Raw genomic sequence first — 144,179 nt, 5'->3', positions numbered from 1 at the left:
TGTCTTTCTTTCACGAAGACAAGAATATAAGTTGGTGTATTACCTGATTCTGATGACTTGCATTGATTGGAATCAGACAGTAATGATGATAACGCCCACATTTTCAAATGGAGGAGAAAAAAAGTTGTCCTTTCTGTACAATACCACATGAAAGTGGTTGGTTTTTGGCATCTAATTCATCCAGCTTCCATACACTTTACAAGAAAAACATTGGCTGCAAATTCCGTAGCTTGCTTGATTGACATTCACGGCACCCGAGGGTCTTGTGAGATGACGCTGGCTGCTGCCAGTTCATTATTATGAAAAAATGACAGAGAGGAAGGCGAGAAACACTTTTTATTTCAACAGACTTTCGCGCCGTCCCTTCCGTCAAAACTCTAAAGGCCGACTGCACATTTCCTATCTTCACAATAAAAGCCCTGTTTCACGCTGCCTGCGCTAACAAAATAAGAGTCTCGGAAAGCTGGCGTGCACAAGTGATGTGCACGCCAGCTTTCTGAGGGATCGCTTGTGCACGCCAGTTTTCCGAGACTCTGTATTTAGTTAGCGCAGGCAGCATGAAGCAGGGCTTTTATTGTGAAGATAGGAAATGTGCAGTCGGCCTTTAGAGTTTTGACGGAAGGTACGGCGCGAGAGTCTGTTGAAATAAAAAGTGTTTCTCGCCTTCCTCTCGGTCATATTTTAATAATAATGATCTTGCAGCAGCCAGCGTCATCTCACAAGACCCTCCAGTACCGTGAATGTCATTTAAGTGACGTCTTGGTCAAGATTGATGATCACTAATTTTTAGGTCTATTTTTTTAAAAAGCCTGGCTGGAGATCGACTGACACACCCCCCGCGGTCGACTGGTAGCTCGCGATCGACGTAATGGGCACCCCTGCCTCAGACTATTGAACGCATCATAATTAAATCATCCCCTCAACTCCCCCCAAAATGGATTAACTCGCTGGATGAAAAAGACAATATAACCTGGATGCATATGCAAAAGTGCAACATATTTATCTGTACAGTAATCTATGTATTTATATCTGCACCTTATTGCTTTTTTTTTTTTATCCTGCACTACCAAGAGCTAATGCAACAGAACAGTTCGAGATGCTACCTCAGTAGAAGCATTTAAGTCTCACCTTAAAACTCATCTGTATACTCTGGCCTTTAAATAGACCTCCTTTTTAGACCAGTTGATCTGCCGCTTCTTTTCTTTCTCCTATGTCCCCCCCTCCCTTGTGGAGGGAGTCCGGTCCGATGACCATGGATGAAGTACTGGCTGTCCAGAGTCGAGACCCAGGATGGACCGCTCGCCTGTATCAGTTGGGGACATCTCTACGCTGCTGATCCGCCTCCGCTTGAGATGGTCTCCTGTGGACGGGACTCTCGCTGCTGTCTTGGATCCGCTTGAACTGAACTCTCGCGGCTGTGTTGGAGCCACTATGGATTGAACTTTCACAGTATCATGTTAGACCCGCTCGACATCCATTGCTTTCGGTCCCCTAGAGGGGGGGGTTGCCCACATCTGAGGTCCTCTCCAAGGTTTCTCATAGTCAGCATTGTCACTGGCGTCCCACTGGATGTGAATTCTCCCTGCCCACTGGGTGTGAGTTTTCCTTGCCCTTTTGTGGGTTCTTCCGAGGATGTTGTAGTCGTAATGATTTGTGCAGTCCTTTGAGACATTTGTGATTTGGGGCTATATAAATAAACATTGATTGAATTTCGTTCTTATTTGTACGGTAAAGTTCAAATTTGAATGACAATAAAAAGGAAGTCTAAGTTTATGTGACCAAATATTAACATTGCTGTATGAATACTTTTGACCCAGCAGATTTGCTCACATTTTCAGTACACCCATAATAAATTCATTAAACAACCAAACTTCATGATGTTTTTTGTGACCAAGTATGTGCTCAAATCACTCTATAACAAAGAAATAAGAGTTGTAGAAAGTATTGGAAACTCAAGACAGCCATGACATTATGTTCTTTACAAGTGTATGTAAACTTTTGACCGTGACTGTATTACATTTAGTACTTTTAAAGTAAGACATCGTGAAGTCGACTTGTTTTCCCCTCAGTGCCAGGACTTACTTTCAATTGTAACTATAGTAACAAGATGGACTTTTCACTGCAGCCTTTATAAGGCGACTGTACAATCTTTGCTTTGAGGAAGAAAAAAAAGTTTACCAAAAGGGTTTTTGAAGCCAGCAGAATGTGTTGCATGAAAAAGGCAAGGTATGATTCATGCAAGTCACCCCTTCTGTCAAAGTTCTGCATTGCCATGATAAATATTCTGAACACGCCTGACTTATTTATTTTTGTCTACAAAAGTGATAAATGTGGAGGTTAATTTGTCTCTTTAATACCAAAGCTTCTTTTTTTTTTTTGACACTGAATTCATAGAACGGAATTTTTTGCGTGTGCATTTTTACGTCAAATTATGCTGATAATTTTCTTTGGAAAACAATTTATTTGCCAAAGGCGTGTGTTAAAAAAGTCATTTTTATAAAAATTCTATGTAAAAAAATTATGCGTAGAAATATTAAGTGTAATAAAAAAAATATGTATGAAAAATTCAGTATTTGCAATATACAGGGGTGTCAAACTCATTTTAGCTCGGGGGCCGAATGGAGGGAAATGTGTGCAGGTCTATTAAAATCATGGCATTCAAATTAAAAAAAAATAAAGGCGACTTCAGATTGTTTTCTTTGTCTTACTTTGGCCAAAAATAGACGTTCTGAAAATATTACAGATCAGGGTGTTAAGAAATGTTCAATGGTGTGACCGGGAGGCAAGGTTGAATACATAAAGGGAAAAAACTATAATAAGTCCAAAAAGCGATGGGGCAGAAGTGCACACCATGAATACTAACAAAACAGTTTCTTCTGTGGTCGGTGGGGAAAAAGCCAGGGCGCACTAAGCACAGCAAAAGTCCTCTTTAAATCAAGGAGGCTAGGAAACAAACACAACGAGGTTAAGATTAACAGGACTAAGAAAAGGCGACGTACCAAGACAGATGAGGCGAAGCAGGCACATGTACGTGCGTGACGAGCCTAAATACAGGTGAGCCTAAATACAGGTGAGCTAATTGCAAGCAGGTGCGCCACAAGGTCCGCCCCTCGCCGAGGACGAATCACTAAAAAACACAGGTGCAGACAAGGAGAAGGCAGGAACACACTAAAAACACAACACAGGGGCGGTATAGCTTGGTTGGTACAGTGGACGTGCCAGCGACCTGGAGTTCCAGGTTCGATCCCCGCTTCCGCCATGCTCGTCACGGCCGTTGTGTCCTTGGGCAAGACACTTTACCCACCTGCTCCCATGTCTTACTTTGGCCAAAAATAGACGTTCTGAAAATATTACAGATCAGGGTGTTAAGAAATGTTCAATGGTGTGACCGGGAGGCAAGGTTGAATACATAAAGGGAAAAAAATGTAATAAGTCCAAAGAGGGGTAACAAAAAGCGATGGGGCAGAAGTGCACACCATGAATACTAACAAAACAGTTTCTTCTGTGGTCGGTGGGGAAAAAGCCAGGGCGCATTAAGCACAGCGAAAGTCCTCTTTAAATCAAGGAGGCTAGGAAAGAAACATAACGAGGTTAAGATTAACAGGACTAAGAAAAGGTGACGTACCAAGACAGATGAGGCGAAGCAGGCACATGTACGTGCGGGGTTCAGGAAACATTAACCGGTAAGGTCAAGCTGTGCGTGACGAGCCTAAATATAGGTGAGCCTAAATACAGGTGAGCTAATTGCAAGCAGGTGCGCCACAAGGTCCGCCCCCTCGCCGAGGACGAATCACTAAAAAACACAGGTGCAGACAAGGAGAAGGCAGGAACACACTAAAAACACAACACAGGGGCGGTATAGCTTGGTTGGTAAAGTGGACGTGCCAGCGACCTGGAGTTCCAGGTTCGATCCCCGCTTCCGCCATGCTCGTCACGGCCGTTGTGTCCTTGGGCAAGACACTTTACCCACCTGCTCCCATGTCTTACTTTGGCCAAAAATAGACGTTCTGAAAATATTACAGATCAGGGTGTTAAGAAATGTTCAATGGTGTGACCGGGAGGCAAGGTTGAATACATAAAGGGAAAAAAATGTAATAAGTCCAAAGAGGGGTAACAAAAAGCGATGGGGCAGAAGTGCACACCATGAATACTAACAAAACAGTTTCTTCTATGGTCGGTGGGGAAAAAGCCAGGGCGCATTAAGCACAGCGAAAGTCCTCTTTAAATCAAGGAGGCTAGGAAACAAACACAACGAGGTTAAGATTAACAGGACTAAGAAAAGGTGACGTACCAAGACAGATGAGGCGAAGCAGGCACATGTACGTGCGGGGTTCAGGAAACATTAACCGGCAAGGTCAAGCTGTGCGTGACGAGCTTAAATACAGGTGAGCCTAAATACAGGTGAGCTAATTGCAAGCAGGTGCGCCACAAGGTCCGCCCCTCGCCGAGGACGAATCACTAAAAAACACAGGTGCAGACAAGGAGAAGGCAGGAACACACTAAAAACACAACACAGGGGCGGTATTGCTTGGTTGGTAGAGTGGCTGTGCCAGCGACCTGGGGGTTCCAGGTTCTATCCCCGCTTCCGCCATCCTCGTCACGGCCGTTGTGTCCTTGGGCAAGACACTTTACCCACCTGCTCCCAGGACCACCCACACTGGTTTAAATGTAACTTAGCTGTTGGGTTTCACTATGTAAAGCGCTTTGAGTCACTAGAGAAAAACGCTATATAAATACAATTCACTTCAAACTTTAGATCGGGGGCCACATGGAGAAAAATCTACTCCTGGTAAAATCACGGCGCGATAACTTAAAAACAAAGACAACTCCAGGCAGTTTTCCTTGTTAAAAAATAGAACGAGCACATTCCGAATATGTATGTTGTTGGGTTTTTTTTACACTTACAAATTATGATTAAAAGTATTTTATCTTCCTTTGTCATTATTTTTACTTTCTGAATAAATAATGTGATAATCAGTCAAATCATTGGTGTTAATTATCCATCAATACAGAAAAATAACATCATCTTTACTTATGTACAGTATTTTGCTCATTTTCCTCAACTGGTGCAATAACATCATGTGTTTTTTTTACATATCTTGCATTATCTACAAAGAAACAAAGAATTGCTATTGCAACATCTAGTGGACAGATTTAGAACAGCAGTTTCTTTTATTAAAACATTTCGGCCCGTTTTTTATACTTGGCAAACTCATCCCGTGGGTCGGATAAAACCTGTGTGGGTCGTATGTTTGACACCCCTGGTTTAGATCCATGAAGGAAAGAAGAAAATTAATGAATGTTTATAAATGCATAAATTTACATATAAATAAAAATGTGTTTTCTTTTGTATTTATTTTTTTTTTTTAATGAATTAAGTAACATTTATGACAACCTTTTTCCACAACACTATATGGAAAGTGCTATATAATATAATGCATACATTCATCATTTGTTTTCAAAACACTTACAAAAAAGTGGGACCCCAAAAATGTACTGTGGGACCCCATTTTTATGACTAGATGGGGTCCCTGGGACCCCATTTTGAAAATTCCTAGCACCAACACTGATGGAGTATTGGTGCGTGCAAAACAGCAGCAGGCGGCTGTGGCCTGCGGGCCGGTTCAAATACTAATCAAATATCATAATCCATTCGCGGGCTGGATCTGGCCCTCGGGCCTTGACTTTGACACATAGGTGCTATAAGAAAAAAAAAACTAAAATAAACGTATTACATTTTTTTGAACGTTCATTGTTTATTTACTTTTTATTTCCTTAACGCAGTGATCAGGCCTTAATCTAAGAGTGGGCCCCAGGGCTGAGGGGGTTTTGCCCCACCCGTGTCCCCTAACAAAATATGCCAAAATATCATCCATTTTGAAAAATGATTTTGCTCATGAATGCATCTCCTTCGTGACAGATACATAATCGCGACACTGTCTGTGATTGACAGCTATGAACACCAATCATTGCATCGGGGGTTCCTGATTGGGTGGGGGCCCCTGGGGTTTAGCCCATGTAAACCCGTGCATTACGACATTTTTTTAAACTTATTTTTTACAGTAAGCCCATCTCTGTTCAACATGGGAAGGTCCAAAATAGCTGATTAAAAATTGTGTATCAATAACAATGCTTTGAAGCCAGAAGGGTCAAACTCAAGGCCCCGGGGGCCAAATCTGGCGCCCCACATCATTTTATAGCCTGGAAACAAAAACTGTTTCTGAACCACTTTATCTTTTCTTACTGAATATATGTGTCATTTCCAATTTGACAAAATAAAAATGCATCTACTGCATGCACTTGCACAGCCTTGAAACTTTGATATAATCTAATAATAATGCATCATTATAATATCATCATGCATTCCAAACATTTTGTCAAAATAAAAAAATATATCTGCTTGACTTATGATTTCAAAGCAAGTCATTTATCAAAGTGTACGCTGTAAACTGTCAATAGATTATACAGTAACAAATTAGCACACTTGTAGCCAGAATTTCACTGTTAAAAAGAACAATGGTGCCAGTTTTTCATTTCCGGAAAAAACACGAACAACTGTAGATGTTAGGGGAAAAAAAACATAGCAGTTTAGTCACGAGAATTTTAGTGTTGTACCGTTTTTTTCCATTTACAGTAGTATGTTGAAAAAAAAAATTTTGGTTAAATTTCTTTTTTTTCATTTCATTTTTTAACGGTAAAAATTCCGTCAACTGAGCTGCAAGTTTTTTTTACCGCAAAATCTACAGTTTTTCTTTAATTTTTTTATAGTGTACGTTAAAAAAAAATCGAATTATCAAATGCATAGTCAGGTTTGTCATAATATCATGATGAAAATTCTCATACTTTCATATTCACATACAGAACCCAAAACCAGTGAAGTTGACACGTTCTATAGTTCGTAAATAAAAACAGAATACAATGATTTGCAAATCCAAATCAAAATATATTCAACTGAATAGACTGCAAAGAAATTATATTTAATGTTTGAACTGAGAAACATTTTTTTTGTGTGCAAATAATCATTAACTCAGAATTAAATGGCAGCAACAAGTTGCAAAAAAGTTGGCACAGGGGCATTTTTACCACTGTGTTACATGGCCTTTCCTTTTAACAACACTCAGTAAAACATTTGTGAACTGAGGAGACCAATTTTGAAGCTTTTCAGGTGGAATTCTTTCCCATTCTTGCTTGATGTACAGCTTAATTTGTTCAACAGTTCGTTGTGGTATTTTACGCTTTATATTGCGCCACACATTTTCAACGGAAGATGAGTCTGGACTACAGGCAGGCCGGTCTAGTACCCGCACTCTTTTACTATGAAGCCGCACTGTTGTAACACGTGGCTTGGCATTGTCTTGCTGAAATAAGCAGGGGCGTCCATGATAACGTTGCTTGGATGGCAACATATGTTGCTCCAAAACCTGTATGTACCGTTCAGGATTAACGGTGCCTTCACAGATGTGTAAGTTACCTATGCCTTGGGCACTAATACACCCCCATACCATCACAGATGCTGGCTTTTGAACTTTACACCTATACCAGTCCAGATGGTTCTTTTCCTATTGTTTGTGAATGACTGAGCATCCGATAACATCATGGTTCTTTTCCTCTTTTTTCCGTAGGACACGACTTCCACAGTTTCCAAAAACAATTTTAAATGTGGACTTGTCAGACCACAGAACCCTTTCACTCTTTGCGTCAGTCCATCTTAGATGAGCTCAGGCCCAGCGAAGCCGGCGGGATTTCTGGGTGTTGTTGATAAATGACTTTCACTTTGCATAGTACAGCTTTAACTTGCACTTACAGATGTAGCGACCAACTGTAGTTACTGACAGTGGTTTTCTGAAGTGTTCCTGAGCCCATGTGGTGATATCCTTTACACACTGATGTCGCTTTTTGATGCAGTACCGCCTCAGGGATCCAAGGCCAATGGCATTCAATGTTACGTGCAGTGATTTCTCCAGATTCTCTGAACATTTTGTTGATACTACGGACCGTAGATGGTGAACGCCCTAAATTCATTGCAATAGCTCATTGAGAAATGTTGTTCTTAAACTTTTTGACGATTTGTTCACGAAATTTGTTGACAAAGTGGTGACCCTCAACCCCCATCCCTGTTTGTGAATGACTGAGCATCCGATAACAGTCCGGATGGTTCTTTTCCTCTTTTTTCCGTAGGACAAGACTTCCACAGTTTCCAAAAACGATTTTAAATGTGGACTTGTCAGACCACAGAACCTGTCACACTTTGCGTCAGTCCATCTTAGATGAGCTCAGGCCCAGCGAAGCCGGCGGGATTTCTGGGTGTTGTTGATAAATGACTTTCGCTTTGCATAGTACAGCTTTAACTTGCACTTACAGATGTAGCAACCAACTGTAGTTACTGACAGTGGTTTTCTGAAGTGTTCCTGAGCCCATGTGGTGATATCCTTTACACACTGATGTCGCTTTTTGATGCAGTACCGCCTCAGGGATCCAAGGTCACGGGCATTCAATGTTACGTGCAGTGATTTCTCCAGAATCTCTGAACATTTTGATGATATTACGGACCGTAGATGGTGAAAGCCCTAAATTCATTGCAATAGCTCATTGAGAAATGTTGTTCTTAAACTTTTTGACGATTTGCTCACGAAATTTGTTGACAAAGTGGTGACCCTCGCCCCATCCTTGTTTGTGAATGACTAAGCATTTCATGGAAGCTGCTTTTATACCCAATCATGGCACCCACCGGTTCCTATTTAGCCTGTTCACCTGTGGGATGTTCCACATAAGTGTTTGATGAGCATTCCTCAACTTTCTCACCCTTTTTTGCCACTTGCGCCAGTTTTTTTGAAACATGAGCTAATATTTGCAAAAAATAACAACATTAAATATCTTGTCTTTGCAGTCTATTCAATTGAATATAGGTTGAAAAGGATTTGCAAATCATTGTATTCTGTTTTTATTTACCATTTACACAACGTGCCAACTTCACTGGTTTTGGGGTTTGTATTATTCATCGTTAAACGTGGCCCTCTGAGGGCAGCCATAATTGCGATGTGGCCCTCAATGAAAATTAGTTCGTCACCTGTGCCATAGATGTATAAAAACAAAGATATGTTTATTCTCATTTATATTCTGCCCAAAAAATCAACACTTTTATTATCATAAATCCTCATTGGGCTAATCTAATGGATCAGCAGCAACAACCCTTTTGTGATATTAACCGTTTTATAGGATGAATATGTGTCAGCAATGACTTTTGACAGTTTCAGCAGGAATTAATGTCAGAAAAAAAAAAAACCTACAGGTCTAGCAAGTGTACTTTTCTTGGTATTGAAAGGCCAAACTGTTTTACTTTGAAAATACAAATTCTTCAAGCAAAGCAAAGAGTACAATTATCCAGGCGGGAGTTGAAGTGGTTGCTTAGCAACAACAACAGCTCCCCCCCCCAAAAGCATCTGCTTAACACGGCTAACCACCTTTGGCAAATCTTGTTGACTACAAGAATTACCAATTTTATTTTTGTAGTCAAGGCGAGAAACATTGCTTTTAAACACTTTAGACAAAAATGGACAATCTTCTTTAAAATGTCTCAGGAAGGTCAGGACGTATACAGAGCTCAGAATGCTGTCATGCTAGTGCTTATGCTGAATCATCACAATAATGACATTATTGCAGTACTTTTAACTCTGTAAAGCACGTTGTGTTACATTTGTATTTATTTTGTGTTTTTTTTTTCCGTCATTTTTAAAATGGTATTTTAATGATGTGTTTATAGTGTTTTACCATGAATTGATTCATGTGGACCCCTACTTAAACAAGTTGAAAAACTTATTCAGGTGTTACCATTTAGTGGTCAATAGTACGGAATATGTACTGTACTGTGCAATCTACTCATAAAAGTTTCAATCAATCAATCAATCAAATATTCATTGAAATCATAAAAACTTATAGAATAAAAAACGTTAAAATCAATGTTACTGCTAACTGTCTCTAGAATACATTTTCAATAAATAACAATAATATTCAAATACAGCCTTAAAAGCCATTTACTGCGATGAATAACATAAGTAATTGTGGAGAGGCGGAGCCGACGGGCCGACGGCGGGGCAGGCACTATGGAGCCCTGCCCAAGATGGCGGCAAGGAGGCGGAGAATGTGGCGGAGCGGAGCGGAGAGGCGGGGCGTGCCGGGAACGACGCCGCCGCAATCTAATTCAGGTGCGTGGATCGCACACCAGTAAACAATCAACATATCTCCTCGCAGTGTATAAAAGGGGAGAAGGAGGAGAGATCGTGGCAGAAGGAGTTGGAGATGCCTGCAGGAACGGATAAGGAGCAAAAGCGAGAGAGAACAGCGCACGGGAGACCACGACGCGGCCGACTAAAGAGCGGACCGGAGAGCAAGACACGGAGGAGCGAGCAGCGGGAGCGACGACGGCGCAAAACACTGCCTTTATTGAAAAATAAAAGAGTCAAACCTGCTCAAAAAGATGTCCTTCCTGGGTGGTCCATTGAACCCGCATGACGATGCCAAGAGACCGTCACAGTAATGTACTTCAAGATTTTTTTTAAACAGTAGTTATGTACAATACAGGCCAAAAGTTTGGACACACCTTCTCATTTCAATGTGTTTTCTTTATGTTCATGACTATTTACATTGTAGATTGTCACTGAAGGCATCAAAACTATGAATGAACACATGTGGAGTTATGTACTTAACAAAAAAAGGTGAAATAACTAAAAAAAACATGTTTTTATATTCTAGTCTCTTCAAAAAAGCCACTCTTTGCTCTGATTACTGCTTTGCACACGCCGCCGCAATCTAATTCAGGTGCGTGGATCGCACACCAGTAGACAATCAACATATCTCCTCGCAGTGTATAAAAGGGGAGAAAGAGGAGAGATCGTGGCAGAAGGAGTTGGAGAGCCTGCAGGAACGGATAAGGAGCAAAAGCGAGAGAGAACAGCGCACGAGGGACCACGATGCGGCCGACTTAAGAGCGGACCGGAGAGCAAGAGACGGAGAGCGAGACACGGAGGAGCGAGCTGTGGGAGTGACGACGGCGCAAAAGACTGCCTTTATTGAAAAATAAAAGAGTCAAACCTGCTCAAAAAGATGTCCTTCCTGGGTGGTCCATTGAACCCGCATGACGATGCCAAGAGACCGTCACAGTAATGTACTTCAAGATTTTTTTAAAACAGTAGTTATGTACAATACAGGCCAAAAGTTTGGACACACCTTCTCATTTCAATGTGTTTTCTTTATTTTCATGACTATTTAAAATTTTAGATTGTCACTGAAGCCATCAAAACTATGAATGAACACATGTGGAGTTATGTACTTAACAAAAAAAGGTGAAATAACTGAAAAAAAAACATGTTTTTATATTCTAGTCTCTTCAAAAAAGCCACTCTTTGCTCTGATTACTGCTTTGCACACTCTTGGCATTCTCTCGATGAAAAGGTAGTCACCAGAAATGGTTTTCCAACAGTCTTGAAGGTGCTAGCTCTTTGAGAGAATGCCAAGAGTGTGCAAAGCAGTAATCAGAGCAGAAGGGTGGCTATTTTGAAGAAACTAGAATATAAAACATGTTTTCAATTATTTCATCTTTTTTTGTTAAGTACATACAGTAACTCCAAATGTGTTCATTCATAGTTTTGATGCCTTCAATGACAATCTACAATGTAAATAATCATGAAAATAAAGAAAACGCATTGAATGAGAAAGTGTGTCCAAACTTTTGGCCTGTACTGTACATTTATTTGCCTTTTAAAAGTTTAAGAATATATTAATAAAACTTCATTTATTTAGCACTTTTCTTGCACAGGCAAGTTGCAACACAATGTGCTTTACATGACAACAAAGAAAACACGCACATGGCGTTGCACTCATCAATGAAATATGGATAATAAATTAACAAGTAAACAAAAACATGAATTATTGAGATAATAGTAGTAATAATAGCAATAAATAAAATGGGAAATAACAGAATAAACATTTGTAACATAAGAAGTTTTTTTAAAATATCAGTAAAAAAAAGCCTGATGAATGTGGTTTGCTTTTAACTTATTTCTTAAATATATAAGATGTATACTGTATAATTGTTTGATATGTGCAGTATTTTTCAGGCAAGAATAGTTTTCAAAGATTGAGTCATTTAATGTGAAAAACATACAAACTTTTTTATTTACGACCTGTAATAAACGGGGTTGGTTTTTGGGAGACTGACCCCGAGAGTGACTTTTTGTTTTATATCAGACTCCCCAATCGATCAATCTAAAGGTTGGTGTTGTAGTTTGTTTTTGTTTTTAAGGGGGGAGGTGTCAATTAAAAAACTGTAGTGTTGAAAATGTAACAAGGGATTTGTCATGATCCGTGGCCCGGATCATTTTTTGAAGTGGGGGTTTATAATGGAGCCCGGAATAGTTAGGGATGCATGGGATTCTGGGTATTTTTTATGTTGCGTTTATAATGTGTTACAGTGCGGATGTTCTCCCGAAATGTGTTTGTCATTCTTGTTTGGTGTGGGTTCACAGTGTGGCGCATATTAGTAAGAGTGCTAAAGTTGCTTATATCACAACCCTCAGTGTAACCTGTATGGCTGTTGAACAACTATGCCTTGCAGTCGCTCGTGCATTGAGTCAGCAGCCGCACACTAGATGTGGACGGCCGGCACTCAGATAGCATTGCATTAAAGCGGACGCTACGACATGGTCGAGAGGACGTTTAAGGCATTGGCATCACTGCACGGCCTCAATTTTCTTGTCCGGGTGAAAATCTGAGATTGTTAAATTGGGGAGATTTCTGGGATAGGCAATGAAATTTGGAAAATCTCCCGATAAAATGGGGGTTCGGCAAGTATGCAGTTGAGCCACATCGGAATGATCCAAGAGCCGCGTGCGGCTTCGGAGCCGCGAGTTGCCAACCCCTGATCTACAGAGATACAAAGAATTGCTATTGCAACATCCAGTAGACACATGTAGAAGAGCTGTTTCTTTCATTCAAAAATTTCAGGTTAATTTGTATACTTAGCAAACTCATCCCGCGGGCCGGATAAAACCTGTTCGCGGGTCTGTTCCGGCCCGCGGGCCGTACGTTTGACACCCCTATTGTATAGCATTTTTTGGGAAGCTGCTTTTTTTGTCATTAGGGTCAAATGTGTGGGTGGATATAAAGTGTTAATAAACAATGAAGTTTACATTTGATGTATATTGCACAGTGAAGTGGATAACTTAAAGTCGAAGAAATTGTGAATATATATATTCAAAGCCATTTTTGAGAAACTGCTATTTTTTTCCCATTTGGGAAAATGTGTGAGTGAATTTTAAGTGTTAATAAACAAAATAGATTACATTTGATATGCATATTGCAGAGTACCTACATTGTAAATAAATACTGTATAGAGGTATATGGGGAAGATGCTATTTTTTGTCATCTGGGAAAATGTGTGAGTGAATTTTAAGTGTTAATAAACAATATAGTTTACATTTGATATGTATACAAATGGAAGTGGATAACTTAAAGCCAAAGAAATTGTGAATAGATATTTCATCGCAATTTTTGGGAAGCTGCTATTTTTTGGTCATTTGGGGAAATGTGTGAGTGAATTTTAAGTGTTAATAAACAAAATAGATTACATTTGATATGCATATTGCAGAGTACCTACATTGTAAATAAATACTGTATAGAGGTATATGGGGAAGATGCTATTTTTTGTCATCTGGGAAAATGTGTGAGTGAATTTTAAGTGTTAATAAACAATATAGTTTACATTTGATATGTATACAGATGGAAGTGAATAACTTAAAGCCAAAGAAATTGTGAATAGATATTTCATCGCAATTTTTGGGAAGCTGCTATTTTTTGGTCATTTGGGGAAATGTGTGAGTGCATTTTAAGTGTTAATAAACAAAATAGATTACATTTGATATGCATATTGCAGAGTACCTACATTGTAAATAAATACTGTATAGCGGTATATGTGGAAGATGCTATTTTTTGTCATCTGGGAAAATGTGTGAGTGAATTTTAAGTGTTAATAAACAATATAGTTTACATTTGATATGTATACAGAGTGAAGTGGATAACTTAAAGCCAAAGAAATTGTGAATATATATTTCACCGACATTTTTGGGAAGCTGCTATTTTTTTTCCATTTGGGGAAATGTGTGGGTGCATTTTAAGTGTTAATAAACAAAATAGATTACATTTGATATGCATATTGCAGAGTACCTACATTGTAAATAAATACTGTATAGCGGTATATGTGGAAGATGCTATTTTTTGTCATCTGGGAAAATGTGTGAGTGAATTTTAAGTGTTAATAAACAATATAGTTTACATTTGATATGTATACAGAGTGAAGTGGATAACTTAAAGCCAAAGAAATTGTGGATATATATTTCACCGACATTTTTGGGAAGCTGCTATTTTTTTTCCATTTGGGGAAATGTGTGAGTGAATTCTAAGTGTTAATAAACAAAATAGATTACATTTGATATGCATATTGCAGAGTACGTACATTGTAAATAAATACTGTATAGAGGTATATGGGGAAGATGCTATTTTTTGTCATCTGGGAAAATGTGTGATTGAATTTTAAGTGTTAATAAACAATATAGTTTACATTTGATATGTATACAGAGTGAAGTGGATAACTTAAAGCCAAAGAAATTGTGAATATATATTTCACCGACATTTTTGGGAAGTTGCTATTTTTTTTCCATTTGGGGAAATGTGTGAGTGAATTTTAAGTGTTAATAAACAAAATAGATTACATTTGATATGCATATTGCAGAGTACCTACATTGTAAATAAATACTGTATAGAGGTATATGGGGAAGATGCTATTTTTTGTCATCTGGGAAAATGTGTGAGTGAATTTTAAGTGTTAATAAACAATATGGTTTACATTTGATATGTATACAGAGTGAAGTGGATAACTTAAAGCCAAAGAAATTGTGAATATATATTTCACCGACATTTTTGGGAAGCTGCTATTTTTTTTCCATTTGGGGAAATGTGTGGGTGCATTTTAAGTGTTAATAAACAAAATAGATTACATTTGATATGCATATTGCAGAGTACCTACATTGTAAATAAATACTGTATAGCGGTATATGTGGAAGATGCTATTTTTTGTCATCTGGGAAAATGTGTGAGTGAATTTTAAGTGTTAATAAACAATATAGTTTACATTTGATATGTATACAGAGTGAAGTGGATAACTTAAAGCCAAAGAAATTGTGAATATATATTTCACCGACATTTTTGGGAAGTTGCTATTTTTTTTCCATTTGGGGAAATGTGTGAGTGAATTTTAAGTGTTAATAAACAAAATAGATTACATTTGATATGTATATTGCAGAGTACGTACATTGTAAATAAATACTGTATAGTGGTATATGTGGAAGATGCTATTTTTTGTCATCTGGGAAAATGTGTGAGTGAATTTTAAGTGTTAATAAACAATATAGTTTACATTTGATATGAATATTGCAGAGTACTTAAATTGGAAATATATACTGTTGAGCGGTTTCGGGGAAGCTGCTATTTTTTGTCATATGAGGAAATGTGTGAGTGAATTTTTAAGTGTTAATCAACAATATAGTTTACATTTGATATGTATACTGCAGCGTAAAGTAGATAACTAAATATATACTGTATAGTAGGGGTCACCAACATGGTGCCCGTGGGCACCAGGTAGCCCGTAAGGACCAGATGAGTAGCCCGCTGGCCTGTTCTAAAAATAGCTCAAATAGCAGCACTTACCAGTGAGCTGCCTCTAATTTTTAAATGTTATTTATTTACTAGCAAGCCTGTCTCACTTTGCTTGACATTTTTAATTCAAAGAGAGACAAAACTCAAACAGAATTTGAAAATCCAAGAAAATATTTTAAAGACTTGGTCTTCACTTTTTTAAATAAATTAATTTATTGTTTTACTTTGCTTCTAATAACTTTCAGAAAGACAATTTTACAGAAAAAAATACAACCTTAAATATGATTTTAGGATTTTTAAACACATATACCTTTTTTCCATTTAAATTCCTTCCTCTTCTTTCCTGACAATTTAAAATGTAAAGCCTACCAGGCTGCACCAAACATTCGGTGCCTTGTTGACACAGAACAGTACAGTGGTGTATGCGCAGCAGCTATGAAGGTTGCAAGCCTATTTGGTTCAACTTATCTTTGTGAATCAGCCTTTTCTGACATGAACTTCATCAAGAACAAACACAGAACACGCCTCACTGATGCACATCTGCAAGACCCACTCAGAATTGCAGTGTCAAGTTACACACCAGAGTACAACACACTAGTTAACAGCATGCAATGCCAGGCTTCCCACTAACTGACAAAGAAACAGATAACAGATTTGGTGTCCAGTTCAAAGTGTGACATTATTTATTTAAACATTTGAGAGTTGACTTTTGTATTTTACATGAGTTATTGTTTGTACAAACATGGTGCAAAGTAATTCCATCCATCCATCCATGTTCTTCTGCTTATCCGAGATCGGGTCGCGGGGGCAGCAGCCAAAGCAGGGAAGCCCAGACTTCCCTCTCCCCAGCCACTTCGTCTGGCTCTTCCCGGAGGATCCCGAAGCGTTCCCAGGCCAGCCGGGAGACATAGTCTTCCCAACGTGTCCTGGGTCTTCCCCATGGCCTCCTACTGGTCGGACCTGCCCTAAACACCTCCCTAGGGAGGCGTTCGGGTGGCATCCTGACCAGATGCCCGAGCCACCTCATCTGGCTCCTTTCGATGTGGAGGAGCAGCGGCTTTACTTTGAGTTCCACCCGGATGGCAGAGCTTCTCACCCTATCTCTAAGGGAGAGCCCCGCCACCCTGCGGAGGAAACTCATTTCGGCCGCTTGTACCCGTGATCTTATCCTTTCGGTCATGACCCAAAGCTCATGACCATAGCTGAGGATGGGAACATAGATCGACCGGTAAATTGAGAGCTTTGCCTTCCGGCTCAGCTCCTTCTTCACCACAACGGATCGGTACAACGTCCGCATTACTGAAGACGCCGCACCGATCCGCCTGTCGATCTCACGATCCACTCTTCCCCCACTCGTGAACAAGACTCCTAGGTACTTGAACTCTTCCACTTAGGGCAGGGTCTCCTCCTCAACCCGGAGATGGCACTCCACCCTTTTCCGGGCGAGAACCATGGACTCGGACTTGGAGGTGCTGATTCTCATTCCGGCCGCTTCACACTCGGCTGTGAACTGATCCAGTGAGAGCGGAAGATCCCGGCCAGATGAAGCCATCAGGACCACATCATCTGCAAAAAGCAGAGACCTAATCCCGCGGCCACCAAACCGGATCCCCTCAGCGCCAAACTAATTCATAATTTGTTAAAAAATGTTAGCGGCTAGCTAGTTAAAATGGGATATTGTGTGATTTCACAAGACTGTCTTGGAAGTGATCATTTGAAAATGTTCAATTTGAAAAATGTGCACTTAGAGAAAATATAAAAATAAAGTGTTGCATATTGATATTTATCAGTTTCTATATATGTTTGTTGTGAGAAATCATTAAAGGCCTACTAAAATTAGATTTTCTTATTCAAACGGGAATAGCAGGTCCATTCTATGTGTCATACTTGATCATTTCGCGATATTGCCATATTTTTGCTGAAAGTATTTAGTAGAGAACATCCGCAATAAAGTTCACAACTTTCGGTTGCTAACAGAAAAGCCCTGCCTTTACCGGAAGTCGCAGACGATGACGTCACATGTTGATGGCTCCTCATATATTCACATTGATTTTAATGGGAGTCTCCAAAAAAAACAGTTATTCGGACCGAGAAAACGACAATTTCCCCATTAATTTGAGCGAGGATGAAAGATTTGTGTTTGAGGATATTGATAGCAACGGACTATTCAATTCAATTCAATTCAATTCAATGTATTGAATTGAATTTAAAATTGTAATTTAGTAAACTAAAAAGGCCGTATTGGCATGTGTTGCAACGTTAATATGTCATCATTGATATATAAACTATCAGACTGCGTGGTGGGTAGTATCAAATCATCCATCCATCCATCCATCCATCCATTTTTACCGCTTATTCCCTTTCGGGGTCGCGGGGGGCGCTGGCGCCTATCTCAGCTACAATCGGGCGGAAGGCGGGGTACACCCTGGACAAGTCGCCACCTCATCGCAGGGCCAACACAGATAGACAGACAACATTCACACTCACAGGCGGCATAGCTCGTTTGGTAGAGTGGCCGTGCCAGCAACTTGAGGGTTGCAGGTTCGATTTCCGCTTGTGCCATTCTAGTTACTGTCGTTGTGTCCTTGGGCAAGACACTTTACCCACCTGCTCCCAGTGCCACCCACACTGGTTTAAATATAACTTAGCTATTGGGTGTCACTATGTAAAGCGCTTTGAGTCACTTGAGAAAAGCGCTATATAAATATAATTCACAATTCACTTCACTAGGGCCAATTTAGTGTTGCCAATCAACCTATCCCCAGGTGCATGTCTTTGGAAGTGCGAGGAAGCCGGAGTACCCGGAGGGAACCCACGCATTCACGGGGAGAACATGCAAACTCCACACAGAAAGATCCCGAGCCTGGATTTGAACCCAGGACTGCAGGACCTTCGTATTGTGAGGCAGACGCACTAACCCCTCTGCCACTGTGAAGCCCAGTATCAAATCAAATCAACTTTATTTATAAAGCACATTTAAAATTTACCACAGGGGTAGTCAAAGTGCTGTACAATGGACAGGTTAAAAGATAATACGAGGACCGAGCAAACAACACAACACAACACAAACACAACATGATAATAGATATATAAATAAAACATAAAAACAGATTGACAGCAGGTGGGGCGCCATTGCAGGATGGATATCACTCAGTGTTAAAAGCCAAGGAATAAAAGTATGATTTTAAGAGAGATTTAAAAACAGGAAGAGAGGAGGCTTGTCTAACACTCAGAGGTAGGACGTTCCCGAGCTTGGGAGCAGCAGCAGCGAAACCTCTGTCACCTCTAAGCTTCAGCCTTGTGTCAGGGACCTTCAGTAGCAGCTGATCGGCTGATCTTAGGGATCGAGTGGGGCAGTAAGGCTGAAGGAGGTCGGACAGATATGTTGGCGCTAGGTTGTTCAGATATTTAAAAACAAATAGAAGGAGTTTAAAATTGATTCGATAACGCACAGGGAGCCAGTGAAGGGACGCTAATATAGTGGTGATGTGCTCACGTCTGCGGGTCTGTGATAGCAGACGAACTGCAGAGTTCTGCACGAGCTGCAGGCGGGCGAGGGAGGCCTGACTAATGCCTACATACAGGGCATTGCAGTAGTCTAAACCAGTGGTTCTCAAATGGGGGTACGCGTACCCCTGGGGGTACTTGAAGGTATGCCAAGGGGTACGTGAGACTTTTAAAAAATATTCTAAAAATAGCAACAATTGAAAAATCTTTCATAAGTGTATTTATTGAATAATACTTCAACAAAATATGAATGTAAGTTCATAAACTGTGGAAAGAAATGCAACAATGCAATATTCAGTGTTGACAGTTAGATTTTTTTGTGGACATGTTCCATAAATATTGATGTTAAAGATTTCTTTTTTTGTGAAGAAATGTTTAGAATTAAGTTCATGAATCCAGATGGATCTCTATTACAATCCCCAAAGAGGGCACTTTAAGTTGATGATTGCTTCTATGAGTAGAAATCTTTATTAGGGTCCGCCCTGCCTATGGCAAAGGACTCCATGTCCTTTGCCATGGCAAGGACCCTATTGTATCTGCTGCGTTTTATTATTATTCTTTATTATTATTCCGCACCGTCGCACCCCAATTTCACCCCCTTAACATGCTTCAAAACTCACCAAATTTGACACACACGTCGGTCTACCGTGACACCCCAACATATTAAGCAACCAAACCCCAAGAATGAAAATTGCGCGCTAGCGCCCCCTAGGAAGAGAAAAAAAAACAGACTGCTTGTAACTTCCGTTAGGAATGTCGTAGAGACATGAAACAAAAACCTCTATGTAGGGCTGACTTTGACCTAAATTTCATAATTGTATCTTCTGGGGCAAAAATCAACAGAAATTTTGCAAAAACCCATTCAAAGCAAAATTTTCGCTTCAAACTCGCACAGGAGAGAGTTTGAACCCTTCTGATTAAAAGTATAGATCAAAGTTTTGATAAGTTCTCAGGTTTTGATTTTACGCGCCTTCAAAGAACCCCTGCGCAAAGTTTCCTAAAAAATGTCATTTTTGCCTCTTTGAGCTGTATTATGACCCCCTTAAAATGCTTCAAAACTCACCAAACTTGGCACACACATCAGGACTGGCAACAATTGCGAGCTAATAAAAAAACCAAACCCCAAAACTCAAAATTGTGCTCTAGCGCCCCCTAGGAATACAACACAGACAAACTGCTCTTAGGAAGAAAACACAGACAAAACTGCTTGTAACTTCCGGTAAGAATGTCGTAGAGACATGAAACAAAAACCACTATGTAGGTCTGACTTAGACCTACATTTGAATAATTAACATACTTTGGCAAAAATCAACAGGAAGCTTGATATTTTCACTTCAATACAACAACTGCATTACTTTCACAATGCATTAAATACTGGCAGCAAGGCGTCTTCAAGCATGGGGCTCGGGGGCAGCAGCCCAAGGCGCGCTCGCACCTTCGCACCCTAATTTGACCCCCTTAACATGCTTCAAAACTCACCAAATTTGACACACACATCAGTATGGAGTGGCAGACCAACTTATTAAGCAACTAAACCCCAAAAATGAAAATTGCGCGCTAGCGCCCCCTAGGAAGAGACAAAAAACAGACTGCTTGTAACTTCCGTTAGGAATATCGTAGAGACATGAAACAAAAATCTCTATGTAGGTCTGACTTAGACCTACATTTCCAATTAGAACCTTCTATAGCAAAAATCAACAGGAAGTTGGCAAAAACCCCTTCAAAACAAAATTCTCGCAAAAAATTCAATTTTTGCCTCTTTGAACTGAAATTTGACCCCCTTAAAATGCTTTAAAACTCACCAAACTTGGCACACACATCAGGACTGGCAAAATTTGCGATCTAGTGGAAAAACCAAACCTTAAAACTCAAAATTGCGCTCTATTGCAATTTTTGAATAAAACACAGAAAAAACTGCTCCTAGGAAGAGGAAACAGATAAAACTGCTTGTAACTTCTGGTAGGAATGTCGGACAGACATGAAACAAAAACCTCAATGTAGGTCTCCCTTGGACCTACATTTTGATAGCCGGCATCTTTCAGTTAAAATCAACAGGAAGTTGGCAATTACCCCTTCAAAATAAAAGTTTTGTAAAAAGCCGTCACCTTTTTCCAGACAAAACTGCTTGTAACTTCTGTTAGGAATGTCGTAGAGACATGAAACAAAGACCTCTATGTTGGTCTGAATAAGACCAGGGCTTCAGTCGCGGGGGCAGCAGCCAAAGCGGAGCAGCCAAAGGCGGACCCGACCAACGCTGCTTGCAGCTTTAATTTATAATTGAATCACTTATTTTTCAACAAGTTTTTAGTTATGTTTATATCTTTTTTTCCAAATAGGTCAAGATATACCACTACAAATGAGCAATATTTTTCACTGTTATACAATTTAATGAATCAGAAACTGATGACATAGTGCTGTATTTTACTTCTTTATCTCTTGTTTTCAACCAAAAATACTTTGCTCTGATTAGGGGGTACTTGAATTAAAAAAAAGTTCACAGGGGGTACATCACTGAAAAAAGGTTGAGAACCACTGGTCTAAACGATTCGAGATAAAGGCGTGAATTAATTTCTCAAGGTCATGTCCTGACAGAAGCGGTTTCACTTTCGCTATTTGGCGTAGTTGATCAAAGCTTCTTTGAACAACGCTGCTGATTTGTTTATCGAATTTAAAATCTGAGTCGAACTTTACCCTTAGTAGAACTTTAACTTTAGTCGTGGGTTTCAGTAGGCCTTTAAGATGATCACTGTTTCCACAAAGATTAATATCATTAATTATTAATAATAACATAGTGTTAAAAGTAAATTAAGCAAATTGGCTATTTCTGACAATTTATTTAAGTGTGTATCACACTGGTAGCCCTTTGTATTAATCAGTACCCAAGAAGTAGCTCTTAGTTCAGGGGTAGGGAACCTATGGCTCTAGAGCCAGATGTGGCCCTTTTGATGACTGCACCTGGCCCTCAAATAAATCTTAGCTGACATTGCTTAACACGATAAGTAATGAATAATTCCGCTGGTAATCACAGTTTTAAAAAGAACGTTCAAAATATAAAACATTCTCATGCATTTTCATCCATCCATCTGGTTTCTACCGCACCTGTTCAAGAAGTCGTATTAATGGTAAGAATGATTTTATTTATTTTTGGTTAGCCTCAGAATAACAGTGTTATTAAAAAGAATAAGAGACTTATACTCTAAAAATGTTGGTCTTTCTTAAAAATGCACGCATATCGTGGTAAACTTAAGTTTCATGATCTTGGTTGTAAATCGACTTGCACATCAGATTGACTCACTCTCTCATCCGCAGTCTGGAGTGCATCTGACGCTGGTCAATCCAACACACTTGAGGTTGATTACAGTGCGTTTATTAACTGGGTGCTTACGGCCCGTAAGCGCCGGTACTTTGTTGGTAACTGCTGTTCCTCACGCATGACTGTCTTTCTCGTTTCACTTGCTAAACCCTCCTGTTTTTGCTCGTGCATCTAACAGGTTTGCCTGTTTACCTAGCTCCGACTAGCGCTTTCAGTTTACTATTTTGTGTTTCTGTTTTACTTCATGCTTCACGGTGGCAGAGGGGTTAGTGCGTCTGCCTCACAATACGAAGGTCCTGCAGTCCTGGGTTCAAATCCAGGCTCGGGATCTTTCTGTGTGGAGTTTGCATGTTCTCCCCGTGAATGCGTGGGTTCCCTCCGGGTACTCCGGCTTCCTCCTTCCTCCAAAGACATGCACCTGGGAATAGGCCCCTCCCACATCCAAAGACATGCACCTGGGGATAGGCCCCTCCCACCTCCAAAGACATGCACCTGGGGATAGGTTGATTGGCAACACCAAATTGGCCCTAGTGTGTGAATGTGAGTGTGAATGTTGTCTATCTGTGTTGGCCCTGCGATGAGGTGGCGATTTGTCCAGGGTGTACCCAGCCTTCCGCCCGATTGTAGCTGAGATAGGCGCCAGCGCCCCCCGCGACCCCAGAAGGGAATAAGCGGTAGAAAATGGATGCATGGATTACTTCATTCTTGAAGTATGTTTCCTAGCCTCGTCTAGAGATTTATTTTTGTACTTGACTAGTTTGTTTTTTATCTTATCTGTCTGTATTATTCCTAGTCTTTACTAGCGCTTTTGGTTTAGTTTTTGTATTTATCTAAGTAGTTTTTATGGTGTGTTTTTGGGCTCCACCATCGCTTTATGTTTTTTGTGGCTACATCCTCCTTCCGCCCAGAATAAAGGAAGAATTTTTTGTCTACAAACAATCTGTCTCTGCATCCTTGGGTTCCATCTAATTCTGCTCCTAATACATATAGGTGTATTCAGTGTTAAAAAAAAAAATAAAAAAAAAAAAGATATGGCTCCCACGGAAATACTTTTAAAAATATTTGGCTTGTATGGCTCTCTCTGCGGGCTTCACGGTGGCAGAGGGGTTAGTGCGTCTGCCTCACAATACGAAGGTCCTGCAGTCCTGGGTTCAATTCCAGGCTGAGGATCTTTCTGTGTGGAGTTTGCATGTTCTCCCCGTGAATGCGTGGGTTCCCTCCGGGTACTCCGGCTTCCTCCCACCTCCAAAGACATGCACCTGGGGATAGGTTGATTGGCAACACTAAATTGGCCCTAGTGTGTGAATGTGATGTTGTCTGTCTATCTGTGTTGGCCCTGCGATGAGGTGGCGACTTGTCCAGGGTGTACCCCGCCTTCCGAAAATGTAGCTGAGATAGGCGCCAGCGCCCACCGCGACCCCGAAAGGGAATAAGCGGTAGAAAATGGATGGATGGATGGGGCTCTCTCTGCCAAAAAGGTTGGTGACCCCTGCTGTATAGGTTTTTTGGGGAAGCTGCTATTTTTTGTACCGATCCGCCTGTCGATCTCACGATCCACTCTTCCCCCACTCGTGAACAAGACTCCTAGGTACTTGAACTCCTCCACTTGGGGCAGGGTCTCCTCCCCAACCCGGAGATGGCATTCCACCCTTTTCCGGGCGAGAACCATGGACTCGGACTTCACGGGTACAAGCGGCCGAAATGACTTTCCTCCGCCGTGTGGCGGGTCTCTCCCTTAGAGATAGGGTGAGAAGCTCTGCCATCCGGGAGGAACTCAAAGTAAAGCCGCTGCTCCTCCACATGGAGAGGAGCCAGATGAGTTGGTTCGGGCATCTGGTCAGGATGCCACCCGAACGCCTCCCTAGGGAGGTGTTTAGGGCACGTCCAACCGGTAGGAGGCCACGGGGAAGACCCAGGACACGTTGGGAAGACTATGTCTCCCGGCTGGCCTGGGAACGCCTCGGGATCCCCCGGGAAGAGCTAGACGAAGTGGCTGGAGATAGGGAAGTCTGGTAGAAAAGCGTTATACAAGTACAACCCATTTACCATTTTTTACCGAAGCTCCAATTTAACCGTTCAGACACGGCACCGACATTTTGTAAAAAAAAAAAGATGCGCTCCTGCCTATGTGAGATGCACTTCCTTAAAACCGCATTTTAACAGCATCGTCGCTCTAGCTTAGCCTATTCCCTAACAATATGATCAAACGTTAGGAGCTGGTAGGAGGCCACGGGGAAGACCCAGGACACGTTGGGAAGACTATGTCTCCCGGCTGGCCTGGGAACGCCTCGGGATCCCCCGGGAAGAGCTAGACAAAGTGGCTGGGGAGAGGGAAGTCTGGGTTTCCCTGCTTAGGCTGTTGCCCCCGCGACCCGACCTCGGATAAGCGGAAGAAGATGGATGCTATTTTTTGTCATTCGAGTCAAAAGTGAGAGTGCATTTGAAGTATCTTAACCATGTTTTGTTGTGATGAACAGAAAACGCCAGTCTAATAATGAGACGAGTTGGCTGATAAAAATGACGAATGAATAAATCCCCTCGCTTTGTACGATAATTGGAGTATAAAAAGGATTTTTTTATTTTTTTTTAAAAAGGCGTGTTCCGTGGGTGTTTTCCTCTTGGTTTCATTTCCGCGAAGTGCAAGATAATCTCCTCCCAGTTGTCGGTGAGTTTTCTAGCAACAGTTGCCCGGCGAGGCAGCAGCAGCGCCATAGTCACGGTAGTCGTGGAGACTGTAACCCACCAACAACAACCTCTCGCTTCATCATCCACCACCCGCCTCCTCCACCATCCTCATACTCATCCGCCGGTCCACAGCTCAGGTTTGGAAACATCCCTTTTTGTGTGTGTTTGTTTTTAAAACTCCGCTTACCGGCTGGTTGTTCTCACCGGAACGCGGTGCGGGAGAATGTTGTTATTTTGTCCGGCGTGTGAGCGCGGAGGCTCGGGTAGCAGTTTGGCTAGCGAGGGTGTTTCTTTGTAACGTGTTAGCCTCCATGCTAACGCCGCCGCGGTTGTTGTGCGTCTCTCCCCACCCGCCCCACCGCGACACTTCAAGCGGACAATGTAGTCGTGTTCGACCGCCGACTTATCTCCGTGGCTTATGTGGGAGGAATGTGTTTTAACTTTACATTCGGGGGCGAAAATCAACTTGCTAGCTACGGGCGCTAGCTCCCGCCTCCCCCCCCCCCTCCCCAGCTTGGATGCTAGCTGGTCAGCTGGAGCAGGTGTCTTAACGCCTGGATTGCCCGCCCCGGTCACAATGAGCCCCCTTATTTGGGAGCGAATGTGACATTTTTTTTATTTATTCAAATACTTAAAAAGCAAAGCAACCTGAGCTGGGATGACTTGTCTTTGATAATAGCTAAGCCATTACTTTCCCTTTTGTCTTGAGGGGAGGGCAAGATAGCAGCGCTAGCTCTCTCTCTCTCTCTTTATCTCTCTCTCTCTCTCTCTCTCTCTCTCCACCTGCCCCTCTTTTGTGGCATCAGATGGTGATAAGCTAGCAGCTAAAAAAAATAACAAAAACCGCTATACAGTATGTATTTACAATGTAGGTACTCTGCAATATGCATATCAAATGTCATCTATTTTGTTTAACACTTAAAATTCACTCACACATTTCCCCAAATGGAAAAAAAAAATATCAGCTTCCCAAAAATGTCGATGAAATATATATCCATCCATCTTCCGCTTATCCGAGGTCGGGGCGCGGGGGCAGCAGCCTAAGCAGGGAAGCCCTGATTTCCCTCTCCCCAGCCACTTCGTGTAGCTCTTCCCGGGGGATCCCGAGGCGTTCCCAGGCCAGCCGGGAGACATAGTCTTCCCAACGTGTCCTGGGTCTTCCCCGTGGCCTCCTACCGGTCGGACATGCCCTAAACACCTCCCTAGGGAGGCGTTCGGGTGGCATCCTGACCAGATGCCCGAGCCACCTCATCTGGCTCCTCTCGATGTGGAGGAGCAGCGGCTTTACTTTGAGTTCCTCCCGGATGGCAGAGCTTCTCACCCTATCTCTAAGGGAGAGCCCTGCCAGAACTCATTTCGGCCGCTTGTACCCGTGATCTTATCCTTTCGGTCATGACCCAAAGCTCATGACCATAGGTGAGTATGGGAACGTAGATCGACCGGTAAATTGAGAGCTTTGCCTTCCGGCTCAGCTCCTTCTTCACCACAACGGATCGGTACAACGTCCGCATTACTGAAGACGCCGCACCGATCCGCCTGTCGATCTCACGATCCACTCTTCCCCCACTCGTGAACAAGACTCCTAGGTACCCAAACTCCTCCACTTGGGGCAGGGTCTCCTCTCCAACCCGGAGATGGCACTCCACCCTTTTTGGGGCGAGAACCATGGACTCGGACTTGGAGGTGCTGATTCTCATTCCGGTCGCTTCACACTCAGCTGCGAACCGATCCAGTGAGAACTGAAAATCCCGGCCAGATGAAGCCATCAGGACCACATCATCTGCAAAATACAGAGACCTAACCCCGCGGCCACCAAACCGGAACCCCTCAACGCCTTGACTGCGCCTAGAAATTCTGAAATATATATTCACAATTTATTTGGCTTTAAGTTATCCACTTCACTCTGTATACATATCAAATGTAAACCATATTGTTTATTAACACTTAAAATTCACTCACACATTTTCCCAGATGACAAAAAATAGCAGCTTCCCCAAAACCGCTGTACAATATATATTTACAATTTAAGTACTATGCAATATTCATATAAAATGTAAACTATATTATTTATTAACACTTCAAATTCACTCACACATTTCCCCAAATAATAAAAAAATAGCAGCTTACCCCAAAACCGCTATACAGTATGTATTTACAATGTAGGTACTCTGCAATGTGCATATCAAATGTAATCTATTTTGTTTATTAACACTTAAAATTCCCTCACACATTTCCCCAAATGGAAAAAAAATAGCAGCTTCCCAAAAATTGCTATGAAATATGACTTGTCTTTGATAATAGCTAAGCCATTACTTTCCCTTTTGTCTTGATGGGAGGGCAAGATAGCAGCGCTAGCTCTCTCTCTCTCTTTATCTCTCTCTCTCTTTCTCTCTCTCCACCTGCCCCTCTTTTGTGGCATCAGATGGTGATAAGCTAGCAGCTAAAAAATAACAAAAACCGCTCTACAGTATGTATTTACAATGTAGGTACTCTGCACAATGCATATCAAATGTCATCTATTTTGCTTATTAACACTTAAAGGCCTACTGAAACCCACTACTACCGACCACGCAGTCTGATAGTTTATATATCAATGATGAAATATTAACATTGCAACATCTGCCAATACGGCCTTATTAATTTACTAAATTGCAATTTTAAATTTCCCAGGAGTATTTTCTTGAAAACGTCGCATAATGGTAATGTGTACACTTGACGTCATGGGCTGTTAGGAAATATGAGCGCTGCACACACACACAGCTAAAAGCCGTCTGCTTTAACCGCATAATTACACAGTATTTTGGACATCTGTGTTGCTGAATCTTTTGCAATTTGTTCAATTAATATTGGAGAAGTCAAAGTAGCAAGATGGAGTTGGGAAGCTTTAGCCTTTAGCCACACAAACACATGGGGATTCCTTGTTTAAAATTCACGGAGGTGAAACTTTACTATGGATCAGAGCGAACATAGATCCAGACCGAATGTCAACAAGCAGGTTTCGGTGAGAAAATTGTGGTAAAAAGTCGCTTCTTACCGGAGATCAGCTGAGCTTCTGCCGCCCATAAAGCTGCCGTCGACTTCCCTGAGACACTGCGCGTCAACACACCCGTGGACACACACCTCTGACTATCAGGTATTGTTAAAATCACTAAAACACTAGCAACACAATAGAAAGATAAGGGATTTCCCAGGATTATCCTAGTAAATGTGTCTAAAAACATCTGAAGTTGTCCCAATGCAATCGCGTATTTTTTTTTTTTTACTTTTTTTTTTCTAGTCCATTGCTATCAATATCTTCAAACACGAATCTTTCATCCTCGCTCAAATTAATGGGGAAATTGTCGTTTTCTCGGTCCGAATAGCTGTTTTTGTTGGAGGCTCCCATTAAAAACAATGTGAATATGTGAGGAGCCATCAACATGTGACGTTATCGTCTGTGACTTCCGGTAAAGGCAGGGCTTTTCTCTTAGCAACCGAAAGTTGTGAACTTTATTGTGGATGTTCTCTACTAAATCCTTTCAGCAAAAATATGGCAATATCGCGAAATGATCAAGTATGACACATAGAATGGACCTGCTATCCCCGTTTAAATATGAAAATCTAATTTCAGTAGGCCTTTCAGCAGTGTCACACATATTCATGTAATTTCAAAACAAAGTGCGAGATTGTCAGATGCATTCTAAAACAAGCTATTAGGGCACGTTTGTGCATGATGTCACTAAGATATCAAAACAACACTAAATTAAGTGCACTTTTTGTACAAAATGCCACTACAATAGTTTAAAACAAATAAAGTGCACTTTTGTGCATGATGTCACACAAGATATTTCAATAAGTGTCACATAAAAATGAGCTGCATATCAAATAGTATAGTGTCCCACAGTGTTGATGTGGAAATAGTTGCTTCGGCATTTTGTGGGTGTAGCACCGAACAGAGATGTTGACATGCAGAGTTTCAAGCACTCTTCATTCTTTAGGGGGTGACTTTTCAAATGATGCTACATATTAGCAGTGCTGCTACTTTTTGTAGCAAAGCTTCCACCGCATAAATGTTCAACATATTCCTGGTTGAAGCCAAACCACCGCCAGACGATGGACCTTGTGCTGTTTTTCTTGGGAATTAATTCTTCCTTCATTTGTTACCAGATTCGCATCTTCTCTCTCGTATTACCACCCGTCCTGCACCGTTAGCATTACAGCTAACGTTACCGTGTTGCTACCTGTCTGCTCCGCGGGATCATGTGACGTTGCACACGTGACGTATGTAAGAAGGTGCGCTTGTTTTAAGTCCTTGTGAAAAGAAGAGACCAGAAAGAGGGAGAAACACATGCAGTTTAATGCCAGCAGCTAAAAGCAACTGCGTGAGGACGTATACTCGAATATCACGATAGTCTTTTTCTGTATCGCACTGAGACAAACTCGCGATATATCGAGTATATCAATATATCGCCCAGCCCTACTATATCGTGATATTCCAGTACACGTTCTCACGCAGTTGCTTTTAGCTGCTGGCATTAATAACAAAAAGAGCGCAATACTTTTTCATAACATGGTCACTACTCCCTAGTTTCTCTTGTTGTATTCGTATTTTACTGTTATATTTTTATTCCCATTTTTTCTTTTTCTTTTTATTATTATCGTAATATTTTTCAATTTTGTTTAAGTTTATACCCCCATTATTTACTTTTTACTTTTTAAATTCGATCTCAATTCTGTACACTGCTGCTGGAATTTTGATTTTCCTCAGGGAACTCTCCTGAAGGAATCAATAATGTACTATCTATCTATCTATTACACTACACTACAGGCTCTTCCCACTCCTTGTGTCTCCTCACAGACAGCAAGCGCACCTTCTTACATACGTCACATACTGTCACGTCATACGCCACATACGTATACGCCCTTGCGGAGCAAAGAGGTAGCGGCATGGGTAACGTTAGCTGTGATGCTAGTGGAGCTGTGCGAGTGGTAATACGAGAATAAGAAGGTGTGAATCTGGTAACAAATGAAGGAAGAATTAATTCCCAAGAAAAACAGCAGGGGGTGCATCGTCTGGTGGTGGTTCGGCTTCAAGTGGGAATATGTTGAACAGACAACAGTAATTTGTCAAGTGTGGGGCAAAAGTGTTGCTACAAAAAGTAGCATTACTGCTAATATGTAGCATTATTTGAAAAATCACCTGCTAGAGAATGAAGAGTGTTTACTCCGCATGTCAACATCTCCATTCGGTGCCACACGCCAACACCATCAAAATGCAGAGGCAAACATTTCCAGATGAACACCGTATGAAAAAAAATAGTCAACAACAGAATTTAATAACGTCCGCAGGAACTTACCACATGGCAAAGGACGAACACTCTTTGATTTCCTATTATGCAGCTAATTTTTATTTGACACTAATTGAAATATCTTGTGTGACATCATGCACAAAAGTGCACTTTATTTGTTTTAAACTATTGTAGTGGCGTTCTGTACAAAAAGTGCACTTTAAATTTAGTGTTTTGATATGTATTCTTAGCGACATCGTGCACAAAAGTGGACTATAGCTTGTTTTAAAATGTCTGACAATCTTGCACTTTTGTTTTGGAAATGACATGAATATGTGTGCCATTGCTTAATAACTGTTTAATAAACACAGTTTTGCTAAATTGACTTAGTTGTGATTTCCCCCTCTGCATGAAAGTTTAAAATGAGCATATATTAATGCAGTATGAAGAAGAATGTTTTAATGTAGACACATAGAATCATCTTACTGCTGTGATATCAATCAATCAATCAATGTTTACTTATATAGCCCTGAATCACTAGTGTCTCAAAGGGCTGCACAAACCACAACACAAACCACTACGACATCCTCGGTAGGCCCACGTAAGGGCAAGGAAAACTCACACCCAGTGGGACGTCGGTGACAATGAGGACTATGAGAACCTTGGAGAGGACGAAAGACATGGATGTCGAGCGGGTCTAACATGATACTGTGAAAGTTCAATACAGAATGGATCCAACACAGTCGCATCAAGTGTTCATTCAAGGTTAAGGCAAAATATGGAGATATATATCGTGTGTCGTGATATGGCCTAAAAATATCGAGATATTAAAAAAAGGCCATATCGCCAGCCCTACACCATAATGATGATTCTTTGTGTCTACATTAAAACATTCTTGTTCACACTGCATTAATATATGCTCATTTTAAATGTCTTTCATGCAGAGAGGGAAATTACAACTTAGTCAATTGACCAAAACTGTATTTATTAAACAGTTATTAAGCAGTGGCACAAACATTCATTTCCATTCATTTCATTTTTCTTTCCAAAACAGAAAGTGCAAGATTGTCAGAGACATTTTAAAACAAGCTATGAGTGCACTTTTGTGCATGATGTCACTAAGATGACATATCAAAACAACACTAAATTAAAGTGCACTTTTTGTACAGAACGCCACTACAATAGTTTAAAACAAATAAAGTGCACTTTTGTGCCTGATGTCGCACAAGATATTTCAATAACTGTCAAATAAAAATGAGCTGTGTAACAGGATATCAAATAGTGTATGTCCTTTGCTATGTGGTAGGTTACTATGGACGTTATTAAACTCTGTTGTTGACTATTTTTTTTTATACGATCTGGAAATGGTTGCTTCGGCATTTTGTGGGTATGGCACCGAAAGGAGATGTTGAAATGCGGGTTCAAGCACTCTTCATTCTCTAGTGGAGGACTTTTCAAATGATGCTACAATTTAGCAGTAGGTGCTACTTTTTGTCACAACGCTTTGGCCGCATAATTGTTGGACATATTCCCGCTTGAAGCCAAACCACCGCCAGACAATGGACCCCATGCTGGTTTTCTTAGGAATTATTTCTTCCTTCATTTGTTTCCAGATACGCACCTTCTTTCTCTCGTATTACCACCCGCACCTCTCCGCCAGCAACACAGCTGATGTTACTCATGCTGGTACCTCTCATGCGAGGGTGTATGACGCGACAGTATGTGACGTATGTAAGAAGGTGCGCTTGTCTGTGAGAAGGAGAGACAGGAAAGAGCGAGAAGAGCCTGCAGTGTAATGCCAGCAGCTAAAAGGGGGGAGAGAGGGAGGGTGGGAGCTGGGGTGTATATTGTAGCGTCCCGGAAGAGTTAGTGCTGCAAGGGATCCTGGGTATTGGTTCTGTTGTGTATATGTTATGTTACGGTGCGGATGTTCTCCCGAAATGTGTTTGTCATTTTTTTGTGTGTGTGTTTCAGTGTGGCGTACATTTGTAGCAGTGTTAAAGTTGTTTTTACTGCCACCCTCAGTGTGACCTGTATTGCTGTTGACCAAGTATGCAATACGTTCACTTGTGTGTGTGAGAAGCTGTAGATATTACGTGACTGTGCTGGCACGCAAAGGCAGTGCCTTTAAAGTTTATTGGCGCTCTTCATTCCATCCTTTGCCTGTGTACACAGCAGCGTTTTAAAAAGACGTATATTTCACTTTTTGAAACCGATATCGGTAATTATGAAACCGATAAAGATAATTTCCGATTTTACATTTGAAAGCATTTATCGATCAAGGACGCAACGGACGTGACTAGGATGGTAGAAGGTGGGAATTGAACCCGTCACCCTCAGATTGCTGGCACGGCCACTCTCCCAACTTAACCTAATTGGTCCATTTATTTATTTTTTTCTTCTTTTTCAAGTCAATAGTTATAATCTGCAAATGATGTGTCATTGCTTAGTGTCAGTGCTGGTTAAAACTCGACAGGGTAACCACGTAGCACTCCATGTCAGTAGGTGGCAGCAGGTAGTTAATTGCTTTGTAAAAGTCAGGATGTGTCGGGTGAGACAAAGGATGGTTTGTTGTGATCCCAATGTGCAAACCACAGCGGGAGGCAGTGTGAAAGTAAAAAGGTATGGAATGCTTAAACCAAAAATGAACAAACGGGAAAGGAAAAGGCAATGGCTATGCAAAACGAAAAGTAAAACTGAACTGGCTACAAAGTAAACAGAAACAGAGTGCTGGACGACAGCAAAAACTTACGGCGTCCACAAAGTACATCCGTACATGACATATCAATCAACGATGTCCACACAAAGAAGGATAGCAAACAACTTAAATAGCTTTGCTTGCTAACACAAAGCAGGTACGGGGAATAGCACTCAAAGGAAGACATGAAACTGCTACAGGAAAACACCCAACAACACAGGAAGGGCCACCAAAATAACAGCGCAAGACAATAACTAAAGCACAGGAAAACAACAAACTCAAAATAAGGCACGACGACCTGGTGGAGTATAATTTTGTGACGTTTTCTGCCGGTTGTGTGCCTCCGTTTTTTAAATGAAAAAAATGTGCCTTGCCTCAAAAAAGGTTGAAAAACACTGAGCTAGCTGATAACACCAGGCTAAGTTAGCATGAGTGTGCCTTCCAGTGGCACGTCTTTTTATTTTAAAATTGCATTTCGGTTCAATGTGTGTAAAGGATGAGGCCACTTTATCAGGCACACCTGCACATTCTAATGCAGTGTTTTCAACAACCTTTAATTTGAGACAAGGCACTATTTTTTTTATTTAAAAAAAAAAAAACACAGGCACACCACCAGCAGAAAACGTTAAAAAATTAAACTCCACCAGGGCCTTGTGACTTATTTTGAGTTTGTTGGTGTTTTCCTGTGTGTAGTGCTTTAGTTTGTGTTTTGCGCTGTTATTTTGGCTTTTTCCTGTAGCAGTTTCATGTCTTCTTCTGAGCGTTATTCCCTGCACCTGCTTTGTTTTCACAATTAAGACTATTTAAGTTGTGCCGACGCTATCTTTCTTTGTGTGGACATTGTTGATTGTCATGTCATGTACGGATGTACTTTGTGGACGCTGTCTGCTCCCCACGCTGTAAGTCTTTGCTGTCGTCCAGCATTCTGTTTTTGTTCACTTTTCAGCCAGTTCAGTGTTAGCTCCGTTTTGCATAGCCATCCTTAAGCATCCTTCAGCCTTTTGTTTATTTTTGGTTTAAGTATTAGATACCTTTTTACCTGCAAACCATTGTCGACTGTGCCTTCCTGTGGCACATATTTTTATTTTTAAATTAAATTTATGTTCAATGTGTGTAAAGGAAGAGGCCACTTCATTAGGCACACCTGCACACTCTAATGCAGTGTGTTTCAACTAGTGTGCCGTGACATACAGTCTGGTGTGCCGTGGGAGATTGTCATTTCACATAATTGGGTGAAAAAATTTTTTTGCTAACCAGTAATTATAATCAACAAAGGTGCCGTTGTTGAGTGTCTGTGCTGTCCAGAGCTCAGCAGTGTAACCATGTAATACTTTTCCATATCAGTAGGTGGCAGCAGGTAGCTAATTGCTTTGTAGTTGTCGGAAAAATATTTTTTCGTCATCACAATAAGCGAGAGGTAGCGTGTAGGTAAAAAGATATCTAACACTTAAACCAAAAATAGACAAAAGGCGAGTCAAACTAAGAAAAGGCATTGAAGCTTAAGGATGGCTATGCAAAGCGAAAGTAAAATTGAACTTGCTGCAAAGTAAACAAAAACAGAATGCTGGACGACAGCAAAGACTTACAGCGTGTGGAGCAGACGGTGTCCACAAAGTACATCCGTACATGACATGAAAATTAACAATGTCCCCAGAAAGAAGGATTGCGTCCGCACAACTTAAATAGTCTTGATTGCGAAAACAAAGCAGGTGCGGGTAATAGCGCTCAAAGGAAAACATGAAACTGCTACAGGAAAATACCATCAAAAGAGGAAAAGCCACCAAAATCGGAGCGCAAGACAAGAACTAAAACACTACACACAGGAAAACATCAAAAAAGTCCAAATAAGTCAGGGGCTGATGTGACAGGTGGTGACAGTACTACTTTGAGACAAGAACTATAGTGATGCACGCTTGGTTAGGGTTTGAATTCATATCCAACAATTGTGACAACAACCTTTTATTGTCAATATCAGCTGCTGAGTTAAATTTTTTAATGATTTCTGCCGCTGGTGTGCTTTGGGATTTTTTTCAGTGAAAAAAATGTGCCTTGTCTCAGAAAAGGTTGAAAAACACTGCTCTAATGCAGGAGTTGTTCAAAGTGTGGCACAGTGACAGAAACATAATGAATGCGCTTCATTTGTTTTTTTATTTAATTATTTTTTTGCTCACCCCACTTTTTTATTCTCTCATTGTTTCATTAAAAATCAATAAATGTTGCCGATTAAAACGTAACTGAGATTTCTTAACATGTTTGATCATGTTACTTTTTTTTTCTTTAAGCTGTTGCTCCATCCCAGAGGTCTTCTAGGTGCCTCACACTTTGAAAACCACTGATCTAATGAGAGCCAATAAATCATATTTAACGAGTAATGCTCACCTAATTGTGCAGTTGTCTGTCAGGATACAGCCTTAGGTGTAAAATTAAAAAACACACACAGGTAGAAGTATATTTTTAGGATAGTTCAGAATAAGTAAGAACTATTGAAAATAACGACCAGGATATTAAATGTAAACATGTTTTCTTTTAAATGTAACCTTTCTCTGATTGTGATCCCTCCGCTATGAAGGCGGAAAGGACAGCAAATGTCATCAAAACCATTGAAACACATTAAACACAATCACTATGAACACCATAATAATCTCTCAAACTGTAGGTGTAAAGTAAGGAGTGTGTAAGAAATGCTCAATAAAGTGTATCGCAATAGTGCATGGTAGGGGTGTGGGGAAAAAATCGATTCCAATACGAATCGCGATTCTCACGTTGTGCGATTCTCTTTTTTTTTTTAAATAGATTTTTTTTTTGTTTATCAATCCAACAAACTAATACACAGCAATACCATAACAATGCAATCCAATTCCAAAACCAAACCTGACCCAGCAACACTCAGAACTGCAATAAACAGAGCAATTGAGAGGAGACACGAACACGACACAGAACAAACCAAAAGTAGTGAAACAAAAATGAATATTATCAACAACAGTATCAATATTAGTTATAATTTCAGCATAGCCGTGATTAAAAATCCCCAATTGACATTATCATTAGACATTTATAAAAAAAAAAAAGAACAGTGGCTTACACTTGCATCGCATCTCATAAGCTTGACAACACACTGTGTCCAATGTTTTCACAAAGATAAAATAAGTCATATATTTGGTTCGTTTAATGGTTAAAACAAATTTACATTATTGCAACCAGTTTATAAAACATTGTACTTTACAATTATAAAAGCTTTTTTTCATAAATCTACTACTCTGCTAGCATGTTAGCAGACTGGGGTAGATGCTGTTGAAATCCTATGTATTGAATGAATACAGAATCGTTTTGAATCGGAAAAATATCGTTTTTGAATCGAGAATCGCGTTAAATCGAGAAATCCGATATATAATCGAATCGCGACCCCAAGAATCGATATTGAATCGAATCGTGGGACACCGAAAGATTCGCAGCCCTTGTGCATAGTTTGAAAATGTAAACACGGAGAAACCTTAGAGGAACTGTTATCTGCAAGTGTAGTACCAGGAAGTATCAGCTTTGTAACATTTAATTTGGTCTATTTTTATTATTTAAGTATGGAAAATAATTAGTTATATGCAATAATTATTATTTAAAAAATATTAGTAATCATTATTTTATAGAAGCACATTTGTTATATTTTGTAATGTATTGTATTTATATAAAGTTAAAGTGCCAATGATTGTCATACCGCGCCCGGGAATCATTTTAGGTAATTTAACCGTTGATGCTGAGTGCCAAGCAGGGAGGTAATGGGTCCTATTTTTATAGTCTGTGGTATGACTAGTCCTGCACTTTGGCTCCTACCTGTTGTTTTTTGGTACCTGAATAGGGAATGGGCAAGGGTTGAAAAGAAAGATGTGAGAGCGGGTAAGGACTATGGTCCGTTTTAAAAAAAAAAATAGCAAAAAACTGCCAAACTGTGGAGGTGACCTTTCCTGTTTTTATCCTCAATTTCGTCACTTTCTGCAGCGCTCAGTTTTACTTTCTCTTCTCCTGCCATGCAGAGAATCATCAGAGAGACAACAAGATGGCGCGACCAAATGTGATACTATTACGTGATTGGCTGTTAGCGTGTCCTTCCCATTGCTTAATGATCACTTCCTGTTTTGCTAGTATACCTGAGTGCCTTTGTTCAGGCAACCAACCTCGCTTCATCATTTCTGTTATTTCCAACTCAAAAACAAATATTTATAGAACGCATTTTTAATTGATATTGATTGTCTATCGCGATATATATTGCTAGCGCTTCAACCCTTTGAATAATTCAGTCGATATATATCTTTTTAACCCATAAGAGGGATATTTTGTGAATTTTGTTGAAATACATTTTCTCAAACATTTTTGAATCGTCACTGCCATTATTTAAATTAGTGAGGCTACACAAAACAAATTACTCTTTAGCACTTTGTGACAAAAATGTCCTGTTGAAAATGCTATTTTTTATCCCACACTATTTTATAAAATCATCCATCCATTTCTTACCGCTTGTCCCTTTTGGAGTCGCGGGGGGTGCTGGAGCCTATCTCAGCTGCATTCGGGCGGAAGGCAGCGTACACCCTGGACATTTCACCACCTAATCACAGGGCCAACACATTTATAAGATAAGTGATTCTCAATTATTTTCTTTTGTGCCCTGCCCCAGGAAGAAGAAAAAATGTTATGCCATTTTATAAACACACACACACACACACAAACTCTCTGCCGTGACTATAAATAGTATTCTTTGTCTATAAATGTGTTGTAAGTACACCTCTGCATAACAACAAAATAAATATAAACTTACAACAAAGAATACTTTTATCAACATTGTTTGTTTAGACTGTAACAGAAAATATCTAATGTGCATCAATTTGCCGGAAAATAAAAATAAAAATGTAATTTTTAACTATAAACCTTTTTTGACTGTCTTGATTAATTTGATACTGAAAAATTAAATAAAATAATCTCAATGATTTATAATAAATTCAAATTGATCTGCAACATTAACTTGAGCACAATATATGAAACACTTATCAAAATTATTTCAACAATTTGTGTTGATTTTTTTTAAATAAATCAAAATTAGGAAGTCAAAATTAATGGCTAAAATCTGATTTTTAGTGCACATTTTTTTAAAGCGTGATACTGATAAAGCATGGTCACACACGCCCCACTATTTGACGTTGCAAACTTTCATTTTTAACACAACATATTCGTCCACTAGCTGGTGCTACCTTTTCCCACTCAAAGCATGCAGCAAAAACTTCTTTTTTTTTGTACGGTTTTCTGCCATGGTGTTTTGCTACTGTGTAAGAAGAAAAAAAACAAGTTGACCGTCCACTTCAGCTTTTTTTTTTTTCTTTTATTAAGAGGGTTCATGTAAACATACTGGCCTTTAAAGTGTCCAAATCCCCAAAATATAATGAATATTCTATGTATATATTTCAGGCAGACAAAAATAGTTTTAAAAGATAGACTCATTAAAGTGTGGGAAAACATAACATGTTTACAGCAGTTTTTAGGCAGACTAAAACTGTAGAAAAAAATAAATGTCTGAAAATCTATATTTATGTCAATCCATCAATCCCAGAGCCTAATAATACGCTAAAAGTTTCAAATGTATTTTTTAGGGAGTGGGCAGAGCTAGAGTGCTGTTAATTAAAAACTGTTTGGAAGAACAAAATATCATCGTTGATAAGTGGTCTTAAGAGATGGAATCATGGGAAGTGCTAAAAAAAATGTTTTTATAGCATTTTTTTTTCAATTTGGGGTACATTTTTGAATGTTTTTAAGGGTTGATATTCTGTCCTTGCATCTTCAATATTCCCTTGATCGGTCTTGTTGGCCTATTGTTGCATCACAATGATTTTGTGGGTGTATTGTGCAGCTGCTACCTCCTATTTCCCATCAGGGGAAGGAAGAGCAGGTGACAGGGAGTACAGGTGCACCTCCTCAGGTCGCAGCGAGACCGCCTAAGACCTGCAATGTAGACCACATTAAATCAAAAACAATTAGGTTAAAGTACCATGTTCCGAAATAAACATATTGATCCGTTGGCATTTACATGCCCAAAATGGGATAAGTATTGAACCCCACTTTTCTCCAGTCAACTGCTAGTTATCAGATCATGTTACCGCTTACCTGTTGTCTGCCGGGGCAGGAATAGCGGCGTGCCACCTGCCAGCAGGATCTTGTTGCATTTCCAATCACTAAAAGAGAGCCTGATTAATTCAATTATTCAGTCATCCATTTTCATGGCTCAGCAGAATGCAGCTTGTATTTGTTTGCTTTCCGTGTTCCTCTGCAAAACAGGCCTTTTAGATCCTCGCTGAATTTGGAGAGATGGCGTTCTGGCCCAAAGCCACATCTGCCAATTAAACTGAACAGTATCTCCTGACCACATGAGTCAGGATTTTTTTTTAAAGTATTTTAATCTGACATTTTTTGGTTCCAATAGGAATGTTATGTTCAAACCGGTCTGTTGGATAATATTCAGCGTATTCTGTTGAACTTTTCTGCAGTGTGCCTATTGTCAAGGACATACTGCTAAAAAGGACTGAGTCTTGTTAGAATAAAGTTGCAATATTACAAGAAAAGAATCAGACATTCAAAAGAATGGTCCCATTATTTATTATATTATTTTAAAAACAAGGCATAGCCTGAGAAAAATGCTTTGACGTGAATGAAGTTGCAGAGAATTAAGTGGTCATATAACAAGAAAAAAGCTGTCTTTTCATTCATTCATTCATTCATTTATTTATTTATAAATAGTGTTGCAATGGAATGAGAAAAAAAAATCTTAATGTTTGACGTCAAAGTTCAAATGTGCTGAAATGATGATGTTATGACAATTTTTTTTTAAAATGTTGAGGAAAAAAGAAAGACTCAATTTTTAGGAAAAAATAAGTCTTAATATTACAAGAAAAAGATTGTAATGTTAGGATGTAAGTTGTTTTATTAAGTTATGATGCGAGAAAAAAAATCATAGTGGGATTTAGCGATAAACAGTATTATTGACAACCGCTATAAAACTCCAGACAGTTAGTTTAAATTTAAATTATGGAAAATCTGTGATTGATAGCCGCACTTTTTTAAACTCATGGCGCCAGCCTAAGTGCTAACATGAATACCGTATTTTGCGAACTATAAGTCGCAGTTTTTTTCATAGCTTGGGGGTGCGACATATACTCCGGAGCGACTTATGTATGAAATTATTAACACATTACCGTAAAATATCAAATAATATTTTTCATCTCATTCGCGGAAGAGACGAAGAAAATGTCAGCAATCGTCACACACACGTCAACCAATAAGAATTTGGCGGGGGAAGGTCATGGCAGAAGTGCATTGTGGGTCATGGAATGCTAACTGCTATATGCTACTGCTGTAGCTATTAAAATGGGTCATTTCATCGTTGCCGGTAACTTATAAAATCCGAGGAGGGCTGAACAAAAATGGCACCGAAAAGGAAATCATCCATCCATTTTCTACCGCTTATTCCCTTTCGGGGTCGCGGGGGGCGCTGGTGCCTATCTCAGCTACAATCGGGCAGAAGGCAGGGTACACCCTGGACAAGTCGCCACCTCATCGCAGAGCCAACACAGATAGACAGACAACATTCACACTCACATTCACACAATAGGGCCAATTTAGTGTTGCCAATTAACCTATCCCCAGGTGCATGTCTTTGGAAGTGGGAGGAAGCCGGAGTACCCGGAGGGAACCCACGCATTCACGGGGAGAACATGCAAACTCCACACAGAAAGATCCCGAGCCTGGATTTGAACCCAGGACTGCAGGAACTTCGTATTGTGAGGCAGACGCACTAACCCCTCTGCCACCGTGAAGCCCTGAAGGAAATCATGTACTGCAAATTATACAATATCAAATATTATTTATTTCATTCGCGGAAGAGACGAAGAAAATGTAAGCAATCGTCACATACACGTCAACCAATAAGAATTCGGCAGGGGAGGGTCATGGCAGAAGTGCATTGTGGGTCATGGAATGCTAACTGCTATATGCTACTGCCATAGCTATTAAAATGGACCATTTCATCGTTGGCGGTAACTTATAAAACTGAGAAGGGCTGAACAAAAATGGCACCGAAAAGGAAATCATGTACTGCAGATTACAAGCTGGACGTAGTGAAATATGCAGCAGAAAACGACAAGAGGAAGCGGCGCATACCTTTTGGAGTTGGCAGAGTTGTTTAGAAGCGACATCGAGGAAGAAGATTTCATCGCATTTATCGATTAGGAGTGACAGATTGTTTGGTAAACGTATAGCATGTTCTATACGTTATAGTTATTTGAATGACTCTTACCCTAATATGTCACGTTAACATACCAGGCACCTTCTCAGTTGGTTATTTATGCGTCATATAACGTACACTTATTCAGCCTGTTGTTCATTATTCTTTATTTATTTTAAATTGCATTTCAAATGTTTATTCTTGGTGTGGGATTTTATCAAATAAATTTCCCCCCAAAATGCGATTTATACTCCGGAGCGATTTATAATACGATAAACACGCTACAAGTGACCTTACTGTCTTTCCACATTTAGACACGAAATACTCCAATTTAAACTGAACACATTTCTGTCTAAATGACTTCAGATATATTTAATTGTGTACATTGAACATTCAAGCTGTGCCCTCTGAGAACGGAGAAGTTGATTTATACACAGAGGAATATGATTTGGAGGTGTGTTCAAGGAGCGCTGAACAGAGTAAGACAACAAAACGCCCGTTGTTTTTCTTATTTTAGTTATTTCACCCGTTCCAGGTTCAATCCCCACTTCCACCATCCTAGTCACTGCCATTGTGTCCTTGGGCAAGACACTTTACCCACCTGCTCCCAGTGCCACCCACACTGCTTTAAAAAAAAATCTAACTTAGATATAATGTAAAAGCGCTATATCAGGGGTCACCAACGTGGTGCCCGCGGGCACCAGGTAGCCCGTAAGGACCAGATGAGTTGCCTGCTGGCCTGTTCTAAAAATAGCTCAATTAGCAGCACTTACCAGTGAGCTGCCTCTATTTTTTAAATTTTATTTATTTACTAGCAAGCTGGTCTCTCTTTGCTCAACATTTTTAATTCTAAGAGAGACAAAACTCAAATAGAATTTAAAAATCCAAGAAAATATTTTAAAGACTTGGTCTTCACTTGTTTAAAAAAATTCCTTTTTTTTTTTTTACTTTGCTTCTTATAACTTTCAGAAAGACAATTTTAGAGAAAAAATACAACCTTAAAAATGATTTTAGGATTTTTAAACACATATACCTTTTTACCTTTTAAATTCCTTCCTCTCCTTTCCTGACAATTTAAATCAATGTTCAAGTATTTTTTTATTGTAAATAATAATAAATACATTTCAATTCTTCATTTTAGCTACTGTTTTTTTCGACAAAGAATATTTGTGAAATATTTCTTCAAACTTATTGTGATTAAAATTCCCAAAAATATTTCTGGCAGATCTAGAAAATCTGTAGTATCAAATATGAATCTTATTTCAAAGTCTTTTGAGTTTATTTTAAAATTTTTGTTCTGCAAAATCTAGAAGAAATAATTATTTGTCTTTGTTAGAAATATAGCTTGGTCCAATTTGTTATATATTATACAGATTGGATTTTAACCTATTTAACATGTCATCAAAATTCTAAAACTAATCTTAATCAGGAGAAATTACTAATGATTTTCCATAAATTCTTTTTTTAATTTTCACTTCATTTTTTTCGTTTGAATTTTGAATTTTAAAGAGTCAAAATTGGAGATAAACTATGTTTCAAAATTTAATTGTCATTTTTTTCGTGTTTTCTCCTCTTTTAAACTCTTCAATTATTTGTTTTTTTCATCATTTATTCTCTACAAAAAACCTTCCGTAAAAGGAAAAAAAATGTTCAACGGAATGACAGACAGAAATACCAATTTTTTTAATATATATAGATTTATTTATTAAATGTAATTTGAGCAAATTGGCTATTTCTGGCAATTTATTTAAGTGTGTATCAAACTGGTAGCCCTTCGCATTAATCAGTACCCAAGAAGTAGCTCTTGGTTTCAAAAAGATTGGTGACCCCTGCTCTGTATAAATATAATTCACTTCACATTTAAAAGAGTCAAAAGATTTCAGTGTGTGTGTTTAATAACGTTTTGAGTATATTCAACAAAACTGCCATAATAATGATAACCGTTTTAGTCATAATAACTGTGATATGATTTTTTTTTTTTTTAATTAAGTATCTCCATAAGCTGGTTGCCACAACTACCCACTAGTCTTCCTGGGGTCCACAAACTCAATACAATTACATGTAAAAACATATAATTATAACTACACAAATACAGAAACAACTGAAAGCATCAATAAGAAAACAAGCAAACAATTTACAGTCACAGAATAATAATTACCATATAAATATAACTACACAATACACAACCAAACAAAAATAATCAATAAACTAATTATTTACAGACTCAGATAAAATATGACTTTCCTTTTAAAAACCTGTTTACGTTCAATGCCAGTGAGAATTCGAGGCAGGTTATTCCAGAGCGATACAGATTTATAAATAAAAGATTTCCGTTAGGAATTCTTCCTGGGACAAGGGAGTACAAAATGACCCTCACTAGACACCCTGGTATTAGGATTATGAATAGTGCTACTGTAAACTATTTGGGCCATGAAATGTATGAAATGAAATGTTCACATTAACTATGTTTCCAACCACTAAATTAGTCGGATTTCTCAAATAGTTGTTTTTTTTGTATTCTCACACCTACATGTGAAGTCCCAGTGTCCATGCCCTTTCTCTCATGTGACCATTGTTTATACGCCATGTGCCTTCTGTACATTCGAGGCGCTTTTTGACCTTTTAGCGCGGAATAATGTATTGCTTTTCCGGTTTACCTAAGACGTCACACAAGGCATCTGCTACTTCTTACAAGTACACAGCCTAGCAAATGCAGTAAAAAAAAAGGTTTGTATGCACTTTCTTTTTTTTTGCCTTGCAATATTCCTGCTTCATTATCTTACATCTCACTCGTCGTGAGTCTGAATGAAGCTGCGGTATCGTACATTTCCTTAGCTTTTTTTCCCTCCCATTGGCGCATTTTAAAATGTTACATCATTTTAATTTGTGAAGCAAATAAACAGTTTCCTCTTTACTCCAATTGTTGCCTTTTTTATTTACCGGAATCTGCTTCTGGGTTATATGCCGAGCGTTGAGACTGGCGCATGCGCGATAAAAAGGGTCCCGTGCGGCGCCACACAACCACTCAAAAGATCTGGTTTTACATCGCACGATCCAGGTGTGTTGCTCCAGTTTTTCAAGAACAGAACACGCTCAGATTAAAGTGTTCCAATGGGTTGAAGGACGTTTATTTAGAGCGGATCTCTTTGACAAATCGTACTAATTTAGTGCATGGACACTCTACATCACTAGTTAGAAAAAATGAAAGTTTAAAGGTTTTTGCTACAAGAAAAAAATCATAAAATTGTCAATATTTTATTCTTTTTCAAACGTTTATACTTTTAACGTGATGAAAATTCCCCATTTTACCACAGTTAGTGAGTGTAATATCAAGATATTATTCTCTTAAAATAAATATTATATATATATATATATATCTCGTATAGTATAGACACACTTTGTCATTCAACGTGTTTTCTTTATTTTCATGACTATTTACAGTGTAGATTGTCACTGAAGGCATCAAAACTATGAATGAACACGTGGAGTTATGTACTTAACAAGAAATGGTGAAATAACTGAAAGCATGTTTTATATTCTAGTTCCTTCAAAAAAAATAGCCACCCTTTGAAAGCTCTGATTACTGCTTTGAAAACTCCTGGCATTCTCTCGATGAGCTTCAAGAGGTAGTCACCTGAAAGGGGATTTCACTTCACAGGTGTCATAGTTTTGATAACTTCAGTGACAATATACAATGTAAATAGTCATGAAAATAAAGAAAACACATTGAAATGAGAAGGTGTGTCCAAACCTTTATTTATGTATACATATGTATGTGTGTGTGTGTGTGTGTGTGTGTGTGTGTGTGTGTGTGTGTGTGTGTGTGTGTGTGTGTATATATATATATATATATATACACATACATATATATATATACATATATACACATATATATACATATATACATACATATATATATAGATATATACATATATACATACATATATATAGATAGATATATATACATACACATACATATATATAGATAGATATATATACATACATATATATATACATATATATACATACATATATATATATATATATATATATACATATACATATATATATATATATATACATATACATTCACACACATATACTGTATATATATACATATATATATACATACATATATATATACATATATATACATATACATGCACACACAGATATATACATATATATATATACATATATACATACATATATATAGATATATATATATATATATATATATATATATATATATACATATATATATACATATATATATCAATTAATCAATCAATCAATCAATGTTTACTTATATATTTACATATATAGTGAATGAATTATATTTATATAGCGCTTTTCTCTAGTGACTCAAAGTAACCCAATATCTAAGTTACATTTAAACCAGCGTGGGTGGCACATAACAAATATTTTTCCTCCACATATTATGACCTCATTTTCATTAAAAACTACAACTTTTCCCCCTCTACTATGTCAAATTTATTCACACAAAAACACGATAAAATTGTAAGTTTTGTAATTCTGTGACTATTCTGATGGGTTTTTTTGTTCTTCGGCGTCTCCTTGTTCAACTACAATGCTGACACCTTGGCTTAGTTGCGACGTGTGCGCTTCTTTCAAAGTTCTTTAATATCTCCTATTACATGACTCGGCTCTCGAATTAGAAAAAAAACAAAAGTACTAGTGTTTTTTATTTTATTTTATTTTTTATAAAGGGGAACCTTGCGCTCGTCATCGTTTTTAGTAAGAGGAACGGAGGCGGTGAGGGGTGCGGGGCAAAAAGAAAAACCAAAACGTGGCCCTCCTCGGACGCTTTTGTTCCCGTGTGTCTTTGTCGGGCTCGCACTTGCTCGGCGGAGCACAGCGTTTAAGTGGGCCACAAGGGATTGTGTGCCTGAATAGTGAGGCAGAAGGTGTGTTTAGTGTTTGTGGAAGGGGGGGGGGGGGGGGGGGGGGTGAGGCAACCCGGGAATGTGTTGTGGTTCAGGGGTGCTTTTTTTTTTTTTTTTCTTCCCTGCGAAGGAGGTTTTTTTTCATTACGAATGATTGTGTCAACATCACAGAATGTAATAAATATGTAAACAGGCGCCATGATGTTCAGCATCATGTCTGACAGTGATAGCGAGAGTGCCAATTACCCTCCCCGAGGTGTTGAAAATAGCTCACCATTGATGAATCTCTGTATAGCTCCGGAAAATGAGTCTTTTTTTTTTTTTCTTCTTTACACTCTCTCTCTCTCTCTCGCTTTTCTCCACCTTAGTAGCGAAGATTATTGACTCTGCTTTGTATTCTAACTTGGAGGTCAACCACTCTAACTGTTAATGCGAGTGAAAGCCCACAGAAAAAGGGCCAGTGTGATGTTGGAGATAAGGAAAGAGGACGGGGGGGGTGGGACCGTCCCCGGAGAGAGTCGAAGCTGTAAGGAAACCCGACTTAATTAACCAAGAGAGGTTTGTTCATGGAAACTGTGATGTGGAGGAGGAGGAGGAGGTGCCCCCCCCCCCCGGAGGCAATGGCTATTTAGCACTCGTACTCCTCTATTACAGGGGTCGGTAACCTAAAATGTTGAAAGAGCCATATTGGACCAAAAATACAAAAACAAATATGTCTGGAGCCGTAAAAAAATAAAAGCCAAATTACGTACAGATAGTGTGTCATGAGATATAATTTGAATTAAGAGGATTTAAAAGGGAACATTATCACCAGACCTATGCAAGCATCAATATATACCTTGAGGTTGCAGAAAAAAGGCCATGTATTTTTTTAACCGATTTCCGAACTCTAAATGGGTGAATTTTGGCGAATTAAACGCCTTTCTGTTTATCGGTCTTGTAGCGATGACGTCAGAACGTTACATCACACTCGCCATTTTCATTTTCACATTACAAACACCGGGTCTCAGCTCTGTTATTTTCCGTTTTTTCGACTATTTTTTGGAACCTTGGAGACATCATGCCTCGTCGGTGTGTTGTCGGAGGGTGTAACAACACTAACAGGGAGGGATTCAAGTTGCACCACTGGAAAGAAATCTGCCGCCAGACCCCCATTGAATGTGCCAGAGTGTCTGCACATTTTACCCGCGATGCTAAGACAGACATGGCACAGAGATGTTTGGATAACCTGCAGATGCGTTTGCAACTATTAAGTCGACGAATTTACAAAGTTGAGTTTTGTTGATGTTGTTGACTTATGTGCTAATCAGACATATTTGGTCGCAGCATGACTGCCAGCTAATCGATGCTAACATGCTATGCTAATCGATGCTAAGATGCTATTTACGCTAGCTGTATGTACATTTGAAACTAGATACCCACATTTATTGCGAAACAAACACTTACCATTCGACAAATTTAAGTTGCTCCAGTTTTACAAGATGCGAAAGTCCTGATCGTTTGGTCCGCACATTTTACCGGCGATGCTAATAAGGCAGCCATGCTATGGGCCACTTCATTAGGTACACCCATGCTATGGCCGAACAGCGTCAATAGCTATTCGCTCAATAGCTTCAGTTTCTTCTTCAATTTCGTTTTCGCTATCTGCCTCAATACTCCGACCTTCTGTTTCAACACTTGCGTAATCTGTTGAATCGCTTAAGCCGCTGAAATCCGAGTCTGAATCTGAGCTAATGTCGCTATATCTTGCTGTGGTAACCGCCATGTTGTTTGTATTGGCAGCCCTGTATGACGTCACAGGGAAATGGACAGTCGCATCGCAAATAGCGAAAATCAAGAACTTTAAAGCTTTTTTTAGGGATATTCCGGGAGGTGTAAAATTTTGAAAAAAACTTCGAAAAAGAAAACAAGCCACTGGGAACTGATTTTTATTGTTTTTAACCCTTTTGAAATTGTGATAATGTTCCCCTTTAAATGAAACCAAATGAGCTCAAATATAGCTACAAATGAGGCATAATGATGCAATATGTACATATAGCTAGCCCAGTGGTTCTTAACCTGGGTTCGATCGAACCCCAAGGGTTCGGTGAGTCGGCCTCAGGGGTTCGGCGGAGGTCAAGACACACCCGACTCATCGTGTAAATAAAAACTTTTCCCTATCGCCGTATTATGGACACCCCCAAACAGTGTTCCCTCTAATTTTCCATCTGATTCGCAGGTGTGTCATTTGTTGGGAGTTAATGCACTGTGTTGGTTTTGTTCTTTGAACAAGATGATGTTCATGCACGGCTCATTTTGTGCACCAGTAAAAAAACAAACATATAACTTTGTCTTGAATTTGAGAAAAAAAAACATTTTATTTTTCATTAAAGAAGGGTTCGGTGAATGCAATTATGAGACTGATGGGGTTCGGTACCTCCAAGAAGGCTGAGAACCACTGAGCTAGCCCAAATAGCATGTTAGCATCGATTAGCTTGCAGTCACACAGTGACCAAATATGTCTGATTAGCACACTCCACACAAGTCAATAATGTCAACAAAACTCACTTTTGAGCATTCATGCACAAGCTTAAAAGTTTGGTGGACAAAACGGGACGGAAACAGAAGTGGCATAAAACACGTCTTAGAAAGCCGGAGAAAGTTAAATATGTAAACAAACTACGGTGAGTTCAAGGACCGCCAAAATTAGTAGGACAAAACGGCGCTCGTGACGCATGTTTAATACAAACAGTGTGCTTTATAACAATTAGGGAGGTTTGTGTCATGTTTGTCCTCCTATAGAAACTATATTAAAACAAAAAATATATATTTTTTTCCTCATCTTTTTCCATTTTTCATACATTTTTTAAAAAGCTCCAGAGAGCCACTAGAGCCGCGGGTTGCTGACCCCCGCTCTATTAGAAGGGGAAGGGGCTCATGAATAAGTACTGATGACAAATGTCAGGCATGTGTTGCATTCTATTCTGTTCTAGTCGACAAAAAGTGACAGCTTCTTCTCACCCAAACATCTGTTGAGTAAAAGGTATAAGTTGAGCTTCTCTACCTTTTCCCCGCCTGAACTAAAGGTAGAAAGCAAGGAGAAGCAGCATCTATTTGGAGTTTGTTACATATTAACTTGCTTTATGGCCGCTGACCTGGAGACAGGACCATGTGCCACTGATGCATGAGCTTCTCAGAACATTGAGTACCACACGGCAAGAGAACAGGTGCTCTCCGCAGCTATCGATTTGCCCGAGACGGATGAGCCTGTTATTACGAGGACCAGACCTCGCTTATTATGTGCTACCATTTGAGAAGAAGTTTAGTAGTAAAAATGAAATTTTTTATCTTTTATTTTTTTCAAAGGCAACTTGTGTTGTAAAAAAGAGGGCAACATTCCACATTGAACATAAGAAAACTGCCGCCGACTGAACAATTTCAATATTTTGAGTCATAACATGGTTGTAGTGTTAGTTTATTTTGAACATGCATACAATTACAATACGATACATCACATATTTGTCATTTTCTCATTACAGCGTGTTCGAAAAGGAGTTGGAAGAAACAGATCTCATTTAATCCTACCTCTTTTCATTTTAAAGCAATTTCGACAAAGATAAAGTTAAAGGCCTACTGAAATGAGATTTTCTTATTTAAACGGGGATAGCAGGTCCATTCTATGTGTCATACTTGATTATTTTGCGATATTGCCATATTTTTGCTGAAAGGATTTAGTAGAGAACATCAACAATGAAGCTCGCAACTTTTGGTGCTGATAAAAAAAAAAAAGCCTTGCCTGTACCGGAAGTAGCAGACGACATGCGCGTGACGTCACGGGTTGTGGAGCTCCTCACATCTGAACATTGTTTACAATCATGGCCACCAGCAGCAAGAGCGATTCGGACCGAGAAAGCGACAATTCCCCCATTAATTTGAACGAGGATGAAATATTTGTGGATGAGGAAAGTGAGAGTGAAGGACTAGAAGAAAAAAAAAGACTATACAGAGGGAGCGATTCAGATGTTACTAGACAAATTTACTAGGATAATTCTGGAAAATCCCTTATCTGCTTGATGTGTTACTAGTGTTTTAGTGAGATTATATGGTCGTACCAGTACAACCTGATAGTCGCCCCCGCACCTTTCTTCAGCACCAGTCGACGGGTGGTGGCGATGCCCATCTCTGCCCTTCGCAAGGGACCCTCTTCGAAACACGATCTTTCTAAATGATCGTTGCATAATACATTGTACTTTGTGTGTCTGGTCCAATCCAACCGTGTTCGCTTGACCGCTCTGTTCCATAGTAAAGCTTCACCGTCATCTTTCGGGAATGTAAACAATGAAACACCGGCTGTGTTTGTGTTGCTAAAGGCGGCCGAAATACACCGCTTCCCACCTACAGTTTTCTTCTTTGATGTCTCTATTATTCATTGAACAAATTGCAAAAGATTCAGCAACACAGATGTCCAGAATACTGTGGAATTATGCGATGAAAACAGACGACTTAATAGCTGGGAACGATGCTGGAACAAAATGTCCTCTACAATGCGTGACGTCACGCGCACGCGTCATCATACCGCGACGTTTCAGCAGGGTACTTCGGCGCAAAATTTTAAATTGCAATTTAGTAAACTAACCTGGCCGTATTGGCATGTGTTGCAATGTTGATATTTCATCATTGATATATAAACTATCAGACTGCATGGTCGGTAGTAGTGGGTTTCAGTAGGCCTTTAAAGTACCAATGACAGTCACACACACTAGGTGTGGGGAAATCATTCTCTGCATTTGACCCATCACCTTTGATCAATGCCTGGGAGGTGAGGGAAGCAGTGAGCAGCAGCGGTGGCCGCGCCCGGGAATCATTTTTTTGTGATTTAACCCCAAATTCCAACCCTTGATGCTGAGTGCCAAGAATCAATATTCAATATTGCTGTCAAGCAATAATGCTATTTTTTAATCGTCCCAGCCCTATGAATAAGTCACTTGATATATATCCTTTTAAACCATAAGAGGGATATTTTGTGAAGTTTGTTGAAATATTTTTTTTTTTTTACATTTTGAATTGTCACTGCCATTCTTTAAATCAGCGAGACTACACAAAACAAATTACACATTAGCACTTTGTGACAAAAATGTCCCGTTGAAAATGCTATTTTTGATCCCACACTATTTTATAAAATCATCCATCCATCCATTTCCTACCGCTTGTCCCGTTCGGAGTCGCTGGGGGTGCTGGAGCTTATCTCAGCTGCATTCGGGCGGAAGGCGGGGTACAGCCTGGACAAGTTGCTAACTCATCCCATGGCCAACACAGATACACTGCAAAAAGTCAGTGTTCAAAAACAAGAAAGAAAAAAAATACAAAAATTAGGGGTATTTTATTTGAACTAAGCAAAATTATCTGCCAATAGAACAAGAAAATTTCCAAAACAGGTAAAATTAGCTAACCTCAATGAACCCCAAAATACCTTAAAATAACTACATTCTCACTAATAACTAGTGCACTTTTCTTGGGAGAAAAAAAAGAGACCTATTTGCTTAAATATGTTGAAATGTATTCTTAAATTAAGTAAATGCTAGAGCCATTATCTTGACATAATGATGTGTGCGCAGCATCATGATTTTTTTTTTGTCATGCTTGAGATAAGAAATTATTACTTTAAAAAAAGTAGTTTTATACTTGTGAGTGTTGATGACACAGCTTTGAGACACTTGATATTCTAGTTCCAAGCATGTTTTACTCAATATAGGTCATAACATCTCAGCAACAAGCTGTAATATCTTACTGAGATCATTTAGGACCAAAACCCTTAAACAAGTAAAACACTCTAACATAAAATCTGCTTAGTGAGAAGAATTATCTTATCCGACAGAAAATAAGAAAATATCCCCCTTATTTGAGATATTTCATCTTACTTAGATTTCAATTTTTGCAGTGTAGACAGTTAAAGTACCAATGATTGTCTCACACACACACTAGGTGTGGCGATCATCCCCTGAAAGGTGAGGGGAGCAGTGGGCAGCAGCGGTGATTTAACCCCCCATTCCAACCCTTGATTCTGAGTGCCAAGCAGGGAGGTAAAGGGTCCCATTTTTATAGTCTTTGGTACGACTCGGCCAGGGTTTGAACTCCCAACCTACCGATCTCAGGGCGGACACTCTAACCACTAGGCCACTAGACAACATTCACACTCACATTCACACACTAGGGCCAATTTAGTGTTGCCCATCAACCTATTCCCAGGTGCATGTCTTTGGAGGTGGGAGGAAGCCAGAGTACCCGGAGGGAACCCACGTAGTCACGGGGAGAACATGCAAACTCCACACAGAAAGATCCAGAGCCCGGGATTGAATTAAGGACCTTCACATTGTGAGGCACATGCACTAACCCCTGTTCCACCGTCCAGGGAGGTAACGGGTCCCATTTTTATAGTCTTTGGTATAACTCGGCCGGGGTTTAAACTCACAATCTACCGATCTCAGTGCGGACAATCTAACCCAGTGGTTCTTAACCTGCGTTTGATCGAACCCTAGGGGTTTGGTGAGTCTGCCTCAGGGGTTCAACGGAGCCTCCGCCACGGAGGTCAAGACACACCCAACTCATCGTGTGAATAAAAACTTCTCTCTATCGCCGTATTACGGACACCCCTAAACAATGTTCCCTCTAATTTTACATCTGGTTCACAGGTGTGTAATTTGTTGTTAGTTCATGCACTGTGTTGGTTTTGTTCTTTGAAAGAGATGATGTTCACCATTTAAAAAAAAAACTATGACTTTGTCTTGAATTTGAGAAAAAAAACATTTTATTTTTCACTAAAGAAGGGTTCGGTGAATGCGATTATGAGACTGATGGGGTTCGATACCTCCAACCAGGTTAAGAACCACTGCTCTAACCACTAGGCCACTGAGTAAGTACAACTGCGCATTTGATTGTACTCAATCTCTTACACAACAAGTGAATAAATGAATGTTGGATACATATACTAATAAAATTGTCATAAATAAATACTTAAGTTATGATTCACATAATGAGATGATTAAGATGATCTAATTTTTCAATAAGGTTCGAGATGTTTATCAGGATTCTTCTTCCTTGTGCTTTGTAAACACTTGAACTTGAACAGCCTCTGAAACTGAATCATATCAGTACATTGTTTGAGTTCTTCGCTTAATTTAATTCCACATAGTGATTGATATACTAAAGGTCATAAGTGTTGTACGTGCTTACAAATGTTTTAAATTACACTTTTCCCCCAAGGTTATATTTCTCTTTTATTGAGAATAATTGTACGTTCTTGGGTAGAAGGTTATAGTTCAACAAACAAAAGGCTTGGAGTGTTCTCAATAGACAACATTAAGCATCATTCTAACTGACCTTTTTTGTAACACGGTTAGTGAATGACATGTACTTTTGTACATTTTTTCACATATTTCTACACAACGCCTCAGTTATGGATTGATTAACGTGGACTCCGACTTAAACAAGTCGAAAAAGTTATTGGAGTGTTACCATTTAGTGGTCAATTGTACGGAATATGTACTGTACTGTGCAATCTACTAATAAAAGTTTCAATCAATCAATCAATCAATGGTAACACTAGTGAACAGTAGAGAATATTGAGTGATTTTTGGCCCAGAATATAAATACTATTTTTCGTTGTTGAAATATTTTTTGCTACCTTATGTTGTATATTTTTTTATATAAGATTGCCAGTTCATTTTCTCATCTATTACACCCCAAAATGTGATTTGTTTTATCCTTTCAATGTCTACTCTTTGTATTAGTGTCTGACTTTCTCTTCCACTGTTACCGAATATCTTTATTTTAGTTTTACTTGGATTTAAAGAGTCTGTTTATGTCGGACCAACTCTTTAGTTTTGTTAATTTCTTAGACAATCCTCTCCAGGGCGCGGTTATCCCTCTTGCTTGTACACTTTTTTCTACCACATCTTTGTCTTCCCTTCGCCTCTCTATTAATGTGCTTGGACACAGAGCTCTGGGAACATCCAACCTCTTTGGCAATGACCTTTTGTGTCTTGCCCTCTTTCTTTAAAGTATCAATGGTCATCTTTTGGACAGTTGTCAAGTCAGCAGTCTTCCCCATGATTGTGTGTCATACAGAATCAAAACAACAGACCATTTAAAGGCTTTTCCAGGTGTTTTGAGTCAGTTAGCTAATTAGAGTGTGGCACCAGGTGTCTTCAATATCTGACCTTTATACCATATCCTAATTTTCTGAGATGTTGAATTTAGGGTTTTCATTGGTTGTCAGCTATAATCATCTCCTTTTTGACAAAAAAACACTTGAAATGTATCAGTCTGTTTGGAATGAATGTATACATTCTACAAGTTTGACTTTCTAAATGGAATTAATGAAATAAATCAACTTTTTCATGATATTCTAATAATATGATCAGCACCTGTACATACAGCAATGTTAAAATTTGCTTATATGTCCCTTGGCAAGTTTCACTTCAATAAGGCGCTTTTGGTTGAATTTTTGGCCACTCCTTTTGACAAAATTGGCACAGTTCAGCTAAATTGAGAAATTATTGGAAACTCATGACAGCAATTACATGGCAGGAGATACAGGACAATAAAATGCCGGACAAACAGATTTAAGAACACTTTTTACCCGAGAGCAATAGTGTCGCTGAACACAAGACAAGAATGACTGTGCATGCGAGCTGTGTGCTTGCTATTTTTATGTATTTTTTATCTCAGTTTTTATGTGTTATTATGAATTTGCACTAAATTATTTTGCATACAATTTCGTTGTATAATGCACAATGACAGTAAAGATACCGTATTTTTCGGACTATAAGTCACAGTTTTTTTCATAGTTTGGCCGGGGGTGCGACTTATACTCAGAAGCGACTTATTTGTGACATTATTGACATGTTACCGTAAAATATCCGATAATATCATTTAGCTCATTCACGTAAGAGACTAGAGGTATAAGATTTCATCGGATTTATCGATTAGGAGTGACAAATTAAAATAAATATTGCAGAGTAGCCTTGAGGAGGAGGTTTATGACGCACTAAATTCTTCAATAAGCTCTCGCGGAGATACTTACAGATTCTAAATGTTGATCATCTATTTTCACAAACAAAAATATTCTCCGTGTGCAAACAATTTTGTTTCTGGGTTTCCTTACACACATACAACATTTCCTCATTTTCCGCCAATCTGCTTTCAAGCACAAGCGTTGTGTTTGGGATCATGGGGAAAAATGAACATCGAATCAAAACCACAAAAACATAAAACATTACTGTATGAATGGATGTATATATAGACTGTTATTTGTGCACCATCGACAAGCGATTCACCAAAAACTTGGCCGCCGAAAAACGACTTAAAACAGTGCTGCCGAAACCGGATATTGTGATGAAGTAATAAACAAGATGCACAAGATTGTCCAGTCTGCGAAATGGAAAGAACTTTAATTCATCCCAGATTTACTCTTAGACGCGTATCTACAAAATGTGCAAATTTTAAGAGGACAGTGGCGGCTTTTAAGGAGCAGCAGTGCGAAACAAACGCGACATCATGCACGCTGCAGCTAGCTTTTTGTCGGGGACATCAAGGGACAGAGGTAGAGTCTCTAAACACAAGTACAGTCTATAATAACACCAGAAAAAGATGCTAGATTTGTTGCTAATCGTTTTTAATTTTAAAAATATCAAAAAAGTCCCCACACTTGAAAAATCCTCAACAAAGTACCTTGTACAACAAGCTGCAGCAATTGACAATTGAGCAAAACAATGTTAATTACTATTAGCACCTATATTTTAAATTATAAGATATTTGTTTTTAAATGTATGTATACATTTTTTGGGCCTTTTTAAATAAAATCTTATCATAGCAAATTATACGATGTATAATGGACAATCTCGGGAAAACTCCCAAACCTCTGCCTTGTTTTTAATGAATACTGGGGCCTATTACGCTAATGTATTTTAATATTAGTCGTTATGGTGGTATTTAGTAGGCCATGTGTTTTGTGAGGTGGTACTCGGTGAAAAAAGATTGAGAACCACTGGTCTATTGTTTTTTTATTGCTAGTGTGTCACTGATAATCCTTTGTAGTCGATGAAAACGTTTTTAACAAGAACCAAATTGCTGGCTAAGATGAGTAATTACTATTGAGCTGTAACTGGTTTTGCCAGTCTGATTCGCTAAATGGGAATATCAAAACTGTTTTTTCTCCACCCTTACTCTGGTGGGGGGGGGGGGAGAAAGCCTTGATGCATTGTTGTAAACCCTACAATGTTTCAAGGGGAAAAATAGGAATATTAAATAAGGACTGATCAGGAAGTTAAGGTTAAAGTAGCAATGATTGTCACACACACACTAGGTGTGGTGAAATGTGTCCTCTGCATTTGACACGTCCCCTTGTTCCCCCCCCCCCCTGGGAGGTGAGGGGAGCAGTGAGCAGCAGTGGTGGCCGTGCCCAGCAATTATTTTTGGTGATTTAACCCCCAATTCCAACCCTTGATGCTGATCGCCAAGCAGGGAGGTAATGGGTCCTATTTTTATAGTCTTTGGTGTGACTCGGCCGGGGTAGAGGTAGACACTCTAACCCAGGGGTCACCAACCTTTTTGAAACCAAGAGCTACTTCTTGAGTACTGATTAATGCGAATGGCTACCAGTTTGATACACACTTAAATAAATTGCCAGAAATAGCCAATTTGCTCAATTTACCTTTAACTGTTATTATTAATAATTAATGATATTTATCTTTGTGGAAACACTGATCATCTTAATGATTTCTCACAATAAATATATATGGAAACAGAGCAATATTTTTATAAATATATTTCGCCTCTTTAAAATTCAAAATTCAACCGAAAAAAAGAAGAGAAAAACTAGTTAATTCGAATCTTTTTGAAAAAATTTAAAAAAATAATTTATGGAACATGATTAGTATTTTTTCCTGATTAAGATTAATTTTAGAATTCAGATGACATGTTTTAAATACTTTAAAATCCAATCTGCACTTTATTAGAATATATAACAAATTGGACCAAGCTATATTTCTAACAAAGGCAAATATTTTTTTTTTAATTTTAATCATAATGATAAGTTTGGAGAAATATTTCACAAATATTTTTTGTCGAAAAAACAGAAGCTTGAATGAAGAATTAAAATAAAATGTATTTATAATTCTTTACAATAAGAAAATTAAATTTACTTGAACTTTGATTTAAATTTTCAGTAAAGAAGAGGAAGGAATTTAAAAGGTATATGTGTTTAAAAATCCTAAAATAATTTTTAAGGTTGTATTTTTTCTCTAAAATTGTCTTTCTAAGAGTTATAAGAAGCAAAGTAAAAAAAAAAAAAAAGAATTTATTCAAACAAGTGAAGACCAAGTCTTTAAAATATTTTCTTGGATTTTCAAATTCTATTTGAGTTTTGTCTCTCTTAGAATTAAAAATGTCGAGCAAAGCGAGACCAGCTTGCTAGTAGATAAATAAAAATTTAAAAATAGCGGCAGCTCACTGGTAAGTGCTGCTATTTGAGCTATTTCTAGAACAGGCCAGCGAGCGACTCATCTGGTCCTCACGGGCTACCTGGTGCCCGCGGGCACTGCGTTGGTGACCCCTGTCTAACCACTAGGCCACTGAGTAGGAAGTCACATCACTACTGGATATTGCTGAGAACAATAATCTACATTATAGATAAAGTTTTGCAAAGCGTGCAGGCGCTCCAGTGTATGCGAGAAATACCAAAAGCGGGGGTTTTGAAGGTCTTCCAAGGGCAGTGACTCAAAGAAAATGAGAATAATACATGCGGACTGATAAGAAAGTGAGGTCACTCCTGAATAATACACTCAACAGAAAATCTAAAATTGTTGTGAAATAGGCAGTAGTCATACTTGAAAGGTTTATCAGCATTGCACCTGAATCTGCATTAAGCATGGCTGTAAATGTCGTCCGTCTAATTAGGCGCCATGCAGACCCCTGAAGCAGGCGCTGACTCCACCTCCACCGTCCCTATCCAGACCAGCGTGCCTGTCCAGCCTGCGGGCTCCACCCAGCAGCTGCCTGTACAGCAACAGGTAACATCACCACGGGTGAACACCGCCTATATATTTCAGGATCTGCATCTTTAACGTGTTCCTTGGCCATTGCATTCCAGACACAGACTGTTCAACAGGTCCAGCATGTTTACCCGGCACAGGTGCAGTACGTGGAGGAAAACGGCAGCGTCTACACCAATGGCAACATGTGAGTCACGGATTACAGCCTGTTGGCTCACCACCGGAGAGTCTCTTCACGCATGTCATTCATGTCAGCGGCACATGACGTCGGCCAGAGCGCCATTTGTGCGCCGTCACCTGAACATGATCAGAAGTGGGATTCTGGTTTTAAGTGGCTGAGCGGCGTCCCCCCCACCCTGAGGGGCGGTGCGACGCGGTCCCGCTAACAAGCTCAGACTTGCGTGTTTGACTCTGGTGGCTTCAATAGAATAGTTTTGCACAGCGGCGTCCAAACGTTTTCTAACAAGAGCCGGCCGCATATGAAAAGATGTGCGGGGCATTTGATGTTCTTCACGTTTGTGTTTATAAAACAAGCTAAAACCAATCTGACATCGGCCAAAATATGCTAAATAGATGTGAAGTGAATTATATTCATATAGCGCTTTTCTCTAGTGCAGTGGTTCTCAAATGGGGGTACGCGTACCCCTGAGGGTATTTGAAGGTATGCCAAGCGGTACGTGAGATTTTTTTTTAAATATTCTAAAAATAGCAACAATTCGAAAATCCTTTATAAATATATTTATTGAATAATACTTCAACAAAATATTAATGTAAGTTCATAAACTGTGAAAAGAAATGCAACAATGCAATATTCAGTGTTGACAGCTGGATTTTTTGTGGACATGTTCCATAAATATTTCTTTTTTTGTGAAGAAATGTTTACAATTAAGTTCATGAATCCAGATGGATCTTAGGGCACTTTGAGATGATTACTTCTATGTGTAGAAATATTTATTTATAATTGAATCACATGTTTATTTTTCAAGATTTTTTTTGTTGTTTTTATATCTTTTTTTTTTCTCAAATAGTTCGAGAAAGACCACTACAAATGAGCAATATTTTGCACTGTTGTACAATTTAACAAATCAGAAACTGATAACGGGCTTCACGGTGGAAGAGGGGTTAGTGCGTCTGCCTCACAATACGAAGTTCCTGCAGTCCTGGGTTCAAATCCAGGCTCGGGATCTTTCTGTGTGGAGTTTGCATGTTTTCCCCGTGAATGCGTGGGTTCCCTCCGGGTACTCCGGCTTCCTCCCACTTCCAAAGACATGCACCTGGGGATAGGTTGATTGGCAACACTAAATTGGCCCTAGTGTGTGAATGTGAGTGTGAATGTTGTCTGTCTATCTGTGTTGGCCCTGTGATGAGGTAGCGACTTGTCCAGGGTGTACCCCGCCTTCCGCCCGATTGTAGCTGAGATAGGCGCCAGCGCACCCCGCGACCCCAAAAGGGAATAAGCGGTAGAAAATGGATGGATAGAAACTGATAACACGGTGCTGTATTTTACTTATTTATCTATTTTTTTCAACCGAAAAGGCTTTGCTCTGATTAGGGGGTAATTGAATTAAAAAAATGTTCACAAAGGGTACATAACTGAAAAAAAGTTGAGAACCACTGCTCTAGTGACTCAAAGCGCTTTACATAGTGAAATCCCAATATCTAAGTTACATTTAAAGCAGTGTGGGTGGCACTTGGAGCAGGTGGGTAAAGTGTCTTGCCCAAAGACACAACGGCAGTGACTAGGATGGCGGAAGCGGGGATCGAACCTGGATCCCTCAAGTTGCTGGCACGGCCACTCTACCAACCGAGCTATAGCGCCATTAAATATTATATACAGTACAGGCCAAAAGTTTGGACACACCTTCTCCTCATTCAATGTGTTTTCTTTATATTCATGACTATTTACATTGTAGATTGTCACTGAAGGAATCAAAACTATGAATGAACACATGTGGAGTTATGTACTTAACAAAAAAAAGTGAAATAACTAAAAGCATGTCTTATATTCTATCCATTCATCCATCCATTGTACCGTTTGGGGTCACTGGGGGTGCTGGAGCCTATCTCAGCTGCTTCGGGCGGAAGGCGCGGTACACCCTGGACAAGTCGCCACCTCATCGCAGGGCCAACACATTCTAGTTTCTTCAAAACAACCACCCTTCGCTCTGATTCCTGCTTTGCACACTCTTGGCATTCTCTCGACGAGCTAACTCCTTCAAGAATGGTCGAAAATCATTTCAGGTGCATCTTGAAGCTCATCGAAAAAAACGCCAAGAGTGTGCAAAAAAGTAATCAGAGCAAAGGGTGGTTATTTTGAAGAAACTAGGATATAAAACATAACTTTTATGGACAGAATTTCTAGGCGCAGTCAGGGCCTTGAGGGGATCCGGTTTGGTGGCTGCAGGATTAGGTCTCTGCTTTTTGCAGATAATGTGGTCCTGACGGCTTCACCTGGCCAGGACCTTCAGCTCTCACTGGATCGGTTCGCAGCCGAGTGTGAAGCGACCGGAATGAGAATCAGCACCTCCAAGTCCGAGTCCATGGTTCTTGCCCGGAAAAGGGTGCAGTGCCATCACCGGGTTGGGGAGGAGACCCTGCCCTAAGTGGAGGGGTTCAAGTACCTTGGAGTCTTGTTCACGAGTGAGGGAAAAGTGGATTGTGAGATCGACAGGCGGATCGGTGCGGCGTCTTCAGTAATGCGGACGTTGTATTGATCCGTTATGGTGAAGAAGGAGCTGAGCCGAAAGGCAAAGCTCTCAATTTACCGGTCGATCTACGTTCCCATCCTCACCTATGGTCATGACTCTGGGTTATGACCGAAAGGACAAGATCACGGGTACAAGCGGCCGAAATGAGTTTCCTCCGCCGGGTGGCGGGTCTCTCCCTTAGAGATAGGGGGAGAAGCTCTGCCATCCGAGGGGAGCTCAAAGTAAAGCCGCTACATCGAGAGGAGCCAGATGGGGTTGCCCACATATGAGGTCCTCTCCAAGGTTCTCATAGTCATCATTGTCACTGGCGTCCCACTAGGTGTGAGTTCTCCTTGCCCACTAAGTGAGTTTTTCTTGCCCTTACATGGGTTCTTCCGAGGATGTCGTAGTGGTTTGTAAAGTCCTTTGAGACATTTGTGATTTAGGGCTATATAAATAAACATTGATTGATTGATTGATGAGGTGGTTCGGGCATCTGGTCAGAATGCCACCCGAACGCCTCCCTAGGGAGGTGTGTAGGGCACGTCCGACCGGCAGGAGGCCACGGGGAAGACCCAGGACTATGTCTCCTGCATATGAGAGTAAACAATCTTGAATCTTGAATGGCCTGGGAACGCCTCAGGATCCCCCAGGAAGATCTGGACGAAGTGGCTGGGGAGAGGAAAGTCTGGGCTTCCCTGCTTAGGCTGCTGCCCCCGCGACCCGACCTCGGATAAGCGGAAGAAGATGGATGGATGGAAGGATATAACACGTGTGTTTTAGTTATTTCACGTACATAACTCCACGTGTTCATTCATAGGGACAACGTGGCGCAGTGGGAGAGTGGCCGTGCGCAACCCGAGGGTCCATGGTTCAATCCCCACCTAGTACCAACCTCGTCACGTCCGTTGTGTCCTGAGCAAGACACTTCACCCTTGCTCCTGATGGGTGCTGGTTAGCGCCTTGCATGGCAGCTCCCTCCATCAGTGTGTGAATGTGTGTGTGAATGGGTAAATGTGGAAGTAGTGTCAAAGCGCTTTGAGTACCTTGTAGGTAGAAAAGCGCTATACAAGTACTACCCATTTATTTAATTATTTATTTATTTATAGTTTTGATGCCTTCAGTTACAATTATTTTTAGATATGCGTATTGAGGCAAAACAAATGTATGTTGCAAAACCCCTTCTCATTTTTTTCCCTTTAATGTGACCCTTATTTTAAAACCACACCCCGCCCTCTCCAAAAGTATCACAATATAATTTATATTTTGAAATTGCTATTTGTATCTTAAAGTTGTCACCACAATAATTTTTTTTCCAGAAATGGTCCAAAATAAACCTCAGCTACAATCGGGCGAAAGGCGGGGTACACCCTGGACAAGTCCGATTGTAGCTGAGGTAGGCGCCAGCGACCCCAAAAGGGAATAAGCGGTAGAAAATGGATGGGTCCAAAATAAACTTCATAATAATTACATAGTTTCACCCGGTCAAAGTATTGCCTTCACACTTTCAAATCGGCACCAAAAAAAATCTCAAATTAGCATTAATGTAAGGATGTTGCACATCAGTGTTATTTTGTGTCACGATAATACCAGAAAGCATCTACTGGACAAACAACTTCTCTTGACAAGATACATGTCAAGAAAATCCATTAGTAACAAATTAAAAGGCAAAAAAAACACCTTTTTATAAATTCTTAATTTCCCCTCGGGGATTAATGAAGTATTTCTGATTCTGATTGTTTCCGCTGCTCTCTTCCTGACAGACGAACCTACTCGTACTCGGAGCCACAGCTGTACAGCCAGAACAGCGGGGGAAGCTACTTTGACACGCAAGGGAGCTCGTCTCAAGTGTCCACGGTGGTCACCTCCCACGGCATGGCCAGCAACGGCGGAGGGGGCAGCGGAGGCATGAGCATGGGCCTGACCGGGGGTCAGGTTATCAGCGGCGGCTCCGGGGCCTACCTCATGGACAACGCCGGAGCCCACCCTGCCACCCAGACCGCACGGGCGTCCCCGGCTACTGTAAGTAGCGCCACGCCTGGCCTCATGTCTCGCTTACCTTCCAGACCCATCTGTCGAGCTTTTCTTACCTGCACTAGTAGACTCGACGCGCTGAATTAGCACTGACACACAATCTATACAACCCAAAACCAGACAACGTGTAAATGGTAAATAAAAACAGAATACAATGATTTACAAATCCTTTTCAACCTCCCATATTTTTCGGATTATAAGTCCCTCCGGAGTATAAGTCGCACCGTCCGAAAACGCCTAGTAAAGAAGGAAAAAAACATATATGAGTCGTACTGGAGTATACATAAGTCGCATTTTGGGGGGAAATGTATTTGATAAAATCCAACACCAAGAATAGACATTTGAAAGGCAATTTAAAATAAATAAAGAATAGTGAACAACAGGCTGAATAAGTGTACGTTATATGAGGCATAAATAACCAACTGAGAAGGTGCCTGGTATGTTAACCTAACATATTATGGTAAGAGTCATTCAAATAACAATAACATATAGAACATGCTATACGTTTACCAAACAATCTGTCACTCCTAATCGAAAATCCGATGAAATCTTCTTCCTCGATGTCGCTTCTAAACAACTCTGCCAACTCCAAAGGTATGCGCCGCTTCCTCTTGTCGTTTTCTGCTGCATATTTCACTACGTCCAGCTTGTAATCGGCAGTACATGATTTCCTTTTCGGTGCCATTTTTGTTCAGCCCTTTTCACCGCCAACGATGAAATGTTCCATTTTAATAGCTACAGCAGTAGCATATAGCAGTTAGTATTCCATGACCCACAATGCACTTCTGCCATGACCCTCCTCCGCTGAATTCTTATTGGTTGACGTTAGAGCTGCGCGGATAGGAAATTATATCACCCGCAACCGCATCAGTAAAGTCGTCATCCACCCGCAATCCACCCGAACCAACATTTCATCAAAGCCTCACCCGCCCGTTGTTATACATCTATTATAGACGATGCAAGGCATTAGTGAGGTTAGAAAGTGTAACTCCCTCCAAATAGCACAGACACAATGGCTTTCTTGAACAGATTTATTTGAAGGCTTACTTTCCCTTCAAATTCACTGTGAAAACTGTAATAAATAAAGCAGGCTACAAACGTAAAAATAATAACATCCACAGCATGTGGATCAAACATTTTACCAAGTAAAATACCAAAAAATGACAAATACTTCGTTGGCCATACCCGGAAGTAGCTTCCTTACATCCGTCGACAGACCAAACGAGACACTTCAAAATAAAAGTATGCCCACATACTGTTTCAAAGAGTGCTGCTCGTGGGTAACAACATTTAACTATATATAAATGGTTGATTTCTATAGGCTAGTAAGGTAAAGTGTTGTAGCTGACAAGTTTGGGCTACATTGCTTTTGCAGCCTTCGTCAGAGGCGTCACGTGCTGTTAGCGTGACGTTGTCTGTGACGTGTTATATGGATTGTACCATCAAGTGTTGTCAGGTATAACACTTTACCTACTAGCCTGTATAAATCAACCATTTATAAATACACGTCAGTAGGCTAAATGAACCTCTTCAACATAACATTTAACTATGTATAATGTAGCGGCTGGCTACGGGGTGTTAGCCAATGACTTTGGCTGGGGGGCGGGACTTCTGGGAGAGATAGGGAAGTGACGTTATCGACAGGAAGTGAGAGTTTGCGTTGTCCCGGGAAAAGCGTTAGAGACATGAGAGCTGTTGTGTGGTTGTATTACATCTTGTGCAATAAAGACAAGACAAACGAAGAAGTTTTATGATCCTACATTCTTGGGATTATTACAATATATATTTCCGAATTGGTTCAACCGCCACCCGCCCGAATCTATTTAAAATCAATTTTTTCGTCATGTCACCCGCCCGACCTGCGGTTTATCCGCAAACCGCGCATCTGTAGTTGACGTGTATGTGACGATTGCTGACATTTTCTTCGTCTCTTCCGCGAATGAGATAAATAATATTATTTGATTTTTTACGGCAATGTGTTAATAATTTCACACATAAGTCCCTCCGGAGTATATGTCGCACCCCCGGCCAAACTATGAAAAAAAAATGTGATTTATAGTCCGAAAAATACAGTACATTCAATTGAAGAGACTGCAAAGACAAGATCTTCACGTTTGAACTGGAAAACTGTTATTTTTTGCTAATATTAGCTCATTTGGAATTTGACGCGTGCAACATGTTTTAAAAAAGCTGGCACAAGTGGCAAAAAAGATCGAGAAAGTTGAGGAATGCTCATCAAACACTTATTTGGAAAATCCTACCTATGAACAGGCTAATTGGGAACAGGTGGGTGCCGTGATTGGGTATAAAAGCAGCTTCCATGAAATGCTCAGTCGTTCACAAACAAGGATGGGGCGAGGGTCACCACTTTGTGAACAAATGCTTGAGCAAATTGTTTAACAGTTTAAGAATAACATAGCTCAACAAGCTATTGCGAGGAATTTAGGGATTTCACCATCTACGGTCCGTAATATCATTATAAGGAATCTGGAAATCACTGCACGTAAGCGATGATATTATGGACCGTAGATTAATTCGATCCCTCAGGCGGTACTGCATCAGAAAGCACGGCATGGGTAACTTACACATCTGTGAAGGCACCGTTAATGCTGAGAGGTACATACAGGTTTTTGGAGAAACATTTTGCATGTTGTCATCCAAGCAAAGCCATCATGGACGCCCCTGCTTATTTCAGCAGACAATGCCAAGCCACGTGTTACAACAGCGTGGCTTCATATTAAAAGAGTGTGGCTACTAGACCCTGGACCGTTGAACAACTTAAGCTGTACATCATGCAAGAATGGGAAAGAATTCCACCTGAAAAGCTTCAAAAGAGTGTTGTTAAAAGGAAAGGCCATGTAACACAGTGGTAAAAATGCCCCTGTGCCAAATTTTTTGCAATGCTTTGCTGCCATTAAATTCTAAGTTAATGGTTATTTGCAAAAAAAAATAAGTTTCTTAGTTCGAACATTAGCTATCTTGTCTTTGCAGTCTATTCAATCAAATATAAGTTGAAAAGGATTTTCAAATCATTGTATTCTGTTTTTTTTTTACCCACTTACACAATGTGCCAACTTCAATGGTTTTGTGTTTTGTATATTCACTGGCCACTTTCAAGACCTTGAAAAGTGCTATCCTCTTTCCAGGGATATTTTACCATATTTTTCCAAAAAACTAAGGACCGGGGGTGTCGGATTTCCCCCTTCACCATTAGTCTTATTTTGGTAAATGGTAAATGGGTTGTACTTGTATAGCGCTTTTCTACTCCTTTTTAAGGAGCCCAAAGCGCTTTGACAGTATTTCCACATTCGCCCATTCACACACTGATGGTGGGAGCTGCCATGCAAGGCGCTCACCAGAACCCATTAGGAGCAAGGGTGAAGTGTCTTGCCCAAGGACACAACGGACGTGACTAGGATGGTAGAAGGTGGGAATTGAACTAGTAACCCTCAGATTGCTGGCACAGCCACTCTACCAACTTCGCCACGCCGCCCCTATTTTGTATGTTTCAGAGAACCAGCGTCTTCTGCAGTAGACTTTTGCCTTTGGTCTATGTATTTTTGTCAGAGTTACATGAGCGCACTGCTGTTTTTAAGGACCCTCTGCAAAACAAGTGAGTCAAAGATCAGCTCTGACAGCACTCGAGCCTTTCCAAGAATTTACTGTAAAAAATGAGTCTCTCACAAGTTTTTTTTAACTGAACCGGCCACAAGTTGCATTCCCCAAATGATGAAAGAAGAGAGGACCTAAAATAGGGCCTTAAGGAACACCATTAGTACAACTAAAGACATTGACAAATGACCACTGACAACATCTGAAGTAAACAAGCTACTGCAACACTTTAGTTAAATAGACTAAATCACATTAAGGAAAAAATGTGCTACTGCCAAAAAGGAAATTATTCAATTGGAATGTCTCAGTTATGTAAAATCACAAGTTTGGACCTTGGTGTTCAATGTTTAGTAGAAAGTGTAAAATGACAAGGCAAAGGTCTGCCAATGTTGTCCAAGTTCCTCTCTACAACAGGAGGGTCAACATCAACACCTTTTGAGACGTCTAATTTCCAAAAAGAAGAAATCCTGAGATTTTCCAACAAACTTAATGCAATGAATATAAAGTTAATGTTATGCTGCTGAAATGCATGTTGCTGAAGCTCCCACACTTTGGATAACGAAACTGCAAGCAAAATATGTCCACCGCACCTTGTCAGGGACATATTCAAAGTACATTGTAATAGCATAGTAATTATAATAATAATAATAATAACTTTACATTTGTTAAAATCTCAAAGTGCAAAAAAGTATAAAAAAAATAAAAATAGAAAGTTAGAATATATAATAAAAAATTCCATCCATTTTCTACCGCTTATTCCCTTTTGGGGTCGCGGGGGGCGCTGGCGCCTATCTCAGCTACAATCGGGCGGAAGGCGGAGTACACCCTGGACAAGTCGCCACCTCATCGCAGGGCCAACACAGATAGACAGACAACATTCACACACTAGGGCCAATTTAGTGTTGCCAATCAACCTATCCCCAGGTGCATGTCTTTGGAAGTGGGAGGAAGCCGGAGTACCCGGAGGGAACCCACGCATTCACGGGGAGAACATGCAAACTCCACACAGAAAGATCCCGAGCCTGGATTTGAACCCAGGACTGCAGGACCTTCGTATTGTGAGGCAGATGCACTAACCCCTCTTCCACCGTGAAGCCCCTAATAGAAAATTAATATAGAAATTAAATCAAGATAAACACTGGATAAAACAGAAAGATAGATAAAAATAGAAATGAAAGCACTGGATAAAACAGATAAGCAAGCAGTGTATTTCAAAACAAGAAGGCAGAGAAATTAGATAAAAGCTGTGTTAAAAGGTGAGTTTTTAGTCCCTTCTTAAAACGGTCGACCGACTGTGGTGCTCTAATATGGTCGGGGAGAGTGTTCCAGAGTTCTGAAGTGGTCATGACATGTACATTTAGAAAGCTTTTAGTCTCTTTCTAAAAAATATATTACTTGATAGGAAAAGGAAACTTGTAATCAATACTCCTTGTCCCTCACTTTTTCATGTGCAAAAAATCCTGTGAAAATAATTGTTTTTTTTTATAAAGCATGAAAATGATAGGGTGGACAATGGCATACATTGTGAAATATCATTAAATAGCCTTATTAATTCAATACATATCAAGAAAATTCTGTAAAAAAAAAAAAAAAAACAGGTCCTTTTTCCCTGCATGTAGGAAGAAGTTACTAGTTAAACAGTTTTGTTCCATTCTACCAGCTTGATAAAGTTGAATAAAAACATCAATCAATCAAATGTTATAGAGAGAACGCTCGGACATATCTGCAAACATCTGCAGAGACATTGCTTTATTCTGCTGTTGCTATTCCACATATTGTGCTTCCACGCTGCTTCACTTTGACTTTCCTTTCATTGACACCCTTCCTTTTCCCAGCAGACTAGCAGACTTTTTTTCCATTTGTGCCTCGCTTTCTTTGGGTTCTTTTTTCTTTTATCCTGGTCAGAATCACAACATTCTCTATATCGTCTGCCTTCTTGCTTTCTCAGGTTTTTTGAGCTCATTCCTTTAAAAAGACAATTCAAAATGTTCACTCACACATTTTAAATTGCCTTTCCAGCTAAACTAGGCTTGCCTTATAAAATAGTTTTTTTTATATAACTAGTATCCCCAGAAAATGGCATATTGTCCACTCCGATTACTGTTATACAGTGTACTTTTGTGTTTACATTTACAAATGCCGTAATATATGTAACACAATCAGCACATGGCCTAAACAATGCACTTGTCCACCCTGTCAGCACGCCTCCAATGACCGAGGGGACATATTTGGATTAGCATTTAATAAGGTAGTACGATCAGTGCCAGAGCTTGGTTCGCATTGCCGGCAGTAAGTCGAACACATTTCCAGTGAGGGTTGGACTCCGCTAAGGCTGTCCTTTGTCACCGATTCTGTTCATAACTTTTATGGACAGAATTTCTAGGCGCAGTCAAGGCGTTGAGGGGTTCCGGTTTGGTAACCGCAGGATTAGGTCTCTGCTTTTTGCAGATGACGTGGTCCTGATGGCTTCATCTGACCGGGATCTTCAGCTCTCGCTGGATCGGTTCGCAGCCGAGTGTGAAGCGACCGGAATGAGAATCAGCACCTCCAAGTCCGAGTCCATGGTTCTCGCCTGGAAAAGGGTGGAGTGCCATCTCCGGGTTGGGGAGGAGACCCTGCCCCAAGTGGAGGAGTTCAAGTACCTAGGAGTCTTGTTCACGAGTGAGGGAAGAGTGGATCGTGAGATCGACAGGCGGATCGGTGCGGCGTCCTCAGTAATGCGGACGTTGTACCGATCCGTTGTGGTGAAGAAGGAGCTGAGCCGGAAGGCAAAGCTCTCAATTTACCTGTCGATCTACGTTCCCATCCTCACCTATGGTCATGAGCTTTGGGTCATGACCGAAAGGATAAGATCACGGGTACAAGTGGCCGAAATGAGTTTCCTCCGCCGTGTGGCGGGGCTCTCCCTTAGAGATAGGGTGAGAAGCTCTGCCATCCGGGAGGAACTCAAAGTAAAGCCGCTGCTCCTCCACATCGAGAGGAGCCAAATGAGGTGGTTCGGGCATCTGGTCAGGATGCCACCCAAACGCCTCCCTAGGGAGGTGTTTAGGGCACGTCCAACCGGTAGGAGGCCAAGGGGAAGACCCAGGACACGTTGGGAAGACTATGTCTCCCGGCTGGCCTGGTAACGCCTCGGGATCCCCCGGGAAGAGCTAGACGAAGTGGCTGGGGAGAGGGAAGTCTGGGTTTCCCTGCTTAGGCTGTTGCCCCCGCGACCCGACCTCGGATAAGCGGAAGATGATGGATGGATGGATGGAAGGTAGTGGTGGACTTTGAATCAGTTAGCAAGCTAAATGTATAACGTTCAACAAATGTATTTAAAATGTCTAAATAGTTCCCCGCCTTCTGCCCGAATGTAGCTGAGATAGGCTCCAGCACCCCCTGTGACCCCAAAAGGGACAAACGGAAGAAAAATGGATGGATGGAAAAAGTATTTGTATTAGTTTTTTCCCCCCCGAGTGGACATGTTAAGCTTGACAACTAACTACATGTGATGAAAATGTCAAAATAATACTTTTCAACTATCCACGTTTTCAGCCTCATGTGATAAAAAAGACTATGTTTGTAGTAAAGTCACTGACAACCTGAGAAGCTGTTCCAAGGACATGTGCAAAATTATTATGAAATAGAAAATAAATGACTATAATGACTAATTTTATCAAAGAAGTGGTTGTGGAAAATAAAACCAGGTAAAAAGAAATTGTTATATCATTTAACCACTTATTACATATAATGTAGTGCGCAAAACAATTTTTGGGCAATGCCAAAGTTACATTCATTAGTGATAATGTATTAAATTAAGGAAACATATTTTAAGACACCTATTGTTAAATTAATGTGTTATTATAACAATTATAAATGTTTGACCATTTACAATAAAGCTTCAGAGTTGTAATTTTTTGCTTCTTTTGAATAGTGATAAGGACACCAAAGGCACTTTATATTGATATTGACTCTGGAGTACTCGGGAGGAATCTTTTTTTTTTGGAATTTGCTGCAAAAATGTTTGTCTCCCAAGTTTTGAGTGTCATGGTGTTATTCCCAGGCCGTCAGTTGAAAAGCCCTGCTATGTTCTAATCTAGTCATTATGTGGCTGTGATTACATTTACTATTAGGGGACACTTTGCCACAAAACATATATAGAGCAGGGGTCTCTTAACTTTTTTTGTACCAGGGACCAGTTTAATGTACAAACACCATTTACATATGAGTTGGGAAATTGTGTTAGATGTAAATATAAATGGAATACAATGATTTGCAAATCATTTTCAACCCATATTCAGATAAATATGCTACAAAGACAACATATTGGATGCTCAAACTGATAAACAATATTTTTTGTGCAAATATTCATTGACTTTAGAATTTGATGCCAGCAACACATGACAAAGAAGTTGGGAAAGGTGGCAATAAATACGGATAAAGTTGAGGAATTCTCATCAAACACTTATTTAGAACATCACACAGGTGTGCAGGCTAATTGGGAACAGGTGGGTGCCATGATTGGGTATAAAAACAGCTTCCCAAAAAATGCTCAGTCTTTCACAAGAAAGGATGGGGCGAGGTACACCCCTTTGTGCACAACTGCGTGAGCTAATAGTCAAACAGTTTAAGAACAATGTTTCTCAAAGTGGAATTGCAAGAATTTTAGAGATTTAAACATCTACGGTCCATAATATCATCAAAAGTTCAGAGAATCTAAAGAAATCATTCCACTTAAGCGGCATGGCCGGAAACCAACATTGAATGACCGTGACCTTCGATCCCTCAAAAGGCACTGTATCAAAAACCGACATCAATCTCTAAAGGATATCACCACATGGGCTCAGGAACACTTCAGAAAACCACTGTCACTAAATACAGTTGGTTGCTACATCTGTAAGTGCAAGTTAAAGCTCTACTATGCAAAGCGAAAGGCATTTATCAACAACATCCAGAAACGCCAACGGCTTCTCTGGGCCAGAGATCATCCAAGATGAACTGATGCAAAGTGTAAAAGTGTTCTGTGGTCTGACGAGTCCACATTTGAAATTGTTTTTGGAAATATTCAACATCGTGTCATCCGGACCAAAGGGGAAGCGAACCATCCAGACTGTTATTGACGCAAAGTTGAAAAGCCAGCATCTGTGATGGTATGGGGGTGCATTAATGCCCAAGGTATGGGTAACTTACACATCTGTGAAGGCACCATTAATGCTGAAAGGTACATACACGTTTGGGAACAACATATGCTGCCACCTAAGCGCCGTCTTTTTCATGGACGCCCCTGCTTATTTCAGCAACACAATACCAAGCCACATTCAGCCCGTGTTACAATAGCGTGGCTTTGAGGAAAAAAAAGAGTGCGGGTACTTTCCTGGCCCGCCTGCAGTCCAGACCTGCCTCCCATCAAAAATGTGTGGCACATTATGAAGCGTAAAATACGACAGCGGAGACCCCGGACTGTTGAACGGCTGAAGCTCTACATAAAACAAGAATGGGAAAGAATTCCACTTTCAAAGCTTCAACAATTAGTTTCCTCAGTTCCCAAACATTTATTGAGTTTTGTCAAAAGAAAAGGTGATGTAACACAGTGGTGAGAACATGCCCTTTCCCAACTCCTTTGGCACATGTTGCAGCCATGAAATTCTAAGTCAATTAAGATTTGCAAAAAAAAATAAAGTTTATGAGTTTGAACATGAAGTAGTGAAGTGAATTATATTTATACAGCGCTTTTTCTCTAGCGACTCAAAAGCGCTTTTACATAGTGAAACCCAATATCTAAGTTACATTTAAACAAGTGTGGGTGGAACTGGGAACAGGTGGGTAAAGTGCCTTGCGCAAGGACACAACGGCATGTAGTGACTAGGGTGGCGGACGCTGGAATCGAACCGGGAACCCTCAAGTTGCCGGCACGGCCACTCTACCAATTGAGCTATATCTTGGGGCGGTATAGCTCAGTTGGTAGAGTGGCCGTATAGCAATATCTTGTCTTTGTAGTGCATTCAATTAAATATGGGTTGAAAAGGATTTGCAAATCATTGTATTCCGTTTATATTTACATCTACACAATTTCCCAACTCATATGGAAACGGGGTTTGTAAGCATAATTTTCATGGACTGGCCTTCGAAGTGTGGCAGACAAATACCGGTACTGCAAAAATAAGTACACGAAAAATACAACTCACCATAACGCTGAATTAATGGGAGCCCTTGGCTGGTTTCTTTGCGATGAGATGGAATGAGAAATAGTATGCAGTAGGAAGGGGATTCATATGACTCCAGTCGTTGCAATTTACCTGACACATGAAACGTGGCGATTTGGGGGGATGTATTAGCCACTTTAGGCGTCAGACGGCAGAGTGCTGAATATCTTAAAATGTGTTTTGTGGCTATTCCAACTTTGACCACAGTGTCAGTTGCCATGTAGAGTGGCTCTTTCCATCATTTTCAGCAGACTGCATTGCAAAATGAATAAACCCCACCTTGAGCCATATAAATCCCTTCACTTCTGTATACCATCAACCTGCCGGGGACTGCAGATGGAAATTAGCCTTTGGCTACAATCTGGAACATTTGCATACATGTTAATTGGGAAGACATAATCTGCAAATCCATTATCCGAGTTCTATTATTCATCTATCCATCCATCCATCCATTTTCTACCGCTTATTCCCTTTCGGGATCGCGGGGGGCGCTGGCACCTATCTCAGCTACAATCGGGCGGAAGGCGGGGTACACCCTGGACAAGTCGCCACCTCATCGCAGGGCCAACACAAATAGACAGACAACATTCACACTCACATTCATCTATGAACAAGCTAAATGGTGTGTCTAGTGGGACAGGCGAAATTGGTATATAATTTATTTATTTTTATTTTTTTAATTGTGCCACCCGGTACCAAATGTGTCATAGACTAGTACCTGAATTGTAGCATCCCAACACTAAAATAAATACTTTTTTAAGAACCTTGTACCAAATTTAATGTAAGTGACAAAGCATGACTTCAATATCTACTCAGTGGCCTAGTGGTTAGAGTGTCCGCCCTGAACTAGGTAGGTTGAGAGTTCAAACCCCGGCCGAGTCATACCAAAGACTATAAAAATGGGACCCATTACTTCCCTGCTTGGCACTCAGCATCAAGGGTTGGGATTGGGGGTTAAATTACTAAAAATGATTCCCAGGCGTGGCCACTGCTGCTGCTCACTGCTCCCCTCACCTCCCTGGGGTGGACAAGGGGATGCGTCCAATGCAGAGGACCAATTTTACCACACCTAGTGTGTGTGTGACAATCATTGGTATTTTAACTTAATTTTGGAAGTTAGATTATATGCAATGTGTAGTCTTGTTGGGTCCTGTGTAAAAGTTGGATGTGCACCAGAGGAATCTGGAAGAGTTAGTTCTCTGCCAGTATGGCATTGCTAACTTTCACATGAGACGCCTTCATATGTCTTAACTAAGCAAATATGTTATTTTACGTTCAGCTCTACTCGGGTTCACGCGCGCTTGCTCTGAGGTGAAGGGCTTTTGCCGAGGTTTTCTTTGTCACTCCATTATTTTGTTTGACTCTTCCTGGCTTTTGTTTTTATTTCCCTCTTCTTACATTTTGTTGTCCTGTGCTTGGTGCGTTGTCAGATTGAAATGGCGATTGAGACGCTCCAAAAATCTGAGGGTTTATCCAGTCAGAGAAGCTCGCTACTCAACAGCCATGTAAGTTGCTGCGCTTTGCCTTTTTCCTGTCTCTCTTCAGTTCGCTGATGCCTCTTGCTTCTTTTGGCTGCTTTGCTTTTTTTTTTTTTTGAGGGGGGGGTGATTTGAATTATAGACAGGCAGCCCTTCGTCTTTTGTGTGTTGTTCAAACCGTTTCCCGCCCTTTCAGCTGCAGTGGCTGCTGGACAACTACGAAACAGCAGAGGGTGTGAGTCTACCACGATCCACCCTCTACAATCACTATCTGCGCCACTGCCAGGAGCAAAAACTGGACCCGGTGAACGCAGCCTCCTTTGGCAAACTCATCCGCTCCATCTTCATGGGACTCCGTACAAGACGCCTCGGGACAAGGTACGCTCTCGTGGCCCGGACGCCCTATCCAGCCTTTGACGTCGGTGTTCCGTCTTGCAGGGGGAACTCCAAATATCACTACTACGGAATACGTGTCAAGCCTGATTCGCCGCTCAACAGACTCCAGGAGGACATGCAGTATATGGCCCTCAGACAGCAGCCGGTTCAGCAGAAACAGAGGTAGACTCTCCCGTGCGCGTGCACACACCCAGTAACTGGTTTGAGGACATTAAAGCCAAAGGCGGACCATTTCAGATTCAAGCCAGTGCAGAAGTTTGACACCAGTCCGTCAGAGAACTACTCAGGTGGGGGTCTTAACCAGCCGGGTGCAGCTGAGCAGACGATTATCGCACAGAGTCAGCACCACCAGCAGTTCTTAGGTCAGTCGCAGCCGCATAAAAATGACCCTGACTGTCTTCTTAATGACTCCGTAGCAGCCGATTTAACTGTCGTCATGGCAACAGATGCATCGCGGGCTCTGCCTGATTTTGTGGAGCTGGACTTGGGGCAGTGTAACGCAGAGAACATCAGCCCGGAGGACGTGAAAGCTCTCCAGTCACTTTACAGGGAGCACTGTGAGGTTAGAGCACGTTGTCTTGCTTTGCACGCTTTTGCACTAATAGAGTCCTAACATGCTTTTTGAGGAGAATCCGCTGCCCCCTCCCTCTTTAACTCCCGCCCATAACTGCACTAACATGTCCATCATCAAAACTCACCTTTTTAATTGAATCTTTAATGGTATTACTTCATTCAGTGCATAATTGTTTTCTGTTTTGAAGTGAAGAACTGTTTTTTTCTTTATGCATTGCTTTATTGTATTCTATTAATTCCACATTTGTCTGATGTATTGTGATTATTTCATTGACAATAATCATAGCTTTACAACGTGAGATACGTATAAATTACCGTTTATTTAAAAAAAAAAACATTTGTCCTGTCCAGCTTCTCAGGCAAATCATATAGTTGATGTAGATGCCCATATCGGCTGTTCAGATTTACTTTACAAAAGAGAAGTGTAGAATACTTCCCTTGTTGCCTTATTTGAATTTGACTTCATTAAATGTATTTTTATTATCATTTGGTGCAGCCGGGCCGGAGCAGGAGGGGATAGAAAGAGAAAAAAAGGAAGACGGGGGAAATTGTGGGGATAAGACGGGAATTAGACAGGGACAAAAACAACAGCAAACACAACAATAACAACAACAACAATAGAACAACACCAGCACACACGATATGTACAAATATAATCGTAAAAATGACAGCAAAAAAGTAGTTAGCGAAATAAATAATAATACAGAAATGACAATGAGCATTTTTACACTACAACTGGATTAATACAAATACCAATAGAAAAAGCGCTATTGATCAACTATACCAATAGTTTACCTTTATTATCAACAATACAGTTGTTCAAATGCAACAATACGTATACATAATAACTAGACAGGGAAAAAAAAGGAATACCAAAAGATGGAGGAGAAGAGTTCTTTAAACCATTTAAATTACCATTTAAATGGATCAAAGAACATTCAACATCACTTTTACTAGAACTGTCCGATAATATCGGGCTGCCGATATTATCGGCCGATAAATGCTTAAAAATATAATAATTGCTTTTTTTTTACGATATTCGATATTCCCCAACTCTTAATTACCGATTCCGTTATCAACCGATACCTATATATACAGTCGTGGAATTAACACATTATTATGCCTAATTTTGTTGTGATGCCCCGCTGGATGCATTAAACAATGTAACAAGGTTTTCCAAAATAAATCAACTCAAGTTATGGAAAAAAATGCCACCATGGCACTGCCATATTTATTATTGAAGTCAGAAAGTGCATTTTGTTTAACATGCCTCAAAACAGCAGCTTGGAATTTGGGAGAGAGCATGAGGAGGTTGAGGTGGGCGGGGAAGGGGGTAGCGTGGGGGTGTATATTGTAGCGTCCCAGAAGAGTTAGTGCTGCAAGGGTTTCTGGGTATTTGTTCTGTTGTGTTACGGTGCAGATGTTCTCCCGAAATGTGTTTGACATTCTTGTTTAGTGTGGGTTCACAGTGTGGCGCATATTTGTAACAGTGTTAAAGTTGTTTATACGGCCACCCTCAGTGTGACCTGTATTTGCATTCACTTGTTTGTGTGAAAAGCCGTAGGTATTATGTGATTGGGCCGGCATGTAAAGGCAGTGCCTTTAAGGTTTATTGGCGCTCGATGTCCGTGTACCACTCCGTACAGCGGCGTTTTAAAAAGTCATAAATTTTACATTTGAAACCGATAATTTCCGATATCACATTTTAAAGCATTTATCAGCCGTCTGATATAATCGGACATCTCTAATTATATCCAAAACAGCTGACTGTCATTAGTGTCGCAAAGCCCATTTAGATCTCTTTTTTATTAATGTCGAGTGAAAAGAGCAGCATGTTTTATGTGCAGACATACAGTAACTCATCTTATAGTGTTTGAAGGCAACAAGGCATTGTTGGCACAACCGTGACGTCATCACAAGTCTCCGTTGTTGCCATATGCACGCACACGCTAAACGGAGAATTTTGGAACTCTACACTTTGGCAAGCATTTAAAAGTCTCCATTTTTAAAGACTAAAGTATGCGTCTGCGTGTAGAAAATAGGCCTAAACGCAGAGATAAGTATGTGTTCATTAAGTATCTGTGTTCGTGTGGACACGGCTTGAGTCTTTGCTTGGGTATTCGATTACACCGAATGATAAAGACAAGTTTGTTGTATGATAACCTCTGCAACCTTTACTATCAAAAGAGACTTGTTGCCGCCTCTTGCACTAAAGAAAAATAGTATAGAGTAGCAAAACGTAACACGGTTTATACATTTTTGAACATGTTCATCTTTGTTTTTTAATATTTTACAGGCAAATCAATCTGTTCATGTGAAATTAAACTACTTTACCTTTTTGGCAAGTATTCATGTTTAGCTTAACCAAGAAGCTGAACTGAACACACAGGCCTTCCTTGCGCCTCAGAACTTAGTCTGTGCGCATTCACGGCCTCACGGACAGCCGGGAATTATAGATGTCTTTGTAAAATGCAAACTTTTCTCACCCCAGGTTATAAAAAATCTGTGGGGGAGCCACAACACTGGGGCAGAAGAGCCACATCAATCAATGTGTATTTATATAGCCCTAAATCACAAGTGTTTCAAAGGGCTGCACAAGCCACAACGACATCCTCGGTTCAGATCCCACATCAGGGCAAGGAAAAACTCTACCAAGTGGGATGACAATGAGAAACCTTGGAGAGGACCGCAGACGTAATAGTGTGAAAGTCCAGTCCATAGTGGATCTAACATGATAGTGAGAGTCCAGTCCAGGAGACCATCCCAACATCCTGGATCTTAGGTGTGGTCTAGCTCAAGGTCCGGAGGCCAGATGTAGCCCGCGAGAGGCTATGAATGATGGGATGAAGTGCTTTCTGGCTAAATTGTTTCTTTCAATTTTGGCAGAAAAAATGCACTGAATGCAAATGCATATCCTCTAAACCTTATTAGTCGTATCCGATCATGCAACAAAATATTGAATTTATTTTGGTTATCACAAATACATACCTAAACATCTGTTTGTCACTTTGACTTACAATTCATAGCAAGTTCACCGACAATCTGTTGGTAAAAAATGCAATAATCAAACAATTGCCTGTGCAAACTGTGTACTAAGGCTATTACAGTATAAGTTTATTTTCATATGTGTTCACGGTCACAAGCAGCCATAATTGTGATGTGAACCTCCAAAAAACACAACTTTGACACACCTGACCTGGATAGTATACATCAGGGGTCGGCAACCCAAAATGTTGAAAGAGCCATATTGACCAAAAATACAAAAACAAATCTGTCTGGAGCCGCAAAAAATTAAAAGCCATATTACATACAGATAGTGTGTCATGAGATATAAATTGAATTAAGAGGACTTAAAATAAACTAAATGAGCTCAAATATACCTACAAATGAGGCATAATGATGCAATATGTACATATAGATAGCCTAAATAGCATGTTAGCATCGATTAGCTTGCAGTCATGCAGTGACCAAATATGTCTGATTAGCACTCCACACAAGTCATTTACATCTACAAAACTCACCTTTGTGCATTCATGCACAACGTTAAAAGTTTGGTGGACAAAATGAGACAGAAAAAGAAGTGGCATAAATCACGTCCTCGAAAGTCGGAGAAAGTTATGCATGTAAACAAACTAGGGTGAGTTCAAGGACCGCCAAAATAAGCAGGACAAAACAGCTCTCGCCAAATACTCGAATCAGTGACGCATGTTTAATACAAACAGTGTGCTTTATAACAATTATGGAGCTTTTTGTCATGTTTGTCCTACAAAAACCATATTAAAACAAAAAATATGTTTTTAACCCCCTCATCTTTTTCCATTTTTCATACAGTTTTGAAAAAGCTCCATAGAGCCACTAGGGCGGCGCTAAAGAGCCGCATGCGGCCCTCGAGCCGCGGGTTGCAGACCCCTGGTATACATAAACAAGCAACATTTTCGCAAATTGTCTGATTGAAAGCCGTATCACTGGAAAAATGTGGCGTACAAAACCCGAAGTACCACTGTAGATAATTAATAAGGGAGATAATGGGGTCATGTTCCTGTTCACAGTTCCAATCATGTCTGAGACTCCACCGCTCCTCATTCATCTTCTGTAATTGCACTTCCTTTTAAAGACCATCATTTAGTTTTCCCTTACACATACATATATATTAATCTTTGAGTATGGGTTTAGGTGAGAAAAGGTTGGAAAATGATGAACAACAATTTGACAAATTAAAGACGATATAACAGCTAATCAAACTTCATCTGGATCCACACTTCAGAAAGGTCACGCTTGTTTACAGTGAAAGATTTTTTTTTTTTTTTTTCAAATGCCAAGCGTTGGCATTTTGATTTCTCAACATCATAAAGTTTGAAAAATATCACCTAAGGTTTACATCTTCCCCGCTTGTGTCCTCAAATACCCGACTGAAAAACCAACCTACAGTACTGTATTTTTCGGACTTTAAGTTGCAGTTTTTGTCATAGTTTGGCCAGGGGTGCGACTTATACTCAGGAGCGACTTGTGTGTGAAATCATTAACACATTACCGTAAAATATCAAAAATTATAATTTAGCTCATTCACGTAAGACATGGGTGTCAAACTCTGGCCCGCGGGCCAAATATGGCCCGCCATGTAATTTCATTTGGCCCTTGAGGCAATATGAAATTAACATGAGCGCTGGCCCGCCAGTATTATACAGTGGCTGTGCCGCTGTAACACCGCATTCACCGCTAATAGTCATAATTGCCAACCCTCCCGATTTTCCCGGGAGACTCCCGAAGTTCAGTGCCCCTCCCTAAAATCTCCCTGGGCAACCATTCTCCCGAATATCTCCCGATTTCCACCCGGACAACAATATTGGGGGCCGTGCCTCAAAGACACTGCCTTTAACGTTCTCTACAACCTGTCGTCACGTCCGCTTATCCTCCATACAAACAGTGTGCCGACCAAGCCTCATAATATAAGCGGCTTCTACACACTCACAAGTGAATGCCATGCATACTTGGTCAACAGCCATACAGGTCACACTTGAGGGTGGCCGTATAAACAACTTTAACATTGTTACAAATATGCACCACGCTGTGAACCCACACCAAACAAGAATGACAAACACATTTCGGGAAAACATCCGCATCGTAACACAACAGAACAAATACCCAGAACACCTTGCAGCACTAACTCTTCCGGGACGCTGCAATAAACGCTACCCCCTAAAAGGTTAATTTGTTCAACCTTGGCCCGCGGCTTTGTTCAGTTTTAAATTTTGGCCCACCCTGTATTTGAGTTTGACACCCCTGACGTAAGAGACTAGACCAGAGGTTCTTAACCTTGTTGGAGGTACCAAACCCCACCAGTTTCATATGCGCATTTACCAAACTCTCCTTTTTTTTTTTACAAATTCAAGACAAAGTTGTATGTTTTTTGTAACACTTTAGTATGGGGAACATGTTCTAAGTAACAAAGACTTAATTTCGAGTTTTTTGGACACTAAGGGAACATATTCTAAGTAACAAAGACTTAATTTGGAGTTATTTGGTTAGGGTTAGAGCCAGGGTTGGGGGGTTAGGGTTATAATAAGCCCATGCCGAATAAGGCATTAATAAGTACTTAATAATGACTAGTATAAAGAGCCAATATGTTACTAATTTGCATGTTAATAAGCAACTAATTAATGGTGAATATGTGCACAAAATGAACAGTGCATGAACATCACCTTGTTCAACCAACATAACCAACACAATGCATAAACTCACAACTATTTACACACCTGCTTTCGCCGTGTCCCTAGTACGCCGATAGGGAGAAATTTTTATATACACAATGAGTCGGGTGTGTTTCGACCTCCACCGAACCCGAGCCCGACTCACCGAACCCCTAGGGTTAGATCGAACCCAGGTTAAGAACCACTGGACTAGACGTATAAGATTTCATGGGATTTATCGATTAGGAGTGACAGATTGTTTGGTAAACATATAGCATGTTCTATATGTTATAGTTATTTGAATGACTCTTACCATAATATGTTACGTTAACATACCAGGCACCTTCTCTTTTGGTTATTTATGCCTCATATAACATACACTTATTCAACCTGTTGTTCACTATTCTTTATTTTAAATTGCCTTTCAAATGTCTATTCTTGGTGTTGGGTTTTATCAAATACATTTCCCCCAAAAATGCGACTTATACTCCAGTGCCACTTATGTATGTTTTTTTCCTTCTTTATTATGCATTTTCGCCAGGTGCGACTTATACTCAGGAGCGACTTATGTGTGAAATCATTAACACATTACCGTAAAATATCAAATAATATTATTTAGCTCATTCACGTAAGAGACTAGACCAGAGGTCCTTAACCTTGTTGGAGGTACCGAACCCCACAAGTTTCATATGCACATTCACCGAACCCTCCTTTTTTTTTTTTTTACAAAGTCAAGACAAAGTTGTATGTTTTTGGTAACACTTTAGTATGGGGAACATGTTCTAAGTAACAAAGACTTAATTTCGAGTTTTTTGGACACTAAGGGAACATATTCTAAGTAACAAAGACTTAATTTGGAGTTATTTGGTTAGGGTTAAAGCCAGGGTTGGAAGGTTAGGGTTATAATAAGCCCATGCCGAATAAGGCATTAATAAGTACTTAATGATGACTAGTATAAAGAGCCAATATGTTACTAATTTGCATGTTAATAAGCAACTAATTAATGGTGAATATGTGCACAAAATGAACAGTGCATGAACATCACCTTGTTCAACCAACAAAACCAACACAGTGCATCAACTGATAGTTTATGCACTGTTATAGTTATTTGAATGACTCTTACCATAATATGTTAGGTTAACATACCAGGCACCTTCTCAGTTGGTTATTTTTGAGTCATATAACGTACACTTATTCAGCCTGTTGTTCACTATTCTTTGTTTTAAATTGCCTTTCAAATGTCTATTCTTGGTGTTGGGTTTTATCAAAAAAATGTCCCCAAAAAATGCGACTTATACTCCTGTGCGACTTATATATGTTTTGTTCCTTCTTTATTATGCATTTTCGGCAGGTGCGACTTATACTCCGGAGCGATTTATGCTCCGAAAAAAGTGGTAAATGCTAAAACATCACTCACTCTTTGTGTCTCTCCACTTGTCTCAGGCCATCCTGGACGTGGTGGTCAACCTCCAGTTTAGTCTCATCGAGAAGCTCTGGCAAACATTCTGGCGTTACACTCCGCCCGACTCTGTAGAGGGCACCACTGTAACAGAAAACAGGTATCAACAAGTGGGAATGTAATGCTGGCTTTGTAGGCGTGGTGATTGCTGCATGAATAAATGTGAAACCTGCATTTGAACTCGTCGTGCAGCAGCATAAGCGAGATCGAAGCCCGACTCCCGCAGTCGCAGCTGCTGGCGCTGTGCCGGAACGAGGTGGTGCTCAAGTGGATGAGCACCTGCGACCATCTTATGTACCAGGCCCTTGTGGAGATCCTCATCCCGGATGTCCTGAGACCCATTCCCAGTGAGTCACTGATCCCCGACACGACTTACCTCTTCCTTGCCAAAGTCATCGTTCATTATCCTCTTTCACTTCCCAGGTGCCTTGACTCAAGCCATTCGCAATTTTGCCAAAAGCCTGGAAAGTTGGCTCAATAATGCCATGAACGCAATCCCGCAAAGGATGATCCAGTCCAAGGTGCAAAAGGAGAACTTTTTGTAACATGAAATAGTAACGTAATCAGTAAGGAGGCAGTATGTGCCTCACCTATTTAGAGGAAAATGAAGCAGGAAAAAGGTTGAAAGGAAGGTTAAAAAGAAACAGATGAACAGAGCTATTCTAAGCTGCAGCTGGGGTGTAGGTGTCCATAATGCATTTAATGAAAGCTTTAAAAATGGTGTCTTCACAGTAGGGCTGCACAGTTTTTTTTTTAAATTAAACAAATTGCGTTTAATCCCTCCAAAATTGCAAATGGATTTGTGATTTTTAGATACCTTACAGCAGTGGTTCTCAAATGCGGGTAAGCGTACCCCTGGGGGTATTTGAAGGTATGCCGAGGGGTAGGTGAGATATTTAAAAAATATTCTAAAAATAGCAACTATTCAAAAATCCTTTATAATATATTTATTGAATAATACTTCAACAAAGTATGAATGTAAGTTCATAAACTGTGAAAAAAAAAATACAACAATGCAATATTCAGTGTTGACAGCTTGATTTTTTTGTGGACATGTTCCATAAATATTGATGTTAAAGATTTCTTTTTTTGTGAAGAAATGTTTAGAATTAAGTTGATGAATCCAGATGGATCTCTATTACAATCCCCAAAGAGAGCACTTGAAGTTGATGATTACTTCTATGTGTAGAAATCCATCCATCCATCCATTTTTCTACCGCTTATTCCCTTTGGGGTCGCGAGGGGCGCTGGTGCCTATCTCAGCTACAATCGGGCGGAAGGCGGGGTACACCCTGGACAATATTTTTTTATAATTAAATCACTTGTTTATTTTTCAACAAGTTTTTATATATTTTTCAAATCAGTTTTTCCTAATAGTTCAAGAAAGACCAATACAAATGAGCAATATTTTGCACTGTTATACAATTCAAGAAATCAGAAACCTGATGACATAGTGCTGTATTTTACTTCTTCATCTCTTGATTTCAACCAAAAATGCTTTGCTCTGATTAGGGGGTACTAGAATTAAAAAAATGTTCACAGGGGGTACATCACTGAAAAAAGGTTGAGAACCACTGCCTTACATAAAACTGTGAAAGTAGCAAGTGAAGGAAGAAATGTTACTTTTAGACTGTCAATCAACACATTCTTGCCTCAAGGTACCACACATTAGAACAATGTGCAATAATTGACCTAAAAACATATTTGCTTCATTGAGACAGACTTGGAGTTTTGTTTACATCATGCTCCTTAACTGAAGAAATAACTAATAAAAAAAAGTGTTTTTTAAAGTAATGTCATTATAATTTAATAATGCACGTAACCATTTCAAAATATATAAACTTTCATTTCTCATTACTGTAGAATTGTTTACAATTGGAAGGTAAATAACTTTGTTATAATTATTAAATAAACAAAATAAAATGGACCAACTTAATGTGGTCACGGCATACTCCCCCTACGAACTATGGGAGACAGGGCTTTCTGCTCCGCTGCTCCCAGTCTGTGGAACGCTCTCCCTGACCACCTGAAGGCACCTCAGACTGTGTATGCTTTTAGAAAAGGCTTAAAAACACATATTTTTAAGAAAGCATTTTTTATACACATATATGCATGCTGGTTCTAGCTATTGGGCTGTTTCGAGTTTTATTTTTATAAATTTTTATAATCTTTTTATTATTATTATTATTTTTTTTACACTGTGGCACTTTGAGGATGTTTGCGCAACGTAAAGTGCTTTTTTTACAAATAAAATCTATTATTATTATACTCGCTTGATGGGCTCATATTGCCCATCCAATTTGAAGCTGAAATATTTCCTTAATGGGATAGTTGGCTTTGTAATCACATTTTGCTCCCCTTAATTTTTGTTACTTTGTGGAACTTCTTACTGGCAAGTCACGAGTCTCTGCACCCTGCTCTCCGCCCACCAAAACAAAGATCGTTAATGACAGAAAAGCGGGCTCAATGCGTTCCGTTAATTCTACTGTTAAATAAACATCGCTGAGGGGGCTGCACAAAGTGTTACCTCTTTCTCCCTGTTTGTAGCAGGAGACAAAAAAATGCGAGGCTTAACAATTGTGATTGGTGAACATGGCTCTCACTCAAGTGACGGTGGAGGAAAAGAAACCTCAGCCTTTTTTTAGTTGCACTAATAAAACCTCAATGTCAATTAATCGTGCAGCCCTACTTCACAAGCAAGGGACCACCTTCATCACAAAATGTTGCCTGTGAAGGAGCTATCCCAAATAAATGTCAATACCAAGCATGTCTATTGACGGTCCTGATCGATTTTCACCTTTTTGTAATGCATAAGAAACAATTCAGTATAAGTAAATCACATGACTAGGGTCTCCTTTTTTATAGGTTGCTGCTGTTAGTGCCTTTGCGCAAACACTCCGCAGATACACGTCTCTGAACCACCTGGCTCAGGCGGCCCGTGCAGTGTTGCAGAACACGTCGCAGATCAACCAGATGCTGAGCGACCTCAACCGCGTCGACTTCGCCAACGTGCAGGTTTGTGCCACGGCCAACGCAAATGGGTGTCTCCGCCCAGTTGCGGGGACTTGAACGCCGCTTCTTTTTGCGCCGAACAGGAGCAGGCGTCGTGGGTGTGCCAGTGCGAGGAAGGCATGGTTCAGCACTTGGAGCAGGACTTCAAGGCCACGCTACAGCAGCAAAGCTCTCTAGAGCAGTGGGCAGCCTGGCTGGATAACGTGGTGACTCAGGTGCTGAAGCCTTATGAGCAGCGGCCCAGCTTCCCAAAGGCGGCACGGCAGTTTCTACTTAAGTGGTCCTTTTACAGGTGGGTACCACCAAAACCACATCAATGTGCTGCAGGTCTTAAAGGGGAACATTATCACCAGACCTATGTAAGCGTCAATATATACCTTGATGGTGCAGAAAAAAGACCATATATTTTTTTAACCGCTTTCCGAACTCTAAATGGGTGAATTTTGGCGAATTAAAGGCATTTCTGTTTATCGCTCTGTAGTGATGACGTCAGAACGTGACGTCACCGAGGTAATACTGCCGCCATTTTCATTTTCAACACATTGCAAACACCGGGTCTCAGCTCTGTTATTTTCCGTTTTTTCGACTATTTTTTTGGAACCTTGGAGACATCATGCCTCGTCGGTGTGTTGTCGGAGGGTGTAACAACATTAACAGGGAGGGATTCAAGTTGCACCACTGGCCCGAAGATGCGAAAGTGTCTGCCGCCAGACCCCCATTAAATGTGCTGGAGTGTCTCCACATTTTACCGGCGATGACAGACATGGTACAGAGATGTATGGATAACCTGCAGATGCATTTGCAACAATAAAGTCAACGAAATCCCAATGGTGAGTTTTGTTGATGTTGACTGCCAGCTAATCAGTGCTAACATGCTATTTACTGGCGGTGCTAAAGCAGACATGGCACAGAGATGTATGGATAACCTGCAGATGCATTTGCAACTATATTACGTTTCCTTCCACCCACATTTAATGCGAAAATAACACTTACCAATCGAACGATTTAAGTTGCTCCAGTGTCACGAGATGCGAAAGTCCTGATCGTTTGGTTCGCACATTTTACCGGCGATGCTAACGCAGCTATTCGGCCATGCTATGGCTATGAATAGCGTCAACAGCTATTCGCTCAATAGCTTCAGTTTCTTCTTCAATACTTTCATACTCCAACCATCCGTTTCAATACATGCGTAATCTTTTGAATCGCTTAAACCGCTGAAATCCGAGTCTGAATCCGAGCTAATGTCGCTATATCTTGCTGTGCTATTCACCATTATTTGTTTGTGTTGGCAGAACTGTGTGACGTCACAAGAAAATGAACAGTGTCTTGGCAGAGAGCGAAAAAAAAGGCACTTTAAAGCTTTTTTTAGGGATATTCCGGGACCGGTAAAATTTTGAAAAAAACTTCAAAAAATACAAGTCCCTGGGAACTGATTTTTATTGTTTTTAACCCTTTTGAAATTGTGATAATGTTCCCCTTTAAAGGTGAACTGGATGTTTTTTGGAATCTTGCCTATAATTCACAATCTTGACGTAAGACAAGAACATATGTGCTTTTATGCATTTCAACTAGTAAATAAATGTCAACAAAAGTACATTTACAATGAGGCCTGTGAGTCCCTCTATTCTGCGTGGAAAGCGCTTTAAAAAACAACATCCTAACACCTTTATAGCAAACTGTAAGTATATGTGAAAGGTAGTAACATGTAGATTTATAATAGAATGTAACATTTACATCCATCCATCCATTTTCTACCACTTATTCCCTTTGGGGATGCGGGGGGCGCTGGTGCCTATCTCAGCTACAATCGGGCGGAAGGCGGAGTACACCCTGGACAAGTCGCCACCTCATCACAGGGCCAACACAGATAGACAACAATTACATTCACACACTAGGGCCAATTTAGTGTTGCCAATCAACCTATCCCCAGTGCATGTCTTTGGAAGTGGGAGGAAGCCGGAGTACCCGGAGGGAACCCACGCAGTCACGGAGAGAACATGCAAACTCCACACAGAAAGATCCTGAGCCCGGGATTGAACCCAGGACTACTCAGGACATTCGTAATGTGAGGCTGGCGCACTAACCCTTCTTCCACCGTGCTGCCCGTAACATTTACATATTTTGCTCATTTTAAGCATATGGCGGCACATTAATTTAAAAAAATGCATTACAACTTCGGCTTTTTCCTTTGACAGCATCCCTGATTACCGTATTTTTCGGATTATAAATCGCCCCGGAGTATAAATCGCACCGGCCGAAAATGAATAATAAAGAAGGAAAAAAATATATAAGTCGCATTTTTGGGGGAAATGTATTTGATACAATCCAACAACAAGAATAGACATTTGAAAGGCATTTTTCAAGCACCCATTTGTGAATTTGTTCCTAGAGCTGTGGCCACCTAGCTTTTAGCCCGCGATTAGCTTTTTTAGTTTTCTTAATTTCAGTAAGAGTAGCCTCTGCTTTTCGCCAGTCCTTTACAAGTTTCTCGCTTACTCCAAACGCTCTTTCTGCAAAGAATAGTCTCCACTGCGGTGTAGACTAATGGGGATCCTTAATAAACTAAACTGCGGCTCGATTGCAGTTTTCTGCTGCATATTCCACTACTTCCAGCTTGTAACCTGCAGTATATGATTTTATTTTCTGTGCCATTTTTGTTCTCAGTTTTTATAAGTTACCACCAATGTTGAAATGATACATTTTCATAGGTACAGTAGTAGTAGCAGGTAGCATCTTTTTGCCATGACCCGCCCCCCTCCTAATTTGTATTGGTTTACGTGTGTGAATGGGTTGTACTTGTATAGCGCTTTTCTACCTTCAAGGTACTCAAAGCGCTTTGACACTACTTCCACATTTACCCATTCACACACACATTCACACACTGATGGAGGGAGCTGCCATGCAAGGCGCCAACCAGCACCCATCAGGAGCAAGGGTGAAGTGTCTTGCTAAGGACACAACGGACGTAACGAGGTTGGTTCTAGGTGGGATTTGAACCAGTGACCCTCGGGTTGCGCACGGCCACTCTACCACTGCGCCACGCCGTCCCCCGTGTGTGTGATGATTGTTAATATACGCCTAGTCACTTACGCGAAAGAGATAAATAATATTATATGATATTTTACGGTAATGTGTTAATAATTTCACACATAGGTCGATCCAGAGTATAAGTCGCACCCCCGGCAAAACTATGAAAAAAAATGCGCCTTATAATCCCAAAAATATGGTATTACTAACTGCAGACTTCATGAGAAAAAACAAACATAATAAAACATCACCTACTGGACAAAGTCTGCTCTCACTGATAGGAAGTTCATATATTCCTGTTAAGATGAACGACTCAATTCTCACAAAGAAAAAATGGGGTGGAACCAAGCGTCTATTTGTGTCTATTTCCGGGTCTAACTTGGATGCCAAAGTTGACCAACATAGATAGATAGTACTTTAGTGATTCCTTCAGGAAAATTTTAATTCCAGCAGCAGTGTACAGAATTGAGATGTAATTTAGAAGGTAAATAATGGGGGCATATGTTATTGTTTTGCCTCCCCTATCATCCTAGTACCTCCTGCCCCCCAGAGAGGAGTTGTGTACGTCTTGATGGCGTGTGGGACAAAAGTGTTTTTAAGTCTATTAGTCCTGCACTTGGGAGCACTGAGCAAGCTCCTCTGGCTACTGATAATAAATGGTATGGAAAAGTTTGACTGGCATCATCCATGATGCTCACTAGTTTTTTCACAGTCCTCTTCTGTGCCACCGTCACCAGTGAGTCCAGTTTTATGTCGGATTACGTCCTCATCCTTCTACTATCAAGGTGAGAGGCATTATGATCTAGAATAAACTTTCAGCAGCTCCGAGGTGAGAAAGCAGCTCACCAGCCAATGATGCCACAAGGGAGTTAGCGCTCTGTGTAGCGGTGTAACGTACGTGTATTTGTATTGAACCGTTTCGGTACGGGGGTTTCGGTTCTGGTCGGAGGTGTACCGAACGAGTTTCCACACGGACATATTAGGTAGTTGTGTAAACAATGCACACCGAGGCAAAACGCATTGTAAGCTAGCATCGACCGGATTACGATAGACTGACCATACCTCCTCTTTTCACCGGAAATGTTCTCTTTTGCTGGGCTGTCCGGGTGGAGTTTCTTTAAATGCCTCAAATGTCCGGCATTTTAAATTAGGGTTGCGTGTATTTTCAATGTACGTTCAGGCTTAAGAAGGGGTTGGAAACAAAACCAATTGTGTACGCAGCATCATTTGTGAGGGAGGGGCAGAGATGGAGAGAGCGAGAGAGTTATGATAAACGCGCAGGCGTCGCCAGGCTCTGCTTTTTATCCATAGATTTATCAGATTTTATTTTTTATTGGAGGGGTGTCAAATGTGTGCCCCGGAAGCCATTTGCGGCCCACAGCTAATGTTTTAGAGGTCCACGGCACATTCTAAAAATACTATTAAAATAAACAAAAACATTAAAAAAAGTTAAATAAAAAAGCTTAAAGGCTAAAAGTAATTTAGAAAAAGTTGCAACGTTGACTAATAAAACAAAGCTGTTTTTTTTTTCTTTCAAACTGTCATTGCTCAAAACATAATATTGAATCAAAATCAATGTTATTATGAATTATTGACCTATCCAAGGTTCCCATTACTTCACATCAAATATTCCACTAAGTAAAATATTTTTGGTGGAAGATTTTGCTAATTTGGTAAATAAATAACCAAAAAATTTATATTTTGTTGTTTTCTTACTGTACCGGAAATGAACCGAACCGTGACCTCTGAACCGAAATGTTTGTGTACCGTTACACCCCTATCTCTGTGACAATGCGCCACTAAAAATGTGTAAACAATATCACTTATTTGGGTGAAAATCAGGTCACAAAATGTAAATTGAGTATTGTTGGCACTTTTATTTAGAGGGCTTTGTAGGGGGGAATAGAGGACCTCCCATGAACTACATTGTAAGCAGACTTTTATTGAAAAGTTAGATTGCTTTAAAAAATACATTTGTCTTCTTGTCCCTCACAATGATTATGACCAATAAGCAAAAATCCCCCAAAAAAGTGCAGTTCCTCTTTAAGAATAAGCTTACTGTGAACTTGTCTTTAGCTCTATGGTGATCCGGGACCTGACCCTGCGCAGTGCTGCCAGCTTCGGTTCTTTTCACCTGATCCGCCTGCTCTACGACGAGTACATGTTCTACCTGGTGGAGCACCGCGTGGCCCAAGCGACCGGGGAGACGCCCATTGGTGTCATGGGCGAGGTATTGTTACAACACACCTATTTTTCGGATCTAGGTTCATTTCAGTGGTGAACTCTGAAAACAATTTTGCTTTGCATTTCCAGTTCGACAGCCTCAACAACCTGACGCTCTCCAACATGGATAAAGGTAGGTGCATCTTTCTTAAGTGACGAGTTTGGTAGTGGGGACAAGAGCAGGAATATGAAAGAAGGGAAGCAGGAGTGAGAGGGGAGATGCAAAACACTAGAAGCAAGAGTGTGAGGAAAAGAGCGAGAGTGGAATGATGAACAGAAGAGAAGAAGGATTTGGATAGAAAAAGGGAATTGTTTTAACCTCACAGGGAATTGGCATACCTCCTTGCTGGATGTGAACACGTAAAACCAAGAGCTAATGAGTAGAACAAAGGTTAAAGCAGGGGTCGGGAACCTTTTTGGCTGAGAGAGCCTATCCATCCATCCATCCATCTTCTTTCGCTTATCCGAGGTCGGGTCGCGGGGGCAACAGCCTAAGCAGGGAAACCCAGACTTCCCTCTCCCCAGCCACTTCGTCTAGCTCTTCCCGGGGGATCCCGAGGCGTTCCCAGGCCAGCCGGGAGACATAGTCTTCCCAACGTGTCCTGGGTCTTCCCCGTGGCCTCCTACCGGTTGGACGTGCCCTAAACACCTCCCTAGGGAGGCGTTCGGGTGGCATCCTGACCAGATGCCCGAACCACCTCATCTGGCTCCTCTCGATGTGGAGGAGCAGCGGCTTTACTTTGAGTTCCTCCCGGATGGCAGGGCTTCTCACCCTATCTCTAAGGGAGAGCTCCGCCACCCAGCGGAGGAAACTCATTTCGGCCGCTTGTACCCGTGATCTTATCACTCGCGGGAACCAGGTAGCCCGTAAGGACCAGATGAGTCGCCCGCTGGCCTGTTCTAAAAATAGCTCAAATAGTAGCACTTACCAGTGAGCTGCCTCTATTTTTTTTAAATTTGATTTATTTACTAGCAAGCTGGTCTCGCTTTGCTCGACATTCTTAATTCTAAGAGAGACAAAACTCAAAAAGAATTTGTAAATCCAAGAAAATATTTTAAAGACTTGGTCTTCACTTGTTTGAATAAATTCATTTATTTTTATTACTTTGCTTCTTATAACTTTCAGAAAGACAATTTTAAAGAGAAAAAAATACAACCGTAAAAATGATTTTTAAACACATATACCTTTTTACTTTTTAAATTCCTTCCTCTTCTTTCCTGCCAATTTTAATCAATGTTCAAGAAAATATTTTTTTTTTTTATTGGAAAGAATAATAAATACATTTTAATTTGATTCTTCATTTTTAGCTTCTCTTTTTTCGACGAAGAATATTTGTGAAATCTTTCTTTAAACTTATGATTAAAATTCCCCAAAAAATATTCTGGCAAATCTGGAAAATCTTTAGAATCAAATTTAATTCTTACTTCAAAGTCTTTTGAATTTATTTTAAAATATTTTGTTCTGGAAAATATAGACGAAATAATGATATGTCTTTGTTAGAAATATTGCTTTGTCCAATTTGTTATATATTCTAACAAAATGCAGATTGGATTTTAACCTATTTAAAACATGTCTTCAAAATTCTAAAATTAATCTTAATCAGGAAAAATTACTACTGATGTTCCATAAGGGACTGCGTGGCGCAGTGGGAGAGTGGCCGTGCGCAACCCGAGGGTCCCTGGTTCAAATCCCACCTAGTACCAACCTCGTCACGTCCGTTGTGTCCTGAGCAAGACACTTCACCCTTGCTCCTGATGGGCGCCTTGCATGGCAGCTCCCTCCATCTGTGTGTGAATGGGTAAATGTGGAAGTAATGTCAAAGCGCTTTGAGTACCTTGAAGATAGAAAAGCGCTATACAAGTACAACCCATTTATTATTTATCATTTATAAATTCTTTTTAAAAATTTTTTTAAAAAGGTTCGAATTAGCTAGTTTTTCTCTTCTTTTTTTTGGTTGAATTTTGAATTTTATAGAGTCAAAATTATGTTTCCATTTTTTTCCCTGTTTTCTCTTCTTTTAAACCAATTGTTTTTTTCATCAATCAATCAATCGTTTACCTAAATAGCCCTAAATCACTAGTGTCTCAAAGGGCTGCACAAACCACAACACAAACCACTACAACATCCTCGGTAGGCCCACATAAGGGCAAGGAAAACTCACACCCAGTGGGACGTCGGTGACAATGATGACCCAGTGGGACGTCATTTTTCATCATTTATTCTCAACAAAAAACCTTCCGTAAAAGTAATATTATATATATATATATATATATATATATATATATACATACATACATACATTTATTTATTAAAGGTAAATTGAGCAAATTGGCTATTTCTGGCAATTTTTGTAAGTGTGTATCAAACTGGTAGCCCTTCGCATTAATCAGTACCAAAGAAGTAGCTCTTGGCTTCAAAAAGGTTGGTGACCCCTACTTTATGCCCTGCGGCAATTCAAGGAAATACGGTATTTCACTTTGTATGTAATGAGTTTATATCACATTAGTTTCACAAACTAATACATTTTTGAAGATGAAATGCAGGAATGAATGGACTTTTACAGAAATTTCTATTTTTTGTTTTGTTTCATCTGCAGACAGTTTTGTTTTTCTTAAAACAATTTTTTTTTGTTAGGGGTGGACAATAATTTCTTTATTAGAGTGCTATGTTTTGATGCGGATCATTCTATTCCACCCCACAAGTCAAATGGCACCGTCCAGCCAAGACGCAGGATGTCTGCACAAGTCTATTTTATCAACTCTTTCCTTCCCCCTCCTCCACCCGCAGATGAAACAAGCGGACTGGATAGCGATTTGGACGACGAGTCGGAAGAGTCCGGGGAGCCTCTTGCCAAACGCGAGAAGTCTGAACACGAGGTGATCCAAGTCATTCAGGTCGGCGCCCTCGACGACGGGTCGCACCCCGTGGTGGGCGTGGTCCAGCCGGGCGTCCTCCACTCGCTGCCACAGCCCCCCCAAGACCACAGCGAGCACATCCTAACCCCCTCGGCCGGTACCCCTACAATACGCCACTGCAGCGCCACGGGCAACACCTACGCCTCGGTTTGATGGTGTGAGAGGGCGTGTCTGACCTTGTCTGGCTCCGCCACTTCTCTGTCAGCCTCCATGTTTACATCTCTTTTGTCTCTGTCTGCACTCTGGTCCACACGGATACTGCGGCCAGGACGTGGTCTCCTGTTGTAAGTCTTTGCTTTTAGCAGCGTCTGCTGGAGGAGGACAGTATGGAAGGCCTCTGTTGGTCTAGAATAACAGGGTTTAACAAATCCTCCAAACTACTGATGTCTCTGAGCTCAAATGGCCCACTGTACATATTTACTGTACTTCTTAAATAGTATAACCCAAAAACTCATGGTGCTATCATTGTGTTGAATTAGATGCTGAACAAGAACTATTCTGGACGATTGTATGTAGCGGTTACGTACGCCATTCAACCAACCAGGATGGGGTGGTAGCCTTCGTATGGTAAATACGTCAAGCTTTTAGCCCCCAGTCAAACGGACCCCTTAAAGAATATGTGCGCTGCTACTCTTGTAAATAGGAGGAGGACCCCGGCTGTACAAACCCACACCTTGACCACTAGACTTATTATGCACTCGGTACATAACGTTTGCCTTTGTCCACGTAATCGTGAAGAAATCAGCCTACTGGACATGTTCCCCTGTTTTTTGCAGTTTTCTGTCTCAATCAAATTTATTACATTTGCAAAGGACCAAAAAAAAAAAAAAAAAAAAAAACCCAACCCAACGAGAGGCGGCTGAGGGTGAGCCAATAGCTGTTGTGCCATGTTGCGGAGCAAAAGGAATGTCAGGGATTTCATGTACCTCGGCTTTATCACAGTGCCTTATCCTTAAATAGGGATGTTCTCAGTGTCCCCCCCTTCTTTTCCCTCTGCTTACTTTATTCGGGGCGCCCCGATCACAGGATAGGCTTGGATTTGGGCTGGCTCATCGGTGTTTGGACCAAGGGATGCAGTCGCAGACACACTTGTTGCTTTTGTCGGGATCAGCACCGCTAAGCTTCTTACATCTCTCAATCTAGCAAGCACCTCCTTTCACTCCCGTGTCTCGTCCCTGCTCTGTGGCCTTTTCCTAACCATTGTCCTGCTTCTTTATCCTCTCAACACATTTTCTCCTGGTCCGTCTTTGCAGTACTATATCTCTTTTTACACTTTTAGCCCTGTCCCTGCTGTCTACAAATTTCGATCATACCCGTGTTTTAGTCATACTTGCCAACCTTGAGACCTCCGATTTCGGGGGGGGGCGTGGTTAAGAGGGGAGGAGTATATTTACAGCTGTTGTATCGATGTTATTGTCACATATGCATGATTGAGTAAAACTTATTAGTAGATTGCACAGTTCAGTACATATTCCGTAGAATTGAACACCCGAATAAGTTTTCAACTTGTTTAAGTCGGGATCCACGTTAATCAATTCATGGTACAAGTATTTACTATCAGCATAATACATAATATTAATAATCATTATAGTCTATACATTGAATTATTTACATTATTTACAATCCAGGGGGTGGGCTGAGGAGCTTTGGTTGATATCAGTACTTCAGTCATCAACAATTGCATCAACAGAGAAATGGACATCGAAACAGTGTAGGATATGTACAGCGAGCAGAGAACATAGTGAGTTCAGATAGCATAAGAACAAGTATATACATTAGAAGTACATTCGATTATTTACATTAGGTTATTTACAATCCGGGGAGATGGGATGGGAATTGAGGAGGGTATTAGTAAAGGGTTGAAGTTGCCTGGAGGTGTTCTGGTGCATGTACAGTAGATGGCAGTATTGTCCTGTTTCAGAGTGTCACAACATTGCTGTTTACGGCAGACAAACTGCTTTACGGTAGACAAAAACGTGACTGCTGTTGTTGTGTGTTGTTACTGCGCTGGGAGGACGTTAATGAAACTGCCTAACAATAAACCCACATAAGAAACCAATGACTAGCCCTCGATCATTCTACAGTTAAAACGTCATTGGGCAGACACAATTTTTATATTGTGGGAAAGCGGACGTGAAAACAGGCTGTCCGAAGTTGGAGGCCACGCCCCCTCTAGCTACGCCTGATTTTCGGGGAAAAATTTGTCCCGGGAGGACTTTGGGAGAGGCGCTGAATTTCGGGAGTCTCCCGGAAAATCCGGGAGGGTTGGCAAGTATGGTTTTAGTCCCATGTCCTGCTCCTACGCCCACTCTTCCCTCCCCTAAGGCACCATTACTGTCTCTCGCTGTACTGTATTTCACTTTTCCACCAAAATGTCCCTACCCTACTCTCACAATACTGTACCTCCTGTTCCCCCTTTTAGTCCCCCTGCACTCCCACAGTCTATTCAACCCCCGCCCCCCACTCTGCCGTGTTGAGGCCTTTTGTTGTGTGCAAGCCTTTGTTTTGGGTGAAGTGTGTGTCGCTCCGCTCTATTTTTTTTAAATGTGTGTGTGTGTTGTGCGAACACATCAGTCACCCTACCTCAAGCCAGTGGTGCCAGCCCCCTTTTGACACGTGCAGCACAGTCTGTCCAAACCCTATTGCACACACAAACTACACAACAAAAAACATTATTTTCCTCTTTTTTTGTTTTGTTTGTTTTGGTCGCCTCCCTATCCTTCCCCACTTTGGTCATCTTTGTACAGTGGACCCAAAGTAGATATTTTCTGATATTCAAAGAGATATATAAATCTAGATATATATGTATAGAATCTATATATAACGCTTCTACACTACATCTATGTGTTGCTTTCAATGGGTGTGATTGTTTCCAAGGTAGCTGATGTAAGTAGACTGAAAAAGGGTTTTAAAAAAATAACAAAAAAAAACAACTACTGTACCATCTACACTTGAACTGTCAAACCCTTCTTACGTTGTGGACACTACTGAGATTATTCCTCTTAAATAGGATTTTTTTATTTTAATTTTTTTAAATGGTCTGCACCATTTCCCTGCATTTTATTTATTGATATTTATTGTGTTTGGCTCCACATGCCCACGCCATACAGTCGGTGGTACTGTTTTAAGGAATGAAAAAGTGCAGCGCTACTGTACAGAAGGACCAGGTGTAAGGCTTTTCTTTTTGTTTACATGCTCTACTGAGTTGGCCCCTTAAGGAGGTCAAGGTATGTGTCAGAATGGACTGCACTGGATCTTTGCCTTATTCCTCAAAAAAAAAAAAAAAAAAAGTCTGTCGATGAATCTTCAGAAAAGCGACGTGGATCTGCGTTGTGGTTTGTAATGTAACTCTCACCTCCCTTCTGTTGTATAAATCCACACAACACATAGATGGTAAACTTGTTATTTGTGCCTAATTATGGGGAAAAATGGCTTTGCTTTCTTCAAATCGTATGGATGTGCTTTGGGATCAAGTGCTTTCTGGTCTGTGCTGCTAGATTTTTATAATTTATTTACTTTGATACACAATAGTGCCAGACGGTGATTTTTATTTCTGCTTCTCGAAAAGCCTCAGACAGGAGTGATGATAATGCTGCCGACACATGTTTTTCTGTCTGTTGTCACTAAAACAGATGTTTTTTTTCCCTTGTCAGAGCGGTCTGTGCTAAGAGAATCTCTGAGCATAAAAAAGTGCTTTCTTACAGCAGCTTCATTTGACCCATAGCAAGACTCCAGTGCCTTTTCTCCCCCCCTCCAAAACCCGGCTGACTTTTGGGTTTACGGCGTACTTCAGACAGACACGCTCCATTAGAGGGATTTTGTTGTAAGGACGGCAGCATGAAATTGATCCTGACTGGATTAATATTTATTATATCATGTGACAGATTACCCCTAAGGCTTATTTTTAATTGTACAGAAACCATCAATGAGTCATTTTGTTTCCAGGTTTGTTTCCCTATTCCTCATAAGTTGTTTTGTGTTTCTGAATCCTGTGATCCGTTTTATGATTTCAAGTGCCATTGGACTGTCTTAGTGAGTTGTGGCCATCTGTAGCACGCTCGAATGCAAGCACAAGCATTTTGGCAGTGACGTTTAGAGGCTTATTTTTCTTCATTTGAGACACAAATGTAAATACCCTGAACTTACGGTTTATTTATTTGTCCTGATCATTTGATTTGGTTATTACCCCCATCCCCTGTCTTCTTTTGATCCTGTATAATATCTGACATAATATATACACACAGATTTCATGTCTTTCTTTCCGTGTGCCGTTTTTTTCTCATATATATATATATATATATATATACAGTAAATATATATCTTTTCAATATGGCGAGCGTGTAGGGTGATTTGTATCGTTGCATTTTGTATAAAAACAAGGACTTTTATATTTATAAAAGATGTTCCCATTTATTTAGTGTGTCGTATTGCTGACTATAGAAACTTTAAACGAAAAAAAAAAAGACACATGTAGTTCGTTTTTTCTGAATATTTCAGATCTCAGCTCAGGCTAGCTTCTTTTTAGTGGGGTTTTTTTGTTTGTTTTTGTGACTTTGTCTTTGCAGTAATAAACGTTTTCTTGTTCAACGCCTTGAGTCTCCTGTGTACAAACTCCACCTAAAACCAATCATGTTAGCCCATTACATTTTTATTCAAACATATTAACAGTGCCATAATCCAGATTTGTTATGTATTTCAGATGCTGGAAGTTATGTGGCGGCTGATGGCTAGAGCATTTAAAAAAAGAGAAAATACAAGAATTGCCGCTATTTTATCAATACTACTATGTGCAATAAAGACTATCACTGAAATGACTGCATTTAGCATCAACATGGCTTGCATTTCCTCTCGCAGCTTTTGGGATGTTATGAGCTATCAGGGCGAGTTAGCACATGATGCATTTTGTCCAATACTGTAGCATTTAGCGAGACTATGCACAAGTGCTTAAAAGAGATATCATTTAAAAGATGACGATCATGTGACCATCAGGCCTGTCTAGATGAGAATATCAGTTTAAAACATGTACAGTTTGAAAAAGGTCCACGGCCCAGGCGTTGGGTTATTAGCATGTCTCAAAAATCATAAAAAAAACTTCCAAAACCAACCAGCATTCAAACAATACACAAGAGTAACATCCTGATGTGACAGCAAAGAGGAGGAGGATGAAAAACTTACATGAAGCCATATGAGAGCCGGTGGAGGAGGATGAGGATGAGGATGAGGAGCACTAGTCCAGCAGAAACCAAGCAGTCTCATTAAAAAGTTCAAAACAGGGGCTCTGCACAGTTTAAATATTAAATACATGAAATGTCCACATAGCGGAGAGAAAAAAAGACCGTTTGGGAATCGTTTGTGCAGCACCTTAAATTTGAATAAATAGTGGACTTACTTACGCTAGTGTAAACTAGGGCTGGGCGATTATATGTCCGGGATTAATTTGAGTTGGATCCCGGTGATCAGATGGTAGCATATTTATTCGATTACGTATGTTACAAGTTACGGCAGTAGTCAACAGTAGGGAAGCAACAATGCTTGGTATAATCCTGCACAAAACAATCCATCTTTGTCGACCGCGATCCTATGTGTGATTGTGTAAGTTTGCGTGTGTATGCTCCACCTCCCGTTCCACCGTCGCCAAAGTGAGGCTTGTCAAGGCGTAATTAACGTTCAATCAGCGATGTGCCTCCCCCTGACACAGCTGGAAGTGCAGCCCACCAGAACAAAATAAAGACATATGATTAACACTAGCATAGAAGTTGAAACAACATTCAAAAGGAGCAAAGACTTTAGTTTCACCGTCTCCTGCAGCTGACCAGTAATCCTGCCCTGAATGCTCTAAACGTCTATGTGACTGTATTGGTCCCCACTGGGAGAATGCACACACCCGCTAATTTAATCAGAAAAGGCTTTTTTATATCTAAATTATTTTAAATCAGACTTTTTGTTTATGTGCCTGCAAAGATTTCACTCCTCTGATATAACAGGTACTAAAAACTTTGCAGAGAAACACTTTGTGTGCTGATATATATAATTTTACAGTGCCTCAATTTCAAACTGCACTTTAATGTATTTTCATTCAGTATGAGGTACAGTATTTTGGTTTTAAAAACTCCACAATCTGGGTCACCGCTTGTATATATCAGTGCGTGAGAACTACTGATAAGGAATTAAAGGCCTACTGAAACCCACTACTACCGACCACGCAGTCTGATAGTTTATATATCAATGATGAAATATTAACATTGCAACACATGCCAATACGGCCTTTTTACTTTACTAAATTGCAATTTTAAATTTCCCGAAGTGTCGTGTTGAAAAACGTCGCAGTATGATGATGTCTCGGGTTGTAGCGGACATTATTTTCCAGCCCGATCCAAGCTATAAGTAGTCTGCTTTAGTCGCATAATTACACAGTATTCTGGACATCTATGTTGCTGAATCTTTTGCAATTTGTTCAATTAATAATGGAGAAGTCAAAGAAGAAAGATGGAGATGGGAAGCTTTTAGCCTTTAGCAACACAAACACAGCCGGTGTTTCCTTGTTTAAAATTCCTAAAGGTGAAGCTGTACTATGGATCAGAGCGGTCAAGCGAACATGGATCCCGACCACATCTAAACCGTCAGTTTTTGGTGAGAAAATTGTGGTAATAAGTTGGCTCTTACCGGAGACATCAGCGGAGCTTCCGTCCTGCTGCCGCTGCGTGACTTCCCTCAGAGACTCTGGCGTCAACACACCCATGGCCACACTCCTCCGACTTTCAGGTACTATTTAATCTCACTAAAACACTAGCAACACAATAGGCAGATAAGGGATTTTGCAGAATTACCCTAGTAAATGTGTCTAATAACATCTGAATTGCTCCCACTGCCATCGCCTTTTTTTTTTTTAACTTTTTTTTCTTTCTAGCCCTTCACTCTAAATTTCCTCATCCACGAATCTTTCATTGTCGCTCAAATTGAAGGGGAAATTGTCGCTTCCTATGTCCGAATAGCTCTAGCTGCTGCTGGCTATGATTGTAAACAATGTGAGGATGTGAGGAGCCCTACAACCCGTGACGTCACGCGCACATCATCTGCTACTTCCGGTAAAGGCAAGGCTTTTTTATTAGCGACGAAAAGTTGCGAACTTTATCGTTTATGTTCTCAACTAAATCCTTTCAGCAAAAATATGGCAATATCGCGAAATGATCAAGTATGACACACAGAATGGACCTGCTATCCCCGTTTAAATAAGAAAATCTCATTTCAGTAGGCCTTTAAAGAATAAAAACAGTAATTTACCATTTGAAAGTCCATCCATCAATTTTCTACCGCTTATTCCCTTCGGGGTCGCTGGTGCCTATCTCAGCTACAATCGGGCGGAAGGCGGTGTACACCCTGGACAAGTCGCCACCTCATCGCAGCCATTTGAAAGTGTTGTTTAGTAAACGTTAACTTGAAATACAAGTCTTATAGTGTTCACTACGCCAATCATACTTTGTTAACTGCAGAATGTTTGTCATGGCGAGCAAAAAAAACAAAATAACTTTTGAAAGGCGAAAAAGTTGTTCTCATTACCCCCACAAAACGTACCGAAAAAGAATCAAACCGTGACTCTGAGACCAGGTACGGACCTCAACGTGGGTTACCTGTACTGCTGCACCTCTAGTAAACACAAATATGGATATGAACAAAATTATAGTTGTCATCTGTTGGCATGTATTACCTCAAACAAACATGTTGGAAATGTTTGTTACAAGATACGGCAGTAGCAAACAGTAGGGATGCGGTACTCTGTATAATCCTGCACGGGACAATCAGCTTTAATCAAAAAAAAAAAAAGTGCTTTTTTTTTTTTTTCTCATATCGCCTAGCCCTAGCATTGAGCGATTTCTCACATAGAGAAGAAAATACTGGTTGTCAGTGTACTGCAGCCACGCGTTCCCACTCGGTAAGCTTAACCGGGCTATACAGTGTCCTCGCTTCTAATCATACCGCCTGGTCCAGCTCTTGTTGTCCCTGTGGCCGTGCAGTCCTCTCCTCTGCCCTACCAGGACAGTCCCGATATTAAAAAAAAAAAAGTTTTTGGACAAGCTCACGTCTTGAGACTCAGTCGAGAGGCTGCGGGTCGGCGATGGGCATTGTGTGCAGGACCTCGTCCAGGAGCTGCAGTGCGCGGTGTAGATGGATCTCGATCCAGCAGGGCGTCTCTTTGATGCTTTGTCGGGGGTAGTCGGGCCCCCAGCCCTTGACAAAGCTCATGCGCAGGATGCACAGCCGGCGAAGGTCGTCGACGCCGATGCCTGCGGCCGCAGACAGACCTGCGGGAAAAAGAGGACGACAGGAGACATTTAAAGACAAAGTTAGTTTGAGCCAATAATGCAAACTGGAACAAGAATCCAGAACCTGGACAAAAAAAAAAAAAAGGACACAATCAGACAAGAGCAATGTGCCACCCGCTGCTCTCCCTCATCTCCCTGTCCATGTTGTATCTCCACAAACAGCAAAAGGGTCAAAAGCTACACCTAATGGAACTGGAACAATATATCACAATTTGGTCCAAGTCTGAATAAAAAATGTACAACCAGCCATATATTTAAGTTTTTTTTTGTTTAATAATTCCAGGTGTTTTTCCCCTACTATTTCAAATGTACAAAGTCACTGATACAAAAAACTAAGCTGTATTAAGGACTGGACTTTCACAATATTATGCTAGACCCACTCGACGTCCATTGCATCCGGTCTCCCCTAGAGGTGGGGGGGTCACCCACATCTGTAATCCTCTCCAAGGTTTCTCAAAGTCATTCTCATTGAGATCCCACTGGGTTGTGAGTTTTTCCTTGCCCTGATGTGGGATCTGAACCGAGGATGTCATTGTGGCTTGTGCAGCCCTTTGAGACACTTGTGATTTAGGGCTATATAAATAAACATTGATTGATTGATTGATTGATCAAACTGAAGATTTGTAACATGGGGAGTTGTGTGTATTCATCTCTTCTGCACTTCAATGTTAAACATTTAGGGTTTGACCAAGATTTTCTCTGTCTATATTTCTGTAATATCGATTTTTTTTTTTAATTGATAGCATGTGGTTGATCAACAGAAGGGGACTTTGCATTGAGCCTAGAGGTTCACCCTGAGCAACTGAGCTGAAATGCTATTTACGGTTATGGATGAAAATTAAGTACCGTATTTTTCGGATTGTAAGTCGCAGTTCTTTCCATAGTTTTTTTTTTTTTTTCCCAAGATGGCTCTGCTGTAGTGGCTGCTGTAGGCAGGAGCTCTGTGCTCTTGTGTCATCCTTTTGTGTTTCCCTCTTGTTTTCATGTGTTATTATATTTTTTTGCCTTTTGGTCCGGGACCCTTTGGGACTGTGTGACAAGGGGTGTCACTTTCGTGACCTCTGTGGTGCTTTTTTTGTGGACTTCTGCATCTGCCTCCCGGGAGCCTTTTGGCCATGGAGACCAGCTGCTGGGTCTCTGCCACACCGGAGTCGCTTTGGAGGGACTGGAGGAGATGCGGATGAGGGGACAGGGCTTGCGAGCTAGCACTGAGCGCTGGGACGGAGAGGCTTCGCGGTGTCTTGGCTGGGTGAGCAGGTGTCGGACACCTCAGTCACCTTGGACGTATCCTCGCTCATCCATGCGGACTGGACACTGGCCGAGAGTGGAGTCGGCTGTCCTGGTTGCTTTGTTGGGTCTACTCCTGTCTCTGGCCATCCTCCCTCCACCACAGCGGACGATGGCGTGGAACACCGCAGAGGCCACCACAGTGGATATGTTTCTTTTACTTTTTATTCATAGCTGTATGTAGAAGTGTCTGGTTGTATCTGCTGCTTTAATGTCTTTAATGTCCTCTGTGTTCTTTGATGTTTGATGTTTCCCTCTTACACGCATGTAAGAGGGATGTGTACTATGGCTATGAGTTGTTGTTTTTTTCCCTTAGCCTCAGTCTGCACCCCCTCTCCAGGGCCCAGGCTAAGACCGATGTTTTATTTTATTTTTTTATTTTATCTTCTATTTTTTTCTCCCCCACCTTGTTTACCTGTATCTCATCTTTTTTTGTAAGGGGCGCTGGAAGCCGGCAGACCCGTCAGCGATCCTGTTCTGTCTCCCTTTAATGTTTGTCTGATCTTGAATGGGATTGTGCTGAAAATTGTAATTTTCCTGAAGGAACTCTCCTGACGGAATAAATAAAGTACTATCTAATCTATCTAAGTTTGGCCGGGGGTGCGACTTATACTGTGGAGCGACTTATGTGTGAAATTATTAACACATTACCGTAAAATATCAAATAATATTATTCATTTCATTCACGGAAGAGACTAGGTGTACCGATAGAAGAGGAAGCAGCGCATTGTCTCCCTTTGGAGTTGGCAGAGTTGTTTAGAAGCGACACCGAGGAAGAAGATTTCATGGGATTTAGCGATTATGAGTGACGGATTGTTTGGTAAACGTATAGCATGTTCTATAAGTTATAGCTAATAAAATGACTCTTACCATAATATTTTACGTTAACATATCAGGCACATTCTCAGTTGGCTATTTATGCGTCATATAATGCAGTGGTCCCCAACAACCGGGCCGCAGAAGAATTTTGTATTCATTTTTCTTTAAAAAAAAATTAAAAAAAAAATTTTTTTTTAATTAAATCAACATAAAAAGCACAATATACACTTACAATTAGTGCACCAACCACAAAAACCTCCCTTTTTCATGACAAAAACGTCCCTTTTTCATGACAAAGAAAAAAAATATAATAATAATAGTAATAATAATAATTTTTAAAAAAGACCCCCCGCCCCCCGGTCCACGGGTACAAAAAGGTTGGGGACCACTGATATAACGTACACTTATTCAGCCTGTTGTTCACTATTCTTTATTTATTTTAAATTGCCTTTCAAATGTCTATTCTTGGTGTTGGATTTTATCAAATAAATTTCCCCCAAAAATGCGAATTATATATGTTTTTTTTCCTTCTTTGTTATGCATTTTTGGCCGGTGCGACTTAAACACCGGAGCGATTTATAATCCAAAAAATACGGTAGACTTTATAAAGAACAAACACTGAAGATAATTAGACTGATCTACAGTAGTTCCAAGACTTACTGATGGCCGGAGCAATGCCGCCCACGGAGCCAGGCCCGGGGATGTTCCCGGCCACCGCTGCTGCCTGAGCCGCAGCAGCCGCTTGAGCTGTGGCTGCCTGCTGCTGCATTTGCCTGTGGCACTGACGCAGGTCGAAGACCTGGAGGAGGCCGGGACAAACACTCATTCATTGAGTTGTATCAGATATGATAGGTTCAAAAGGCTGTGGGGATCACGCAATTATGTTTCTCATGCGCTACCTTGATGTAAGCGCTGGGATAGATCTTGTGGACGGCGTCCCCGGGTGCCCGTCCCGCCTCTCTGTCTAGGTAATAACTCTGCACAAAGACTGCATGGTCACTCAAACAGCGCACCCACACGTCTCCTTCACCTTTGCACTCCAACTGCACGCCTTTGCCAATATGAAGCCTAAGAAACAAACAAAAAAAATTATATAAGGAGCTTATTACTGTGTATTTGTTTTTTGTGATCTATGTGAAAGCAGCAAAGTACCTGGCCCTCTCTATGTTCTCCGTCCTGTGGACGTTGCTCAGCTGACCCAGACAAAAGCGATCGCCTCCAGAGGGGTCCACGTAGCCGTCCACGGTCACTATCGGGCACGTGGAGGGCACCTTAAACGTCTCACCGACTTGAACATCCATCTCAAAGTACGCAATTGAGCACCAATATTCTGGAGCTGTGTGGGGAAAAAAAACAACCCTGTTAAATCAGCTGACAGGTTAGGAGTTGCGGGGGACTTTTGCAGCGGATTGTCAACCAGGCTGAAAATAATTTAAATGAATTGTGAATATGCAAATTTAAAGTATTTTACCTACATTCTTTGATTTTAATTTAAATTATAATTATTTTATTTTATGTTTTACTTTGAATTATTATTTCTATGATTGTAGCTGAGATAGGCGCCAGCGCCCCCCGCGACCCCAATAGGGAATAAGCGGTGGGAAATGGATGGATGGATGTTTCTTTTCATTTTCTGTACAGCACTTTGACTTGCCTTGTGCACAAATTGTGCTCTATAAATAAACTTGACTAGCCTTACAAATTGGAAGCGGGCAAAAATTAAACAGGCTGTTTTTTACAAAAGTGACGTATAATTTAAAACAATTGGTGTGTGCACAATATGTGTTATTTATAAGTTATTTTTGATTCTCACTGTTTTACTTTGTAAGAAGTGGCAGCTTGTTGCAGCAGCTTGTTGCAGCAGCTCTGGGTTCTTTTATATACTCCTTTATGTTTTTTTTATTGTTTTCCTCTTGTTTTACCTTATTTTTTGAGCACTTTCTGATTCTGCAACCACATAATTTTCCCATTGTGGGATACATACAGTATATTCTTTCGATACCAATAATCAATCAATCAATGTTTATTTATATAGCCCTAAATCACAAGTGTCTCAAAGGGCTGCACAAACCTCAACATCGTCGGTAGAGTCCACATAAGGGCAAGTTAAAACTCACCCCAGTGGGAGGTCTTTGACAGTGACAATGATGACTATGAGAAACACCCCTAGTAACAGGAACATTCATCACATTTAATATTTACATATTTTGATCATTTTAAACATACATTTCAAAAACATATCACAACGTTCGTTTTTTTTTCTTCATCACCAATTCCAGCTCACTGCAGACTTTATGAGAGCCAACAACCCTAATAATACATCACTTACTGTACAAGGTCTGCTGTCATTAGGTTGCAGACTACTTAATTGTTTATGTATTCCCATTTAGATGAAGAATGACTCATAATCCTCGGGAAGAAGGGGGTGAGGGTAACCAAGCGTCTTTTTGTGTTGTTCTCGCCATTTCTGGGACTAAATTGGATGTCAAAGTAGACTAACTTGTCGGAATTCGTCTTCAGCCTTCTTCTGTCCAGGTGAGAGGCATGATTTATGATCTACAATAAACTTCCAAGGAGCAGGAAAGCAAGGAAACAGCAGACCACTCAATGTCATCGCAATAAATACATTGTCTGCGTTAGCACTTGTAATAGCAATATTACTAAAACCTAGTTATTATTTAATGTACAAAATGTAAAAAGAGTATTATTGGTGGTGCCAGCGGGTGTATGGACGGTTTAGCCAGGAGTCGTGGATGCATTGCATTGTGGCGCGTGTTGGTGGGCGTGTTGAAGTTGTTTTGTATCGCAACCATTAGTGTGATCTGTGTGGCTGTGGAACAAGACCCCTGGTTTACACAGAGTAAGAGCAAAAAAAAACAACCTCCTCCACCGTTTTGAAATGACGGTAGGAGAAGGGTCCCTCATAACGTCACAATTTTGACCAGGCGGTAAAAGTAAGCATGCGATTATTAATTTGGGGAGCGAGTTTTACCCGGCCGTTAATCAAGGCAGGCGCATATCACATGCTATTCAAGGAAATACGGTATCATTAATAAAACACTCTAAAACAGGGGTGTCAAACTCATTTTAGCTCAGGGGCAGCATGAGGGAAAATCTATTCCTATGTGCGCCGGACTGGTAAAATCCTGATTATCTAAAAATACAACTGCGACAACTTCAGATTGTTTTGCTTCTTTTACCTTGACCCAAAATAGAACAAGCACATTCTGATGATGTATGTATCACAAATAATCATTTTGACAAAACACTTCAAGTTAGTTGAAAAATATATTTTTTTAAAAATGGTGCCGTTTCAAAAACACGGAAGAACACAATGAACTTGGACTTTATCTCTGTGTATCTACAAAACTAATAAACTGTAAGTCACAACCTACTGTACAGTATTTGGGGTTGAATAAAATACAAAATAAATAAAAAGTATTCTATGTATCAACTACCTCATTTGTCATTTCTACATATTAATCCTGTCCCGTCGCAACAAACTATACAAACGGAATTAAAAACTATTTAGGAGGGTTGAGTTACTCCCTGCCTTGTAGACATCACTGTGTATTGATAGAAAAATAAAAGCTGTGCAATGCATGAACAATTTCAACAAATCAAATGTATAAACGTCAGAGACTGACAGTATTGCAGTAAATCTCTCACACACTGTTCACTCTCTTTAAATATCCACAGGAGACAATCCTTTTCACAGAACTATATCAAGGTGCAATGTCTCATGCAGCATTTTAAGTGGCGTAACCAATTTTACTGCTGAAACCTGGCATCTTTTAGCTTTCACAAGTCCATCAATATCAGGTGTAACATCTTCAGTGGTAGACAATCTCAGGATACTAAACATATGCTTGTGCGTGATTCTGAGCGTAGCTTTGTTTTTTGATGCATATTACAGAGAAAATTTGCCCACAAATATGTGGTTTCCCATTGACTCCTGTGAATAAATAGGAGGATGATCATTTTTTTAGTAACACTGCATTCACTTTTCGCTTTTTGACAGAGAAATTTTGTGAAAATGATGGGGCCAAAAAACAATGTATTTGCAGCAATTTCTTTCATCTAAAAATGCAGCTAATTTTTACACTTAGCAAACTCATCTTGCAGGCCGGCTTAAACCCTGCGGGCCGCGAGTTTTATATCCCTGCTCTAAAACCTTTACAAATTAAAAAGGAAAAAGACAAAACATATTTACTAGGGCTGTCAAAGTTAGCGCAATAACACGTTAACTATAAATTTCAATAACGGCACTCATTTTTTTAGCAGCCAATTAACGCGAACACTTCCCTTTTGACCATTCTGCCATTCCGTAAAGGGGGAACTTGACTGCAGTTCTTTGTTACTGATAAGCCACAAGCAAGCAGAAATGGACAACGGAAAGTCTACATTATAGAACTATCAGGTTCAAAGCCATGGAAAGTTGTTCTCCCGACAAGAAAGGATTATTTTTCTATTGCAAACAAATCAAAACATGTCAAGACACTGAAATATTGTGTAAATTCTTGTATAACATGTTCTGGTCGAGTTTTCAATTACAGAAGGATTAGCAGACTCAATATTATATTTTATTAATTAATAGGGAAGGTTAAAAAATTGTCATGCAGCAATATGAAACCACACCCCCCTGAAAATGATCTGTCTTGAGCAGTGGTTCTCAAATGGGGGTACGCGTACCCCTGGGGTACTTGAAGGTATGCCAAGGGGTACGTGAGATTTTTTTTTTAAATATTTAAAAAATAGCAACAATTCAAAAATCCTTTATAAATATATTTATTGAATAATACTTCAACAAAATACGAATGTTAGTTCATAAACTGTGAAAATAAATACAACAATGCAATATTCAGTGTTGACAGCTAGATTTTTTGGTGGACATGTTCCATAAATATTAATGTTAAATATTTCTTTTTTGGTGACGAAAGGTTTAGAAATAAGTTCATGAATCCAGATGGATCTCTATTACAATCCCCAAAGAGGACACGTTATGTTGTTGATTACTTCTATGTTTAGAAATCTTTATTTATAATTGAATCCCTTGTTTATCTTTCAACAAGTTTTTAGTTATTTTTACATCTTTTTTTCCAAATAGTTCAAGAAAGACCACTACAATGAGCAATATTTTGCACTGTTACACAATTTAAGAAAATCAGAAACTGATGACATTGTGCTGTATTTTACTTCCTTATCTCTTTTTTTTCAACGAAAAATGCTTTGCTCTGATTTGGGGGTACTTGAATTAAAAAAATGTTCACAGGGGGTACATCACTGAAAAAAGGTTGAGAACCACTGGTCTAGGGTACACTTATTAATGATGAAAAAATATACCTATCCGTCATTAATTGGGATTAATTTTGAGTTGACTATAAAACAAAATGCGATTAACCGTGATTAAATATTTAAATGGTTTGACAGCCCTAATATTTACACATTCAAATAACAATAATATGACACATTATTAACTTTATCCACTCAGCATCCATTGCAGCAGTCACCCAGGTGGGGATGCCCACATCAGCTGTCCCTTCCAAGGTTTATCGTTGTCCCCATTGGGTTGAGTTTTTTCTTGCCCGGATGTGGGATCTGAGCCGACAATGTCGTTGTGGCTTGTGCAGCCCTTTTTGAGACATTTCTGATTAAGGGCTACACAACTAAACTTTGACTGATTGATTGATTTTGTTTTAGTGTGTACTTTTTCAGCGCATTCAACAATTATTAATAATAATAAATAATAGTAATTATTAATCGGAATATTCATATTGTTACATCCTTAAAGACCCTGCTAATTATTCGTTTTTGTGTACCAAGCACCCGGCGACCACAGTATAATTGGCAGGTATTTGACTCGAGGCGTTAATTGTCGTATTTACGGTAACTCACCTGGGTGGTTGGATATAGGGGGCTGGAATGCTATTTCATTGCCGACAGGCCCTGCACGAACACATTAGAAAGGGGAAGAGGGTGGTAATGTTGATATATGTCAGTTATATTAACTTAAGACAGTATAGCTTAGCATACTAAATATATTGCAATAAGATCAATAGCTGACAAAGAGTGTAAATACAGAACTTATATACGTACAATAATGTCCCGTGTGAGGCATGGGTGTATGGTGCTGGAGATGTCCATTTTGATGCGGAGGCACCGCAGGGGGGAAGCTGCTGTTTCTACTCCAGTTGGGGTTGGAATCTGTAAAAAAAATAAATAAATAAAAAGGATATAATAATTAATAAAGCTCCATCATTAACGTGTTTGGACATTGAGGCGACTCACTAGAGGGTCCGGCGCTTATAGAGGAGAAGGCGGACGTGGAAGCCGAGCTGCTGCCCTCGGGTGGAGGGAGTAACGCTGGGCTGCTGAAGGCTTCTTGTGGGCCGGGCCTGGATGGAGGATGCTGGATGGTCTGCAGGTGGCTTTCAGAGCTGGGGTGAGACTGCTGGTTGTCGTAGTCATACTCGTCCTTCACCATGAGAGGACCTGGAGGCGATAACAACAAGTACACTTAAGCTTGTCTCTGTTTAATACAACTTGTTTAATATGGAAGAACTTACCTGAGCTTGAGAGTGTTAGTCCTGAGAGGTCTGCGAAAAATATTAATATGAATGTTATATGTGTCCAATGATTTAAAAAAAACTCTGATCACCAAGTTGTGTGTGTACATACCGATGCCTGGTGAGACCACTCTCTCATAGTGGTATGGGTTGACACAAACATTGTCACATTTGAGGTCAAAGGCATACTGGCAATATTTGACGTGTTTTAATTCGTTCTTGTGTAGATCGGGCCACCGCCACAGTCTCGCATAAACCACATGAGGGAATCCTTTACGACCAGCAACCTAAAAAAAAAAAAACGGATTTGTGTGATGATTAAAAAGTCCCTAATATATTAAATTAATGACAATAATCTAACCTCCCCTTTACTTGTTTGCTTCACTTTTAAGTAGTGATGTGCGATACCACTGACTTTCTTTTCGATCCGAAATCGAGTAAAATTTAGGCTGGAAAAAGCTGAAATTGTTAAACAAATTAATAATTGTATACTTTGTCACCTATAACACCAAGTTGTTATATATATATATATATATATATATATATATATATATATATATATATATATATATATATATATATATATATATATATATATATATATGATGTCCCGATCGATGCCGATATTGTTTTTGCGCTTCCGATTCGAAGCTGGCCTATCCGAGCATGTATTGCAATTTAAAGTTATTTAGCCTACTTAGTTGTCAGATTCATGTTGGAAAGGATTTTAGTACTCCTGATAACAACTAGCCAGCTGAATTAGGTGAGTTTGAATAATACACAATAGTTGGTATTCAAGTATAAACACAAAATATCAAACATTACACATGACAAACAGAAAGGGCATCATTAAACAGTAGAAAAGTGAACAGAGTAAAGTGCAAATAATGCTGTAAACATTATTAAAAAAGCAAAACACACAAACAACCTGAGTGGGATGAAATGTCTATAACTCAGCATCAATACTTGCTCTTAAACAAGTGTAAACTTTAAAAAAAAATTTTTTTTTAATATCTACACACTCCCTTCAATTGTTTGCCCCAGTCAGTGGGGGGGGGCAAACAATTGAAGTCCGAGCATAATGGGGAGATTCTTTCTAACAAAGACAAGCACTTCAAGATTCTCAGGTGTCAGCCTGCTCCTGTGTTCATCTATGATGAGCGCTAAAAAGCCTCTCACTCTAAAGAGTCATTAAAATGTCTTACAACTTTACCACCACGCTTGACTTTATTGTGGCATGTTTTACACTCCACCTCTTCATCTTTTTCGTTTTGTAGGGTAAAATAATCCCACACAGCTGACATTTTTACCGTAATTTTTAATTCACACGGCCGTCTGAACAGTTAGAACACAGACTTGTAGATGTTTTGAAGGTGTGCTGGAAAATGCGGAACGGAGTATGGGGAGCAGCAAAAGAGTGGAATGTATTATTTAAATCGGTGCGTTGGAAAACACGGACCAGAGTTTTTTTTAAAAACTGGATCTGGATCGGCATTTTCCCATGCCTTGCCGATACGCATTATTTGGCAAATATCGACGGCCGATCCGATCCAAATATCGGATCGGGACAACCCTAATATATATATACAGTGCCCTCCATAATTATTGGCACCCCTGGTTGAGATGTGTTTTTTAGCTTCCAATTATTTTATTTTTTTTCTAAATAATATGGGACCTTAATGGAAAAAAAGAGAAAAATCCAACCTTCAATACAAGTGCATTTATTCAGTGGGGAAAAAATCCCACATAAAGAAATAATTATTTGACATCAAATAATGTGTGTCACAATTATTAGCACCCCTGGTGTTAATATTTTGTACAACCCCCTTTTGCCAACAAAACAGCACCTAATCTTCTCCTATAATGTTTCACAAGATGGGCAAAGACAGAAAGAGGGATTTTCAGCCATTCCTCTTTGCAGAATCTCTCTAAATCATCCAGAGACCTGGGTCCTCTCCTCTGTACTCTCCTTTTCAGCTCACCCCACAGGTTCTCAATGGGGTTGAGGTCAGGGGACTGAGATGGCCATGGGAGGAGCTTGATTTTGTGTCTGGTGAACCATTTCTGTGTAGATTTGGCCATATGTTTAGGGTCATTGTCTTGCTGAAAGACCCAGTGACGACCCAGCTTCAGCTTTCGGGCAGAGGGCAACAGATTTTGATTTAAAATGTCCTGGTATTTCAAAGCATTCATGATGCCATGCACCCTAACAAGGTTCCCAGGGCCTTTGGAAGTGAAACAGCCCCACAGCATCACTGACCCACCCCCATACTTCACAGTGGGTATGAGGTGCTTTTCAGCATGCGCATCTTTCGTGGTACGCCAGACCCACTTAGAGTGTTTGTTGCCAAAAAGCTCAATCTTGGTCTCATCTGACCAAAGCACACGGTCCCAGTTGAAGCCCCAATACCGTTTGGCGAACTCCAGACGCTTGCGTTTATGATTGTGAGTGAGGAAAGGTTTTCTCCGTGCATGCCTCCCAAACAGCTTGTTGGCGTGTAGACAGCGCCTGATGGTTGATTTGGAGACTTTGTGACCCCAGGATGCTACCATTTGTTGTAATTCTGTAACAGTGAGCTTTGGAGATCTTTTGATTTCTCTTACCATCCTCCTCACTGTGCGTGGTGGCAAAATAAACTTGGGTCCTCGTCCAGGCTTATTTACCACTGTTCCAGTTGTTTTGAACTTCTTAATTATTCCTCTCACAGTTGCATGCTGCAGTTGAGTGGCAATCTTCTTGTAGCCTCTGCCTGACCTGTGAAGGTCGACGCACATCTGCCTCACTTGTATGCTGTGTTCCTTTGTCTTTCCCATGTTTAAGAGTGGATAAGAGAAATGGCCTCGGTGTCACGTCATATTTATACCCCAGGGAAACAGGAAGTGATGAATTACTAATTAAATGTTCCTACGTACTCTGGTAAACTTTGTAAACTACTGTAGAAATGACAGAAATGCTTCAATTATATTTATTTCCTGGGAATTGTTAAGGGTGCCAATAATTGTGGAACAGGTGATTTAATGAAAAATAATTATTTTTTAGTCAGGGATTTTTTTATTTTCTTACAATTCATTTGAGTTGAAGGCTACATTTTCCTACAATTTTCAGTGTGACAGTATTCTTCTGCAATAAACACTGAATTTATTTTAAGGCTTTTAACACATCTCAACCAGGGGTGCCAATAATTATGGAGGGCACTGTATATATATATAAGTTGTGATTTCCTTCTCTGCATGAAAGTTTAAAATGAGCATATATTCATGCAGTATGAACAATAATTTTTTAATGTAGACACATAGAATCATCATACTGCTGTGATTATATGCATCAAGTGTTCATTCAAGGCTAAGGCAAAATATCAAGACATATATCGTGTATCACGATATGGCCGAAAAATATAGAGATATTAAAAAAAGGTCATAGCGCCCAGCCCTACACTAGAATATGAAACATGTTTTCAGTTATTTCATTTTTCATTTTCATTTTTATTTATCTCATTCATTGATGTGCATTTAGAACGATAAATAATTATATCACAATTATACAATTTAAATCCACACAATTCCTGAGAAGGAGCAGGATGAAGAAAATCTTATAATTTCCTGCCCCCTTTGACATAATACATTATCTTACTTCATGAATATCATGTAAGCCGACACATATATCCAAATGTAATGAAACAATCAAAAACAAAAAACACAACAAGTGCAAAACTTTATAAAGTATAAACCAAACCAAGAAAATAATAGTAATAATATAATATACACCTCACGGAATGATACAGAGCAAATACAAAACCAGACAAAAAATAAGTAAAATATTAAATAAAAAACAAAATGTAAACACTTATGGCTGTCCATATGATTTTATTGTTCTATCTTTATATATTTTTTTTCAATTGGAATTTATTTTTAAAGTTTTTTATCTCGTTGTAAAGAGAATTCCACAATTTTACCCCCACCACTGATGTACACATTTGTTTTAAAGTTGTCCTTGAATATTGTTGTTTGAAATTACCTTTTCTTCTATGCTCTGTATTCTCAGAAGTGATGACAAACATTTTTTGTAAATTTGCTGGTAATGTTTTACTTCTAGCCTTAAACATGACACACAATGTCTGTAGCTTTACTAGCTCCTGTAGTTTCAATAGTCCAGAGTTAATAAATAAAATGTTAGTGTGTTCTAACTAATCTACTTTATGAATAATCCTTATAGCTCTTTTCTGTAATTGATACAATGCCTTTATGTTACTCTTATATGTGTTCCCCCACACTTCCACACAGTAGCTGATATATGGCAATATAAGTGCACAATACAATACACCTTATTTGTTAAGAACATAACTCCTCCACATGTGTTCATTCAGAGTTTTGATGCCTTCAGTGACAATCTATAAAGTAAATAATCATGAAAATAAAGAAAATGCATTGAATGAGAAGGTGTGTCCAAACTTTTTAGCCTGTACTGTATATATATACACATCTAAATGCACCATTCTTGACTTTTCAGTATGCGGCCCTTGGTATAAAAATATTATACACCCCTGATCTAAAATATTAGAAGCTCTCAAAATAAAAATGTAATGTACAAGAAATGCAAACAAAGTTTAGTTGGTCAGGTTTAAAAAAAACAACTAATTTATGGATTAATTCATTTGAAAATTTACAACTACTATAGCAAACTCTTAAAAGAGTGACTGAACATTAATATTTTTGTACAGGCAGGATTTGTGTTATGCTGTTACACAATCATATTATTACTTTTTTATGCTATTCTTACATGGGGAAAAAAATAATAAAATGTAAGAAAAAAAGAGCAAAAAAATAGGTATGTAATAAGAAAAAGCTGAATTGGTGTAACCAATAAATGATAGTCACCTGTAATACAAAGCTGACACAAAATTATGTTGTTAAATATTTGTTTTGTTTTTGTTTTTTAAATATAAAACTATTAACTATTAAAATTTTGGACACCGCTGAACTAAAGTATCAAAAGTATCTATATTTTGATTCAAGAATTGATTTTAGGGCATAAAGATCTGGTATCGGTGGTATCGATATTTCAGTATCGATCCACACATCACTACTTTTAATAGAAGAGGCGCTCAGATGCTTTTGAAGCACCACACTGAAACAGTTGAGCCACCCTGCTTATATGCCCATTTTTGTAAAAAAAATGTTGGGGTTTTTTTAGTTTTGGCTGTGGAGCTGTACGTTTTTGTGTCTTTATCCGATCTAACCGAGCATGATGTTGCTGTGAGTGAAATGTTAGCACGTTAGCTCACACAGCTATGCTAGTTTTGCTAACGTTTGTGTCCTGCTGTCTCACTCCTTTGTTGTATGGGATACAACACATCTATTATGTTGTTATCTATTAAGTAAAACGTAGATAAAGTACACATTCGTGTTTGGAGAAGACGGGCGTGGACGAAAACAGCTTTTTGGCGTAAAGCGTATTGTTTTTATTCCTCCAATACCTGTAGGCGACCATCCAAAGTCCGCTGTATGGTTACACACTTGCTGGGATGCGCCCCGTTGGTGGTGATGGCCGTGATGAGCGAATCCAGCTCGTCTTTCTTCTCCTTCAGCTTCTTGACGAGGCTCTCGATGGCTCGCTTGGCAAAGCTCTCGCTCTCCCCCCCTTGTCGGTGGCACATCAGGCTGTGGACGATGCTCAGACATGCGTCGTTGCTGGTGGGTGTGTTAGTGATGGACATCCTGCTCCTTAGATTTCAGCCTTGGGGAGTTTCTCTCTCTCTCTCTCTCGCTCCAGCGTATGTGCCTGTGCCAGAGGCCGCGTTAAGAGTCGATACAAGCGCAGTGCCAGAAACCTGAGACACAAAGAGAAGCAAGTGAATTATTTAGTGTGAAAGTTGCGAATAGACTGCCGCTGCAATCTATTAAATCCAAGTTCAAGAATAACAGTAAACATGCAGTACATCCTCTTCAATTTCAAAAGATGAGGATTTGTTAAGGGAAGTCGTTGACGTAATTAAGCAAGTGAATTTACTGTAATGAGGTCAATTCATGTACTATAGCAAAGATTCACAAACTGATTCTCACATACAGATATACTAAAGGTTTTACAACACTTAAAACCTTTAGTCCATCAGTATGTCAAATTTAATTATAGAACGGATTAACCAAAGAAATCAAACAAAGCATCAATATGAATTCAGTTTAAGAGACTGTTCAAACTACAAATGTTCACAAAGCACACAGAACAATAATTATGATGAACATATTGAACCCTTTTTATTCATTTCGATAAAGATTTTTGTATTTAATATTCGTATGCTTACTATGGTATATTATTTATGTATTATTTATTTGTTCACTGTTCTGATACAGAGAACAGGGAAATTAGATAAAATTGCTATGGTATGAAAGAGGTAGGATTAAATAAACTCTGTTTCTTCCTACACCTTTTCGCACGTGCTGTAATGTAACAACTGGAAATGTGTGATGCGTTACATTGTATCGTATGCATGTTCAAAATAAACTGAAACTGGACTGAACTTAAAAAAAAAACAGTAGGATGGGCTCTACCGAGTGGTCTGCCAAAGTCCTGGGCATGAAGTTAAAGTGTTCCCAGCAGTAGAGGCTCCTCTATGGGGTCTTGGGGCACTAGGAGGTTAACCCCTTTACTACTGTTACCCCAGGTGGCCCTTGGCAAAGGCCTCGTACCTGACTGCCGCCTAGGCAGGAATACAGGGAAGATCTCAACGGTGGAGCAGGCGGAAAACGGTAGATTTAAGAACTACCACAATGGCTGCGATGGCGGGAGAAGGCTGCAGCAGAAAAGGGTCCCCAGTCGTCTTGGACTCCATGCCACTGAACTCTGACCCGATTCTGTTAAGGATCGTGTGGTGACTGTCTGTGCACCGGTCTCCTCACGTAAAACAAAGTCGTGCACAGGCATCCTCCATGGAGGGATACAGCCCTACCAGAAGGATCGTCATACTCGTTCGAGTGACCACCGATAATAATAATATGCCAAAAAATCTCTTCATTAAAGTACAGTGTTTTATTTTCGTATAATCAAACACAATGTCACCGTTCAAACTGTGTGTAATGTTACAGTGGGCAAAAATATTAAAAATACTTGTTAAATACAACCTCTGCCTTGTTTTTAATGAGTACATAGGCTGACTACGCCACTGTTTATTATGGTGGTACTTTGAGAGTCGAATCTTTTCTGGTACTTGGTGAAAAAAGTTTAAGAACCACTAAGATAGGCTCCAGCGACCACCCGCGACCATACTTGCCAACCTTGAGACCTCCGAACTCGGGAGATGGGGCGGGAGGGGGTGTATATATTTTCAAGTATTTCTTATATGTATAAATAATCCATTCATGAATGAGTATATCCATTTGGGGCCACCGTGTTCAATGGAGAAGTCTGATCTACAAAATTTGCAGGCAGCATACCCCTTTCCCTTAGAGCTGTCCTGGATGAACTGAAATTATTTCTTCCAATCATTTTGGAACTTGCAAGTGTACTTCTTCTTCTTACTCGTCGTCGCCATGTCTCTTCTTCGTTCTTCTGCTTCGTCTCTGTTATATTTTTGGACATTAGTACTTGCCGTAGTTTTGAAGCAATGCATGATGGGAATCCGGATGTTGCGTGTCAGTGTATTAATGTGTCGGCTGGAATAAGCACACGCTGAGAAAACGCTCCGTGACTGCCTACTTTATGAGTTATTGATAAACCTATGAATAACGGAGCTATCCAATATTGTTGTCCGGGTGGAAATCGGGAGAAATTCGGGAGAATGGTTGCTCCGGGAAATTTTCGGGAGGGGCACTGAAATTCGGTAGTCTCCCGGCAAAATCGGGAGGCTTGGCAAGTATGCCCGCGACCCCGGAAGTGACAAGCGGTAGAAAAAGGACGTACTACAGTACAATGTAGGGAACACCATGTATTGACAATATACAATAAACATAACATAATAATTGCCAACACAACACGAGATCAAATAAAATGTTTAGTAATATGTGTTAGGGCTGGGCGATATATCGATATACATCGGGGTTGTCTCTGCGCAATATAGAAAATGACTATCGTGATATTCGAGTATACGTTCTCACGCAGTTGCTTTTAGCTGCTGGCATTACACTACAGGCTCTTCCCACTCCTTGTGTCTCCTTCTCACATACAGCAAGCACACAAGCTTACACACGTCACATGCTGTCACGTCATACGTCTCATATGTACACGTCCTCCTGGAGCAGAGAGGTAGCAGACTGGGTAACTTTAGCTGTGATGCTAGCGAAGCCGTGCGAGTGGTAATACGAGAGAAAGAAGGTGTTAATGAAGGAAGAAATTATTCCCAAGAAAAATAGCAGGGGGTCCATCGTCTGGCGGTGGTTTGTCTTCAGGCGGGAATACGTGGAATAGACAACTTTAATTTGTCAAGTGTGGGGCAGAAGCATTTCAACCAAAAGTAGCATTGCTGCTAATAAGTAGCATCATTTGAAAAGTCACCTGCTAATAACTTTACTAAATACAGTTTTGGTCAATTGACTTAGTTGTGATTTCCTTCTCTGCATGAAAGTTTAAAAGTAGCATATATTAACACAGTATGAACAAGAATGTTTTAATGTAGACACATAGAATCATCATACTGCTGTAGTTATATGTATCAAATTTTAATTCAAGGCTAAGGCATAATATCGAGATATATATTGTGTATCGCGATATGGCCTAAAAATATTGGGATATTAACAGTCCTAATATCTGTGTTAATAGCTCAGGTCAATTAGAGAATAATGAGCTGGTAATAACGCCAAAAGTACCTAATTAGGCACACAATACACTTCAGGATAAACATGTAGATCAGGGGTCAGCAACGCGGTGCCCGCGGGCACCAGGTAGCCCGTAAGGACCAGATGAGTCGCCCGCTGGACTGTTCTAAAAATAGCTCAAATAGCAGCACTTACCAGTGAGCTGCCTCTATTTTTTAATTTGATTTATTTACTAGCAAGCTGGTCTCGCTTTGCTCGACGACATTTTTAATTCTAAGAGAGACAAAACTCAAATAGAATTTGAAAATATTTTAAAGACTTGGTCTTCACTTGTTTAAATAAATTCATTTATTGTTTTACTTTGCTTCTTATAACTTTCAGAAAGACAATTTTACAAAAAAAATACAACCTTAAAAATGAATTTAGGATTTTTAAGCACATATACCTTTTTACCTTTTAAATTCCTTCCTCTTCTTTCCTGACAATTTAAATCAATGTTCAAGTAAGTTGTTTTTTTTATTATTGTAAAGAATAATAAATACATTTTAATTCAATTCTTCATTTTAGCTTCTGTTTTTTCGATGAAGAATATTTGTGAAATATTTCTTCAAATTTAAGATTAAAATTCAAAAAAAATATTCTGGTGAATCTAGAAAATCTTTAGAATCAAATTTAAATCTTATTTCAAGGTCTGTTGAATTTCTTTTAAAATTTTTGTTTTAGAAAATCTAGAAGAATTAATGATCTGTATTTGTTAGAAATATACCTTGGTCCAAGTTGTTATATATTCTAACAAAGTGCAAATTGGATTTTAACCTATTGAAAACATGTCATCAAAATTCTAAAATAAATCTTAATCAGGCAAAATTACTAATGATGTTCCATAAATTATTATTTTTTTTTTTTCAAAAAGATTCGAATTTGCTAGTTTTTCTTTGCTTTTTTTCGGTTAAATTTTTTATTTTAAAGAGTCAAAATTGAAGGTGAACTATGTTTCAAAATTTAATTTTCATTTTTTTCCTGTTTTCTCCTCTTTTAACCCGTTCAATTAAGTGTTTTTTCATCATTTATTCTCTACAAAAAACCTTCCGTAAAAGCAAAAAAAAAATGTACGATGGAATGACAGACAGAAATACCCATTTTTTTATATACCGTATTTCCTTGAATTGCCGCCGGGTATATAGTATGCGCCTGCCTTGAATTACTGCCGGGTCAAACTCGCTTCGCAAAATAATTAGCGCATGGTTAGTATTACCGCCGGGTCAAACTCGTGACATCACGAGTGACACTTCCCCTGTCATCATTTTCAAATTGGAGGAGACTGATTTTAATACCGGTAATTTGAAATCGCATAAAGGGAAGAAGATTAAGAGCTATTCAGTAGGATGTTAGGTCCAAGCTATTGAATACTGGTATGCTAAAAAGAACAGTAAGCAGCTATGTTTTATTAATATACCTGTGGAGCCGACGGTCCGACAGACAGGCAGGGCACGCTGGAGTTGGCAGCGTGGGAACTCGGTGCTCTCTCACTCGTCACGTGACGAGGGAGGGAGCACCGGGTTTCCAAAGAGTAAATAGAGCAAGAGCATACCAGTCAATTCCTGCTACCGGCATACAACTACAGCTGATTGGACTGTGGCGGTCACGTGACTAGGAAGCGCGCAAAGAGTAAATAGAAAGGCTAATAGTCTCCACAAATGTATGTATGTATTGGACACATACGTTACATAAAGGTAAGACCATAATAACGTTTTTTTTTATTAAATGTGCTTTTCATGATGGTATCCTTAAGGCAGGGGTGCCCACACTTTTTCTGCAGGCGAGCTACTTTTCAATTGACCAACTCGAGGGGATCTACCTCATTTATATATATCATTTATAGTTATTTATTTATGAAAGAGACATTTTTGTAAACAAGTTAAATGTGTTTAATGATAATACAAGCATGTGTAACACATATAGATGTATTTCTTTCACAAAGACAAGAATATAAGTTGGTGTATTACCTGATTCTGATGACTTGCATTGATTGGAATCAGACAGTAATGATGATAACGCCCACATTTTCAAATGGAGGAGAAAAAAAGTTGTCCTTTCTGTACAATACCACATGAAAGTGGTTGGTTTTTGGCATCTAATTCATCCAGCTTCCATACACTTTACAAGAAAAACATTGGCGGCAAATTCCGTAGCTTGCTTGATTGACATTCACGGCACCCGAGGGTCTTGTGAGATGACGCTGGCTGCTGCCAGTTCATTATTATGAAAAAAAGACAGAGAGGAAGGCGAGAAACACTTTTTATTTCAACAGACTCTCGCGCCGTACCTTCCGTCAAAACTCTAAAGGCCGACTGCACATTTCCTATCTTCACAATAAAAGCCCTGCTAAATACAGAGTCTCGGAAAACTGGCGTGCACAAGCGATCCCTCAGAAAGCTGGCGTGCACATCACTTGTGCACGCCAGCTTTCCGAGACTCTTATTTTGTTAGCGCAGGCAGCATGAAGCAGGGCTTTTATTGTGAAGATAGGAAATGTGCAGTCGGCCTTTGGAGTTTTGACGGAAGGTACGGCGCGAGAGTCTGTTGAAATAAAAAGTGTTTCTCGCCTTCCTCTCGGTCATATTTTCATAATAATGATCTTGCAGCAGCCAGCGTCATCTCACAAGACCCTCCGGTACCGTGAATGTCATTTAAGTGACGTCTTGGTGAAGATTGATGATCACTAATTTTTAGGTCTATTTTTTTTAAAAGCCTGGCTGGAGATCGACTGACACACCCCCTGCGGTCGACTGGTAGCTCGCGATCGACGTAATGGGCACCCCTGCTCTAAGGCCTACTGAAATGAGATTTTCTTATTTAAACGGGGGATCCATTCTATGTGTCATACTTGATCATTTCGCGACATTGCCATATTTTTGCTGAAAGGATTTAGTAGAGAACATCGACGATAAAGTTTGCAACTTTTGGTCGCTGATAAAAAAGGCCTTGCCTTTACCAGAAGTAGCAGACGATGTGCGCGTGACGTCACGGGTTGTAGGGCTCCTCACATCTGAACATTGTTTACAATCATGGCCACCAGCAACAAGAGCTATTCGGACCGAGAAAGCAACAATTTCCCCATTAATTTTGAGCGAGGATGAAAGATTTGTGGATGAGGAAAGTTAAGAGTGAAGCACAAAAAAAAAAAAGAAAAGGCGACGGCTCCAGGTGGCGGCAGTGGGAGCGATTCAGATGTAATTAGACGCATTTACTAGGATAATTCTGGAAGATCCATTATCTGCTTATTGTTTTAATAGTGTTTTAGTGAGATTGTAAAGTCATACCTGAAAGTCGGATGGCTGCGGTGAACGTCAGTGTCTCTGAGAGAAGCCAATAGAGGAGCCAAAATCACAGCTGCCTTTTTGAGCTGCAGGATTAGGTCACATAATCCACTGATGTCTCCGGTAAGAGCCGACGTAATATCACAATTTTCCCATCCAAAAACTTGCTGGTTGATGTAGAGAAACATGTTCGCTTGACCGCTCTGTTAAAGCGTCACAACAAATAAAGAAACACCGGCTGTGTCTCGGTTGCTAAAGGCAGCTGCAATCCACCGCTTTCCACCAACAGCATTATTCTTTATAGTCTCCATTATTAATTGAACAAATTGCAAAAGATTCAGCAACACAGATGTCCAAATTACTGTGTAATTATGCGATGAAAAGAGACAACTTTTGGCCGTAAGTGGTGCTGGGCTAATATGTCCGCTACATCCCGAAACGTCACAAACACGCGTCATCATTCCGCAATGTTTTCAACAACAAACTATGCGGGAAATTTAAAATTGTAATTTAGTCAACTAAACCAGCCGTATTGGCATGTAGATAGATAGATAGATAGATAGTACTTTATTTATTCCGTCAGGAGAGTTCCTTCAGGAAAATTACAATTTTCAGCACAATCCCATTCAAGATCAGACAAACATTACAGGGAGACAGAACAGGATCGCTGACGGGTCTGCCGGCTTCCAGCGCCCCTTACAAAAAAGGGGCGCAATAAAGTGTTGCAATGTTAAGATTTCATCATAGATATACAAACTATCAGACTGCGTGGTCGGTAGTAGTGGGTTTCAGTAGGCCTTTACATCACACTCAAATTTTTACTGCATGCCTTTGGTAAGTACCGGACTGAGAAGAGGTTTTAAAATAATTAGCGCATGCTTACTTTTACTGCATGCCTTTGCTAAGCGCAGGAGTGAGAAGAGGTTTTAAATTAATTAGCGCCCGGGCGGCAATTCAAGGAAATACTGTATATAGAAGTATTTGTTAAAGGTAAATTGAGCAAAATGGCTATTTCTGGCAATTTATTTAAGTGTGTATCAAACTGGTAGCCCTTTGCATTAATCAGTACCCAAGAAGTAGCTCTTGGTTTCAAAAAGGTTGGTGACCCCTGATGTAGAGCAAAAGTATATTAGAGTATTTATCTACAAGTTTAGGTTTCAAATAAAATGAGCAGGTTTATTGCTGTGAGCTAACACCGCCTGGCTAACACACGGCGGGGCTGTTTTTGCCTTAGCTGGGCCCAACAGTAATTAAAATAAAATGTTTACACCAATGACAAACACAAACTGGTGTGTTAATCGTCGACTTTTAACGCTAAGACTAGAGAGAAGGAAAGGGGGGGGGGATAATAATGGCGCTTTCTAATTAGAGCTAGCGTGACTGTTTGTAGGGCGAGCTGGCTAGTTAGCTCGCTGACGGCTAGTGCTAACTACAGCAGACTTTTAGTAACTTCCAGCTTACTAACCTTCTTTCTGTGACGGTCTTCCGCGGAAAGGCCACTCTGTTCTGGGGTGGTATTTGGGTTCCACTGGCGATAAATGTGTGCATGTGAGATGCTAACAACAGTTGTCTCGCTCGCACAGAAAATAAACAGAACATTCCTCCCCTCCCACACCGGACTAAGTGCGCATGCGCAGTTTGCGGCAGTCATTGATTCTTAATCGCATAATTACACAGTATTCTGGACATCTGTGTTGCTGAATCTTTTGCAATTTGTTCAATTAATAATGGAGAAGTCAAAGAAGAAAGATGTAAGTGTGAAGCTGTGTATTGCAGCTGCCTTTACCATGAATTGATTAACGTGGACCCCGACTTAAACAAGTTGAAAAACTTATTCGGGTGTTACCATTTAGTGGCCAATTGTACGGAATATGTACTGTACTGTGCAATCTACTAATAAAAGTATCAATCAATCAATCAATCAAAGCCTTTAGTAACACAAACACAGCCGGTGTTTCCTTGTTTAAAATTCCCGAAGGTGAAGCTTTACTATAGAACGGAGCGGTCAAGCGAACATGGATCCCGACCACATGTCAACCGGCAGGTTTCAGTGAGAAAATTGTGGTAATAAGTGGGCTCTTACCGTAGTTATGAGCGGAGCTTGCGTCCTCCTGCAGTTGCGTGGCTTCCCTCAGAGACACTGGCGGTCACCACACCCCTCCGACTTTCAGGTCTCATATAATCTCGCTAAAACACTAGTAACACAATGAGCAGATAAGCGATTTTCCAGAATTATCCCAGTAAATTTGTCTAATAACATCTAATAGTGTCTCGTGAACAAGTCTAAGAGTCTTGTTCACGAGTGGGGGAAGAGTGGATCGTGAGATCGACAGGCGGATCGGTGCGGCGTCTTCAGTAATGCGGACGTTGTATCGATCCGCTGTGGTGAAGAAGGAGCTGAGCCGGAAGGCAAAGCTCTCAATTTACCGGTCGATCTACGTTCCCATCCTCACCTATGGTCATGAGCTTTGGGTCATGACCGAAAGGACAAGATCACGGGTACAAGCGGCCAAAATCAGTTTCCTCCGCCGGGTGGCGGGGCTCTCACTTAGAGATAGGGTGAGAAGCTCTGCCATCCGGGAGGAACTCAAAGTAAAGCCGCTGCTCCTCCATATCGAGAGGAGCCAGATGAGGTGGCTCTGGCATCTGGTCAGAATGCCACTTGAACGCCTCCCTAGGGAAGTGTTCAGGGCACGTCCAACCGGTAGGAGGCCACGGGGAAGACCCAGGACACGTTGGGAAGACTATGTCTCCCGGCTGGCCTGGGAACGCATCGGGATCCCCCGGGAAGAGCTGGACGAAGTGGCTGGGGAGAGAGAAGTCTGGGCTTCCCTGCTTAGGCTGCTGCCCCCGCGACCCAACCTCAGATAAGCGGAAGATGATGGATGGATGGAACATCTAATAACATCTGAATCACTCCCACTGCTCTCGACATTTTTTTTAAATTTTATTTCTTTTTTTACTTTTTTTTTTGTAGTCCTTCACTCTCACTATCCTCATCCACGAATCTTTCGTCCTCGCTCAAGTTATTGGGGAAATTGTCGCTTTCTCGGTCCGAATCGCTCTCGCTGCTAGTGTCCATGATTATAAACAATGTGTGGATGTGAGGAGCTCCACAACCCGTGACGTCACCCACATATCGTCTGCTACTTCCAGTAAAGGCAAAGCTTTTTTATTAGCGACCAAAAGTTGCGAACTTTATCGTCGATGTTCTCTACTAAATCTTTTCAGCAAAAATATGGCAATATCGCGAAATGATCAAATATAACACATATAATGGACCTGCTATCCCTTTTGAATAAGAACATTTCATTTCAGTAGGCCTTTAACTGTCTCTATAATGTTTTATAGTATAATTTAAATTCAAACATTTAAACGTTGGCAATTGAAAGCTGTTCAACCGCAACCCAAATGCATTTAGAAATGTGTTTTTTTTAAATAGGAAAGCTGGCAGTGGACCAAAACACCAGTAATAGGGGGTGTGGGAAAAAATGGATTCGAATTTGAATCGCGATTCTCACGTTGTGTGATTCAGAATCGATTTTCTTTTTTTTTTTAATACATTTTTCTTTTTTTTATCAATTTTTTTTATTAATTTTTTTTAATCAATCCAACAAAACAATACACAGCAATACCACAACATCCATCCATTTGCTACCGCTTATTCCCTTCGAGGTCGCATGGGGCGCTCGTGCCTGTCTCAGCTATAATCGGGCGGAAGGCAGTTACACCCTGGACAAGTCGCCACCTCATCGCAGGGCCTACACAAATAGACAGACAACATTCACACTCACATTCACACACTAGGGCCAATTTAATATTGCCAATCAACCTATCCCCAGGTGCATGTCTTTGGAAGTGGGAGGAAGCCGGAGTACCCGGAGGGAACCCACGCATTCACGGGGAGGACATGCAAACTCCACACAGAAAGATCCCGAGCCTGGGATTGAACCCAGGACTGCAGGACCCTCGTATTGTGAGGCAGACGCACTAACCCCTCTTCCACCGTGAAGCCCCTATTTTATTTTTTTATTTTTATTTTTTTATTTTTATTTTTTTTCACATTCGCCCATTCACACACTGACGGTGGGAGCTGCCATGCAAGGCGCTCACCAGGACCCATCAGGAGCAAGGGTGAAGTTTCTTGCCCAAGGACACAATGGACGTGACTAAGATGGTAGAAGGTGGTGATTGAACCAGTAATCCTCAGATTGCTGGGACAGCCACTCTACCAACAATGCAATCCAATTCCAAAACCAAACCTGACCCAGCAACACTCAGAATTGCAATAAACAGATCAATTGAGAGGAGACACAAACACGACACAGAACAAACCATAAGTAGTGAAACAAAAAATGAATATTATCAACAACAGTATCAATATTGGTTATAATTTCAGCATAGCAGTGATTAAAAATCCCTCATTGACATTATCATTAGACATTTATAAAAATTAAAAAAAAAGAACAATAGTGTCACACTTGCATCGCATCTCATAAGTTTGACAACACACTGTGTCCAATGTTTTCACAAAGATAAAATAAGTCATATTTTTGGTTCCTTTAATAATTAAAACAAATTTACATTATTGCAATCAGTTCATAAAACATTATCCTTTACAATTATAAAAGTTTTTTTTTTTTTTTAAATCTACTACTCTGCTATCATGTCAGCAGACTGGGGTAGATCCTGCTAAAATCCTATCTACTGAATGAACACAGACTCGTTTTGAATCGGAAAAATATCGTTTTTGAATCGAGAATCGTCTTGAATCGAAAAAATCGATTTATAATCAAATCGCGACCCCAAGAATCGATATTGAATCGAATCCTGGGACACCCAAAGATTTGCAGCCCTAACCAGAAGACTCCTCTTGATTAATGATTTGTAGATAACAAATACATTTTGCAGTTATTTTGTATATTTTTTCTATCCTGACAAACAATGTTTGGTAAAAAACATGGCAACATTTAGCATTCTTATCTATGACAAGGCAGATTTTGTTGTAGTTATGCAGCAATAATGTCCCAATTTGTGGTAAAATAATCATATTTTGGATAAATTTCTGTATGCTTACTTTTGTGGCCTTCTTCCTATGTAAACAAAAAATAACAAATAGTCTTTGGCCACTGCCACTTTTTAGGTTGATTGATTGATTGATTGATTGATTGATTGATTGATTGATTGATTGATTGATTGATTGAAACTTTTATTAGTAGATTGCACAGTTCAGTACATATTCCGTACAATTGACCACTAAATGGTAACACCAGAATAAGTTTTTCAACTTGTTTAAGTCGGGGTCCACGTTAATCAATTCATGAGGATATTTTTATTCCCACTCATACATTATTTTGTTTATTTTTAGCATTGTTTTTTGTTGATTCCATTTTATTTGATTTTATTGTAGTTTTTTTTTGGTTATCCATCCATGTTTTTCATTTATGATTCTTTATATTTGTTTAAGGGTTTTTAGGATGCATCATAATGTATCAGTTACTTTCTGTGCCATTTATTATGTTACTTATTCAATATTCAGTTCAGCACTTAGGTCCACTTAATACTTTGAAAGTGCCCTGCAAATAAAGTTGGATTGGGCTGGATTGGAAATACAACCTCCGGCAAAAAAAAATATATGGAATCATCAGACTTGAAGGGCGTTTATTCTGTTGTTTAATTTTGTAAGAATAAAAAGCAGATAACAAATTTAACAAAAAACTGTAGTAATTTCAATTAACAGGTTTGTGGCTTTAAGAAACACTCAAAGGATTAAAGAAAATTAATTGTGGTAGTCTGTAACAGTTTCATTTTTAGATCAAGCAGAATTATCCAATTATGGCAATCCATCAAATCTAAGGTAAAAATATGGAATCTTACTGTAAAAAAAATTTCAATTTCAAAGCTAACACCTGCATTAGATTAAATCAGTTAATTTGTCTGAAGTTAAAAAGCAGTGTTCACACCTTGGAGAGCTGTTGTACCAGGTGTCATCCATCCATCCATCCGTCTGGGGTCTCGGGGGATCGCCGGAGCCTGTCTCAGCTGCATTCGGGCAGAAGGCGGGGTTCCCCCTGGACAAGTCTCCATCTCATCGCAGGGCCAAAACAGATAGATAGAAAACATTCACACTCACATTCACACACTAGGGCCAATTGAGTGTTGCCAATCAACCTATCCCCAGGTGCATGTCTTTGGAAGTGGGAGGAAGCCGGAGTACCCGGAGGGAACCCACGCAGTCACGGGGAGAACATGCAAACTTCACACAGAAAGATCCCGAGCCCGGTATTGAACCCAGGACAGCTCAGGACCTTTGTATTGTGAGGCACATGCACTAACCCCTTTGTTGTACCAGGTGAATTTGCATAATTCATGGTTCCAACATGAGAGACGTCAATTGAACCAAACACAATGACTATCAAACTTCTTCAAGTTTGCAATCATCCTGCAATGTTGCAAAAGATGTGGATTGGATGTGGATAGATCCACACAACGTCCATTCAGTAGAAGCATTTAAGTCTCACCTTAAAACTCATCTGTATACTCTAGCCTTTAAATAGACCTCCTTTTTAGACCAGTTGATCTGCCGCTTCTTTTCTTTCTCCTATGTCCCCCCCTCCGTTGTGGAGGGGGTCCGGTCCGATGACCATGGATGGAGTACTGGCTGTCCAGAGTCGAGACCCAGGATGGACCGCTCGCCTGTATCGGTTGGGGACATCTCTACGCTGCTGATCCGCCTCCGCTTGAGATGGTTTCCTGTGGACGGGACTCTCGCTGCTGTCTTGGATCCGCTTGAACTGAACTCTCGCGGCTGTGTTGGAGCCACTATGGATTGAACTTTCACAGTATCATGTTAGACCCGCTCGACATCCATTGCTTTCGGTCCCCTAGAGGGGGGGGGGGGTTGCCCACATCTGAGGTCCTCTCCAAGGTTTCTCATAGTCAGCATTGTCACTGGCGTCCCACTGGATGTGAATTCTCCCTGCCCACTGGGTGTGAGTTTTCCTTGCCCTTTTGTGGGTTCTTCCGAGGATGTTGTAGTCGTAATGATTTGTGCAGTCTTTTGAGACATTTGTGATTTGGGGCTATATAAATAAACATTGATTGATTGATTGCACCGGTCACCCATCTGCGGTCTCCTCCAAGGTTGCTAATTGTAATCCCATTGAGTTGAGTTTTTTTCTTGCCCTGATGTGGGATCTGAGCTGAGGATATCGTTCTTGATTTTGGGATAATTAAATATAAGCTTTGATTAATTGATTGATTGATTGTTCACAGTAAGCTGTGTCTTAAATCTGGACCAAATAGAACCAAAATAGGAAGGTTGTAAAAGGCAAGCATACTGGTAGACCAAGGACAACAAAGTGTCAAGACAGAAAAGTTAAAGCAATGTTTTCAAGATAGAAAATGCACAGCAAAAGAAATAAACAGGTTGGTAAAATGCTGGTGTCATCATCTGTGACTGAACTATAAGAAACCGCCTTAAGAAAATTGGTTCAAATACGGAAAAGCTAAACGAAAGCCGTCATTAACATCTAGACATAAAAAAAAACAAGGTTCCAAGGAGTTAAACAAAGCAATGGTGGACTATGGATGACTGGATGAAAGTCATATTCAATGATGAATCGCAAATCTGCATTGGGTAAGGGGATGATGGTGGAATTTTTGTTTGGTTTTGTTCCAATGATATTTACGAAGACGACTGCCTGAAGAAAACATTCCAATGTCCATAGACATTGATGATATCAGTCTGCATGTCAGTCAATGGCACTGGGGAGGAGAAGGTTGTCATTATATCTTCAATAAATGTACAAATTTATGTTGACATATCGGACGCTTTTCTTATTCCACCAATGGAAAGGATGTTTGGGGACGATGACATCATTTTTCAAGATGATAATGCATCTTGTCAGAGAGCAAAACATGTGAAAACTTTCCTCGAAGAAAATGGACAAAGTCAATGTCATGGCCTGCAAATAGTCCTAATCTCAATTCAATTGAAAATGTGTGGTGGGAATGAAAGAAAATGGTCCATGACAAGACTGATCTGACAAAAGCAATCAGAGAAAGTTGGAGCAAGATTGGTGAAGAGTTCTGTTTGTCACTCGTTTAATCCTATCTTGCCCATTGTATTGTACCATATGTCCCGGCAAGAAATCTGCGTTCAAAAGACTCCGGCTTATTAGTGATTCCTAGAGCCCAAAAAAAGTCTGCGGGCTATAGAGCGTTTTCCGTTCGGGCTCCAGTACTCTGGAATGCCCTCCCGGTAACAGTTCGAGATGCTACCTCAGTAGAAGCATTTAAGTCTCACCTTAAAACTCATCTGTATACTCTAGCCTTTAAATAGACCTCCTTTTTAGACCAGTTGATCTGCCGCTTCTTTTTTTTCTCCTATGTCCCCCCCTCCCTTGTGGAGGGGGTCCGGTCCGATGACCATGGATGAAGTACTGGCTGTCCAGAGTCGAGACCCTGGATGGACCGCTCGTCGGGACCCAGGATGGACCGCTCGCCTGTATCGGTTGGGGACATCTCTACGCTGCTGATCTGCCTCCGCTTGAGATGGTTTCCTGTGGACGGGATTCTCGCTGCTGTCTTGGATCCGCTTGAACTGAACTCTCGCGGCTGTGTTGGAGCCACTATGGATTGAACTTTCACAGTATCATGTTAGACCCGCTCGACATCCATTGCTTTCGGTCCCCTAGAGGGGGGGGGGTTGCCCACATCTGAGGTCCTCTCCAAGGTTTCTCATAGTCAGCATCGTCACTGGCGTCCCACTGGATGTGAATTCTCCCTGCCCACTGGGTGTGAGTTTTCCTCTCCCTTTTGTGGGTTCTTCCGAGGATGTTGTAGTCGTAATGATTTGTGCAGTCCTTTGAGACATTTGTGATTTGGGGCTATATAAATAAACATTGATTGATTGATTGATTGAAGTCCATGTCTCAGCAACTGCAAGCTGTTAGAAAAGCCAGAGGTGGTGCAACAATTGTACAGTGGTATGTTGAATTGTTTTATGTTTGTTTGTTTTTCATAACTCCATAATTATTTCGTTTAGAAATGGTTGATTCCATAATATTTTCGCTCTACTTGATCCAAAAATGAAAGAGTTACTGACTTCCAGAATGTATTTTCTCGATTTCTTTTAGTGTTTCCTAAAGACAGAAAGTTTCTATTTGAAATGACTGTAGTCTTGTGTTATGTCTGTTACAGCAGTGGTTCTCAAACGGGGGGAACGCGTAACCCTGGGGGTACTTTAAGGTATGCCAAGGGGTAAGTGAGGTTTTTAAAAAATATTCAAAAATATAGCAACAATTCAAAAATCATTTATGATTATATTTATTGAATAATTCTTCAACAAAATATGAATGTAAGATCATAAACTGTGGGAAAAAATGACACAATGCAATATTTAGTGTTGACAGCTAGATTTTTTGTTTTTTGATTGATTGATACTTTTATTAGTAGATTGCATGTGGAATACACTCCCAACAGGTATAAAAGTAAGTGCATCTCTATATTCCTTCAAAACCGCTCTAAAACAACACCTCCAGGCAACTTCAACACTTTACTAATACCCTCCTCCATTCACATCCCATCTCCCCGGATTATAACCAACTCAAATGTACTTCTAATGTATATACTTGTTCTTATGCTATCTGAACTCACTATGTTCTCTGCTGGCTGTACATATCCTACTAAATAAGACCTACACTGTTTCAATGTCCACATTTCTCTGTTGATGCAATTGTTGATGACTGAAGTTCTGATATCAACCAAAGCTCCTCATCCCACCCCCCGGATTGTAAATAATGTAAATAATTCAATGTACATACTATGATGATTAACTTGTGTGATGACTGTATTATGTTGATAGTATATATTTGTACCATGAATTGATTAACGTGGACCCCGACTTAAACAAGTTGAAAAACTTATTCGGGTGTTACCATTTAGTGGTCAATTGTACGGAATATGTACTGTACTGTGCAATCTACTAATAAAAGTATCAATCAATCAATCAATCAAAACAGTTCAGTACATATTCCGTACAATTGACCACTAAATGGTAACACCCGAATAAGTTTTTCAACTTGTTTAAGTCGGGGTCCACGTTAATCAATTCATTGTGGACATGTTCCATAAATATTGATGTTAAAGATTTCTTTTTTTCTGAAGAAATGTTTAGAATTAAGCTCATAAATCCAGATGGATCTCTATTACAATCCCCAAGGAGGGCACTTTAAGTTGATGATTACTTCTCTGTGTAGAAATCTTTATGTATAATTGAATCGCTTTTTTTTTTCAACAAGTTTTTAGTTATTTTTATATCTTTTTTTCCAAAAAGTACAAGAAAGACCACTACAAATGAGCAATATTTTGCGCTGTTACACAAGTTAATAAATCAGAAACTGATGACTGATTTACTTCTTTATGTTTTTTTCAACCAAAAATGCTTTGCTCTGATTAGGGGGTACTTGAATTAAAAAAATGTTCAAAGGGGGTACATCAGTGAAAAAAGGTTGAGAACCACTGTGTTACAGTTTCTGCTTTTTTCTACAAAATAAAACAACATCCATCAAGACTGGTGAGTCCATCATTTCTGGTTGTAGTAACACTTTCACACAGCCACAAAACCAACTTGAACTTCTCTTAAAAAAACATCTTCCTGACACACTTGAGTGCTTTCAACTCAGTTGTTTCCACAGTTATTGTTATCGGCTTCCGACTGTTAACAGCCCGAGTGAAGTGATGATGTGACATGTAGTTTGTTTTTTTTCCATTTGTGCGGTTGCCGGCGGCCTCGATAAGGTTGGCCGTGACGCTGCCGGAGTCAGAAAAAGGAAGTAGGAGGTCTCGGGAGGTCAACCTGACGCCGGCGCTGGGGACCAGGAATCTGACACCACCCTCTCACAAACGCTGCCACTTGGAGTGGCGTCCCCGTCCTGAGTGATGGTCCACAAGACTCCAGGCTCTGACACCTCGTTATCACGGCGGCATGGCATGGCGGCATGGCAGCGAGAGGCCCGTCAGGCATGTGATGCAAGAATCTTGACGACGGGGGGGGATTAAGGTTGTTTGGTGACTGGCAATCAATACTGATAAAATGTTTTTTTTTTACAAATCTATTTACAGTGTGCGTTTATTTTCCACATATAATTGTACAAGGATAAAAGATGCAACTTTTGAATGCAAAACGTAGTTTTCTGCAAATTTAGCACAAAAAAAAAAAAATATATATATATATATATGTTGTGGTGTATATGAATCATGTCAGTATATCCTACAAAACCCAAAACCAGTGAAGTTGGCACGTTGTGTAAATGGTAAATAAAAACAGAATACAATGATTTGCAAATCTTTTTCAATGTATATTCAATTGAATGGACTGCATAGACAAGATATTTAATGTTATTTTTTGCAAATAATCATTAACTTAGAATTTAATGGCAGCAAGACACTGCAAAAAAGTTTGCACAGGGGCATTTTTACCACTGTGTCACATGGCCTTTCCTATTAACAACACTCAGTAAATGTTAAGGAACTGAGGAGACCAATTTTGAAGCTTTTCAGGTGGAATTCTTTCCCATTCTTGTTTGATGTACAGCTTAAATTGTTCAATAGTCCGGAGCCTCCATTTTGTTATTTGATGCTTCATATTGTGCCACACATTTTCAATGGGAGACAGGTCTGGACTACAGTTTAGTACCCGCACTCTTTTACTATGAAGCCACGCTGTTGCAACACGTAGCTTGGCATTGTCTTGCTGAAATAAGCAGGGGCATCCATGATGACGTTGCTTGGATGGCAACATATGTTGTTCCAAAACCTGTATGTACCTTTCAGCATTAATGGTGCCTTCACAGATGTGTAAGTTACCCGTGCTTTGGGCACTAATGCAGCCCCATACCATCACAGATGCTGGCTTTTGAACTTTGCGCCGATAACAATCCGGATGGTTCTTTTCCTGTTTGGTCCGGAAGACACGACGTCCACAGTTTCCAAAAAACTATTTGAAATGTGGACTCGTCGGACCACAGAACACTTTTCCACTTTGCATTAGTCCATCTCAAATGAGCTCGGGCCCAGCGAAGAAGGCGGCGTTCCTGGGTGTTGTTGATAAATGGCTTTCGCTTTGCATTGTACAGTTTTAACTTGCATTTACAGATAAAGCGACAAACTGTAGTTACTGACTGTGGTTTTCTGAAGTGTTCCTGAGCCCATGTGGTGAAATCCTAATGTTGGTTTTTGATACTGTACCGCCTGAGGGATTCAATTTCATGGGCATTCAATGTTACGTGTGGTCACCGAATAACCTCTCCATGTATCATCGCTTACGTGCAGTGATTTCTCCAGATTCTATGAACCTTTTGATGATATTACAGACCGTAGATGGTGATATCCCTAAATTCCTTGCAATAGCTAGGTGAGAAATGTTGTTCTTAAACTGTTCGACAATTTGCTCACTCATTTGTTCACAAAGTGGTGACCCTCGCCCCATCCTTTTTTGTGAATGACTGAGCATTTCATGGAAGCTGCTTCTTATACCCAGTCATGGCACCCACCTGTTCGCGATAAGCGTGTTCACCTGTGGGATTTTCCAAATAAGTGTTTGATGAGCATTCCTCAACTTTATCAGTATTTTTTGCCAATTGTGCCAGCTTTTTTTAAACATGTTGCTGGCATCAAATTCCAAATCATCTAATAGTGGCAAAAAATAACGTTTTCAGTTCGAACGTTAAGTATCTTGTCTTTATACCTATATTCAGTTGAATATAGGTCGAAAAGGATTTTCAAATCATTGTATTCTGTTTTTTTTTTTACGATTTACACAACGTGCAAACTTCACTGGTTTTGGGCTTTGTACATGCTTAAGGGCAAAACAAATGTAAATTGTTGAAAAATCTGATTTACATTCTAATGTACATTTCATGATGTACACTCGCCTGCTCTGCTCAAATGTGATTCAGTACAAGAGATGCAGCATGGATGCTTGCAGTATTAGAGAAGTATTGATACAGCAATATGTATTTTTCATTGTGGTTAAAAACAAGCTTTCACTATGACACCTCTGCAAACCTGCAATAATCAGAATATTAAAAATATTTTTAGTCAATACAGTTTTTCCATCCATCCATTTTCTACCGCTTGTTCATTTTGGGGTCACGGGGGGGCTTGAGCCTATCCCAGCTGAACTTGGGCCGAAGGCGGCGTACACCCTGAACAAGACGCCACCTCATCGCAGGGCCCACACAAATAGACAAACAACAATCACAAACTCGGGCCATATTTAGTGTCGCCAATCAGCCCATCCCCAGGTGCATGTCTTTAGGGGTGGGGGGGAATCCGGAGTACCCTGAGGGAACCCACGCAGTCACGGGGAGAACATGCAAACTCCACACAGAAAGACCCTGAGCCCGGGAATCAAACTCACTGCTCTACCGTGCTGCCCTGATCCTGATTTTCAAATATTAGTTGTAAAAAATGTATGATTGTATTGCATTGTTATTGTTATTCTAACTTATTATGAGTTCTTTATTGCACAAAAGTATTTGTATTTTTTTACTATTGTTACAATGCAAAATAAAAACTATCTGTAGATTTTACTGTTAAAAAATGGCTGTTCAGTCATCCAAATTTTACAGTTAAATTTACATCAAGTGACTGAAAAGAAAAAAATCGGTAAATACTACTGTTATTTTTACGGTAAAATTTGTCAACTGAGGTGCCAGATTTTTACTGTAAATTCTACTGATTTTCTACGGTGTATTATTATTATTACACTGTAAAACAATCTGTAGATTTTACAGCAAAAACTGGCAGCCGTCGCCAGAATTTTTCAGGAAAATATACAGTGTTTTTTGCACCCGATTACTCTCTGTTGAAAAACTGTACCACTGTAAATTTTACGGTAAAAATTCAGGTGACTGAGCTGCCAGTCTTTTACCATAAAATTTACAGACTATTTTTTTGCAGTGTATTATTATCATTATTATGGATGTTATAATTATCATTATTACTTTTTCACGTTTTTATTGGTATAATTATTGTTGTTATTGCTGTTATTGTTATCATTATTATAAGTATTAATATTAATAGTGTATAAAAACTTTACTATGACACCTCTGCAAACCACAATAATAGATACATTAAAAATATTAATCTCAATAAATTTCTTGAATAATCATCTTTACATATTAATATAATATGTAATGTGATTTGTGATATACTTATACAATTTATCTATATACAGTACAGGCCAAAAGTTTGGACACGCCTTCTCATTTCAATGTGTTTTCTTTATTTTCATGACTATCTACATTGTAGATTGTCACTGAAGGCATCAAAACTATGACACCTGTGAAGTGAAAACCCTTTCAGGTCCCCTTTTGAAGCTCATCGAGAGAATGCCGAGAGTGTGCAAAACAGTAATCAACGCAAAGGGTGGCTATTTTTGGTCAGAAACTAGAATTTAAAACACGTTTTCAGTTATTTCATCTTACGTACATATCTCCACATGTGTGCATTCATAGTTTTGATGACGTCAGTGACAATCTACAATGTAAATAGTCGTGAAAATAAAAAAAACCCATTGAATGAGGTGTGTCCAAACCCTTTGGCCTGTACTGTATACAAATAATTCATTATTTATGTATGGGTTTTAATGATAAATGGGTTGTACTTGTATAGCGCTTTAATACCTTCAAGGTACTCAAAGCACTTTGACACTACTTCCACATTTACCCATTCACACACACACATTCACACACTGATGGAGGGAGCTGCCATGCAAGGCGCTAACCAGCACCCATCAGGAGCAAGGGTGAAGTGTCTTGCTCCGGACACAACGGACATGACGAGGTTGGTAGTTAGTGGGGATTGAACCAGGGACCCTAGGGTTGTGCACGGCCACTCTTCCACTGCGCCACGCCGTCCCGTTTTCAATATATATATTTTTTAAATCTAAAAATACATAGAATAGGGGTGGGTGGGTACAGGCAGGCGTAGGGGCGTGGTGATTGGCTCACGTGTTACCTAGGAGGTGTTTCCGTCTGTGGCGGCATGTTGAAATGATTTCACTGCGCTTGTTGAGGGATAACAGGTCTGGATGATATAAAATAAACAGTTTCTCTTTCAAGCATAGGTTGCATATTTTATTACCACTGTTGTAAGGTGTGCTGGATGCAAGAATTTGCCATGTTATTGAATATTCAACTTTAGAAACCGGACCTTGCGGAATTCTACAGAACTCAGCAAGCACATTTGGAACCTCAAAGACAATAATGTTGAATACTCAATAACATGGCAAATTCTTGCATCAAGCACACCTTACAACAGTGGTAATAAAAGATGCAACCAATGCTTGAAAGAGAAACTGTTTATTATACATCATCCATACCTGCCATCCCTCAACAAGCGCAGTGAAATCATGTCAACATGCCGCCACAGACGGAAACACCTCCTAGGTAACACATGGGCCAATCACCACACCCTACGCCTGCCTGTACCCACCCACTCTGTGCCCTATATAAACCATTGTATGTGAATGCTTCCATTAAAATCTCCTGAATATTGACATATATATATATATATATATATATATATATATATATATATATATATATATATATATATATATATATTCTATGTCTTGATTGGATTATCCAGAGAATAATGCTCGATACCGTGGTAGAGCGCAATATATAGGTGTGGGAAAAATCACAAGACTACTTCATCTCAATCATCAGGAGATTGAGGGAACCCCTCATGAAACAGTTCTGTAGAGATGAAGTAGTCTTGTGATTTTTCCCACACCTATATACATATATATATATATACATATATACATACACATATATATATACATATATATACACATATATATATACACATATATATATATATATATATATACACATATATATATATATACATACACACACGTGTATACATTTATATACATGTGTGTGTATATATACATACTGTGTGTATGTGTATATATATGTATACACACACATACACAGTATATGTATGAATTGTATATGTATACCACATTAATACCTCTCTAACATTGTCACAACTGAGCAGTTTTATCAGAATTCAACTACAGTGTGCCTATTAAAGTGTCTGCAATCATGCCGACATCATGTGGACATAATTAAATGTCACCAAAAGAACAGCATTTAGATCATGAGTGTCAAACTCTGGCCCGCGGGCCAAATTTGGCCCACCGTGTAATTTAATTTGGCCCTTGAGGCAATATCAAATTAACATTAGAGCTGGCCCGCCGATATTATAACACCGCAATCACCGCTAATACTCATACTTACCAACCCTCCCGATTTTCCTGGGAGATTCCCGAATTTCAGTGCCCTTGCCAAAAATCACCCGGGGCAACCATTCTCCCGAATTTCTCTCGATTTCCACCCAAACAACATCATTGGGGACGTGCCTCAAAGGCACTGCATTCAACGTCCTCTACAACCTGTCGTCCCGTCCGCTTTTTCTCCATACAAACATTGTGTCGGCCCAGTCACATACTATATGCGGACTTTACACACAAACAAGTAAATGCAAGGCATACTTGGTCAATCGCCATACAGGTCACACTGAGGGTGGCCGTATAAACAACTTTAACACTGTTACAAATATGCGCCACACTGTGAACCCACCCCAAACAAGAATGACAACCATATTTAGGGAGAACATCTGCACCGTAACCCAACATAAACACAACAGAACAAATACCCAGAACCCCTTGCAGCACTAATTCTTACGGGATGCTATAATATTTGAAAATCGATTTTGCATGTCACTATACAAGCCTTGCTTGTTCAATATAAAACTTCTTTGTGTCCCTATTAAAAGGTTAATTTGTTCAACCTTGGCCCGCGGCTTTGTTCAGTTTCTAATTTTGGCCCACGCTGTATTTGAGTTTGACACCCCTGATTTAGATGATTAAATAACGCATTTGACTTGCCCTTTAGGTCTAAACATTACGGTAATTTCATTCGTAGGTGTCAAACAAACTAAGCAAACCATTTACATACTAATAAAGATAATAATATACAATTTACACCATGTATAGTAGAGAAGTGACTATGTTTGAAGCCCTCAGTCTTTATCTGTGTGCGTGGGAGACTATCTACAGCCACACTCCGCCACCACCATGCCCTCATATTTGTGGTTGAAAGTGATCACCCCGTTATCGTGATAAAGGAGCGAAATGGGCTCCAGCTTAGTGGGCACACAGCAGGCACGCGATGCCCTCTCCGGGCTCTTAACGCTCAGCAGCGTCTGCACGATGGCGTGCTTGGTGGGCGAGACCTCGGGGGTCAGGGGGGCGCCGCACACGCCGTTGCACGTGTAGGCCTCGTAGCCCACCGGCTGGATGATCCACGTGTCCCAGCCGATGTCTTTAAAATCCACAAAGAGCGGCGTCCTCTTGCAGGCCTCGCTCTTAACATTGCGGCGGAGCCGATGAGGTGTGTCGCGGATAAGCTGTCGGTCGGGTAGGTCGTTCCCACGTCGCTCGTGACGTTTGCCGGGGTCGTCCGAAAAGACCACCATCACTGCGTTGTGCTGCCCCTCGGTGTCAATCAGGACCTCGCCGTCCCGCGTCACCGCCTCCTCCGACCCAAAAATGGCGATATGGACCTCCAGCATGAGCGTCGCGTATCCAAACTCTCGTCGGAGCTCCACGGCGTGAGTCAGGTCAAAGGACACCCAGCTGCTATCTTCGGCGACTATGTGCTTGGTCAGCAGTTCCTCCAGATGCTCCTCCTCCTCCTCTTCTTCTTGATCCCGCCTTCGCACAGTCTTGCCGACTTCCCTGGTCCAAATCACGCCGCCGTGGACTTTGTAAATGGTCACCTTGCAGGCAAGGTAGGGTCTTTGGGACCTACGGACCAGCGTGAAGAGGCGAAGCTCAGCTCGGGTGATGTCCTCGTGATGCGGAACAGAGATGTTGAAGAGGAGCAGGTGTGTCCTGACACCCCTGAATGTCACACCATTGCGGGACATACCTGAAAATATTAACACATCTAGTTTTTAAAAAAAACTGAGAACATAACCCTCCTCTTTTCGGCCAATTAATCTGCCGGATTCTCAAACCATGGTACGTGTACCACCATCTAGTGCGGGGGTCACCAACGCGGTGCCCGCTGGCACCAGGTAGCCCGTAAGGACCAGATGAGTCGCCCGCTGGCCTGTTCTAAAAAATATCTCAAATAGCAGCACTTACCAGTGAGCTGCCTCTATTTTTTTTAAATTGTATTTATTTACTAGCAAGCTGGTCTCGCTTTGATGGACATTTTTAATTCGAAGAGAACCCAAACTCAAATACAATTTGAAAATCCAAGAAAATATTTTAAAGACTTGGTCTTCACTTGTTTAAATAAATTCTTTTTTTTTTTTTTACTTTGCTTCTTATAACTTTCAGAAAGACAATTTTAGAGAAAAAATACAACCTTCAAAATTGTTTTAGGGTTTTTAAACACATATACTTTTTCACCTTTTAAATTCCTTCCTCTTCTTTCCTGACAATTTAAATCAATGTTCAAATATATATATTTCTTTATTGTAAGGAATAATAAATACATTTTGATTTAATTCTTCATTTTAGCTTCTGTTTTTTCGACGAAGAATATTTGTGAAATATTTCTTCAAACTTATGATTAAAATTCAAAAATATTATTCTGCCAAATCTAGAAAATCTTTAGAGTCAAATTAAAATATTATTTCAACGTCTTTTGAATATCTTTTAACATTTTTGTTCTGGAAAATCTAGAAGAAATAATGATTTGTCTTTGTTAGAAATATAGCTTGGTCCAATTTGTTATATATTCTGACAAACTGTAGATTGGATTTTAAAAAATGTCATAGAAATTCTAAAATTAATCTTAATCAGGAAAAATTAATCCATAAATTATTTTTTTAATTTTTTCAAAAAGATTCGAATCAGCTCATTTTCTCTTCTTTTTTTCGGTTGAATTTTGAATTTTAAAGAGTCGAAATTGAAGATAAATTATGTTTCAAAATTTAATTTTCATTTTTTTCCTGTTTTGTCCTCTTTTGAACCGTTCAATGAAGTGTTTTTTTCATCATTTATTCTCTATAAAAAAACTTCCGTAAAAGGAAAAATATATATATACAGTTTTATATTGAGCAAATTGGCTATTTCTGGCAATTTAAGTGTGTATCAAACTGGTAGCCCTTCGCATTATTCAGTAACCCAAGAAGTAGCTCTTGGTTTCAAAAAGGTTGGTGAACCCTGATCTAGTGCCTATGTGTCAAAGTCAAGGGAAGTATATAGCGTATCAACCTTTGGATTTTTTAGGTACAATGACTTGTCCATGGTGTGTTTTCATCAAAAACAATGTTTTTAGTAACTTTCATCATCACTTTCACAGTTTGGGAACATACCAGTACCTTTCCAGGCCAATGAAAATGGAGGAAAAAAAACATACATGCAGTCTTCAATCAATATTTTGGGAGAGATAAGGGAAGTTTATAGTATATAGTAACCATCAGTTTTTGAGGTCCATTGACTTCGTGGTGTTTCCTTAAAAAAAGTGTTTTTAGTATCTTTCGGCCATCTTTTTTACAGTTTGGGAACATAGCGGTACCTTTCCAGGTCAATGGAAATGGAAAAACGTTTACATATAGTCTAATCAGGACTTTTGGGGAGATTAGAGAAGTATGTAGCGTATCAACCTTTGATTTTTTTTTAGGTACAATTACTTATCCATGGTGTGTTTTCATCAAAAACTATGTTTTTAGTTACTTTCATCATCACTTTCACAGTTTGGAACATCTTCAATGAAAATGGAAAAAAACACATACATGCAGTCTTCAATCAATATTTTGGGAGAGGTAAGGGAAGTATACAGTATATAGCAACCATCAGTTTTTGAAGTACATTGGCTTTGTGGTGTTTCCTTAAAAAAAATGTTTTTAGTAACTTTCAGCCATCTTTTTTACAGTTTGGGAACATACCAGTACCTTTCCAGGTCAATGGAAATCGAAAAACGTTTACATATAGCCTAATCAAGGCTTTTGGGGAGATTAGGGAAGTATGTAGCATATCAACCTTCAGGTTTTTTAGGGACAATGACTTGTCCATTGTGTGTTTTCTTAAAAAAAATGTTTTTAGTAACTTTCATCCTCACTTTCACAGTTTCGGAACATACTAGTACATTTTCAGGTCAATGGAAATGGAAAAACATATGCAGTACATGTAACCTTAATCAAGATTTTTGTGGAGATTACGGAAGTATCTATCATATCAAACTTCAGTTTTTGAGGTGCAGTGACCTGTCCTTGGTGTAGTTCTCACAAAAGTAAGTGTTTAGTACCTTTAACCCTTCTCTTTTACTGTTTGGGAATATACCAGTACCTTTCCAGGCCAATGAAAATGGAAAAAAAAAACGTATACATATAGTCTTAAATCAAGAATTTGGGGGCGATTAGGGAAGTATGTAATGTATCAACCTTCAGTTTTTTAGGTGCAATAACTTGTCCATGGTGTGTTTCCTTAAAAATAATGTTTTTTGTAACTTTTAGCCGTCAGTTTTACAGTTTGGTAACTTACCAGTGCCTTTCCAGGTCAATGGAAATAGAAAAACATATGCAGTACATATAACCTTAATCAAGATTTTTGGGGGATTGGGGAAGTATCTAGCATATCAAACTTCAGTTTGTGAGGTACAGGTATATGTCCTTGGGGTAGTTCCCACAAAAGTACGTGTTTAGTACCTTTAACCCTTCTCTTTCACAGTTTGTGAACATACCAGTACCTTTCCAGGCAAATGAAAATGGAAAAACATATACGTATCGCCTAATCAAGATTTTTGGGGAGATTAGGGAAGTATGTAGCATATTAACCTTCAGTTTTTTAGGGACAATGAGTTATCCATGGTGTGTTTCCTTAAAAAGAATGTTTTTAGTAACTTTAAGCCGTCACTTTTACAGTTTGGGAACATACCAGTGCCTTTCCAGGCAAATGGAAATAAACAAACATATGCAGTAAATATAACCTTAATCAAGATTTTGCGGAGATTGGGGAAGTATCTAGCCTATCAAACTTCAGTTTGTGAGGTACAGTGACCTGTCCTTGGGGTAGTTCTCACAAAAATACGTGTTTAGTACCTTTAACCCTTTCTTTTACATTATTTATTTTCAGGAAAATAATAATGGAAATACATATACATTTAGCCTAATCGAGACTTTTGGGGAGATTAGGGAAGTGTGTAGCATATCAAACTTCAGTTTTTTTAGGGACAATGACTTGTCCATGGTGTGTTTTCTTAAAAAAAAAATGTTTTTAGTAACACTCAACCTTCCTTTCACAGTTTGGGAACATACCAGTACATTTTCAGGTCAACCAAAATGGAGTGACATATGCAGTACATGTAACCTCAATCAAGATTTTTGGAGGGATTGGAGAAGTATCTAAAATATCGATCTTCAGTTCG

The 144,179-nt window shown here is 40.0% G+C and overlaps 3 protein-coding genes and 1 long non-coding RNA gene across 7 annotated transcripts in view; 1 reads left to right on the top strand and 3 right to left on the bottom strand.

Annotated features, from left to right (window-relative positions):
- Positions 1-25,168: 25,168 nt before the first annotated feature.
- rfx3 (regulatory factor X, 3 (influences HLA class II expression)) lies at positions 25,169-98,241 on the top strand. Of its 4 annotated transcripts, none has more exons than XM_061875698.1 (17): positions 25,169-25,347; positions 58,271-58,383; positions 58,464-58,552; positions 62,816-63,074; positions 74,314-74,388; positions 74,558-74,739; positions 74,800-74,919; positions 74,995-75,044; positions 75,177-75,319; positions 82,461-82,576; positions 82,669-82,823; positions 82,900-82,997; positions 85,342-85,491; positions 85,572-85,780; positions 90,592-90,745; positions 90,829-90,871; positions 93,527-98,241. In XM_061875698.1, exons 2-17 carry the CDS (start codon positions 58,276-58,278, stop codon positions 93,805-93,807), a joined length of 2,232 nt encoding a protein of 743 aa, XP_061731682.1. In that variant the 5' UTR covers positions 25,169-25,347; positions 58,271-58,275; the 3' UTR covers positions 93,808-98,241. The 4 variants fall into 4 exon arrangements, with proteins under 4 accessions (XP_061731682.1, XP_061731681.1, XP_061731680.1 ...); XM_061875697.1 differs by having other exon boundaries at positions 75,174-75,319; XM_061875696.1 differs by having other exon boundaries at positions 74,995-75,119; positions 75,204-75,319.
- LOC133535776 (uncharacterized) lies at positions 38,614-91,500 on the bottom strand. The gene is made up of 4 exons (XR_009802319.1): positions 90,575-91,500; positions 82,435-82,560; positions 39,317-39,384; positions 38,614-39,154 (listed from the first exon to the last, which is right to left on the bottom strand). It is a non-coding gene; the product is annotated as an uncharacterized LOC133535776 (long non-coding RNA).
- A 40-nt stretch (positions 98,242-98,281) lies between the features above and the next one.
- On the bottom strand, positions 98,282-124,330 carry smad4a (SMAD family member 4a). The gene is made up of 11 exons (XM_061875700.1): positions 124,178-124,330; positions 116,122-116,475; positions 110,760-110,934; positions 110,648-110,677; positions 110,370-110,573; positions 110,178-110,285; positions 109,977-110,027; positions 105,234-105,417; positions 104,981-105,149; positions 104,742-104,880; positions 98,282-101,954 (listed from the first exon to the last, which is right to left on the bottom strand). The coding sequence occupies exons 2-11, from the start codon at positions 116,359-116,361 to the stop codon at positions 101,743-101,745; spliced, it is 1,512 nt and encodes a 503-aa protein (XP_061731684.1). The 5' UTR covers positions 116,362-116,475; positions 124,178-124,330; the 3' UTR covers positions 98,282-101,742.
- A 14,399-nt stretch (positions 124,331-138,729) lies between these two features.
- LOC133536562 (bone morphogenetic protein 10-like) overlaps positions 138,730-144,179 on the bottom strand; it is a 7,443-nt gene continuing 1,993 nt past the window's right edge. The window contains exon 2 of the mRNA XM_061877191.1: positions 138,730-140,729. Coding sequence (XP_061733175.1) covers positions 139,846-140,729 — 884 coding nt within the window. The 3' untranslated portion in view covers positions 138,730-139,845. The remainder of the gene's footprint in view (positions 140,730-144,179) is intronic.

The sequence above is a fragment of the Nerophis ophidion genome, linkage group LG17 (genome assembly GCF_033978795.1).
Source record: "Nerophis ophidion isolate RoL-2023_Sa linkage group LG17, RoL_Noph_v1.0, whole genome shotgun sequence".
NCBI lineage: Eukaryota > Metazoa > Chordata > Actinopteri > Syngnathiformes > Syngnathidae > Nerophis > Nerophis ophidion.
Note: the sequence above shows the minus strand (reverse complement) of the source record. Positions and strands in the feature narration are given on the sequence as shown.

Coding starts and splice junctions, on each gene's coding strand:
- rfx3 (XM_061875696.1), top strand. CDS start 58,276: ATGCAGACCCCTGAAGCAGGCGCTGACTCCACCTCCACCGTCCCTATC. Junction 75,120..75,203: donor GCACCACCAGCAGTTCTTAG/GTCAGTCGCAGC, acceptor TCATGGCAACAG/ATGCATCGCGGGCTCTGCCT. Junction 90,746..90,828: donor CCATTGGTGTCATGGGCGAG/GTATTGTTACAA, acceptor TTGCATTTCCAG/TTCGACAGCCTCAACAACCT.
- smad4a (XM_061875700.1), bottom strand. CDS start 116,361: ATGTCCATCACTAACACACCCACCAGCAACGACGCATGTCTGAGCATC. Junction 110,028..110,177: donor GCCTCACACGGGACATTATT/GTACGTATATAA, acceptor GTGTTCGTGCAG/GGCCTGTCGGCAATGAAATA. Junction 105,150..105,233: donor GAGAACATAGAGAGGGCCAG/GTACTTTGCTGC, acceptor TTTGTTTCTTAG/GCTTCATATTGGCAAAGGCG.